Consider the following 144179-nt stretch of genomic DNA (forward strand, 5'->3'; position numbering starts at 1 on the left):
TAACACATGGGTTCCAACAAATTCTTCCCAGGAACTGGCCCACAAAAGGAAACGTCTTCATTGCCTCACTAGAGGAGCTCTGTTGTACAGTAAACACACACACATATGCTCCATCATTTAAAAAAATCATAATAATCAGCATAATCAAAAATACATTTTTCACCAAAAATATTTTTTTTACTTTTTGAGCCTTATCTCATACAAGGATAAATGTAGTCAGAAAATCATTACTGCCAAACAAAATTACATTAAGCAGTCTTCTATACAAATGGTCTTGTATCAACTTAAATAGGTTTATTTTGATAATGACCAGATGACTGTTTTTAATCCCACTTATTGCACAGCTACTTACAAAATAAATAAATAAATGGACTTGAAATATTAATTTGTTATAATATTTAATTTGATGAGAAGTAAGAGACTTTGAAGTGACATGAGAGAAATGAAATTAGCACAGTGGTTGCTTGGGACATTATAGTTTAGTGATCATTATACAAAAATATTCATTATACAAAAATAGGCACCAGATCCTGTACGAACTGATTAGCATTGATCAAGGCAATGTTTTTTCTTAAAAATTATTGACAGTTTAAGTGCACAATGACTGTAGCACACTCACTGAGTTATCTGCCATCACACATTTGAACAATTAGCCAATATGAAAAAAATCGTATCATAATTTTCCTAAGAACTTTTTGAGTGAACAAACCCTTTTGATGGCATTTATAAATCTATTACCATGCAGACAGACAGAGTCACTTCTTTAAAGCCAGTAACGTGATTAATGAAAACCAGCACACTACTGTGAAGGCATGTTGGGGATCACAGCTTTTTGCATTAATTCAAGATGTGTCCTGCCAATTTACTGCATACTGGATGCCATACAAAGGATCTGAGCCCTTTTACATTCCATAGACACATACATTGTTGGACGAGAAATGATTTAGATGCATGCATTAAGAATATGATACAACTCCTCTGGAACTTTAACGCGTCAGGACTTACACAAGGAAAAAAACCTGTGGCAGCCAAATAATCAACAGAAATATACAGTGCACACCAAAGATTATTTTGTAGTTCAAAGGCTGCCATATGCATTCAATATCATCAATTATAAATTAGATAGTTCTGACTCTAAATTCTGATTGGACGAGCTGCATTCGGAGCCATAAAAAAATGACTATAAACACACACCTGTGACCACACATTCTGTATTAATGTGCAAAGTTGCTAAGTTGCTTAATAACCACAACATCCTACAGTTAGGAAAATAAAGTATATTGCCTGGGAAACAATTATTTATTATTGATGATATTAACTAATAATAATGCAACTCTATAATTTTGCTGTTGCCACAGTGTCTCGTTTTAATTTTTAGCACTGGTATCGGCCACAAAATATGTCATCCAAAATTTGTCCAGTTATCATTAGCTGATGCTTCGAAAGCTCAGCAGCAATGTGGACGAAGTTGAAATTGTTTGACCTTCTTTATGTGGTTTAAGTTATGTGGAGGCCACTTAATGCACAGCCTATCGTTGCTTGTTACTTTCATATAGATCTAGTAATTCATGGCACTGTAGTTTATATAGGCCATTGACAAATAAAATGTTGAAAAGAACCTAAGAACTCATGTACTTCATAAATTCATAATCCAGCTCCAGGACAGGGGGAAAAACAGAATTTGTATTGTATGTACCATCCAAGAGACATCTTCTCTTGGGATTTAAAGAGGAGAAAAAAGTCTTATTTGGTATTTGCTGAGTTGTGAATGTGTACATGTGTTCACACACACATGCTTCTCTCAGCCTCCCCTCAAGCATGGGTGCACCGCCAGCAGGTACCCACTGTGCCAGGCATAAGAAGCAAAACGTTTACGGGACAGTGAAACCTCCCCTTTCCAGCAGTCCTGAGCAGCGAGTGGGAAAAACATACAGGTTCTGATGGAATGCAAATGAGGAAATTTATATAAATGAGAAATGTTGTGTTCCCCAGGCGAGAGTCCTTAACTCATCCAAGCACTGCTGTTGAGATTCATTCCCTTCGAGCCATTTTACGAGCCTATGCCGGGAAAAGGGGTTTAGGGTCAATTAAGAAATCCTGATCCTGTCATGTTGTTGAATGTTGTCACCGGGGTTGACACATGCAGAGCGTGATAGAAACGATTGTGTTTTGGCAGGACAGCAATTGTTACAGCCTGAAAAAAGCCTGACATCTGCATATTTTTTTTCTTTTTCGACGCACCATGCAGTAAACCGGCATGGTGTGCACAGCCAACGGGAGATCTGCTGTTGTAAAAGACCGCCGCAGAATGAATAAAGAGCTCCTTTCAAGGTGAGAAGAGTCAGTGGGAGGCAGAAGTTTTCTTAACACTGGACCTTCACATAGATGCCCGACCCTAGGCTACCTCGTCCAAATTTGCAACACTTGATGCAGGGATACATTAAGTTAATGTTGGCAGTCCCTGGGTGGCTATTAGCTCTCTAAATCATCACCGCCGCTGTGCCAATGTCCTGCCTTCATCCGTACAGAGTAGCTTCTGTTAGGCAACTCAAAGATGGCCCCAAGTTGAAGCACTATTACCTTAATTTTCAATAAAATCCTTTGAATTTGTAGATAGTGTAAACTCCAATGTAACACATTTGATTGTTGTGATTGTTTATTGGATCCTAACATCTTAGCTTTGAGGATCAAATGTAGGCCTACTGAATATATGTGGGGCTCAACATTAAGGATGACCTTACAGCCCAAGGGCAGTGTGAGAGAGTTTGTGCCAGTTGATATTTACACCAACTGTTGCTTCCCCTATTGTGCTAGAGCTGTGTTGTTACTATATCGTTTGGTCATGTACATGTGAGTTCATAGTAGTTGCAAATTGTGCTGTTTCAAATAATGAAGTGTGTAATTTATTTTATATGTTATATTTTACTTTTTATATCCCAGCTTAATATGCAGAGTTAACTATAAATAATATTTGTTGCTTGATTTGCCTGAAAAATGTAAAATAAAAATGTGGCTCAGTGGCAAAGCAAAACATTGCTCTGTTTAAGCATCCCGATAAGCCAATGGCATGAGTTTGGGGAGGGACAATCTGTTTTGCCATACCAATTGCGGATGGAGGAAGTGTTTTGGAAATGTGTTTGAAAATTCTTATTATTTTTGCTATGCCTTTTGGTGAATTCACTTGGAAATGTGTCAACAAGATAATGTTCCCCTTCTGTCACCCACTCAACGTTTTGTCTATGTAGTGACACTAGGGGTCGCTCTTGGGAGCCCCAATACACCTTCAAATATTTGAGAAAAGGCCAATGGGAATCGGCGAGTGGAATTTGCATGCCACTCCCCTGAACATATGGTATAAAAGGAGAATGAATGACCACTCTCATTCAGATATTTTCTTCGGAGCTGAGCGGTTGTGTATCAGCGAGCTGAATACTACTGCTGTTCCATTCATCTCTGAAAGAAGCATATGCTGTTGGATTTATGGTGCATTCCAGCGGCTTTCTCTGCTTTCTCTCCTTCTGCACGACAGCGCTACAAAAGAATATATATTTCTGAAAAGAGTATATATCCTCTATTAGAGCAACACATTTACGTGAACGTCTTTTTAAAGATGCCTTTCCGTATTTGTTGGATTCCTGGATGCAGTCGTTATCTCTCCTCCTCCAATGGCCGCGGCCCCTGCCTCACATGTCTGGGCACGATCACACTGAGAAAACGTTAGTGGATGGTTCGTGTTCTCATTGCGAGGACATGACCATGGCAACATTGTGATCGCAGTTTTCCTTCTTCCGAGGGAAAGCCACTACAGCCGTCCCCCGCACATGACTTCTACCCACTGTACGAGGAGATTTGGGGAGTTCAATGGGCACGGTCTCGCCAGGTAAATCTCCGCGGATCTCCAGTTTCCCAGCATGCTCGTTTGCACTCGTTGAGTTCCGAGATGAGACCAGCTCACCTCATGGCCAGCTTAACGTCTCTTTCGGGGCTCGCGAGCAGGATGAGTTCTCAACCGCTGCATCGGAGGCCGCAATGGCGATGTCGGCTACCGAGGACTCGACTGGTCTGCCACCTTCGGGTCTGCCTGCCCAGTCTGAGGCTGACGCAGTGCTGATCACTATGCTTGCCCAAGCCACCGCAAGTATCAGGTTGGACTGGAATCCTCCATCCTCCAGGTTTGTAAACTCTCACTACCCTCGACAACGGGGCGGCCCACGGATACATGGAGTTCCCTCAGATGAATAAGGCGGTTGCGGTGCACCTATGCCCGCAAAAATCAAACACCTGGTGGGATCATCCGGCGCTCCCATCCAGGGCCTGTAGGACTTCACCGTCTCTGGCGACCAAAGCCTGCAGTGCTGCTGGGCAGGCAGTCTCCACCCGTCATGCCATGGTCCTCCTGCAAGTACACAATGCCAAGGCACTGAAAGAGCTGCAAGTGGGTAGTTCTGATCCTGATGTGCTTCAGGAGCTGCACTCGGTGACCAACCTCCCCCTCCAGGCGACAACGGTCATGGCGCGAGCACTCGGGCAGACGATGATTACCTTGGTTGTCCAGGAGCGCCACCTGTGGCTGAATCTGGTCGAGATGAGGAATGCCGACAAAGTTCACTTTCTCAACACCCATCTCCCAGATCGGCCTATTTGGCGACACCATTGAGGACTTTGCGCAGCAGTTCTCAGCTGTGAAGAAGCAGTCAGAGGCTATACAGCACATCTTAAGCGCAGCTCAACACATTTTGGCATGTGTCCAGCATCAAAGATTGGTTCGTGGCGGTAGACCTGAAGGATGTGTATGTTCACGTCTTGGTTTTACCTCGATACAGATACTTCCTACGGTTTTATTTTGATGCCGGGCATATCAGTACAAAGTCCTCCCCTTCAGCCTGTCCCTGTCCCCTTGTGTCTTCTTGAAAGTCGCAGAGGCAGCTCTTACCCCGTTAAGGGAAATGGGCATCCACATACTCAACTATCTCGACGACTGGCTGATCCTAGCACATTCTCAAGAGTTGCTGTGCGCACACAGGGACCTGGTGCCCCACTATGGGTACTGTGTTTGTAAAGCTCCTCCCCTTCAAGGCAGGACCTACCACCGCACCTCTTCCATGTAAGCCCATGTGTCGTGTTGCCACATGTTGACCTCCCCTTTTGGGTAGGATGTGGTCTTTTCCCCCTGAAAGAATAGGAAAGGAAAATAACACCTTCCCTGATGGGTATTATCGATGGCCCCAGCCAAATCTAATATTCTGTGGAGAGAAAACATAGAGAGAAATGGCCGCAGCTGGCGTGGCCTTCTCCCATGCTAGTTATGTCTCTTCCCCCCCTCAGGAATATGGGGAACTACATGACGTTTTTTGGGGCGTTGGGAGAGGTTATGTGCAGTCTGATGCACCTACTATTACGCATGCAGCAGCATGTTTGAATCTGCATCTGCAGTTCATGTAACACTGTTTAGCTGTTGTGCCGTTTTTCTAAAGGGACCCCTAGTGTCACTACATCAACACAACGTCGAGTGAGTTACAGAAGGGGAACGTCTCGGTTACTGTCGTAACCTCCGTTCACTGATGGAGGGAACCAGACATTGTGTTCCTCTTGCCACAACTCTGTACTAGCCGCTGAAATGGTCGGGACCTTGTCTCGGCTCTTCAGCACAAATCCTGAATGAGAGTGGGCATTCCTTCTCCTTTTATACCTGTATGTCCAGGGGAGTGGCATGCAAATTCCAGTCTCCAATTCCCATTGGCCTTTTCTCAAAGATTTGAAGGTGTTTTTGGGCTCCCAAGAGCAACGCCTAGTTTCACTACATCGACACAATGTTTCATTCCCTCCATCAGGGAACATAGGTAACAACAGTAACCGAGACGTTTTTCTCCTAAGCTAATATAGATAATCATAAACAATTATGTAATGTTTCCCCACCATATGCCTATGTTTTACCAAGAAGTGTGTTTATGTATTCATAGCTGTTATGGAGTCAAATTACAGTGGGTTTTACAGCTACTTACTGTAAATTTTTTATAGCAAGGCAGTAAAATGTTGGCAATACTGCATTACTTGCCCAAATTATTACTGTTTAGCCCTGACTCATTATAAATAAAGTATTATTTGAAGTGTGAAGATTAAGTCATATCTAAGACATAATCCTTAACTTCAGCCATCGAATTTTGTGATGATTTAAGCATGAAAGTTTAATACTTAAGGTTAAGGGTTTTGAAAAAAAAACTAAAGATCTTTACATCAGGATTATGTTTCATTTTTTAACTTCAGAAGACCATTTCTTAGAACAGAAAGCCTAACAAAGGTTAGCACCATAAGAATGATGCCTTTTGTAAGGAGTCAGAGGTGACAAGGGTGGCAATCAGGAAATGATTTAGTTAAAGAACACTTGTTACCCAATCGAGGGTGCTTAGGCCCCGTTTATACCTGGTATTAAGATGCAGTTTTGGTGATCCAATCACATGTGGTGTGTGCTAAACAGGGTCTAAAACATTTTGTGTTTGTGCATCTTAACACCGGGTGTAAAAGGGGTCAACCTCTTATCAGCCTGTATTTCATGATCCTACCAGAATAAAAATACAAAAAAAAAAAAAAAATGTCACTACATAGTGACAAAGTCTAATAGACTTGGACTCCAAACTTGCAAAAGCATCTTAACTCATTACTGAAGTATTTTTCACAAATAAACAAAACTCAACGAGTCTGAGGCCATCAATGGCAAAATATCCACATCTCCATCCTGCTGGGAGGTGAGATTCTTACATTGCGAGCACAGCGTAACATGGTAGAAGGTGCTCAAACAGCTTGTGTGTGCAGGAGCAGGAGTTTGTGGGTAATTGTTGTTCTTAGTCTTAATGACAGGTCTGTGAAAGACACAACAAGGGATCATTTTTATGATCTGCTTGTAACGGCAGAGTTGTTTAATGTCTTGCCATCACCCCTGCTGGAAAAATCCCTTGGGTGAGACAATGTAAATATATAATTAGCCTTTCTTTCCTTTTTTCATCAAACCAAACGACGAACAAATGCTCCTTGTTGACTTGCCATCCTCGCACAGCTTTTACCAGTCCTTAGGGGGACATAGCTGCTTGCCCAATAAACTGCCAAGCTGGCTGTTATTTCCAAAACAGAATACTGGTAGAACATTCTCCGGTTCTGTGCAAGAGCAAAAATTATTTGGGGTATGTTATGCACTGGAGAGTGTCAACACCGACATGTACCAATGCATACTAATGTCCTGATTTGTGTGCCAATCAGAAAAACTTGTGGAAGGAAAGTGACCACAAATGCATAATAGGCTTTTTGACGTGCAGCACTCACTCAAGAGCAGAGAAACACAGGTTGCCGTTTTAATGGCAATAGCAGAAAAACAGATTTGGTTGACTGGTTCAAACAAAAACTAGCTAAAGAAGGTATAAAGTGTTTAAAGTGTATTCAGATGACTGGTTAAGCATTTGTGGGTAATGTTGTTACCGACAATTATTTTACATTGGTGCTAATGGCTTTGACATTTTCAGCTGGAGGGCACACACATTATTACCTCTACTCAACAATCTGTCAACATTTCATAGTTCAAAGAGAGCTGAGAGGTCTGAATTATAAACTATGTGCAGTTCATTTCATTTCACCTAATAAGAATATGACAAATTGATTTAGGATTTTTTCTGATATTTACTGTTTCATAGCCCTGAAATGGTCCATTTAGTGCCCACTTTAAAATGTGGTATTGCCCTGCTTCAGTAAGAAACACCACTAGGTGTCGACATAATAGATTTTTCCTGGTATGAGGATTATCTGCCTTTGTTTTAATTGTCAAGACCTCAAACGAGAAACATAAACTAGTACACAAGACCCATATTAAACAACAACTGCTCACTTACGTCATTCATTGTAACCCATAATACTGGTTTATAATGTATATTTCTTGATCAACATTATGCATGGGATTTTAAAAGAGTTTCTAAATGCCAAAAAATATATAGCGAATACTTATAATTTAAAGAGCTAAGACATTTTAGCATCATATTTAAATGGTTTTAAGATCATATTAAAGTCATATTCAGTCATAAAGTCATATTAAAAGGCTTAAAGTTATAGTTCACCCAAAAATGAAAATTGTCTCATCATTTATTCACCCACATTCCATCCCAGATATGACTTTTTTTTTTTAGCAGAACACAAACCAAGATTTTTATAAAAATAACTCAGCTCCGTAGGTCCATACAATGCAAGTGAATACTGATCAGACCTTTAGAGCACCAAAAACCACATAAAGGAAACATAGAAGTAATCCGTATGTCTCCTGTGGTTAAATCCATGTCTTCAGACATGATATAGGTGTAGGTGATAAACAGATCAATAGACCAATACTTTGGCAACTTCACTGTTACATCAAACATGGAAATGGTGGCAAAAACTGTGCAAAAGATGAACTTTTAGTGGATTCCAATGTTGAAAAATTAATTAGAGGGCTCTCGAAGATGGATGTGGCTTCATGCCATCAACAGAGCTGACTGGATTTCAACATACAACTTTGCAGCAGACATTTATAGCGAACATTATTACATGTTTGATATTATCTCAGATCATTATAATAATTGTATAGTGAAGAATGTGTCTGTATTTATGATGGTTTTGTGTCGTAATTTCGTTTAATCATCTAATTTGTCAAATCTAAAACAACAGTCTACCGGCTTTCTGCCACCACTTACTGCGCATGGGCTGACATTTTTGTAAACAAGGGGACTGGTCTACATTTAAATCCTTTTTTATTATAAATTCTCCTCCCTGCCCAGTAGACGGTGATATGCACAAAGAATGATCGCCGAAAACAAAAGAAGAAGAATGTGAAATTAAAAGTGGAGATTTATAGTAAACACATCATATCTCTTCTGAAGACATGCATTTAATCACTGAAGTTGTATGGACTAATTTTTATGATGCCTTTATGTGCATTTTGGACTTTTAAAGTTCTGTCCATCATTCACTTGCATTATATGGACCTACAGAGCTCAAATATTTTTCTAAAAAATCTTGATTTATGTTCTACAGAATAAAGAACATCATACATATCTGGGATGGCACGAGGGTGAGAACATTATGAGAAATTTTTCATTTTTGAATGAACTTTCCCTTTAAGGCTGGGATAGCATGCCTTCTGCCATTTCAGTTGTGACCAAGTCAAGTAATTTTTATTTGCATAGTGCCTTTCACAACATACATTTTTTCAAAGCAGCTTTACGGAAGATCAGGCATCAACAGAAGATAAACTGTAAAATATATAATGTAAAGAGGAATCAAGAGGAATGCACATGTAGAGCTTTCTATGTATTTATATCTATACATTTTATAATCAGTTTTCTGTTCTATTAAACTTTTTGTATGTATTTGTATAATTTATGCTGAATTATCTAGAGATTCGACTTCAGGACTTGTACGGCTATTTCACATGTGACCATTAGGTGGCACTGTTTAAAGGAGAACCCTTGAGTAGGCAACAATAAACTACTGTTCAAGGGCCTCAGGGCTCTGTCCAAATTTAGTTACATCTCCTGTAAATGCTTCAGATCGAGGATTAATCACAATTGCCTGCACACTGTTATGTTTAATTCTATAATTACTTAATTGTTTGGAAAATTTTACAAAAAAGATGAACACATTCCAGTTTTAAAACGCAATTCATGAAAACCTTTTTTTAGGACTTACATCACAGTTCTCTGGTCTGTCAAATGGAACGATTATAAAAGAGATTTTCAGACCCATCTGCATACCATAGCCCACTGCATATGTGTGGTAAAACAAAACCTGCATCAAGGTGCAATACAGGGACATGTATACCACAGACAAAGAATGTAGTCTTTCATTAAAAAATATAAATATATATATTGATAATTTCATAGGCACATATGTTACGGTGCATATCCTTCAAATCAATATGCCTTATCAGTGTGCTGTTCTCAGTAATTTTATTGGAATAACACTTTAAGTAAATCTGATTTAGCATCTCTGATTCAAGGGATTTTGTCTTGAAATGGATGTTTACAAGAGGCTCTGAAAAAGAAGAAATGGATGTGAAAATAAAATAACAACAATACATAATTGCAAACAAGTGAAAAGTATAACGAAAACAGTAAAAAAAAAAAAAAAAGGAAAAAAATCTATCTATCTATCTGTCTGTCTGTCTGTCTGTCTGTCTGTCTGTCATCTTATATTATAGCTTTTTTAAAAGAAGATTTTCAAAGATATTTTAAATTCTACTAAACTTGTTTGAAGCATTTAAGCATAAGCCCTCTTGACTGCTCTATCTTATTTATAATCATTGATTTTATAATCATTACAGTTAAATGTATTTGTTACCTAGCCATCTTCCACATTTCATTCCTCTACAAATTTCCCCAGCAGCACCACTGTACACACCATGGCAAAATTTGGCAGGTGCTCAGGACAGTTAAATTATGTTATACACACAGTCATTTAAGAGGTGGCTGTGTAATCACAGTGAGGTACATATTCTGATCCTGATACTATGGGAAGAATGTTTAAGGGCAGCAAAGATGAGAATCTGGACTTTATCGCATAAAAGCAGCAGTCAGAGTTCTGTGCTGCTGTCCCCCTGAAACCAGTGCAAGGAGGTCTCAGGTTGTGTAGCTGGTTTTGAGGGATAGCACTTCTCAAGGCCACCCCAGCAGATGTAGAGCAGACAAATTATAAAGCTGAGAAGAGGTGGTAATGATACCACATTTTGTGTGAGCATAGAGGAGATGTCTGTGTGAGAAGAGATCAAAGTATGCAGGTATGTTGCACTTGTGTTGTAATGCAATGTGGAGAAATAGAGTGCAAGATTGATATTATCATGGGAGAAATTGATGAGGCAGAGGCTACAATCGCTATTACTTGGGGAATGTGTTTAAAGTGGGCTAGTGTCTCCAGATTAGAACTCATCAACCCTGTGGTTTTCTGCACACACGCTTGTATGTGTTTGTGTGCGTGTGTGTGTTTTTCTTAGAGTTGGGTGGTGCATCTGGCTCAGTCACCAGATGGAAAGACTGCACAGAAAATCCTCTATGCACACTACCAAGTAAAACAAATATATATTTGCAAAAATTCATTTTAATAATTTGTGTGTACGTGAATCCATTTGAAATGTTTAACAATAACACAATTGCCCTGGTTGTTTAAATTGATTCATTGTCCATTTTTTAATAAAAGCATTCATAAAAATTTTCATTCATTCCTTGGGAATGATGTTCTAATTGCAAATTCATTAATTTGATAATTAAATTAAATGAAACACACATGCATATTTTCCGGACTGACTGGACACACACAGTCACTGTATGTTTATTATCTAGTAAAGTAAATTTAGGTCAGTTCGGGCCAGATTCCTTTGGTCAGTACATAAAAATGCATCTGGCCTAAGCAGAACTTCTCTGGTCATCCGAATGGGAATAAAGAACACACACAAAAATGTGGTTTAATGGCTGGGTTAGAAACCATGTGAGTTTTTTTTTTTCTGCACTCAAAACAGTTGATGGAGGGGTGGGAGTACAGGCAAATGCCAGAAAAATACCAAGAGCAGAGGGGGCTGAAATGATGGAGGGGGTATTGGCAGAAGGCTGCCATGTCCACTTCTGAGATCACTAAGTGGGTGGTAGGTCCAGAGCTTCCCCTTGGCCAAATCATGAGAAATACTCATATCTTCCAAGCAGTTTGTCTGGGGTAGGATGTCAACCACTGAAGTCTGTCTTCTAGCCAGGGACCGAGAGCAGCACAGATGGTAGTGCTGACAAATTAGTTCAGTTCAGCTCCAGAGCAGTTTCATTTCTGTACCTGGCAGTGAGTCTCTTAACCACTTCTTGACCAACATTTATGGAATCCTCTTTTTTTGTGCTGAATGTTCTATTTCCATGAGCGGTTCCAAATCTGCGTTTGTAGTTTAACATGTGTTGCGGTTACATATTGAATATATGACTGCTCATACAAAACAGCAAAGCTACCTCCAAATTCTTTATTTATATTGAATGAAAATGTGCTGGCTGCCTGCATTACTGCCGCCCACAAGAACCAGAATCCAAGCCAGCTGGCTTCGAGCTGGATCCTGACTCACAGAGAACAGAAGCTCACAGACAAGGTGTGGCCAGACCAACCTGGCCCTTGTGAAGTTACCATGAGCTTCTTTAGCCGCTATCCTCCCCAAGTCCCCATTGCCCTAATTTTAATTAAGTGCAGCGTTGATTGAACAGAGTTGTATGGAGATAAGTGTTACTCTAGAATAGAAATAGTCCCTTATTTCATCTCTTGTTGATTGCTCAATTGGAAACATTTTAGTCTCAGATCACACCCTGGTGAGATTAAAGGTGTTGCCACATACAGAGAAAAATTAATTATATAGTTTAATGTATCCCTTTTACAAAATCCTGAATTCCAACAACTGCTAAAGGCTGAAATCAGTGTCTATATGGAGACCAACTGGTCCTCAGTATCCTCTGTGAGTGTGGCTTGGGAGGCACTTAAGGCGGTTCTTAGGGGTCAGATCACACAGTATGCCTCATTCATCAAAAAATCCAAAGCACGAGAACTCGTGGAGCATTAAAAGTGCCGAGGCAGAGCTGAAGTGCTGAATGTCGTCTGATGGCCTCAGAGAATTGACCCATTAGAAATACAGATATAATACTATTTTGTCACAGAAGGTGGAGTTTTGGCTATTCAGGGTTAGAATATTATATGGAATTATGAAGAATGGAAAGCTTCACTCAACCATGACACAAGCCCGGATCAGTCTGATTCTTAAAAAGGACAAAGATCCAAGCGAGTGTAAAAATTACCGTCCAATTTCCCTGATCCAGCTAGATGTAAAAATATTGTCAGAAATTCTGGCTAACCGATTAAGTAAAGTTGTGACAACTCTTCTACATATAGATCAGCTGGGGTTTATTTTGGACCGTTCTAATAACATTAGGCGTTTCATCAATATTATGTGGTCAGTGGCATATGATCAGACTCCGGTAAACACCCAAAAAGGTGTTTGATATGGTAGAATGGGATTATCTTTTTAAGATTTTGGAAATATACGGGTTCGGGAATACTTTTATTTGATGGATTAAGTTACTTTATAGACACCCGCTAGCGGCGATACAAACAAATGAATTAATTTCAGATTATTTTACTCTGGATAGGGGCACCCGGCAGGGTTGCCCTCTTTCCCCATTATTGTTCTGTCTTGCCCTGGAACCATTAGCAGCCGCGATAAGAAGGGAAGATGATTTTCCAAGGGTTGTGGGTGGAGGTGTGGTGCATAAGCTTTTGATGATGATATTATTATTCATCTCCGACCACATTCATTTATTTTCTAAGGTCTCAGGAGTCAATTGGTTTAAATCCGAAGCTTTGGCTCTGACAGCGTAATGCCCAGTAACGGCTTTCCAGCCGGGCGCCTTCCAGTAGCCCAAACAGGGAATTAAATATTTCGGCATTTTATTCCCAACAAATTTGTCTGATTTAGTTAGAATTAATTTGAATTTGAATTTTTGAGTGATGTGGGCATGTGGGCTTCATTACATTTATCTATGATTGGAAAGGTTATGTTATTAAAATTAATTGCATCCCAAAATTGAACTACCTGTTACAATCTCTCCCTGTAGATATCACCCTCTCTTATTGCAAGCAATTTAATAGCATAGTGAAGTCCTTCATTTGGAATGGTAAGTGAGCCAGATAAAATACAAATAAATTACATACATTAATAAGGCCTACCCAAGATTTTGTTTTATTATTATTAGGGCTGTCGATTTAATGCGTTAATTCAGTGTGATTAATGTTACAAAAAATAAGGCGTTAAAAAAATTAACGCAATTAATCGCATGCCCACGGACCATAATAAGGAAGATTAATGAGAAATGCAAGCTTGTAGTACCACCTGTTTACTTCAGAGGGCAGTAAGTGAAATTTCTGTATGCTGTATGAGCAACGCACAGTTTATACAGTGAAGAAAACAATTCAGTAGGCAGAACAACACAAACATGCGTTACATTCTTGCGTTCAAAACACTCGAAGGAGCGCAAATGCGATCTAGGGGATCTCAAGATGTGTGTATTAAACTATATTTAACTTGACACAGTTATCTAAACTTTTTATGTTTATGACGCAACACACCCAAGATGTAGGTGTAAATTGATGGGCCCTTAAACAAGCCCTCATTATAAATCTCCAACTGATTGACAAATTCACTTATGAAATGGATTGCTGTGAACTGTATGCCAATGATTGACTTATGATCAATAATATGGTAGTAAACAATACATTGTATTCTAAAGCCACTTTTTGTATGGCCTTATCAATGATTAACTCTTCTGCTACAGGAATGTAAAGCATTTTAATTATCTGAATATTTTTTACTGCTTTTGGAAAAGGTCTTGAGGCATCAGTGTATTACTCCATACTAATTCAGAGTCTGGGGGTCGGAGCTTTAACTTCTATCAAGTCTGCATCTACATTTACATTTATGCATTTGGCAGACGCTTTTATCCAAAGTGACTTACAGTGCACTTATTACAGGGACAATCCCCCCGGAGCAACCTGGAGTTAAGTGCCTTGCTCAATGACACAATGGTGGTGGCTGTGGGGATCGAACCAGCGACCTTCTGATTAACAGTTATGTGCTTTAGCCCACTCCGCCTTTGCATCTAGAGATGCAAAGGTACACCTTATGCAATTCAAGATTTTACATAGATTCTATTGGACCCCCTCTAGATTGTATGGGATTGGTCTTAAAGACACACCCACCTGCTAGCGATCAGAAGATGAAGACACAGCCCATGTTTTTTGGGTGTGTGTTAATATCCAAGAATCTTTGTTGAAGGTTCAGAGTTATATGTGTGACATTTTGGGCAATCAAATGTCACTTTCACTGCCCTAGATGCTGTATTTTGGGTGATGGGGCGGTCATACATTTGGGGTATAAACACATAAAAAATTGCGTTCTGACCAGTATCATGATTGGCAGGCAAATTATTTTAAGGGGTTGGAAGCAGGATGAAACACCCTCAGAGTGGTGTGCGGAGATGGGGAGGGTGGCAGTATATATGTTGTTTTTTTCTTTGTGATATTTCTATGAACCAATAAACATTTTTTAATTGAAATATGTATATATTCTCACTGAAGAACATCAGAGTCACAATGCGTAGGATACTATGCTCAGATCTGATGACAAATTAGCAATGGAAGCAAAACAAATTTTTAATGGCCTTACACAAGTAATATCCAAGTTCTGCTTGAAGAGAGCAAAAGCAATTAGACAGTAAAAATAGTATCAAGAGACCAGAACATCTTTCAGCAGGGAGATGAAAAAACAGATGTCCTGTCTTGGTTAGTATTCATAAATCTTGTGTGAAAGATTCTGCTGTCTGTTTCTGGGGGAGCATTTTACTGCACACTCCTCATTACTCAAAAAGTGTGATCACGACAGGAAGGGGTTTTGTGTTAAAATCCATGCTTATGTCAGATAGTAAAAAGGCACTGTGAGATTGAATAATGTAGACAGCATGCTGGGATGCTAAAGGCATGGAAACAGCAATTCAAGGATGGTTGCGACCACTGCTAAAATAATATCATAGCTGGTAAAGCTGGTGTTCAACTTGTTTAGCTAGTCACACAGCTGATCTCCCAGCCAGAACTGCTTTGTTCAGCTGGGTTGTGACTCCAAATCTAATTTCATCATTTTGTTGGGTTTATAAAAGCTGTGATCTGTAAACAAGAACGTTTGTGTTCCCGTACACACAAAATGCTTTAATCAGGACTGAAAATTAAAAAGATGTGGTGCTTGTCTTTGTTGTTGGAGATAATTGTGCTTACATGGCTCTTCCTCCGCCTTGACAAGGTTGTCGTCTTCAATGATCAGAGGAGGACTGTGCTTGTTCAGGACTAATGGCTAGCACACCAGGATGAATAATGATCATCTGCTTTTAGTTTATATCTGCTCTGAGGTCTTTATTAGTCTTCAGATGTGCTTCGTATGATGTTCTTCCTCTCCCTTTCTCACTCACTCCCTTCATTTCTCTAGCTCACCCACTCACTCACCACCTGTCGAGCTGTCTCTTCCTATTAATATCGCTTGTTCTCTCGTTTTGTCTCTTTCCTGATGTTGCACAATTCTCAGTAATTTCAGTTATTCAGAAAGCACACTGAAATAATGTTAACCTTAAAAATGTGCTTCATGTGGTACAGTAACTTCTAAATTACCTGGTTTTATGCAACATGTTATTAAACATCACTGAATCAACCTGCATACATTAGGTTAACACAACAAAACTAATACTAAGGGCAAGATTAGGTTAAAATGGTAACAACTGCAGGTTACCATGAAATAGATCTCTTAAATACCTCATTACTTCTCGTAGATGGCAATTAGATTAAATGGAGAGCAAATGGAGACTTTAATGTCCATGTCCTGCTTCTTCTGATAACAAGATCCCATTAATCTCAAATCTTCTCAGAAGTTTCCAAAGTGGTCTCAGTGATGTCTCAACCTGTGCTCACTCAGATTTGCCAAGATAACAAAGTCTGCAGTAAACATTCAGATTTTTCAATATGATATCTTCTGATTAAAGCAACGGTATGTAACTTTTGGCACTCTCGTGGTTGAAGCAAGTTACCTGCGGATGAACACTGTTTTGGTAATTACGTCAGTCAGGCTTTGGCTTTGCTCTTCTGCACGGATGAAACTGATAGTTTGAGATCCAGCGGTGTAACCATGGTTACAGGTGATCAACTTATCTGAGTGAATGTCACAAACAACAACAAAAATCACCCCCTCCCCTCAATAGATAAATAAATAACGAAAGAAAGAAAAAGACAGATTTCATTCAGCAGAAAGTAGCATACCTTCCGCTGTTGTTTTGACTTATTTAATGCATCCATCCATCCATCTTCTATAGCCGCTTGTCCTATGCAGGGTTGTGCTGGAGCCTATCCCAGCTGTCTTGGGCTGAGGGCAGGGAAACACCCTGGACAGGTGGCCAGTCCATCACAGGGCAACACACATGGAAATACAGATTCACACTCTCACTCACAGGCAATCGAGGGTCTCCAATTAACTTAACCTGCATGACTTATTGGACTGTGGTGGAAACCAGAGCACCTGGAGGAAACCTACACTAACATGGGGAGAACATGCAAACTCCACACAGAAAGGTCCAGTTGAGCTGGAACTCGAACCTGGGACCCTCTTGCTGTGAGGCGACAGTGCTAGACATAACGATTGGTAGTCATATCAGATAAAGTCAAACAGTGAAATGGTGCAAACAGTGGGAATTATAAATTAGCTAGCAGGCAAATAGACCAAGGTAGTAACTTGTTTAAAGATTGGCATTGTTACCAATATAATGTTTTTTATTTTTTTCATTGTCTTAACTCAAAAATGAAATTGAAAGCTCTGCAGTACCACAATCCATGATCAAATGCCCCATTTGAGTGGCTAACTCTATCTAACAAACTACCGCACTAAGAGACGGTCCAATAAATTGGTCCAGACCTGTCTCTTAATTTTATCGGTCGAGCGAGAAAAACTACATCTCTTGATCAGTTTTAAATACTTTCTCTGAGTTGTCCTCAAGCCAATGCTGTTTTGTGTTTTTATTACAGGCTCTTTTACTTTTCCATTTTGCTTGCAGACTCTAATCGCTTCAAAGTTTCTTTATTTTGAAAATGGATGATTCCCCAGAGGGTTGCCTTTTTGAATGATCCATGGTCAATGTTCCTCATGTGTTGTGGCTACAAGCTTTCAGCTTCAAACTACTACCACACCTATATACATATACATGCACTGTAGTAGCTCCTGATTTTCTTTATTTACTGATATCAGGTAAACACTTACAGACGAATGACGGAGGTATGCAATTTCCCGCCATATCTGTCTCAACACCTCTAAAATATATTTATACATTATATATACATTATATAAATATATACATTATTATAGGCTTAACATAGTGAAATGGGGAAAGGTAAATACATGGTTTGGAAGATTGAGTGTTGGTGTACTTACACATGAATGACATTTTGTTCATTTCTAACAAACAAAGATCTTACATAGCGTAGCTTTAAACTCTTCCAAGACCAAATTATCTGAGCTATGATATCCATATTAATCGTATAGCTCTATACTCAATAACTTTCAATAATATATTCAATAATTGTCTAAAACAAAATCGATCCTTAAACTAAACATATCTGAGAGCTTTATTATGCATTAAGAGCAACTTCTGAGCAATAACATTTTCCACTGTGTGTTGCATTTTCCAATTCTTTCTTTGACAAGCCTGTCATGTATAAAAAACATTTGTAAAGCCCTTTAGCAGAGCAGCAGCAAATGAAGAAGACTCTCTAGTAATTATTGCATAACAGCACCTACAAAAACTAATGCCAAAGCAGAAATTATCCACAGTCTAAACAAATCTCTAAAACTTCTTACCTGGATAGCCAAGGGCTTCCAGACAAACAGCAAACAACCACTGAAAAAAAAAAAAACTGATTCCAAAGTTGTCATCTTTCTATATCATTTTGGTCTTTTAGTTTAAATAAAAGAAAAAAGAAAGGGAAAACAATTTTAGAAAGCCACTTCTGGCCTCATAAGCAAATTTATATAGACCTTCAAACTTTAAGATGCAGTTTGGTGAGCCTCCGTGGTCTCTATGTGTGGCTGGCATACCATTGTCAATTATAGAGAGAGCTTAAGGATTCATGGCCAGAGATGGTCACCTTCTGAGCTGCTTTACTGCAATTCCAAACATTCTTTCAGCGTAGTCGTGCTTTATTGCTTGGTGAGGAAGTAAGGGATTCATAGGGGAAAGAGGGAGTGCTCTGTGACCAATCTGAAACAGTGATTAATGCATATTTACAGTCCTTTCTTAAAAATGGATTGAATTGTTTTGTTTTTAACAAAGATTCACAATTTGGCCTTGGCAGCTATGTTTTTCAGATAAATGCATCCATTGAGCTAGATTTTTACATTTTCTGAAAGAAATGTAAGTGGTACTTGCCCTTGCAATGCTTGCCACCATCATGCAATGGTTTTGTGAGTGGTTGCCAGGGCAATGCTATATGGTTGCTGAGGTGCTCTGAGTGGTTTTAAATGTGTTGGTAGGATGTGGTTGCTAAAAGTTTTTTTTTAATTAGCATATTCCGCTTCAGTTGCTAAGATGTTCTGGGTGGTTGCTATTAATTGATTTTAAATTGGTGTTTTTAATTAGTGCTAGGAGGTTGTTCTTTTAAATAAGCATGTTGCTCTGCAGTTGCTAAGGTGATCTGGGTGGTTGCTTTACAATTAGCATGTTGCTCTGTGGTTGCTAGATTGTTCTGGGTCATTGCTAGGGTATTGATAAGTGAATGCTAGGGTGTTCTGGGAAGGTGCTTGGCGGTTGCTTTTTAACAAGCACATTGCTCTGTGGTTGCCAGGGTTTTCTGGATTGTTGCTAGGTGGTTGATTTTTAATTAGCATGTTGCTCTGAAGATGCTAAGGTAATCTGGTTATTTGCTATAGCATCATTAAGAGATTGGTATGACATTGATTGGTGGTGCTAGGGTGTTTTGGGTGGTTGATTTTTAATTAGTGCATTGCTCTGTGGTTGCTATGGTGTTCTGAGTAGTTGCTAGGGTGTTCTTGGTGGTTACTTTCAAGGTGCTTTCGGACTACCACGTTTGGTGCACCTGGGGTCGAATGATTTCAAAGTTCGGTTCGTTTGGATAATGTAAATGCTGTTTTCCAAACTCGGGTGAGCGCCCGCGAACCGCACCCAGGTCTGCTTGCAAATGTGGTCTGGGGTACAGTTCATGTGAACTCCAATACAGTTTTCTGCTGATATGAACGCAATCGTACCAAATCGCGGAAGTGAACCACTTGTGATGACATTTTAATTTACATCTTTGCAGGCTCCCAATCGTAATTATTATGGTATAATGCATTTCTCCTACCTGCTGATGACGTAATCAGACCACGGTTCGGACACAAATAATATGATGTGAATAGAGACAAGCAGGGGGCAGTGGGCAGGGGGAGAAAAGAACTCGGGTTTGGTCCAATCGAACCAAGTGTGAAAGCACCCTTAAATTGGCGTGTTGTTCTTCCGTTGCTAATGTGTTTTGAACAGTTGATAAGTGGTCTCTTTTTGCACTGCCCTGAAGATGCTATAGGTGTTCTGGATGGTTGTTATGGCATTGCTAAGAGGTTGCTATGGCATTGCTAGGTGGTTGCTAAGTTTCTCTGGATGGTTGATTTTTAATTAGCGTGTTGCTCTGTGGTTGCAAGTGTGTTCTGGGTGGTTTCTAGGATGTTGCTCTGTGGTTGGTAGGGTGTTCTGGGTGGTTGCTTTTTAATTAGTGCTTTGCTCTGCATTGGCTTAAGTATTCTGGATGGTTGACAGGTGGTCGCTTTTTAATTAGCATGCTGCTCTGTAGTTGCTAAGGTGTTCTGGGTGATTGCTATGGCAATGGTAGGTGGTTGGCTATGCAGTTGCTTACTGGCCAAAGTCAAAGGAACCCACCCCAAAGTCTCTATGATATTCTGGTCCCTAGATTGGCTCAGATCCCTCCTTTAATGTAAATCTGTGGGATTTTTGTTTACCCATTTTATTGTCCAGACAAAAACTGTCAGTTCACTTAGAAAAGCAATAGTACATCTCTCCTAAACAAACACACAATTTAAGGTGTCATTCACTTCTAGTAAACATGTTGCCCTAACAAGCATCACTAATTAGATTATACAAAAGCAGAATACTGTTGTGCAATTAAAAGTCTGAGATTAACCAAATTCAAAGCTGTTTTACAACATCTTGCACTGATCAGGATCTTATGTCCTACTTGGCCTGAACATGTCAGTTTGTGTGATCGTGTGTGTGTGTGTTGGATTATGGTTTGGGGGTACATGGTGGGGTGGGTTCAATCAGCGAAGCTGGAGTGAATGCTCTTTGATTAAAGTAAACTTATTGGCCTAACACAAACAACCATGGAGCGAGAGCCTATGCCAAAACACAGATGGGCTGACAGACCAATCACAGTGAAATGGCTTGTAGTGGTAAAAGGACCGGATCCTGATTCATGGCTGCACTCTCTACAAACTCCATATGTATCATGGGCCCCACTTCTCTCCATGGAACTGTCTCGTATAGCATAGTCACACTAAATTAGTAAAATTTGATACACATTTCCAAACACTTCAAACAAATAGCTTTACAGTTCAGTGACAAACAGTGCTGTGGAATATAGCCTTGCTGGCACGCACAGATGTTCTCTTTTTGTAATAATGCTGCTTTGCAATTAAAGGCAGGTAAAGCAAATTCTGACAGTATAAAACACATACCATCAGGGCTGGACTGGTAATCTGGTATACCCGGCATTTTCCCAGTCCTAATTTTTGGAGGGAGTTCCGTATCGAGTTCCAACGTGAAATGTCCACAGGGTGGCACTATAAGTTAATTAAACTCCCAAACAGATGAGGGTTTTAAGTTTAATGCTCTTTCGAGTTTTAATCTCCCTACCCTCAACCTAAACCTAACTGAAAGTGTCATAAAAAGCAAATGCAACATAAAAAATGCAATTGCTGAAGCAACCACATCATTTTGTGATGCTTCTGATTCTTTTGGCTCTCATGTTGACTTGTGATTTGTGTGAACGGGAATAAAAGTCATTGTTTAACACCTCTAGTGTTAATTTCATCAGGAAACTGCTGCAGTACAACAAGCCACACCAAAATAATTGAACAAAAATGTAAGTATAGTAATATGTTTCTTTGAGACCAGGTTGGTCTGTTAACATTCTTGTGGTTTAATCAGCCAGTCAGCACTGCCATGACACAATTTTCCTACAGAACATGGTAATGATATTTACAGCTCCGGTAATTAGCAAAAAAAAAAAAGTAATAAGAATAATAAGAATTGAATTGCACAACTGAGACCCATGGCAATGACTGGGTGAGGGGTGAGCCACTGCCATTGAGATGAATGGGAATGCTAACAGACAGCTTGCTCAGGGTATTATGGACCTCTTTGGCTCAAAAATACTGCACGTTTAAGTTTGGTGATCGTCTTCGATTGTATAATAGTTATACAATATTTCATCTTCATTCTTTTTGTATACAGTATGTAAGGTGTCACATTAAGGAGATCCACCCTGAGTACTGCAGATATGCCTCCTACCTCAGGGCTGTGCAGATTCATTTAGTAATTGACCAAGACTTTGACTCACACGTTTTCAATTAGTGCCGAGGATTCAAAAATAATGATATGGGAGTGTTTTAACACCCACACTCGGGGCTCTTCATCGTTGACAGAGAACATAGATGGTAGACTGTTTGAGCCCATTCACGTATCTCTGCCCAGTGTTTGTGAAGTTGAATCGTCTGGAGCTAATGCTGGATTTTTGGCTCATGGTAAAGTGCGGGTAAACATCAGAACGCATATGAGGAACACTGTGGCCTCAGTGTGGTGTGGTCTCCCAGGTCCAACATTTCAAGCTGATTTCTCAGTAATTACTTGGTTCGCTTTTGGCATGCAATCGTGATGGCCATGGCTGCTGTTTCCTTTCCTTGGCACATGCCTGATCATGCCTAGCCAAACTGTTCCGCAGAACAACATAGGGACGGCACAAACCATCCCTGAAGCCTGCTTCTGCTTCAGTTTCTCATTAGGTTTTGAGCAGAAGGGCTGCATGTCATGTATGTTTATCAATTCTTATGTATCAGGGCATTGATCTTCACATTTTACTCACATTATATTAAATAAATTGTTCTCCCATAAATAAAAATTCTGTCATTATTTACTTAACCTAATGTCGTTCAAAACCTGTTTAATTAAAAAAAAGTCTTCACAGGGTTTATTTGTCGCATAATGAAAGTAAATATGACTCCGTCCTGCTTGAAAAAGAACAAAAAAAAAACAATGGAATCACAGTATATAACTTGTGCTCTATATTACAAGTCTTCTGAGGCAAAACAGAATGAAATCAAATATGATATGCTATGTATAACATCAGACATCATTGGTCTTGTGGCCAAACATCATGATGTCATGTCACAAAAAACATCCAGTGAACGGCAATTCTGCAGAAACGCCTTGTTGATGAGAGAGGTCAACAGAGAATGGCCAAACTGGTTCGAAACGTCAAAGTCACGTTAACTCAGATAACCGCTCTGTACAATTGTGGTGAGAAGAATATCATCTCAGAATGTTATTCTGAGATGTGGGTTGGCACTGTTTTGGTGGCACGAGGGGGATACACAATATTAGACAGGTAATTTAATGGTGTGGCTGATCAGTATATATATTAAGTATATATTAAGGAGTGGTGGTGGTGTAGTGGGCTAAAGCACATTACTGTTAATCAGCACAAAACTGTTAATCAGAAGGTCGCTGGTTCGATACCCACAGCCACCACCATTGTGTCCATGAGCAAGGCACTTAACTCCAGGTTGCTCTGGAGGGATTGTCCCTGTAATAGGTGCACCGTAAGTCGCTTCGGATAAAAGCGTCTGCCAAATGAATAAAATGTAAATATATATATATATGTACACAAACACACACACATATATATATAGTTTGAATTTTGTTATCTAATGCAATGACATTCATACATTTGGCTTAAGTGTCCAAATACCTTTGGAGCCACTGTAGGCACATATGACGGGCCAAAGTGAGAGTAAATGAGTGATTGAGAGATGTGAGGTGGACAATCACTCCCCCTTTATTCAGTGTGAGCTTTTTAACACCTGTTCTTCATTAGGTCTCTGTCCCTGTGCCAGAATCAATATGCCACGATGCCTGAAAAAATCTGCCCATTTGTGAATGGGCGGGACATTAGTGAATTCCAAATTATTTACAAACACAGAGCCACTACTCATTACTTTTCCTCCCACCCATTCCGTCTTGGGGCCCTTTTCTGCATCTCAAGCCAAAAACAAAGCTTTTCCCCTGCATCTAGCCCAGCCTTATGAAATCAGATTCCCTAATTTTATTGGATTAACAGAATATTGCATTCACACAACACTTTCAAATACACAAAGCATTTCGATTTTTTTCCTAAACCTTCACATATCTCTCCCTCACGCACTTTAGATGACGTATATGTTTCCATAGATTGCAGCATATTTGCTGGCAAAGACAGTCTAGTAAAACAAGAGAGGGAAGCTTTTTCAAAGAGGGTACATCAGCACTCTGCAGGGGTTTTAAGAAACCTGATGGAAAGGGGGGGGGGCAATGGCAATATAGCGCAAGTTTTCATCTTTACAATAAACACATCTATATTACACTTGTGTAAACATGTGCTGACTGTTCAAATAGGTCTTGCATATGGTTGGGATCGGAAAGCGAGGGAAGAGAGAGTGAATCAGTTGAGCCGAGTGAGTCCTATGTAAGCATTATGAGAGATCTTGGCCTTGACTTGTGCTTCCCAATCACTGGGCTAGAAGTGTAAATACCGCTTTGGTTTATTGCACATCAAAATAAATGATGCAAAAGGAAATCAAAGTAAATAGCATCGATCAGAGTAATCATTGCATGGCATACCCCCACTGCCGTGCCTGGTTTGTATACATATATGAGCCAAAATAGTTTGCCTTTCTTATAACAAAATTGATGAGAGACTTTAATGGACGTTTATGCAACATCTTTAAACTAAAACATGGTCCACTTTTAAACAATATAACAATCAATTTTTCACCCCCCATGAACAGTTGGTCAACTGTAATGCTCCCTTCTCATTCCTTTCACGTTCATTTGAATGATTGGAAATATGAGTTTCCTACTCAGAAGTTGCACATGGACGCCCCTTCAAGTCATAATTGCGACTGGGAAACTCTGAGGTAATTCCGATGCCCGAGTTGGAAGGAGACATAAACTGTCAACATGACAGAGAGGAGTGTCAGTTTCTGTAGTGAAAAAATTGGTTTTATAAAATGTTCTATATGCAGCTATAGGCATTTCAGCCATATGCATTTACAAACAACATTAACCATTTGATGCATATTGTACACATTTACACAGAAATTGCATGTACAGTATTTGACCAGAATTTCATTATCATACCATATAACATATTACAGGGCTAAATAAGAGTTCCCCATGAAATATGCACGAATTAATCTGGCATCGTCCATGTTTCCTGTTCTTTCCGACAAAGCACTTGTACTTGCCATACTCGTTATTACAACTTCAGAGGTGGCAAGTAGGATAATTCCGAAAGCATGTGAGAGCAGCATCAATCATTGTGCTCTGCAGGAAAAAATATAGCTTAAAGGGAAAGTTCTAACAAAAATGAAAACCTTGTCATTGGCTGACCCATTTGTTCCAAACCCATATGGTTCTCTGTCTTCCATGGAACACAAAAGATGTTAGTCAGACTGTTAGTCTCAGTCACCATTCACTTTTACAGTATTGCATCTCTTTTCCATACAATGAAAGTGAATGGTGACTGAGCCAATCATTCTGCCTAATATTTCTTTCTGAGTACCACACAATAGAGAAAGTCATACAGGATTGGAACAACATGAGGTGAGGGAATGATGACAAAAGATGACACAGTTTTGGCTGGTAGCTGTGATTTGAAATGTGGTTCTTTAGCCGGTTTCTTGTTGATCCAAGTTGGTTATTAGTTGGTCCAAACTTGTCATTGAGTGGTTAACTAACCAGCCGCCATTTCCAAGGTTGATAACCTTAAAATAATAGTTTGGGTTCAATACAAGTTAAGCTCAATCGACTGCATTTGTGGCATAATGTTGATTGGAGTGGTGGTGGTGTAGTGGTCTAAGCACATAACTGTAATCTGGTAATCAGAAGGACACTGGTTTGAACCCCACAGCCAAAACCATTGTGTCCTTGAGCAAGGCACTTAACTCCAGGTTGCTCTGGGGGATTGTGCCTGTAATAAGTGCACCGTAAGTTGCTTTGGATAGAAGTGTCTGCCAAATGCATAAATGTAAATGAATGGGGCCAGTCTGTAATGTTAAAATACACAGTGTTTAAAAAGTATAGCCACAAGATGTAAACAATATACAGCATGTGTTAACATGATTTTAGTGTAATAAAATCTCTTACTAACCTTTTCTGTTTACACGTATATCTAATTTTACAACTTGTTTGCCATGACGACATAAAAGGTAAACTCTAAAACCTTAAAATGACTGTGAAACTGAAAATGTAAACAACTTTGCACAAGTTGAAATGAAATAATTAATGTAAGTGCTTCTGTATTTTCAGCTTCACATTTATGCCTTTAACCCCTTCAAAAACCTTGATTTTGGCTTCTTTTTTTTTTTATGAAAAGGAGGGCATGCCAATATATACTATATGTATATATTGTATAATATATGCAAGTCAAATAAATATATACAATAATGACAAGTCATTTATTTTTTTTGGTTTTCACCATTATGCCACAATTGCTGTGACTGAGCTTAAATTGTAATGAATCCAGAATATTATTTTAAGCTTGCATGATCATCTGGTAGCTGGTTTGTTGCTGCTCCAAGATGGTCTACTATCTTGGACAAGAAAATGCTAAATGGTTTGGCAAGAAACCAACTACCATATTCTAAAAACTTTTCCAGCAGGGTGGACAAAGTGTTTCTACCTCAGTCACGTCTAAAGTTGGCTGAAATGCATCAGTAAATCCCTGTTATCTCTGTATTGTTCTAAGTATACCAAGTGGTTCCATGTTATGTTGGGCATTCTCATCACATATAGTTGCTGAAGCAAATGAATTCATTTATTGCCACCAGTATACATCATTACACACCACAGACAATGGCGGTTTTGTCCTTCAAACCTGACAGTTTTCCTTTCAGTCTAGCTGCTTCTTGAATATATGTATTATTCCAACACTCTCTGGCACTGGATAACTGCACTTAAGCCTCCAAGCTGCGTTCGAGTTTGACTTCGCTCCTGGCTGATGGCAGCAGTCGCTGTAATGTAATGCTCCTCTGGGTGTTAATATTGAAATGTCAGCCTGCCATTGCTGATCAGTTGTTCAACAGCTTCCAATGTTGGAAAAATAAACACCCTTTTCTTTTTCGTCTTCTTTTACTGCGTTTTTTTTTTTTTTTTTTTGGGTGGGAGGGTTGATGAGATGTGTGATTTTAAGGCATCTGAATTCCTCCATTAATGACTCCCAGCTTTCCATCTCTGAGAGGCTGGGGGAAGGGATGGTGGAGCTCATATGGACAAAACTGTTAAATGCTTCTCACCTACAAAGATGGACACTCTGCTGGGGTGGAGAACCAATCAGGAGTTAAGCCTATGAAGGTTGCGCTGGTTACATTTTTAAAAGTAGCAGCTAGAAAAATTCTTGTTATAATTTTAAGAAAAGTAAGCTGATGAGACTAATTAGAAATGTATTTGTCAAGTCTAAGATACACAATTTATTTGGTGCCTCCACAGAACAAACCAAATGCTTTATTCAACATATGGTGCTGGACATTCATGAGCACCACCATGTTGAGATCACATGACCAGCCGAATACTGCTAGTTTTACCTCTAGAATCTCCTGTAATTTAACACTTTCACTCAAAATATGTTAATCATAACTGACTGCAAACAGCACATTTCTACCAACATAAACATTATTGAGTGCATCTTTAAGTAAGATTGAGCTAAGAAAACTAGATTTGGACATATTTGTTTTAAAGGTGTATTTATTTCCTTATTTTAAGTTTTACTTCTAAAGAAATGAATAGCAATATTGAAATATATGTACGAAATCATGAGTTAATCTCAGTAACCTTATAAAAGCACTTTTATTCATGGGGCAGGGACACCCTCATGGGGGCTGCCATTTTAGAATCACATGACCAGTTGAGAATACTACTTGCTTAATCTCAGTAACTCCTTTGTTATTGAACACTTTCATTCATGGATTAAATTAATCCTAGTATACTGTGCATAGTAAACATATACAATGGCATTGGTAACTGAAAACTATTGTTTAAATGATGCTATTTCCAGGCCACTAAATGTCACTGTAAGCCAATAAGCCACTTCGACATAACTTTAAAAAAATACTGAGTGCACCTTTAATCACTTTTTTCCAAGTCATCCAGTTATAATTATTCAAGGCTTCATGCAACATCAACTTTTCTCTGACTATTTTTTATGCTGTACCTTTATAGGGATATTTTGGGTTCAATCAGGGGCACAGCTGTCAGAAGGTGGCTCGCACAGACCCAAAACTTACAGTGCTAATATATTAATATACAAGTATTATATACTTGTAGTGTTTGTAGTATTTGAAAGATTCAAGTATTGCAAATGAAATGCAAAAATAAAGGGCATCTTGTGGAGCACTTGCTTCTGTTTCACACATTACAGTAAAAGACTGAGCACAAGTTTATCCTTGAATAAATTCTTTAATCAACGACAATAGAATCACATTTTTGAAGAGTGCGGGGGAACTGTCTGTAATACTTCAAAAGTATTGCCACAAGATGTAAACAGTATAATGTTGATTATCACTAAAATAATGGGGTCGATTTTTGGATTTTAAGGCAGAAATGTGAAGCTTATAATTTTTATAAAAGCACTGCATTTAATCTTCTGTTAAAACTTGTGTATTATTTGAGCTGTGTATATATATATATATATATATATATATACGGTAGTTTTAGGGTAGGGTTTACTGCGTTGTGTTTTACGTTGAATTGAAGCCAGAATATTACTTTAAGACTTCTAAATGCCCTCTTTCACACGTGAAAGGAGAAAGAACACTATCTTACAGGCTGTGGGTTTGCTGTTGCGTCCAATATAGTTTGCGCTGTCTAATCCTTCAATCGCAGCCTCTTTGCAAATCCTGTAATATACTGTGAGATTATACTGCGCACAAACTCAGATTGTTGTGATGTTGTGATGGGAGCCTTTGGTGGCCCATTCCATTTGTTAAATACGGGGAATAATGGTGGTATGTCCCGCCATGACTAGGTGAGCCACGCTGCTGAACACCGAAAAGGTGTCGTTGATGTGTAAATGCAGGTGGTAATGTGTTAACATAATTATTTCAAAGTTACAAAGTCACTTGTTTCAGAACAGGCCATTTTTGCAGCTTAGTATTAATAAATAGGCTTTGAAAGGAGTTTATTTAAGAGTTTATACAGTACATTGACATTTATTTCAACAGAACTAGACATTGAAATTGTAAAAGCAAAAAAACTTATTTCACACACTGAAAAATTGCTTATATTTCTGGTTGTTTCTATACAAAACTATCATATGGTTCAGAAGACTATTATGGCACATGGACAACTTTTATGATACGTTTGGATATTTTTTTTTAAGCTTTTAAATGAGCACTATCCATTGCCATTGAATTTAAATGATGGGCCAATATATTCATTAAAATATCTCCTTTAACTTTCACATAAGACAAAGTCATACAGGTATGGAATGACACTAGGGTAAGTCAATTCTGACAGGATTTTCCTTTCTTGATAAATGGTTCCTTCTGAAATCTGAATCTTACAAGATTCTCTGTTCAGACAAAATTGTATTTCTGAGCATAGATCACATTAAATGATCTGAATGTCAGTCCTGACTGGCTTGTGAGTCATTGATTGTGCTCTTATTGACACAATTACATCGACCACAGTCTATTCAGAGAGCAAGTTGGTGCAATTTATCAAAGGTTACAGTAGATTTAAACAATCTTGACGATTTCCAGTGTATGAATAATAAATGGTTGCCACCCATGCAGCTGAATTAGAAGGGGGCAGCCTGAATCAGTTTCCATCACTCTGTTTTTAAGGCAATGTGCTCCTTTTCATTATTTAGAGCACACCAGGTGTATTGTAACTACAACCAATTTCCTTGCAGTCTATAAAACTGCCAATCAGAATCATACAAGAGTGCTGAGTGCAAAGCAGAGTCATGACTGCCTGACCAGGGGGAGACTCAATTTGTGGTCAGGTGTCAGCAAGTTGAAATTGAAGTGTGAAAGATAATGTTGTTGGATCTTTGTGACTACGATGTAAGGTTTAGGCAAAATTGATTTCTCTTCAAACAGATTTTTAAAAATGTAAGCATGCTAGGTCAGAGTGTACATCTTGTCAGAATTGCTTTGCAAAACATAACCAAAAAATACCCATGACTAATTTAACCAGGTGTGTATTCAGGGCTGAGTGAGAAATGTAGGACTATACAGTATGTGAGGAAATGTATAATGACTGGTTAAATGTCTCCATGCAAGGTGTTGAAAATGCTAATGCTTAGTTTTAATGGCTTAATGAATAAAATTACTTGTGAATAGTGGCAAAAGTTGACAAAACTCATGAAGTTCATGAGGTTATTGTGAAAAAAATAGTCACGGGTAGCTACAATTTTCAGAATCATTTATTAAATGTATAGCAAAGAGACAAATAAGTTATAATATTTTTATTTGTTAGAATTCTATCAGTGTTTGAACATTATTATTTAGAGAGCTAGTACATTTTCTCTACTTTCATGGCTAGCTTTTCACAAAACCCAAAGACAGAGTGCATTCACTCTCTTCTATATAACACTGTAACAGGGGAACTTTAGTTGTCTGAGAACAAGTTAGCAATGAAAGTGTGCATCTTAATGTCTTCTCAGTTATGTTCTCACAAAAATGGTAGCATTACATATAAACTCTTTAAAAATATACTTTTGTCAAATACCTTGACAACTACTATGTACACTACAAAAATACATTTTCATATAAATAAATTATATGGCATACATTTATCTTTGTAATGGAAAAAGACATACATCCAAGCCAAACAAGGAAAAATGGCAGTCTGAAAAAAAACCCATTGATTATTTTCCTTTTAAAATCCTCTAAGAGCTATGATGAATCTGTAATGTAAATGTTATATACTCTTTTTTTTTTCCTATTTAACATTAGTAAGCACTTTATACAGATCAAAATCCATTAATGTAAAATAAAAAACTAATAATGTTTTCTGACAGATGTAAAAATCCCTGCATTTTAAGAACTGGCATTATGACCATTATTGAACAAACAACATCTTATAATACAAAAATATAAATATTGCAAAACAAATGTAAAAAATAATAGAAATATATATATATATATATATATATATATATCTATATACACTATATACACACACACACATACATACATACATACATACACATATATATATATATATATACATATACATATATATATACATATATATATATATATATATATATATATATATATATATATCAGTATACATATATATAAATTACAATAGTTGCCAGCCATGATTTTCTCCCATTTTTGCCAATGTGACATAAAGGAGAACACAAAAACAACAAACAAACAATACAACATGCACACAAGTATACAGAACAGCCCTTGAAGATTTTGTCAAGAACAAAGGCCACAAGCACAAATATATGTTTGACATGAAATCAATTAACATGAGGGGGTGGAGGGGTACAGTCGTGGAAAACAACAAACACGCACGCACGCACGCACGCACGCACGCACGCACGCACGCACGCACGCACGCACGCACGCACGCACACACGCACACACACACACACACACACACACACACACACACACACACACACACACACACACACACAAGCCTCAGAGTGATGGAAGAGTGGGGGCTCCATGACTCTTGACCCTTAAAGCACTCGCATGCACCATTTGGCAGTTTAGGGGGAACTTCCAATTACTGTCACGGTGTCATGTTATGAATTTTTATGAGGTGAGGTCAGCAGAGAGAACTACTCATGCTGAATTGGGGCCAGTAGTTGTGGTTTGTCATTGAGGAGGTCAATGACAAAAAAAAAAAAAAAACATTGTGAGTCATCCTTAAAAATGCTCATTCGCTTAGCTTAGAACATCAGAAAGAGAAAGACGACAAGGATGTCTGATTAACACAATAATAATAAAAAAACTGTTCATACTATCAGACTACTGTTGTAACAGTAATGTTGTTTTAGCTTAAACCAAGTTTTACAGAAAATAATGCCATACCATAAACACCACTGTAAAAACAACTACAATGGAAACCCATTTCCCACAGTAGAATATCTATGAAACATTAATTGTGAAAAACAATAGCATTTATAATACTTATAAGTCAGTAATGAAAAGTTGTAGTCATGAGCAAATTAAGGGTTGCCACTGGTCGTTTTAAAGTAAAATAACTCAAACCAAGAGCATGAGGGGACCAGAGAGGAGTTCCAGTACAGAAAAACAGAGGCAGTCACCCACATCAATCACTCACATTTCCTTCTTCATTTGCTGCACAGCTAGATTCTCACGCATAGCGTGTTTCATTGTTAAACAGTAATTGTTTTCTTTCAACTACCACAGATTTGTGATAAGCAAATTAACATTAAAAGCATAAATTCTTACACTTCAGTATATACAAAACAGGCATTCGCACACACACTGCTGTTTGTCTACAAACAATTAATTTGATATTTTTGTTAAGTGTAGCATATGTCTGACCAAACAATTTCCCTGAACGTGTCCTCTGAAATTGAATTTACAATTGAAATACCTGTGCAGTTTTTGTATTTTAAGGTTTTGCCACTGAAGTGCAATAGAAATGCATTGAAAAGTTTTCAATCCAATTAACTTCCAAAAAATGTAATTTCAAGATATTATGTGAGCTTATTTAGAGTTTGTTCTTATGTGTTAGTTCATAGGTGTTTGAGTCAGGGAACTTGACTTAATTAAATGAACCAAAATGTTTGTTATATCAACATGTGCACATGCACACAACAAAATAAAACTGGTTTCCCACTCTCACACACAGTTGTATAAAATAATATAAAATAATTGCATAGCATTATACAAACATTACAACAATATTATAAGCAGCAACAACTTTATGCTGAAATGTTTGTGAAAAAATATGTTTCCTGTATGGCACAGATACACAGATGATGGGTGAGCACTCGAAACAAATTAACACACAAGCACGCCATCTGGTCTGATGACCCCGGTCAATTTATAGCTACTCTTGATCATTATTTACATTTGTGTACACATAAATACTTATAGAAATATCTAACAATAATACACCACGGTTATACAGTAACCGAGTCGAGCACCGAAAGTGTCCCTGCCATGCAGCACCATGCTTCTGCCCCGCTAGCAGACTGATGTCCCATCTTTGGCTGTTTGAGCTTTAACATTCAACAACTGTGAAGAGAGAGTGCCAAAATGTTTTTTTAGTACCAGGGTTATTAACATTATTTAAAGGAATAGTTCACCCAAAAATAAAAATTCTCTCATCATTTATTCTCCCTTAAGCCAACCCTGATGTGTATGACTTTCTTTCATCTTCAGAACACAAATGAAGGTTTTTAGAAGAATATTTCAGATCTGTACAAAGTGAATGGGTGCCAAAAAAGCTCCAAAAATCACATGTCAGCATAAAAGTAATACATAAGACTCCAGTGGTTAAATCAATGTCTCCAGAAGCAATATGATAGGTGTGGGTGAGAAACAGATCACTTTCACATTCTTCCTGTGTTTTTGGTGATTCATATTCTTCATGCATACTGCCCCCTACTGGGCAGGGAGAAGAATTTTTGGCAAAAAAGGACTTACATTTTTTTCTCACCCACACCTATCATATCACTTCTGAAGAAATGGATTAAAACACCGGAGTCTTTGTTATTATTTCCGAAATCAAAAAACCTTTCGTCAACAAATGTTTTCATCATTGATTTCATTGACAAGATTAATAATGTAAAAATAATGCAGTCTGACATTGAACTCGAATCAGCAGTATCACAAGATTCACCTCTTAAATTGATAATATAATACAATACAAACATTAATAGTCTGATAATAAAATACAATACAAACATTAATAGTCAATAAAAAATGTGTAATCCCTTTTCTCCCATATTTTGAATTCTCGATTCCCACTACCTAGTTGGTCCTCGTGGTGGCGCGGTTACTCACCTCAATCCAGGTGGCGGAGGACAAGTCTCAGTTGCCTCCGCTTCTGAGACTGTCAGGCTGCGCTTCTTATCACATGGCTCATTGTACATGACACCGCAGAGACTCCCAGCATGTGGAGGCTCATGCTACTCTCCGCGATCCACGCACAACTTACCACATGCCCCATTGAAAGGGAGAACCACTAATCGCTACCATGAGGAGGGTACCCCATGTGACTTTACCCTCCCTAGCAACCAGGCCAATTTGTTTGCTTAGGAGACCTGACTGGAGTCTCTCAGCACACACTGGATTTGAACTTGCGACTCCAGGGGTGGTAGTCGGCATCAATTGAATAATCATATAAAAATATACATATAACTGGTGGTGATTTAGGAGAGTTCCATGTGCTTTATGTAAAAGTGCTTTGAGTGTAGTGTCAGAAAAGTGTACAATTCATTCATTCAAAATATGTAAATAAGAGTGTTGTTCATCTTCATCAAAGCAAGTCATATCTAATTTTTAAATGTTTAATCAAATAATATAATTATATCAACAAGAAAATAGCACATTATAACGTCGGCACTTGATATCTTCCATTCATGATCACACGATGTCTAGGTAAGCTCAAATCATGAGATTCATCCGCCAGAGCAGTAGATGGACATAATGTATTCTTCAGCAAATTTCTTGCAATTTAAAATTTCAACCACAGATGTCACAGAGCACAAAGTTAAATAGTCCAGCTTTAATATACGTAAGGAGGCCTTAATTGTTTGTTTTTAGCTAGAATGTATTTTAGATTAGTAAAAAAAGGTTAATACCAATTCACAAGACTACATGAAACAGCAACATGAATCCCAACAAATGAATGCGTCTCAATAAATTAATCAGATAGAAAAAGATTAATCAGATTGTTATTAGAAACTGTTTTTATGCTCCAGTGTGTTGTTTACTTTATTTGAATTCAGGCATATTCTTATAAGAACTCACCTCAGCTGGAGGCTCTTGTGTGGCAGCTTATGGGAGTTTCATATTCTAGATCCTGCAGCTCCATGCTCTCTGTTTTTGAGTTTTCATTGCTCTCGTCAAAGGGCACATGAGGGTCAGAGAAGTGAGGGTCAGTATAGACTTCTTCTGAAGTGTGGTAGCTGTCATTGGAGGGGTAGGACGAGAAGGCGGGGCTCTGGCTGGGCATCCCTGAATGAACAGCGACTGTCACTGAGGCAGAGGCCATCACCGTTGTGATGGGCTGACAGTAGGTGGGGCCTATAGATGGGTGGGAAGGGTGAGAGTAAGGGTTGTGGGAATGGGGCCGATGGGCCCCCAGATGTTCCCGTTGGTCGGGGCCTGATCGGCCACCTGGCTCAGTAGCGGTTTCAAAAGCATCCATGCGCGGCCTGTGAGGAGGAGGCAGGTGTCTGCTCCCAAAGTCCCTCTTAGGGTCCCTGCTACTGTATCGCTTTGATGACTGAGGTCCAGCGTCATGAGAATTGGCAAGATGGTTGGATCTATAATGCTGTGGTGGTTGGTGTTGTCTAGAGTCATCCTGTGGATAATGGTGCATCTAGATTGGTTAATTGAGACAATATATTCTAAACACAATGCTATCTGCATAAAAGGAAGAACACTGCTATTGATGACGTACAATTTCTCTGCATTCACTCTGTCACACTTATTATACTACTATAATGCATTTATATATCATAAATGCTTATCAGAATAAATTGCCTCCAGTGAGCAGCGCACATTCTTTACATCTCTATTTGTAAAGAGATTAATCTATACTATAACGTCACATTCAATTTAGACTGCAATCTCACAACCCTTTTTCCGTGGCACTGTAGGTTCAGAAAAGCAGTATGGGAAACACTGTGCTCTACTAACCGAGTAAGAAGGAAACATTGGTAGTTCCACTTGACTATTGCCTTGTCGTCCCCCTGTGTTGATCCGCACCTCCTCCATTCTGGCTGATCGCCCCCTGTTGAGCTGGAGGTCATAATGCTGGAGTTCCTGGCTAATGCCGGACACAGTAGTGTTGGAACCATATTCTGAGTCTGAAGAGTCTGAACCTGCTCCAGTGGTGGTGTGGCTGGGTCGCATGGTGAAGCGTACCACCTGCGGAGGAGGTTCTGGAGATGGTGTAGGCAGTCGGTTTCGCCCGTCCACTGGAGACACCTGAGAGTCAGAGTTTATAGGAAGCCAATAGTTCAGTACAAAATCTGAGAAATCTTGTGATGAATTCTGAAGACCCCATGAAACTGTATAATCTCTTCCCTGTGTTGACTATTAAAACAGGAATTATCAAAGAGCTCAACTCCGTTTTAAAAAGTAGTTATGTTACAGGGATGAAGCATAATTTGCTAATCAGTTGCAGCTGGTATTAGGGGGAGGGACATTCTCATTCTAAGTAACATCTGATTGGAAGCTTTTGCAAAATGACTTCTCAATATTTTTAGTCCATTTTCCCAAAGAATGACTACATTTTTAATCTGTTAAAAGTAAATGTCGAAGAGAACAATAGTAAATGGAAGATATTAAAGCAAACACATGTAGCCTTAAAGCTACAATTTAATATTTTCTTTATAATTACAATTTTTAATGTTAAATATTTACATTTACATGTACATCCCAACAAAAATACACATGTACCTTCACTTTGTCAGCCATTTATTACAATAAAAGAATGCAACAAAAACAAAAGTACATTGAAGTTGTGCATTTAGTATACAGTCATACAGTATATATTCAACCTGTTTTAACATGTTGCCAAAAATGATCCCATATTCTTTTCATTTCCCCCTCACCATTAAGTCTTCCCAACATGATCTCATATGATGCCATTTCAATCAATCCAATCTTTCAAATCTGGACTTTTAGGGCATTTCCAAATGTAAAAAATCATCCTAGATACAGCATTGCAACCGATCTTAAGAAGGATCAGTGCATTCGGTGCTACATTGGGTACCACTGTTTTATCTCCGAGATAGCACAGTCAGGGGCAATTTGGACCCCAGCTACAATTTTTAATTCATAGGGTCTTCAAACTTATAATATAAGCCAGTATTTACCAGGTATTTCAAACAGGAAATTTTGGCTGATTTTGAACTACATACTTTCAAACAGAGCTAATCTGTGTTGTTATATGCTCTAACTCTGCATAGTTCTCTCTATGGTATACGGTGGTGCTATGGAGGATAACACAACAGGACCAATCCTCTTACCTCAGGATAAGGGCCAAAGTAGGACAATAAGACTGGGAGCAGCACCAGTCCATTCAGGACCCCTAACACCGTTAGAATAGCCAAAACAGCGAAGAAATACCTGCAAATACACACAGCAAAAAAACTAAACAAACAGTTTGGAGATTGACATTAGAATAAAGCAGAACTTTAAATGAACTTTACTACTATGAAAGCCATTTTGCAGAAGTGCCAAAAAGCACTTTAAACAATAATTTATAAACAAAAAGACTTTAGTCTAGTATGGTTTGAAACTAAATTAGAGAAAGCTTCCAAAGAAGTCTTTTAGAAAGCAGCACAGAGAAGTAGAGGACATAATTAGTTGGTTAATTCAAAGACACGGAAAATAGGGGAAGGTAAGAGAGCAAGTTTTGTTTTGTTTTTTAGGGGGTGAGTACAAGCAAACACAGGGAAAAGCAAAATGGGAAGGAATGTGAAGTAGAAGCTTTGCGAGAAAAGAAAGACGAAGCACAAAGGGACATGGGCCTCTCATTCGCTCTTTAAAAAAAGCAAGCAGGAGCAAACAAATGAAGTAAACTGTATAGAATTTAAACAATTTAGTATATGAGGAAGAGAGGAAAGACTACAGGCCCCTCTTGCCTGGCCTCAAGCTCATTCACTTTCTCTTTTTCCTCATCCTCTCTCGATCACTCTTTCTATGCTAAGCCCCTGTGAAATGTTCCTGCATTTCACAATCCCCTGCTTTAATTTAATCTCTAGAGTATCAGGTAAGACCCCCCAATCTCCTCTACAAATCCCTCCCCTCCCGTCTTCCTTCACTCCCTCACTCTATCTCTCTTCATTATGGCCAGCTTTCCTTCCTTCGCTACTTAAGTAATGTATCTGCGTAAATTGCTGCGGCTCAAATTGCATCTGCCATCTTGTACCTCAAAGAAATGTGGAGACTAGAGGACACGTGCACTTTTTTCTTTCTTTTAACTGTATTCTTGTCATTATTTGCTTTAATAATGGATTTGTGTTTAACTCTTTCCCCGTGAAACACGGAATTTTCCGGGTTTTATGAAAAAACGCTTCCCCGCCAAACACGGAATTTTCCGGGTATCCGTGTTTTAGGTGGTATACGGTAAGGAAGACCCGCGCGCTTGTTTTGAAAGAGTACGCAACTCTTTGATCAAAGAAACAGACTGCGATCATCTCAAACATGAAGTGGAACACCATACTAATACTAAAGCACTTGTTTGATAAAAATGCCTTTTTCTCAGCTTTTTGTCCGAAATGTTGTTTTTGACAAAACCTACCTCTGTTCAAGTGGCAATAAAAAAAAGAACAAGATCTTTATTTTGATATATAGCATCTTCATATATTCATGGAAGAAAATATTCTGCGGGCCATTAAAGTTTAGCGAAAATCGACAAAAACCCTGGCGGTGGCTGGCAACTTTTTTTAAAAACACTGGCGGGGAAAGAGTTAATTTGGCCAATAATACTTGTAAAAAAAAAGGCACTGGATTAGCTAAACCTACTTGAAAAATTTTCAGTTTCCATCCCTCAAATCCCTGAGAAGTGAATAGCACCACACCTAAGACTTCAAGAAGGTTCACTAAGTAAGCAAATATCTGTTTACACAGTGTTTGCTTAAAGATAAATACATTGGCCTTCCCAAAAACATTTCTGGACACTTTAAAGGGTAACTAAACCCTAAACCAACTTTTTTTAGTTAATGATCTGTAAGCATGGGGCTTTATTAGTACTGGTCATTGATTCAAGTAATTTTTTTGACATTTGTGTATAAAGTGTTTTAATTCTACAATATATGGTGTAAAAACGTCTGAGTGCTGCCCTCTTCAGGTTGAACGGTGGCTACTGCAGTTGCATTTTCCTATTGGCTGTTTGCGGTACTTCGTGACGTAAGTGGTGACAGCTGACGTAAGCAGGTTCCAGCTCACCATGCCAGATTCATGTACATGTCGTCTTGCGACCGTGTGAGGAATAATAATAACATAGAGTCTGACAGCAGCTGTCAATTAATCCGTCACTACGAGTCTCAGGTGCCCCCCCGCTCAGCACCGCACTCGGTTCGTTCTCTCTATCCCCGCCGGGGTCTGCCCACTTTTCCAGCATTTTCAAATATTTCTAGTGGGTGGAGTCAGACTCTGAGCAGGTGTTTAGTTACCCTTTAACCTCAGTTTGAATTTTATTGCAAATATCAAACCATATGACATTTATATAAAAGAAAAATGTAGTTTTTCCAAGCAATGCTTTTCACAAAAATAATTTTCTTAGGTTTAAAATGTTAAGACAATGTATTGCAAAGTTAAGACAAAAAGTATTTAGACACCTTCTGTTTGTCAAATGTTAGTTGAACATGTCCATCCATCGTTAATGTGATGAACTACACCTGTGGTTACTCTAAGACCTGTGTGAACTTGAGGGGAACTGACTTCATTCATCCATAAAATCACCATGACACCAGTCAGTTAAATGTCATTGCAAAAATGGCTCAAAAGTGAAGTTAGCTCTGAGAAAAGCTTTAGCATCTTTTGTTTGCAGACACCACTTGCGTTGATATTTTGTATCTAATGCAATGACGTTCAGACATTTTTAAGTGTGACATTAGTATCGAAATGTCTCTAAACAGCTTCTGGGGCCACATTACAGTATGTGGGAAAGAGAGAGAGTGGTATTTTAGCGATCGTCTGGCAGCTGGTATTCAGCACAGCTGCACCTCAGACTAAACTCACAGACACATTTACAACTGATGCTGCTCTATGGCGCTGGGCTTGGCCTCCCCAGTTTTACAAGCAGCTCCTCAGACACAAATAATTTCTTGTAATAGTCACACAAGGTGAGCTTTTCTCTGGAGAACCACGGCTCTGGGTGTCCCTCTCGGGACGCTTGCTTTATGTCCTTGGGGAGGTTTTATAGGTCTGGGGTGACTAGTTCAAGGGGAGTGCTCCCACTGTGTTTACCCAAGCAGACGCCACTTGTTTGCAGAGAGGATGGAGAGAGAAGCTAGCCTGGTATTATTTAGGCTTAGGTTTAAAAATAAAATTTGTTTGGATCTTTCGTCTTTGTCTGTATTTCATCAAGCCTCCCAACTAAGTCTCCTTGAATTGCACTTTTGGGTTTGTGTTTGGCTCTTTGCTCTAATACACAAAGGGTGAATACAAACAAATCATTGGCTACGAGGGCTGAGCGCTATATCAAATATTCACGATTAATTAGCAGTGATTTTGCTTGTGATATAAAATTAAGCAACATTGTGAATGTAGCAATAATTAAAAAAATGCTTTTTATTTGGCTATTAAGTATCCTTGTTTCCTTAACCTTTCGTGACATATTTGTGAGAATGAGAAAAATGTTTAAATAACGTCTCTGATTAATACAAAACTCTGATTTTGCACGGAGCAGGTTTACATGCACATCTTAGACTTAGAACTTCCCATCGCCTTTGAAGAAATGCTGTGTACAAAGTAAAATTTATCTTTAACAACATTATTAAAGTGGATAGAAGTCACAACAACAGCGCTGCAACATGGGCCGCCATATTGAGTGTTTTGGGCTGAATGGGTCACATGGCTGCAAATATGTCATTTTATTTGAATATCTAAATTTTCCCAGTGCACACTACAACACGAATATAGCGTTTTCAAATTTATTTTTTTGTGAGAGCGTTTTCTAAAATCTCACTCAAAACGTAGAGAAAGATATGTTTTAAAATGTGGACCCAGTCCTACACCATTTATGCTTATCAAGCATTAAAAAAAACGATAAGGTCATGCAAACGCCTTTAATGGCTTTCGTTTATCGGGGTAACGTCCTAAACCGTTTAAGCAAAAACCAATCTGCGCACATCGATTTTTGCCTATTATCCCGATGGTGTTTAGCATGTAAACACCTTTACCATATTCTTACCGGCTTATACAATGCGAGTACGTGTTGTATAAAGGACTATTTACATTTCGACGCCAAAAGCAAAAATCAGATGATTTCAAATCTCATGTAAATGGCGGTTTGTTACGTATATTTTTTTTTCAAAGATTTATTTTTAAGTGAATCACTTCAAACTGTCCAATTTGAAAAACTTTGGTAAAACTATATCTAGTTAATGGTTGCTGTTTATCACAATGTATTTTTCACAATTGTATTTGTGAAATTAAAAGGATTATATATCATTTAGTGTTCATTTAGTAAAAAACTGTGTGGAAAACATTTCTTGATTATTATTTATATATTTATTGATTTTATTATTTTTTTTTTATAAATATTTTCTTTAGATTTACATTTAAAGGGGTCATGAAATGCTCGTTTCTTATTATCTTCCATGATGTCCACTGGTAATATTAGAAAAGTTTTATATTTCTTTGCATTAAAACAGTCATAATTTAGCAATATATGTTCATTTTCCACCCTGTCTCAGGCCCTCTGTCTGAACACTCGGTTCTGGCATCAGCTCCTCCTTTAAACATCAACGTATATGGCCACTATTCTGTTTGGATATCATTGTGCAGTCCCTAAACTTCAGCCAAATTTGAAACTCAATCGGAAGAGAATGAGCAAACTCCACATGACCACAACATTTATAAAACTACATTTCAGGATTTACAGATAATGCACATCCAACAAATAACATCAGAATATATAAAACCTTTCATCTCAAGCACAACTGTAAACACTAACACCCAGTCTACACGGGTCGCGAGAGTCGAGTCAAAAGCAATAGAACCCATTATAATCAATGATGCTGTCTTCCATGGAAGCATCCGTTGCGGTGTATTGCACAGATAGTAAACAGATGTCCCATTCCATTTTGCAATGCACGCGCTGGTGCTACTAATGCCAACAACACAAATAAACGGTGTATGCCCGGTTTAGACAGCCTCAAGCCGCTGCGTCGTGTCAATGGACGCGCCTGGTGTAAACAGTGTGTCAGCACCATAATTATTCTTGGCCATTTCTAAACAAATACATAAATAGTGAGATATTTTGAATATCATCAAAAGGCTGAAAACTATCTAAATATACTGTATACATTTTTTGCTATATCAATCTGCTCTAATAGCTACAAATCAACAAAGTATGAAAAATGTATATGGTCTTGGTTCAACTGTTTAGAAGAGAGCTGACTCCAAACTAAACTTTTGTATCGAGGAGTGATTTATGCCAGAATACTTTTCCATGGATGAGTACAATTCCTTCAGACTACTTGAACAAAATAATTTTATGTTCTTCAACTTTGAACTCTTCAATTTAAACAGAGAGAAGTTGTGTGAAGTGTCCCTGAACTAAGAGCTTTTCAACCCTGTGCTTGAATGCCACTTCTCTCCAGCGAAACGAGGGACCGCATACCTCTCCGGGCAACACGTCTGTTCTGTTTGGTTTGAAAACATTAGCGGACCTGACAGAGGAAAGTCAGGGAAACATTTATTCCAGCAAGGCTATAAAAACATAGCCTGCTTTTTTTCATATCTTCGGAGGCCATAGGGTTTTGTTTGATGAAAAAACAGTAGTTAAGTTTCAATGAGAGACCGTGAGAGGGACGGAGGCCCAATGTGGTTTGCGGAGAGAGAGTGTGTATGTGATTTTGTATATCTCTCTGTGTTGGGGGTATTGCACTAAACTTGTCTATGCATTATTTTAATGGCATGCCACTTTAGATCCAGAGTGATTTCAGGGCGGAATGTTGTGATGGTTTTCCAGTCCTCTAATAGGAATTAACTACTGCAGCGTTTGGTTCATTCCCTCCCATAGCAATTGCATACCACTTTCTAAAACAGCCACGATTCAGCTTGTATGATATTCATTTCAATACAATAATAGTCTCAATACCACTCCAAGAAACAATAAATTACTGTATCTGTTTGAACTCACAGACACTCATCTGTGCATACTAAAAGGACATAAAATATAAAGGAATTACAATGTAACTGATTTAGCTCCTCTTAAGTAGCTGTGTGTATCACTCCTCATTTCAACTCTTTGACTTGTACAAAATAACCCCAGAACCTCTCTACGCTCAGCTCGTAAATGTCTTTGCAGGGCTGTAGGAAAAAATAGACATTACAGCAAACACAGGAGATCCTCCAGCTCTATGAAGACAGAAGAGAAAGATGCAGTACATGGACAAGAAAAACGAGACAGGGGGAGGTACAATATTGGCAGGACTGAAAAGAAAGGTAAGGAAAGACTTAAAAGGGTCATATTTTTTACTCGTATCATTAGTTGTTTGGTTATTTTGAATTTTCTTTTTCCATTTTGGTCTTTAGGAATGTCCTACTTTTAGTGCCAACAGAATGAGCTCAACACAATACATAGCTTCAAAATATAACCTTTTTGGACAGGAGAGGAAGTTTTGATTTCAGAAATGATGTTTCTGGATGTAAGTGCAATCTGTTTAAATAGTACAATGAACTCTTATCTCAAAAGATCAAGGTCAACTCTATTTCTCATGATATGACCGCTTTAAAGCAGAAAATGATCTTTTAGATCTGCTATTGTAGTTCTAAGGGCATACTAACATTGTCAGAGTATTACATCTGATAATTATAATCTCGTTCTAAAGTAAACCCATGACAACTATATTAAATGGTCTGAAACCTAAACCGAAGGGGTTTCTGAAAAAAAGTTTGCTGTCCTTACCTGACTATGAAGTCAAACTCTGACCCTGCCAACATCAGGACTCCTAGAAAAGTGGAGAATGCTCCGTCCAGCACTGGGGCAAACATATGCTCAAGTGCCAGCACTGCTCGCCTGTTCCTGTCACCAATGGCCGTAAGAAATGCCTGTGATGAAATTATTATATCAATGATCAGTATGCATAAGTATGAATAATACAAACTTTTTTGCATTTATTTTGCCTCCTTTGCAGCAGATATAAAAGCTCAAGTGTGTAATTTCTGTGCCACTAGCGTCATCAAATGGAATTGCAACAATGATTGTTTTTAAACAGGCTTCCAGAACACTCCCACAGTTGTGTAAGTGCTGCGACTTTAACATATTAATAATTACTCAGTTTAGCTTTAAAACAACAATCCACCACAGGAAGCCCAGCTTTGATCAGATCCTGATCTCATATCAATGGACTTACCAGTGCCACATGGACTGTGAATTCCACACCAATGCCAACAGAGGCAATGAGGATGACGACGGGCACAGCGCTGAGCTTGATGCCAATCAACCCCATCATGCCAAACAGCTCCACTGTCATCAGAGACAGCACCAAAACCTGTAGGAGAGCACCACCAAATATGAAACCATCATCTTAGATCCTACTAAAAATGAAGCAGCCATACTTTCCATGCTTAAGCAATAAGATACAAGAGGCAGTGCTATGTTGTGAATATACTGTAGTTTTGGCTAAATATAAGGACAGGCAAGGAGGAGGTGGGAACTGGCTGAACAGTCAACAAAAAGGTTTAATGATATAAATTAACTTAAAACAACATAAATGAACAGACACATGCAACGCGGCCTCGTGTGTGTCTCTCTCTCTCTCTCTCTCTCTACTGGTGCCTCCGACTCCCCTTTATCTTGTTCTCCCGCTGATCAGCCTATTCAGTGCTGGCAATGCATCATCACGGGCCGGCCATGCCCTCCTCCTCATCACAGCTATATTTTTCAATATAGCATGGCCTTGAATGCCTTGTTGCTTTTATAGACAGGACTCTATGCAGGGCTCCAGAATAAAATTTTAGAGCGGTAGCACCAGTGCCACCAAGTTCTACAGATAGTCGCACCATCATTTAGTGGCATAGGGGCCATATATATATATATATATATATATAAAAAATTAAACAAAAGGATTTGTCCATATAAATGAAAATTATATGGATAAAAACATATAACAATAGAAATAAGTACATTTCCAATAAAAATTGAAATGCCCACCTGACAGAAAAGCATTGATTTTGAAATTTTATAACTACGGATATTACAAAAGTAATCTGAAAATACAGTGTATTTTGGAATACTTACCAATCAGCATCCAGAAAACTATACATTTGGTAAATTCAAGTACAGGTAGTGTTAGACTGGTTTAGGTCAGATAAAGCACAATGGGAAATGTGGGAAAATATCTGCTCCAAAGCAGGCCTTTTTGCGACACATTGTTTCAAACAGAGCTGAACTAGGTTAAAGTAAATGCCATAATCAGCTGATGAGTCTTGGGGTACTGGGGGGCCTTGCTGCCTTTGAAGAGGGAAGAAGAGGACAGGGGAATAGAGAGAGGGCCAACAGAGAGGAGTCTGAGTGTGGGGTAGCTCGGCGGAAGTGGGGAACATATGGAGTTTAAGGGGGCCGCTGGTGGTCTAGGACAAAAGCAAAATGGTAAAAGCTAAAGCAGGGCTATAACTTTCCCTTTCATGTGTTCAGTAAAGCAAAAGGATGAAGCCTCTATATTGTCAGACAGGGTTAGATCACTCAGATGGCTTAAACACGGGGCCTAATAAAACCAAAATCATTGTAAAGTGGCAAATGGAGTGTGGGAAAGAAAGTTATGCCTTGCCCATGCACACAAGAATGATATAATGATACATATACATACATTTCAGCAGAAAAAGCAGGTCTATTTTATATAGGGAGTGATATAGTTGCTGTGGTAACCTCTTATTTTCACATTTATTTTAGAGAAATGTCTCGAAAAGCCTCTCATAATCTAAACAAACTGGCTCTGACAGAATAAGATAAACACAAAGCATAGGGCTGTAAAAAGAAGGCTTCTATTCAGTTATTCCAGTCTGCCCTCCCCTGCCTAGCTCTATGACATTCACTTTTAATTACTTCCAGACCTTCTGTACATCACAGTCCCTCATTGCAGAATGATAAGGAAGTAGATTTGAATGGATAAAGAATTTTGGTTAAAGGATAAATATGCTCATCCTTTTCTATAAGAAATTAAAATAAATATATATTCTATTAGATGGACTGGCGACCTATCCAGGGTGTCCCCCGCCTTTCGCCCAATGTTAGCTGGGATAGGCTCCAGCCCCCCGCGACCCTGTACACAGGATAAGCGGTTGACGATGGATGGATGGATGGATGGATGGATATATTCTATTACATTTTGAAAATGTCAAACTGAGCTTAAACCTTGATGCATGAATTATTTCCTCATAAATGAAAAAATCTATTTCTTTTCAAAACAAGAATACAAGTCTCATGTTCAGTCTTTTTTAAATAATGTATTTTGAGTGAGTTAAAAACCTACAGTATCCATTGTGATAGAAGATAATGTTATTGTTTTCTCGTTTTCTCCCCAATTTGGAATGCCCAATCCCCAATGTGCTCTAAGTCCTCATGGTGGTGTAGTGACTCTACACCACCAGGTGGTGGAGGAAGAATATCAGTTGCCTCCGCATCTGAGACCGTCAATCTGCGCATCTAATCACGTGGCTTGTTGAGCACATTGCCGTGGAGACATAACGCCTGTGGAGGCTTCACGCTATTCTCCACGGTATCCAGATACAACTCACCACGTGCCCCACCGAGAGCGAGAACCCCATGTGACTCTACCCTCCCTAGCAACTGGGCCAATTTTGGTTGCTTAGGAGACCTGGCTGGAGTCACTCAGCACACCCTGGATTCAAACTCGCAACTCCAGGGGTGGTAGTCAGCGTCTTTTCTCGCTGAGCTATCCAGGCCCCCAAAAATTTGTCTTAAAAACTGTACACTGTAGTGAACTTAGTATATCCTTCATATATCTTTACATTAATATATCCAACCATATCACTTTAGGCCTATTCAAACCAAGTGTGATGTAACTAAACAACACAAAAGCATAAATTATCTGTAGATATAAGTATTCACACCAAGTTGGACCCTAGATATTAATCCTTCTCTAAAACATTTATGGATGAAACAAATTGTTCGGCATGTGAACAATTAAAAAAATAACCTAGCCTTAAAAAAAACAACAAAAACAACAAAATTGCATTAATATATACATATTTATATTTAGTGTGTACGAGTTCATAGATATGAATAGTTTTAGCATTGCACATTTTTTCTGTGTTGAAAATGTAGACTTTGCATTTACTACACTTATGGAATACAGTATATGGTAAACAGAGCTAAATATGGGAGAAAAATGCTTGTAAACTAAAACCTGAATGATATAAAAATGGTACTCACAATGATTCCAGCAGTCCAGGGGTTAAGCAGGAAAACAGCACACACCAGAAAGGTGCAAGCCAGCACAACGCTGATGGAGAGCAGAAGCCAATGACGCAGGCCTACATACTGCTCCCAAAAGAGGAAGGGGTAGCCATTCGGGTAGCTGGGCAGACCCTGACGACTGTAGTTGCTGCAGATGGCGCGGACGCTCTCGATGGCCTCCACGAACTGTGGCGTCTCGCGAAGTCCGTTGAGGTAGAAGGGGAACTGTGCATATTCTATGGGCTCAGCGGCAGGAACTATAGATGTAAAATACAAGATGCCATTGAAGATTGCTGTTCTCTCTTTATGGTCACTCCCAATTAATTAAAAGTGCTTAAAAGGCAGCACTACCATGACATTTACTGTATCAAATCTTCTTGATAATGTTTTTTTTAAACCTCTAGACCAAAGTAATTATTTGTCTCCTATAGTTTCCTCACAACCATTGCTTTGTAGATACTGTACCTCCGGTCTTAGATATGACATTATTTTAGTTTGGTTTAATGTTATACCTTTTTGGAAATTTAAGAATTAATTTCAGATTTATTTACATAGTGAATTGTGATTGCTTTTGTCTTCCTTACATATATTTAAACATTTATCGCCACCTTCACACTGCTCATGAGTTGATTCTTGTACACAGCCAACAGAAAACAAGATCTAAAGAGCTGAATATAATGACAACGACAAAGTGACTCTGATGCGGCATTTCATTGACACAGACAAAGATGACCTAAAACATTATTATTTTACTGCCTTGAAAGCACTGGTAGCTCCAGCATTTCTAGTTTAGATATGGGCCTACTCTTGTTTCTATGCTCCTTATAAATTAGATTATTGTTCCTTAGCTTGAATTTAACAAGAACACCTTACATGATCCGCCGCTCTTATCGAGTCATACTTAGCATTAAGGACGTCAGGTGTTCCAGAGGTGACAGACCTATTAAACACAATGATTTCTTTACTGCCCCAGGATGAAAAGAGGCCAAACTACCAGCTATCAAATCTCAACAGGCAGTTGAGTGTCAATCCTAACAGTGGTCTACTGTAATTATGCTGTCAAAAATCTATGCTATAGTACTCCACCACTCGTTTATAGAACGAACACACACAGACAATGATGAAATTCATACTGACAGTTATCACCTGTCAGCAAAGCTTCCGTGCACTGAAGGGCTTTCAACAGCAGGCCTGGAATGACTCATCACTATGGCTTCTGGACTCGGATAAGCGGCATGTCTTAAAACCACAAATAAAATCACAAGAATGTGACCCAGAATGACTAGTGCTCTAGAGGTGTGTGTGAGAGCGAGTCTGTGTAGGGCTTGTGGGTGTGGAAGGGAGGGAATAGCAGAGTGTGCGTTCCAGTGCCTGAAGGGGTCATGCAGGACCACTTGCTAGACATGCTTTTGCCCCATTATAATCTCCACTATAAATTTCCATTAGGACGGGAGTTGGACAGCTGCCAGCCTTTGCTAACCATTTCAGCTTGTTATCCAGTTACTTTTCCCCAAATGCCCACTGTGTTTTGCACACACTCAATGTAAAAAACCTTGCACAGCCTGGAGCTACAGTTAACTTTAAAATTACGATTAGAAATCAAATAAATACACTTCCTCTAATCACGGTCTGAACTTAGTAAGTAACACACAAGCCATTTGGTTTTGGAAAAGCTGTTGTAAAGTTTAAACCAACCAAACAGAAATAGTAATGTAACCAGGCCCAGAAGGAATCTGCATGCAAAAACTCAGCAGATAATTCTGCAGATTTTCACATTCTGTACCAATGCAGGCATGTTGACACAGTTACAAGAATATTTCACCCAAAAATTTTAATTCTCTCATTTTTTACTTACACTCATGATAACACATTTAATGAAAAATACAAAAATATCTCTGCTCAGTAGGTCCTTAAAATGCAAGTGAATGGAGAGTTCTCTTTTGAAGCTCACAGACAGAATCACAGACAGTCAGCATGATACTACTCCAGTGGTAAAATTAATGTCTTGTAAAGTGATACAATAACTTTTGGTGGGAAAAAATATAAATATTTAAATACTTTTAACTATAAACCATCGCTTCTGTTAGGTTTCATGAGAAGGTGGAGTCCAAGCGGTCTCTCGTGTGACATATTTGCATTGCCATGATACAGATGTAATATCACATTCTCCACTCGGTTGAGACATCCAGGATAAGCACACAAATGCACCACTGTAAGTAACAAAACAGATAAATACAGATCTAAACCAAAATCAACCAAGCTACTGTTCAGTGTTCCTCCTTCTCACTTGTAAACAGCACTGATCTTCTGGCAGTGACGCACTTTCCTCAGTTCCCTATTTGTCACTCACTCGACGTTGTGTCGATGAGTTGACAATAAAGGTTTACTATTGGGAGCCCAGACATCTCTGATCTTTGAGAAAAGGACAATGAGAATTGGCTTGTGGTATTTGCATGCATTTATACGGGTATAAAAGGAGTGCCACTTGCAAAAACACACTCAGATTTCTTCTTCGGAGCTGAGTGGATGTATTTCACAGAGCTGAATTCCTCCTACTGTTCCATTCATCTCTCTTCCTGAAAAGCTGTTGGATCTACGGCGCATTACAGCAGTTCTCCCCTTCATACACAACAGTAGTGTTGAGTAACACCCTTGGGCACTTTGACAGCTGAGCAGAGCTTCTTTATATACACACACACACACAATTAAAAAGACAAAATTTTCCTCTAAAAAAGTGGTGCAAACGAAAGTGTCTTTTTCAAGATGCCTTTTCATTTGTGTGTGTTTCCTGGGTGCGTTACCTCTTTGCTTCCCACGGCCACTATCGCTGCAGCTCGTGTTGGGCACTGCCCAGGCGGGGACAGCGCTTGTGGACGGGTCATGCTCTCACTGCAAGGGCATGATTTTGGCAACGTTGCGGTCGCGCCTTTCTCTCGTAAGACTGGACTCACACTCCCCAACCCCAAGTGATGGCAGATCAGCACTGTCTGACTCGGCTACGCGATTCAGTTCGCTAGGCGCCCACACAGGTCTAGTGGCGTCCGCTTCACTACGGTGAGAGGCGAGAACACCAATGCTCTGTGTGCGGAGATCGCCTCCCTCCTACAGAAGGATGCGATAGAGCCTGTCCCTCCAGCAGAGATGAAGAAGGGGCTTTAAAGCCCCTACTTCATCATACCCAAAAAACAAACAATAAAAGCCAGTGGCTTGCAGCCAATCTTGGACCTGCAAGTCTGAATAAGGCTTTGCTCAGAATCCCGTCCAAGATGCTGACGCAAAAACGCTTGGTTCGGTCCGGCTTACTCTCACGTCATCCTGAGAAGTATGTGCCCAAGGTTCCCACATCCTCTTTTAGGGATCAGGTGGTGAACCTGCAAGCTTTGCCCCAGGAGGAGGCAGACCCAGCCTTGGCGTTGCTGTGTCCAGTGCGTGCTCTCCGCATCTACTTGGATTACACGCAGAGCTTTAGAAGCTCCAAGCAGCTCTTGTCTGCTTTGGTGGACAGTGGAAAGGAAGCGCTGTCTCCAAACAGAGGATCGCTCACTGGGTCTAGGATGCTATTACTTTGGTATACCATGCCCAGCATGTGCCTCCCCCTGCTGGCCTGTGAGCCCATTCTACCAGGAGCATAGCGGCTTCTTGGGCGTTGTCCCACGGCGCCTCTCTAGCAGACATCAGTAGAGCTGCGGGCTGGGCAACACCTAACACCTTTGTGAGGTTCTACAACCTCAGGGTTGAGCCAAAAACAGGTAAGTTCGGGTCAGCTGGCCAGGTGTACCGCTTGCGCATAGCTCCTTTCCCCTCCCTTGAGAAGACGTGCACTCTTTTCCAGTTGCGTTTGCAAAAAAGTGTGAACCCTGGACGTTCTTCCTCCTTAGCCCAATGGCCAACGAGTCTTCAGTGAGGCTTCAGAGTCTTCAGTGCCCCAGTACGTGCGCCACTTAGGCCCCTTACAGAGTTAAGTGCTCCACATGTGTTGGTTGTCTCCTTAGGTAACCCCATGTGATGTATATCCCGCAAAATGGTTTCCCCACTGGTTAACCGCATCTTCCTTGGGCAGAGGGCCCTCTGTCCTTGGTCACCATGTTTGTAGTCACTCCTCCCCTCCTTGGGTAGGACCTACCTCGGCGCCCTACTCGGTTAGACTGTGTGTTGTATTCCACCTTCCATTTTGGAGGGACCCCAGCTGAACGATTTTGTTCCTTTTTTGGGGAGAACAATAGAGAGAAGGCTATGGCTGGGCCAGCTAGTCCTTAAACGTCTGAGCAGTTAGCCACTCCCCAAGGTGTAGGGGACCGCTTCATGCCTGCCAGTGTGTTGGGGTAGTTACACGATGGCTAACTGCGCTGGCTACGAGGCACACAGAGTTCTGCCCATCTCGCACAGCCAGTCTGCGTAACTCGGTTTAGCTCTTGTGGCGTTTTTCCATTGGGACCCCTAGTGTCAACTCATCGACACAACGTTGAGTGAGTGACAGATAGGGAACGTCATGGTTACTGATGTACCATTCCCTGATGGAGGGAACGAGACGTTGTGTCCCTCTTGCCACAACACTGAACCAACAGCTGAAATGGCCGGGTCTTTGGCTCGGCTCCTCAGTGTGAAACCTGGGTGTGTGTTTGCAAGCGGCACTCCTTTTATACCATTTGTCCAGGAAGTGGCATGCAAATTCCACACACCAATTCTCATTGGCCTTTTCTCAAAGATCAGAGATGTCTGGGCTCCCAAGAGTGAACCCCTAGTGTCAACTCATCGACACTATGTCGGGTTCACCTCCATCAGGGAACGGAGGCTACATCAGTAACCATGGCGTTCTCGAGTGTTTCAAATGCCAATGCGATTACATCACATGCACATACTGCAGAACGGAAGCATGATTTAGTGTTAAAAATAGTACTTAAATATTGATCTTTTTCACAACAAAAGCGATTGTGTCACTTTAGAAGACATTAATTTAACAGCTGCTGTGGTATGAACGATGGTTATGCTGACTGTCTGTAATTTTTGAAGCCTAGAAGAGAACTCTCCATTCACTTGCATTTTAAGGACCTACTGAGCTAAGATATTTTTCTATTTTTCTTCAAATGTGTCCTTCCACAATATACTTGACAATAGGGCTGCACTAACAAAATCATACATCAATATATCACATTCATTTTTCTCACAATAGTTGCAATGTATTGAATTGTGTATGTATGGCCATTTGGTCTGGTGATCAAATGAGATGGAATGTACTCACTGTTGAGTCTGTTGACAGTGGAGTCACTCCTGTAATGGATCCACTCTGGAGGACTTGGGCGGATGTTGGCCTGGGATGCGGCATAGGCAACAGGGTCATTGCTCACCCAGGCAGATAAATAAATGTAGAAGGGGTTTTGGTTGATGATTCCATCTGTGTCCACCAAACGCCGTCTGGTTAGCTGGAGATAAAAATAAAACGTAACTTTAACAAATAGTAACTGAATGTTAACAGTAACCATGACAAAAACAGGTCAACAGGTTCTCTTTTAATGTACTTTAAAAAACTTTTTAAGTGTTCAAATACTTTTTGGGGCCACTCTATGCATGTGAGTATTAAGAATGGCCACCACCATTGCAATAATCTCTAAATGCTTAGCTTCACGCCTAACACTCAGCTCGTATGGCATTGATCACTCTCAATGCCATACTTGTTTCCCAAGAAAATAAATCTAAAGGCTCTCAGTCAGGAGTTGGGGGTCAGTATGTACATGAGTGTGTGTATGTTTGGAGGGGGCAACAGGGTGTGTGGTTGAAATAGTGGTTGAGTGAGAGAAAAATTGCTTGAGTTAGTGTAACAATAAAAAAATTGGCCGGAGTCCCTGAGCGAGTCTGTGTGCAGTTAACCTTGCTGTTAACACTGGAGGAAATGCCACCCAGCAAATGGAGGAGAGCTATAAAAATAAAACAACATCTGTACAAATGTTGCAACACTTGCTTCTCCTGACTCCAATAGATACCTAGAATGCCGGCGCCACAGACGGTTCCTGCCATAAAAAAAAAAACTGTTTGCAATAGTAGTTGTAGAATGGCCTAACAAGGCAACTCAAAATAGTGTCAAATAAAAATGGTCAGAAAACCTGAATTTTAGGTAATTTAGAAAAAACATTATATCACAGTTCACGCACCTTTTCACCAATGAATTTCAACTATATCTCCAGTATATTATAAATGTATAGCAATATTTTTTAGTTATTACAATCAATTTCTAGCTGGTGAAATATTTCATAGCCAAGAAAAATCCAGTTTCACTTTAGAAATATTCCCATCATTTATGATGTCTGGATAAGGATATTTCAAAATAATTGTATAGGTATTACACTCACAAAGAGCAATTTATAGCCAATATTATAATTTGTTTTTGTTAATTGGCCAAGAATTACTAGAAAAATCTAGATTCAAGAGAGATGTCCAGTTATTTATGATATCTGGATACAGATTTTTCAAAATAATTTAATATGCATTATACTTTCATAAAGAACAATTTCTAGACAATTCAATCTTTTAAGCATAAAAAGATACATTTTTTTATTTACTTCATTTCCATACCTTTTCCATTCTTATAAATCACTATTTTAAAATTCCTCCATATTACAAGGTTTTCCATGTCAGAGGGAACCCTGTAGTGTAATTTGCACATGAGCTTTACATTGACCGGTAAGAGGGAGGCACCATGTGATTCCCACCTATATATCCACTAAAAAAGGGGACATGGCAGCAGTTCCAAGAGAAAAGGAAAAAGGAGAGAAAAAAGCAGACTTGGATTCCAAAGACCTGGATTGCATTAAGCAGCAGGATGCGCAACAACTGTATGTCTTCAAGCTGTCACGGGAAGCACACAGTGCAAAGCTGGCGGCCTTCTGGCCCACTGCCACCCCTCTTTCCTCACAGTCAGAGGAAAAGACATCACGGGCCGCACACTAACACACATCGGTTGGCTCTTGGCGATTTTGCTGGCAATAGTTCAACGCAATAATGACCACTTGAAAACAACAAAACCATAATTTCTGGTCCTTAATGCCCACTGCCAATTCATCAACACAGTGACACTTCCTCAAGCACACACACACACACACACACACGCGCCCACTGCCAATTTATCAACACAGTGACACTTCCTCAAGCACACACACACACACACACACACACACACGCCCACTGCCAATTTATCAACACAGTGACACTTTCTCAAGCGCACACACACAGTTTTATGGGGACTTTCCATAGACATAATGGTTTTTATACTATACAAATGATATACATACAAACCTAACCATCACAGAAAACATTTTCAAAAAACATAATTTAGTATGATTTATAAGCTGTTTGGACCGGCATGGGGACCGACAAAATGTCCCCACAAGGTAAAAAATGTTGGGTTTTAATATACTTATGTGGACATTTGGTCCCCTCAAAGTGATAAATACATGCTCACACACACACACACACACACACACACACACACACACACACACACACACACACACACATACAGTGCACTGCTCCACACCTCCCCACCCTTTAGCTCCTCTGGCATGCAGTATGCTTTGTACTTTTCATATATATACTCTCCTCTTGCCTGACATTTCATGCTGGGTAGCAACTGGAAACCGTTAATGTGTTAACCTGTTATATTTTTTGCCAATGTGTTGGTGTGTGTGTGTGTAGGGGTTTCTTATTGACAAGGCCCCTCTGAAGGAGTCTTGAAAAGGTTGTACAGTCTGAGCTTTAGGCCTGCAGCAAGAAAGCGGAACAAATGGTTTAAATGAAGACTTAATTGCTTTTTCAGAGGCCAGTTGCGGCCCCATCGAGAGCTTTAAATTCCTGTGCTTGGTAAAGCAGTCAGAGAGAGAGAGAGAAAGAGAGAGACAGAAAATGAGGACAGAGATAGATAGACATTCAGAAGCCAGGTGTGGTTGTTATGCATACTTAAAAACACTGATGCTGATGCTAAATACAAATGTCCATTCAAGTAACCCTCCATCACCCCTAGAATTACACAAAAACACAGGACTCATTCACTCCATCAGGCAATAACACAAAGGCCACACATATAATAAAAAGGTCAACTTCAAATGTTTACACACTGGAGGTTAATTTAAAACATTTTCCCTTTAGTAGCAGACAAAAATTCTCAAAGGAAAAAAAATAATATTTCATAAGAATAGGGCTGGGCAATATGGCAAAAAATATTATCACGGTATTCTTTTTCATATCATTCGATATCAATATTTATCACGATATTCAATCACATTTGCACATTGCTAATTTTTCTGAATTTCCAAAAAAAGAAGAGAAAACAAAATCATAAACAGTCTAAAGAGTCTTTACAAAACTGTGTTGGGGCCCAGACACAGCCAATGCAGTGGTGTCTGAGGGATCTTCTATGAAAATATTACAATATTTTTTAGAGTTTATCAATTGAGTGCAGTTGGATATGAATGTTATAAGATGATCTGTTCATTTTGAATCATAATGAAGGTATATACATAAAAAATATTTTAATATTTCTTTACATACAGATATCCAAGTATGGGGGCATAGAAGCCCATGTGACTGAGGAATGATACTGTATGGGGGTTCAGGGGCATCTCCAGAGAGAAACTTTTGAAAATGTACAAGTCTGAATGGACCATTTTTCTATTTTCATTAAAGTGAAAAAGATTAGGCTACAAACTAGTAATTGTTTTGTCTTTCGTCTTTGTCAGAGATGATGACATCTGAATCATTTCACAAAATTATTATTAAAGGTTTGGAACATGCTGATTAATAAAACTAAATTTAGAAAGAAAAAAAACGTTATGGTCAAAAGGCGCTCTGGAAACACGCACCTCAAAACCATTTCAACTCAAATTAATATTTCATGTCTAGTTATTTAAAAGGTTCGATTAACGAAAAATCCTCTCATTATTTACTCACCTTCATGATATCCCAGGTGTGTATGACTTTATATCTTCACCAGAACACATTTGAAGAAAAGTAGAAAAATATCTTATCTCAGTAGGTCCTTAAAATGCAAGTGAATAGAGAGTTCTCTTTTGAAGCTCCAAAAATCAAAGACAGTCAGCATAAACATAAGTCATCCTTCACCAGCTTTTAAATTAATACCTTCTGTAAGTATTTTTAACTCTAAATAATCGCTTCCAGTCAGCAGCGATATGCGCGTGTGACGTAATCGCACTGGCACATGAGCCACGATAACTGAGGCACGGGGGAATGCTGTACAGAAGCTATGTTGGTTTTGGTTTAGATCTGTATTTGTATCTGTTTTTTTACTCTCAATGGTGCATTTGTGTGCTTATCCTGTATGTCTCAACCGAGAGAATGTGAGATTATGCCCGTAACATGCTGACGTGAATGTGTCATACGAGAGCTTACCACAAGCTATAGTTTATAGTTAAAAAGTACTTAAATATTTATCTTTTTTCACACTATAAGCAATCATATCACTTTAGAAGACATTCATTTTACTTCTGGAGTCACATGGATGAGGTTTATGCTGACTGTCTGTGATTTATGGAACTTTAAACCTCTGATCACCTTCCACTTGCATTTTAAGGACCTACTGAGCTGAGATATTTTTCTATTGTTCTGGTGAAAAAATAAAGTCATACACATTTGGGATATCATGAGAGTGAGTAACTGATGAGAACTATCCCTTTAAGTCAATGTATCATTATCGCAAAATAAGCCGCTATATGGTTATCATGACCCTGATGCAAAATTTTAAATAAGTGTCGATATGTGGCAGCTTTTATTTTTGAATACATTGCCATAGAGACTGGCTCTAGGGAGGTCATCACATTGCACAGTGAAAACTGAATCCATGTTACCTTTGCAATGCATCTGATCATGCTAGTTGTGGAGTATCAAGTCAGGTGTGTTTCTTACCAGGTTGATGTTTACTGGCTTTTCTCTGCGGCCGGTCTGCACAAGGAGTTTGTAGGCCAGGACTCCATCATCAGAACCATTCCTGTAGTTCCCCTGAGTGATCCGACCTTCCCGCCAGTCCCTATCGAATGCCTCCTGTAGACCTGCCGAGACACACAAACAGCACAAGGCACTTAGAAAGACACTTCAGCTGATTACTTCAATTTAACAGATTAGTCACAGGCAAAAGGGTGTCTGCTGTTTTTCCTCTGTATTTCTATACTTACCCTGCTAAAGAAAAAAAAAAAAAGACCAGCTTAGATGAGCATGAATTTTCAAGCTGGTCCAGACAGGTTTTGCTAGTTTAGTGCTGGTCTAGCTGGTGGATCAGCAAAACCATGCTGTTTACTGGCAAAATATGCTGGTCAACCAGCCTGGCCTTTCCAACCAGCTGGTTGACCAGCTGGGGACCAACATTAAAAACAAACCATACACTGTAACACTGGTCTTATCACAGGAACTATTTTCACCTTAACAGCATTGTTTTTTTTTACCACCAAGAATGGAAATGGTGATGAATTTAATGATCGTGGAACTGATTCCACTTTTCAACTGTTCTATGGTTTCGGTCCCATAACAATTACATAGATTATTTTTAGTGCTTGAAGAATTATTGATGCTAACTATATGATTAACAAACATACTAAACAAAAGCAATACTACTATTTGGTAACATCTATTTTTTATTGATTTACCATTTATTACAACAAAAGTCTGTACTGAATGTGTATCTTTAAATACACTTTGTTATATGAACAACCCATCAATACTCAAACTGATGCACAACACAGTCCTCAGTTCATTTATAGTTAGATATGCTGAAAATTATGATTTAATATGTCAAGAATGACTCGATTAGAATGACTCGATTAGTAGGTGAGTCATTAGACAGATTCCAAGAGACTGATTGTGATTTAATGACATTAATTAAAAGAATCAGATCATAAGTGTCGGTTCAATCTACAGTGGCATGTTTGTCTGCTGTATGTTTGTTGTTGCCTGAGGATAATGCAATAGAAAAGCATCTTGTTTATTTCGTTTCTTTGTATTATGTTGTGACATCCATTCACATATCTGTCTGCATCGGTGGAAGAATATAAATTAAAAAAACAGAACTGAAAATCATTCAAATTATTTTTTCAAAAACAATTCTAATAATAAGAACTGGTTTCCAGCAGAGCCTATTTAGCCCAAGAAGGAGCACTTATATTAAAATGAATGCAAAAAAATGTGAGTGCCCAATATAGCGGATGTAGAAAAGGAAGTCCCACCTAACAGGTAAAAGAACCAATCACCTTCTAGAAACAGACATAGGCAGTTAGTCTACTAAAAAATGTGCATGCGCATCCGCTGGAACAGCCTGAAAAAGTTGACTTTATTTATGTTTTTTTTTCATAATCTGGACCTAAAGAAGCACAATTTATTATACCACTGTTGTCAGATTTTACTGCTGATTTGAAAAATGTTCTTTGATTGTAAACTTGCCCAACTGCTTTGGAGATTTCAGTCTTTCCACATTCAAGTAGATAGGAGCTGCACTTTTATGCTGCCTGTATCCATACAAAATAGCTGCCTGGGAGCGTTCCAAAGATGCACGCAGAGTAGACTGACTTGCCTTGAAATTGACTTAATTATCGGTTCCCAATTCTTAACACTCTCCCAGCATTCCATTTATTTTTCACATTTTTACTCTGTTTTTAATCTCTCCATTTAAATCTCACTCTTGGATCATAATCCATCTTGTTAAGCCATTCTATGACTTGCAGATTTAGAGGTTTAGCAGCATGATTGATGTTTGTGAGTAGCAGATGATATGATGATGGCAAAAACTATGATTGATTCATCTCTTAGTTGATTTCCCAAACACACTGAGGCAGTGTCTGGAAATCAAGACAGTCTGTAAAATGTTGGACTAGATTAAACTGTTTATTACAATGGCAAACAGAATGCAGAAATCTAAGTGACAACCATGGGGTTGACAATTCGCACTGGTGAGGAACTTGTATCATCCAGCTACCAGAGGGGCTTCTGTTTTCAAAGTCCTATTTGAAATTTAGCTTATGCATCTTGTAAGCAAGTCACTTAACAGCTTCTATTCAATGGACAATCTCCCTGGGGTTAAATACATTGCTTAAGGCCAACTAGTCTTAGATCTGGGTGTATTACCTTGAAGCCAGTCTCTGAAGTAATGCAGCCACATGCGTGGGAGCTGGCCGTTCTCCTCCCGTAGGACATACTTCACAGTGCCAAAGCGTTGGTGAAGCTCATAAAGCTGAGGCTGGATCTGTGCGTAGTCTGCTCGCTGGGTGACCACGTACATATTGTAGAAAGAAAAGTATCGGAACTGGGCGCGGATGAAATCGTATTCACCCGTCTCCCGAGGTACGATGTCAGTTAACTCTAAACCATCCCGGACACGGGTGGTTCCATACAGACTGACCCCGAGCAATGCCAAAAAGAGTAAAATCACCACCACCTGGGAGAGCAAACAGAAATATGAGTCAGGGTTTGGCTGGAATTGAAGCAACTGATCTTTTTGAGTCTTATGACTAAGCCCTGTTTGAGGTGTTTGTGGTTTTCAGAAGGTCGTGACTCACAAAATAACACTTACACAACTGAATCAGATACTGTACATTGGGTTTCATTAACTGCCTGTCAATTGGCCCACAAGATTAGCTCATTGCTGGCATCAGTAATTCCACTTCTGATCTAATATGTGTGAGGTGTCAAAAGAGAAAGGATGAGCCTGCTTTGAATTACATCCATGGGCTAGTTGTCTAGCTTGTTTAAAGTAGTAAAGTAATTGCTCACCTTACATCCAGAGGTGCATGGCACATACATAAAGAATGTAAAATAACTGCACAAACTAATATTTGAATGCAAATTACATTTTCTTGACTGACTGTGTATGTAAGAAGTGTTGAATGCATATACAGTGTATAAGCTTCCTTGCATTATTAAAATTATTTCAACTAATAGGTTGAGGGATGGTTATTAACCAATTAGATATCAAACAAGATTGCTTCAACCTGAAAAACACATCTAAACCAGCCTAACATGGTTTGCTAGTCTTAGCTGGTCCTGCAGCCTGACCAGCTGAAAAGTACCCACAACCTCTCAGCCTAGGCTGGGAGACCACCTAAGACCAGCAAACCAGCTTATGCTGGTTTAAGCTGTTTTTTCCCCTTTATATTGAGATATTGAAAGGATACATTGACGAAGGCCATCGTACTCTCACCTTTGTTGTAGGCTGCAACAGAAATGGTGCATAGTGCTTCTCAGCAAACGACGCAAATGTCCAGCGTGAACATGGTGGCTCCAGACAGCGTAAACTTGACTCTCCGAACTGAGAAAGCAGGTCTCGCGTGGAGCTCACCCCATCTGGGCTCTGGTAGGATGCTGTATCTGAAGCTGCACCTCTCGTGGAAGGGCTGTTCCCAGGCGAGCTCCTCCAAAGTCCTGGGCCTGCACTGTTGTGGTTGTTGTTATTGTTGCGGTTGGAGTTTGGGGCAAAAGGTTGGACGGAGATGTGAGAATGGGGTTCGGCCGTGGTGTAGTAGGCCTGCGTTCTGGGGTCGTACTCGGTGCGCAGCTGCACGGTGGACTGCATGGTGATCTGGGTGTGTTGGGCGAAGCTGTGGCTGCTGTAGGAGGGTGGAGGGCTGTAGCGGCTGGAGTCAGCAGAAGAGTCAGCGTATGCCCCCTGTGGCTCCAGCTGGATCACGCGGTTGGCACAAGGGCTAAAGGAAAAGACAATTTTTTTTCAGAGAATTTTTCAGAGATTGTTTTACAATTAGCATATCAAATCCAATCAGTTTGTTCCTATACCATATTCAGTACTGTGTATAAGTCTTAGGCACATTAGATTAAAAACATGAAGGAATAGTTCAACTAAAAATTACAATTCTCTCAATTTACTCACCCTTTTGTCATCTCAAACTCGTTTCCAGTGTAGACAGCATCACTGATTATAATGGAGTTCAATTGCTTTTGACGCTATGCGACGCAACACTCGCTTCCGTTGTAGACAGGGTGTAAGACTTAATCTATGTCTTCTGAAATTATCCAATCGGTTTTGGGTGAGAACAGACCAAAATAGAACTCCTTTTTTACAATAAATCTTGCCATTGCAGTCTCTAGGCACGATCATGATTTCAAGCTTGATTACACTTCCTAGTGCCATCAAGCACTCTGCGCTAGAAAGTGCAATCAAGTTTAAAATCATGATCATCGCTTCAGAAGACATGGATTAAGTCTTACACCCTGTCTACACTGGAAGCGAGCAGCGCGTTGCATAGCGTCAAAAGCAATCGAACCCCATTATAATCAATGATGCTGTCTACACTGGAAACGTCCATTGAGGCGTGTCTGTCGCACCAACAATAAATGGGTGTCATGTTCCATTTACACTGCACGTACTGGCGCTACTACACAAATGAAATGGTTTGTGATGACGCGTCCAGTGTAGATAGCATCAAGCATCAACGGACGTGACCGGTAAAGACAGGGTGTTGTGCCTTTTTCATTTTTGGATCTTGACATTTTTGTCACCATTAATCACACTATGCAGTTTAGGCATTATACACATACAGTACACACAATGGGCTTAATTTATTAAAGCAGAAAAAATTTTTTGCGTGTAAATAGTTTAAACGCTCTGTCAGAGAGCCCACTTTCTCTAGTAAACAGTAACTCATTACACTTGAGCACTTGCGCAAATACATGTAAATATGACTGCAATCAGCTTTCCAGTCGAGAGCAGTTAAAGTTGAGAGGCAATTGAGTGCCGGTGACTAAAAGGCAAACGTTTCGACTAAGTTGAAAGTTTAAGCATCAGGTTTAATTTCCTGCAGGAGTTTAGGGACATGACTATGAAGGTAAAGTATGTGCCTGTAGACCTCTCTCTCTCTCTCTCTCTCACTCTCTCTCTCACTCTCTCTCACTCTCTCTCTCACTCTCTCATTAGACACCAAGAATGTCATAGCAAGCAGGAGATGCAACAGCATGTCTGATTTAAGGGCCCGGGGCCACAGACCGAGATAAACATCAACACACACATAAAGTTGGGCAGGTTGACATTTAATTGAGTTGCAGATATTGCACTTGGTATCATAAAAGGCCATTGTGTATATTATTCAATATATTGAATGTGTTTACATGCATGATCCTGAACACCAATTATGCTTCATAAGCAGACAACATACACTGATCAGCCACAACATTAAAACCACCTGCCTAATATTGTGTAGGTCCCCCTCATGCTGCCAAAACTGCGCCAACCCGAATCTCATAATAGCATTCTGAGATGCTATTCTTCTCACCACAATTGTACAGAGTGGTTATCTGAGTTACCATAAACTTTGTCAGTTCTAACCAGTCTGGCCATTCTCTGTCAATCTCTCTCATCAACAAGGCATTTCCGTCCACAGAACTTCTGCTCAGTGGATGTTTTTTGTTTTTGGCACCATTATGAGAAAATTCTAGAGGTTGTTGTGCACGAAAATCCCAGGAGATCAGCAGTTACAGAAATACTCACACCAGCTCATCTGGCACCAACAATCATGCCACGGTCTAAATCACTGAGATCACATTTTTCCCCCATTCTGATGGTTGATGTGAAAATTAACTAAAGTTCTTGACCCGTATCTGAGCTTATTTTATGCAATGCAGCCACGTGATTGGCTGATTAGATTATCATATGGATGATGGTTGGTGCCAGATGGGCTGGTTTGAGTATTTCTGTAACTGCTGATCTCCTGGGATTTTCATGCACAACAGTTTCTAGATTTTACTCAGAATGGTGCCAAAAACAAAAAACAGTCTGTGAGCGACAGTTCTGTTGATGGAAATGCCTTGTTAATGCAAGATTTCAAGAGAGAATGGTCTGAATGGTTCAAACTGACAAAGTCTACGGTAACTCAGATAACCACTCTGTACAATTGTGGTGAGAAGAATAACCAAAAAGTGCAGAGTTTGAGATACTCTAGGATCAGGATTGGAAGACACTAATCTATTACTATCATTTAGATAGGTAAATGTGTGCAATACCTGACAAAGCAGCAGAAAATGTCGAAGCGTCTGTCCTCTCTGCGGTACAGGTCCATGCTGAGGATGGCAGGAAAGATGAGCAGCACCATAGCAAAGTTAAATACCACAACCACTGCCGCCTGACAGAGAATGAGAGAGTAAGCAAACAACATGTTGAGCAGATATTCACACATGCACAAAAGCAATCACACACAACAACACCCAAACAGCTATCCATGCACATCTGTGAAGGGTTTCTGCAAAAACCACAATGATCCCAACAAATTCAACTTTCAAACAATTATCCTCTTCAGAACGGAACCACAAATGAAAAACACCACCCGTACCACCCCGAATTTAATTTAGGCTCAACCAGTTTGAGAGATATATACTTTTTGCTATCGAAGTCATAATTCAATCCATACACTTCCATATGGACAGGATCTGAATTAATACAGTGAAACAAGCCTTCGGAACTGACCGTGAACTTGAACTGAAGCGGGGCTGGTGCCCAACCTTGTGAAAAGGAGTTTCAACAAACTTTCTAAGGCTAGATGAGGCTCTCCTGATCTTGGGAAGCAGCCACCTTCCTTAAGAGCAGATACATCACAAGATTACTAAAAGATCTCACCGAGCCGAGAGCTCCTAACCAAAATGAATGAGGGATTTGAAACACTTAATCCTGATTCATTCCATTGAAGCTAACAGAATAAAAATTGTGTGAAAGGGAGAAGTGGGAAGAGTTACTGGATGAAAGTGAAATGACAGTAATAGGCAGAGGCAGATTGAAGCATGCCTGCCCTAGTTAGGGTGTATGTTTTATGGGTGGAGGTTGGAGCCATGTCAGACTGCCAGACCACCCAGACAGCAGCTCAGCCTGACAGAGCCAACACGCAATGAAAGACAGCAATGTGAGAGAGAGTGAGAGACAGTCCCCTCATCTCTTCACACGCATAGATACAAATCAAAACCTATAATAAATCACAAAAACGTTTACATTTTTACATTTATGCATTTGGCAGAGGATTTTATCCAAACCAATCTCCAGTGCATTCAATGTATACATTTGATCAGTTTGTGTGTTCCCTGGGAGTCGAACCCATGATCTTGGCATTGCTAGCACCAGTTGAGCGACAGGAGCATCCAGACAAAGGAACACTACTGTTGTTGACTACAGTGGCATTTGAAAATGAGAAACTGTCCAAATTCTTTGTCTTAATTTTGACCAATATGTCTATTCGTTGTCATCTAAAATATTTTTTGGTGTGAAATATTTTTGATTGAAAACGGTGCAATCTTTAAAATAAATACAGCTTGGTTTAATGTTTTTTTTAATGATACAAAGACATTCAACCATTTTTAAGTGTGGCTTAAATGTCCCAAAACCTTTTTAGGCCAATGTATATAATGTCAGTAATATGTGATCCTTTTAGCAACAAACTGCTGTTCTCGACAAGGACGATAAACAGTGCCGCATTGCAACAAGCATACTAACAAGTAAAATAAACTGTCTGTTAATTCTAAGATCTCAGATATAAAGACAAAGAAATAGTGAATTACCGGTTTTAAAGTCAACAGGAAACAGCATTTGCAACCAATTTACCTTTCGTAATGTGATGTACAGTAGTATAGTGAATCTATGTAAAAAAAATACATCATAAATAATAAGGCGGGACTTGACTTCATAAACCAGGAAATCGGATAGCGAAACATTTTCTTTATATGACATATGTTTGGAGGGGAAAGGGTGAAAATGAGACACCCAAAAGGAAAGTAATTTCAGAAGTGCCCCAAATAAATCACTCACAAGAAGATCAGGAAAGTATTATTTGATTTTTCACATATTGATTTTCATGAACATTTTCCATCCCTTCTCTGACCCATTAATCAAGCCTTTTTTGCTACAGCACCTTTAAAAATGTTATTTGTAAATTACTTCTGTTATGATTGGCTAACCTTTTCACTTTTAAAATGAGTAGCAACACCCCTACTAGCTGCTTAATACAGCGTAGGGGCCATCCACATTGTACATGTCCTTGCTTGTGTTAAAATAATCTAGACGAATAAAACAGAATGCAAGTGTCTCGAGATGCATTATGTTTTCATTTTGATTTAAGATTAGAGAAATCTGTAGGTTGGAGACAATTTTGACTCATAAAATCTCCAAAAGCAATTTATTCTTAGGCTACATCGACAGTAATACGTTTCTTTTGAAAATGCAATGATTTCACCAAGTTTATGCCTCTCATCCAACACTAGAATGCCACTTTTCTCCACTGAAAACAGAATTCAGCATATTTAAAACGATGACTGAAAACTGAGTTTTAAATGAAAACAGATTAGCGAGGACATGGCCTTAGTTATTCTCAAGCACTTTTCCCAAGCAGCTTTGATATAAAATCAAGTAAAAATATTTCACAATTTTGAAATAAACACATTTGTATGCAAACGCTGAAATAAACATGTTTGGATACAAACATTCAAGTAAACACACAGGAATACAAAAGCAGAAGTACATATTTGGACACAAAGTCTTAAGACATTATAGTTGAAAATAGTGGCTGCTGAGAATATATGGCAGTAATACCACGTCTAAAAAGCAGTAATCTCTTAGCTGCGGTGTGTGTGTGTGTGTGTGTGTGTGTGTGTGTGTGTGTGTGTGTGTGTGTGTGTGTGTGTGTGTGTGTGTTCTCAGCGGTTTTGAAGATGAGTGTTTTCAGGCACCACTGAACAGGTGCCAGTTGGAGCTTGCTGTGGTGAAAAACAGTGTGTGTCTGACAGATGTGTGTGAGACATCAATCCACACATCCTAATACTAGATCTACAGTGCTGTACAAGTCTATGTGTGCGTGTCTGGCCATGAGCCATATCTCGCGTGTGGTCAGCAGGCTTATCCCGCGCATCATTTTCATGACAATATACAATCATTGCAGAGATGCAAACAGATACAAACACTGTAAGACCAAGCTCTAAATTCATAGATATAAATAAATAAATGGTGGCAATCTATTTTGTAGGATAAAAGGGACCTGCATTAGGAAGGTTGTCTGTATGTTTTATGCTGAGACTTGTGCAAGCGCATTTGTTGAACAGAACAAGGCATCAGTGTGTAAATCTCGGCATCTGTCTCATTGCAGCTGCGCAGGTTGTGGGGATGACGGTAAGGTTACTTCACCTGAAGTTCATGGGTTAAGTAGCCCAAGCACTGAGGGGGGAAGAGGTTTCAAGGGTGAAAACCACTAACATGTTTAAAAGGTGAAGTTGTCAATTTCAGTGCCTCTAGTGGAACCAAAAGGAGTTGAAAAAATATTGACCGTTTTCAAACAGGTTTCCTGAACACTCCACCAGTCTAACATTGGTCATAAAATACGAAAGTCTCTCCCCAAACTCCACCATCAGCTGAGACAATGTTTCTGGGCTAATCAGGATGCTCAAACAATGTTTCCATACAATTGAAACATTGTTTCAATGTCCATTGTCATAATGTAAACACTTGTCTTATTGTGAGCATTGTTTAATAGCACCACAGTGTCACAGTATTTACACTTTTCAGTGAAATCCACCTACTTATAATGTCACACAAAAGACGATATGAAGTAACTACACATTTTTATCACCGAAATCATCTCTTAGGATATGAACTGTCCTGTAACTGATGGGTTTGGCTCAACTATACTCATATTTAGAGAAAATGGAGTATTGAAGCTTCAGTCATAAAGTCTTCAGTCTTCAACTACTAAATCCACACTAAAACCAAAAAACTTTGAAGTAATTTGTTTTGCTGGTATAGTTACTGCATTTTGCCTTTGTAGGAGCAGTGCAGCTGATTCTGCATATTAAGCTGGGATAGGAAGATGTAAATCTACACACTCCACATTTAAATTTATGAAATCAGCAAGACAGATCAAGCTGGTTAAAATGTAGGCAATCTGCACAGAAATGAGACAATCATGGGTTGCTTAACCTTACTGAAGTCAGGAACAGGTTGTGGGTAAATCTCCTGCTCAGCCACTTTCCTATGCCACTTCCACAGCCTTACAGTCATAAATAAACCACAGATGTGTGGAACAACAAGCCCTGCGACCCACCCCCACTCCCAGATTGAGTTACATGCCAACAATCTGCACACTTAGGGGGCTGTACCACTAATCACACGCAGTAGGGGGGTTACGGGCGCGCCAACTCTCACCCTGTCACATGCTCTGTTTGATTAATGAAATCCATTAAAGTCACATGGAGAAATCTGGAGCCAATGAAGGTTAAAGAACACACACACATGCAGAGAGAGCTGGTATGGATTATTTCAACTAAACATACATTGGTAATATAAACAAACACACAGTTGAAACTGTTGCAATTTGAATTGCATTCCTGTTCAAGTAACACACACATAAACACACACCTGTAAGGAGAAGGCTCGCAGAGCTGGAATTGGAATAAGGGCAGCCATGAAAAATGCTGTCACATTACTGATGGAGGTCAAAGCTACACTTGCCCCCGTCCTCTTTAGACATTCACCAGTGCGGTCCTGAAGAAAGAACAAGAGAAGGAGAGAGAGAGAGAGAGACACTCAATTACACTGTCATCAAATCAACTGCATATTTGTAGCATGTTATTATCTTTTTTCCTGAAGTCCATTTATAATGTTAGTCATAGTTTCTTGCACCACCTCTTCTCTGACCCTTAAATAATCAAGATGTTTTTCTACTGTATCTTTAAAACGTCTTTATGTAAAAAACTTCTGTTACAATTTAAAATACGGATTAATAATTGATGCAGTACCACACAGAGCAGATCATATGTGTCTTGTGATGCATTTGTAACAGTTGAGGGTTTTTTAAGACATGCTGTCTAAAAAATGTCATGCTTCTGAGTGAGACGCTGAAAAACTTTTTAAAAAACAAGATGCGGCCCAAAGATGTCCGTCTACGTGTTTATTTAAGAAAACAACTGGAAACCAGCATGGACAAAAAAAAACATAATTTGCTAAAGTGCTCATGAATTTTGACATCAATACCATGACAATTCCTGAAAGACGCTTAGTTTTGATGTAGGTGGACTAAGGAGGGAACATTGCGTTGTGAAATAGAGGTACACAGATATATAATTTTACCGATTAATCAGTGTTGATAGTTGCTTTTGATAAACATCTATGCCGATAGTTGGAGTTTTTTATTTTCTATTTCTTTGTGTACTCTGTAGTCTGCGCTGGGGGATTCCACAGTTAAAATGAATTGGCTCTGCAACTTGAGCAAGGAAAATCCTGTTTTCCATGATATGTCCACTTATAACATTTTTTTTAAGGAAACTCACTATAACAACAAAATAAAGCTATTTTGTTTTACAAATGTAACACTTTATCCTCAGTTTCTCTTTCTTAAATTATGTTTGTAGACAAAAAAACTGAAATTTGCTCAGACAAAGATAATTCATCTTTAATTAATCACAGACAAGCACATTATGACTTCAGAAGATGGTGTAACTTGCAAAAGCACTCTGATCATCTAAAAGTGCTGATAATCACACAACCTGCCATGACAACTTAATGAGCTCTACTTCTGAGGAAAAGCTCTCATCGCTATTATGTGGATTTTTGGAGAGGAAAAACGCAAAAAGAGATTAATTTCCCTCCCCTTATCCTTATCCCTTGCTCGCACAGAAATATTTTCCATCAAAGGAAGGACATATCCTTTAAAACAAAGCAGCCTGGGGCGCAGAAAACACGACTGTCTCACTGTCTTGTTAAGGTAAGCTCTCTCTCATTTCAAAGTCAGACGGATATGAAACAGATCCAAACTCTACCTCCATACACAGAGGTAGAGATGAGGAGAAAGAGAGAGTAAGAAAGAAAGAGGGAAAGTTGTTTGTGTCTGTGGACATGCAGGGCCACACACGGAGTACTTTAAGACAGGAGGGTTCTACTTGATATCTCTCTCTCTCTCTGTCTCTCTCTCCTCCCACAGGGAACTGTTTACTTTCCACACAAAAGTGTCGCTACATGCTGTGCGATCTCACATAAACACAAGCAAATACATGCCTGAACTCACCCTGTCTGTATGAAAGTAATCTAAATCATCGCACACACCACATACACGAAAGCTAAACACAAATACTCCTGACTCATGCAAACGTATACACAACTGACAAAAAAGACAGATTATAAATGTATTATACTGCCTATCATCCAATCAAGACCCACTGGGACAAATGACAACTCAAATTCTTTATGCTTTAGCTAATAATGACTCTTCAATTAGTTTCCTTAAAAAAAACACCATGGTACTCTTATGTAATCAGATGGTAATAACATGGTACTTTGATACCGTATGTAAAATACTACTGAATAATTACCATATCTGTATTCTATGGTATTAAAAGTATAGCTCACCAAAAATCTCTCTTCATTGATGATTTGCTGAAAATCAAACATTGAGAGAATTATCATGTTTGGGTGAACTCTCTCTTTAAAGGAATATTCCAGGTTCAATACAAGTTAAGCCCAAACCAACAGCATTTTGACTTCCCCCTCCTTTTCTTTAAAATACTCACTTTTTCAAAAGTATAGCCACAAGACATAAACAATATACTTATAAACATAATTTAAGTGTGATAAAATCACTTAATATCCTTTTCTGTGTAAAGTTATAGCTAATTTAACAACTTTGTTGCCATGACGATGTAATATCAACAAACCCTAAGATAAATGTAAAAATGAAAAATGTAACAACTTAGCTCAAATAATAAATGAGTTTTAACAGAAGAATTACTGTAAGTGCTTTTATAAAATTATAAGCTTCACATTTCTGCCTTTAAACCCTCCAAAAATTGGCCCCGTTCACTTCCGTTGTACAACCCCAATTCCAGAAAAGTTGGGACAGTATGATTATAATAAAAACAAAAAGGAGTGATTTGTAAATTATATTCACCCTTTGCTATATTGAGAGCACTACAGCTAAATATTATATGATGTTTTAAACTGTGAATTTAATTTATTTAAAAAATGTTATGTACAGTAATGATTGCAACACGCTCCAAAAAAGTTGGGACAGTCGAGGGTTTTCTACTTTGAAACATCACAATTTCTTCTAATAACATTTATTAACAATTTTGGCACTGAAAACACAAGTTTGTTAAGTTTAGAACATTTATTTTTCCCCCAGTCATCCAATTTGTAAGTCTTTAGCTGCACAGTGGTATCCGGGCAGTATGTGGTTAGAAGTTGATGGTGCTGGGTGGCAGTATATGTTGCTCCAAAATGTATACATATCTGTCTGTATTCATGGTGTTCTCACAGATGTGCGAGTTACCCATGACATGGGCACCCATGCATTCAGAAGTGTTTTTCGCCTTGCCCTTTATGCATCGAGATTTGACCAGATTCCTTGAATCTTTAAACTATATTGCGCACTGTAGAAGGTGAAATACCCGAAATACTTCCAATTTGCCTTGGGGAACATTGTTCTCAAAGTGCTGGATTATTTGCTGAAGCATCTGTTGGCAAATTGACAAGTCTCGAATGATCTTTACTTTTGAAGGACGAGGCTGTTTTTGGAGTCTCGCCTTGTTTCATCTCGTCAAATTGTTATTAGTCTTAAATTGCGCGTCTCAACTTTTTTGGAGCATGTTGCAATCAAACGATTTGAAATTACTGCGCATTTTCCAAAAAACTATGAAAATCACAACATATAACATCATATATCATGTAGTTGTAGTGATTTCAATATAGCAAAGGCTGAATATAATTTACAAATCACTCATTCACATTTTTCATACTGTCCCAACTTTTTTGGAATTGGAGTTGTAAGTGCCTCACTGTAAGATTTGCTTTTTTTTTTTTTTTTTGAAAAGGAGGGACGAGTCGAAAATTATTTTTGTGGTGATCAACATTATACCACAAATGCAGCCAAACCTTAACTTAAAATTAACTGACCTTAACTTAAAATTAATCTGGAATATAATCTTTAATACGGTACTCAAAGGTACCATTTTTTTCCAGTACCCCATGTCACTTAAACTAAAAGATCAGTTTTAGAATTTTTACAAATTGAAAAGTTGTGATGTAAAATGAAGAAGAAATATTAAAACTCTCATATAGAAATTAAAATGTAATAGAATATATATTTATTTCATTTTTTAGACAATAGAACTAAAATAGATCAGACTTCTGGACCCCACTGTACATCAAAGAATACCATGATATTACCATGGTACCATGTCCAAATAAACATGGTAATAACATGGTACCATTTTCAAAAAACATGCTAGTACTATGGTACATTTTTGTTAGTGCTGTTTGTGAGAAACTTCTTCAGTCACACATTGTGCATTGGCCCTCACCAGCACTGCCTCAGATCAAAGCGTGCTAGTGTTTTTGATGTTACATCACAGGTCGGGGCAGGTACACACACATTCCTCTGTGTAAGTGATAACATAGGGGCTCTGATATACCCCCTTCCTCTACCTTCTGATAACAGTTAGTCTTGTCTTGACACTATCTGTGGATGAGTAGTCACTTCTGTGGTTCGCAGATCAATGTGGCTCTGTTGCAAGAGAGAATGCTCGTTGTTTACTTGTGTTGCCTGTTTTTCAGTACATGTGGGAGAGATAACACACCTCAAATGGAATCCTCTTGTTCTGGCCGGTCTCGCTGAAAGCATGAGCCAAGAGAAAGACATCGTCCACCCCCACGCCAAGAGCCAGGAACGGCAACACCTTCATGCAAACACAGGGGGAAAAAAAACAGGGTGACACAAGTGAATGGAAACCTTTGGTAACAGCTGTATTCTGTGTCAGACAATAAGGAATAATTTAATTTATTAATTTCCCAGTGTCAGAAATTAGCTTTTACATTAAGGGGCAAAATAGGCCCCATGGATTTGATTTTTAGAGCCATTTAGTTTGTTTTTTACCTTTTATTTGGGCTTTTCTTTTAAACATTTAAAAAAAAAAAAAACCTCATCTGTATATGTCAAGTACTTTAAAAAGAATTTGTGTAAAAATGTTTTAGATCTTATCATAGAAATTAAATCGCATCCATTCATTTATTATGCCATAATATGTATAACTAGGATATAAATATAATACGATATTAATATGTTACAAATAAAGAAGAATTCATTTCAAGGGCATATTTTGCCCTCACATTAGTATTTTAAGAGCATTTTTGTCATATTTGGTGGCACTTTTTCCCCAAGCTCCCATTCTCCACACTGATCTCACATTCTCCACTCGGTTGAAACATCCAGGATAAGCACACAAGCGCAACACTGTGAGTAAAGAAACAGATAAATACAGATCTAAACCAAAATCAACCAGGCTACTGTACAGCGTTCCTGCTTCTCACTTGCAAACAGTACAGATTTTCCGGCTGTGACGCACTTGCCTCAGATCTCGTGTGTTTCAAATGCCAATGCGATTATGTCACACGTGCATACCACTGCAAAACGGAAGCATGATTTAGAGTTTAAAAAGTACTTAAATAATTATCTTTTTCGCACCAAAAGCAATCACGTCGCTTTAGAAGACATGAATTTAACAGCTGGTGTCATATCGATGACGTTTAGACTCACTGTCTGTGATTTCTTGAAAAGAGAACTCTCCATTCACTCGCATTTTAAGGACCTACTGAGCTAAGATATTTTTTTATTTTTCTTCAAATGTGTTCTGGTGAAGAAAGAAAGTCATACACACCTGGGATATCATGAGAGTGAGTAAATAATGAGAGAGAGTGTCTTGTGTTGTACCTGTGTGGTAGCAGCGTTAAAGGAGATGCCCAAGAGAGAGCAGAGTCCCAGTCCAGCAGCAACAGAGAGAGTGACTAGCAACACTCCGGCCAGCCCTACTGCCCCCTGAGACTTGGCGCAATCCCACCGCAGCATGGTCAGACACGCATAGGCAAGCTGCACACAGATAACAAAACTATAACATTAATCTGACATTATCACATTACCGCAGTGCGGTGAGTGAGGTATTGGCACAGCAGGGTCAGGCATGTACTGGCAAGCTATGTATATGTAACATAACTCTGAAGGCCTATTGACACCTAGTCTGAATTTTTCAGCCTGAATAACAACATGCACAGAAAGATTTTAAAGTGAAACAGTGTATCTTTAAATACACTGAAATATTGCACTTTGAATTTTGTCCGTTCATTTTGACATTTTTTGCCACTTTTATTATAGAGAGGAGTAGAAAGTAGAAATGATGGGGAGAAAAGGAGAAATGTGGCAAATGACGCAATTCAGATTCAAACTTGCATTGCCCACATGAGCAGCAAAGTTTGTTGTGACGAAGCATGTGTCCATATCACTAGACCACGCCTCTGACTTCCAAGGTTATTTTGTTATAGTTTGAACAATTAAGTCAGGTATCCAAAATGGTTCAATGAATTTGGCCAAATGATAGTTTTGATGTGAAAAAAATGTATTTATTTGCAAATATTTTTTATACATTTGTGTAAGTTGCATTGTGTTCCTGAAGCTGATACTGATAAAATATTCAGCTTGAATGCACTGTAAGTCACTTTGGATAAAAAAGCATCTGATAAATAAATAAATGTACATCATACCTGGAGTGAACAGACAGAAACATTATGCTAAAAAAAATATCATATTCTACAGTTCTACAAATACTCAGGTGAGTGCTTGCTGGGTTAAGATGAGTAAAGCAGAGTTTGACCACTGTGAAGGAGGACGTGCTTAAATCTGACCATAAAGGAGAGGAAGTCTAAATGAAAACAAAAGCTCTTCAGACAGGGCTGGAGATGTGGGAGTGAGTTTACCATTAGAAGGTAGCCACTGGCAATACGGATCACGCTGACATCAGAGAAGGACTTTAGGATGTCTTCCAGGGTGGTGGTGGTGAACGTGAGAACTTTCTGAGAAGAATTTACAGACACACTCTGCTGGATGGCCTGAGGACACACGATAAAGGGAAAAGGATGGGAGGAAGAAAGAAAAACAATATTAATTTTAAAGACAACTTTGTTTAACCTTCAATCCATTTGCACCCTCTTTATTTTGCTTTTTCCTCTCAGGCGAATTAAACCAATTAAAAACACTGAAATCTCACCAACTTTTCTACAGAACAATTACACAAGAAATTATAATCACTGCCCTATCACCCAAAAACCACACACACTTAAATTCACAAATGCACACATGTTGAGCCCTGCGAACACACACACACAAACACCAAAAAGGAAACCCTATGCCAAGTGGAGGTCAGAGCTGACAAAACAGAGAGCAGATGATGACACACACAATCCACCAATGGGACAGCAGCTGTGAAAGAGATTGAGCACTGAGTGGGTTAATGTGTTCCAGATGGTCTTGTAAAACACACACACACACACACACTGTGCTGGGGACACCACACCAAGAGAGGTTTATTCTGCAATGGACACCCACTCTAACAAAACAGATCCTTTGGGTGCCTTGTAAGAACATCAAATGTAATTTCGGTGAAAGTGAATAAAACATCTGATTAAAGATGATTTCTCTCTATACAACAGTCAAAATGGGAAAATAAAAATGTTTCTTCATAAAGGACAACTCAATATCCTCTGAAGGGTAGTGAAGATTCAAAGAGAGGTTTTCGATACCATAAATCCATCTTAAAACAAATCCAGTACATATAAGAATGCTTTAGGTTTACATTCAGGTTTGTTTTGGTTTACATTCTACAGTGTCCCATTGTGATGTTTCCTGGCCTTATAGATGTGCAACATTTTTCGTAAGTTCACACTTAACCTGTGCATTTAAAGTATGGAGAAGGAAAAATAGGAAACTGTATCCCTTTGATGGACTGCACTCAAACAGCTGGGTCTTAACCTCAAAATACACAGCACCTTTGGAATCCATGCATTACTTGTGACTCGAGATGGAATGCCTTCGCACGCAGCACGAGTGTGTGTGTGTGTGTCAGTGTATTTTCAAGGAAACATAATGTTGGGCATTTCTCAACTGTTAATAACAAGTTCCAGTCTCAGGGAAGGTAAAAACTGATGAAAGACATGATGACACATTTAACTAAATCAGAATTAGTTATGCATTTTAAAACGCTAATGAAAATAATACTTGTAAGAAGAATATAAGTAAATGTAGGTGTGTCATTTAGTTATGAGCAGTGGATTACTACAGTAGATACCAGTGTCAGAACCATAATTTTATTAAGGGATACATTTATGTATTTTATATATTTGCCCCCTGGAATTGATTTTATGGGGTATTTTTTCTAACATATAATCTCATCATTAATAAATGGTCACTGCACTGTCTACTGTAAACCCATAACAAGGCCCACAATAGATTATGAAATGTATGTAAAAAAATAAACAGAAGAATTAATTCTGTAGATATTCTTTGCCCCCACATTTTAAATATCTGGGGCATTTTTGTCATTGTCAGTGGTATTTCTGCACTGAGCCTGGGTTAATATCAGACTCTGATCTCCACTGTGTCTCAAAGGAAGTAGTCTTCAGTTTTGTCATCTGCAAGTATCTTCACCTCTTTTGGTGAGCATCTTTCAGGCAATGAGATGATGTGTGGTTATAGAAGGATATTTACCTCGGAGTATCTCCTCTGCCAGGCCTCTAGTATGGCAGCTGCTTTGTCCTCATTCCAGTTGATTTGTGAGACCTCATCGTAGTCCTTCAAGTGCTCATACATCTGCTTTGGGGTCATGAGCTGGAACATGGTCTGAAGAGCCTGTGCACTGTGACAAAGATAAAGTCAGACAACAGAGACCAGAAAAACAGTGTACCTTGACTTAGCAATGGTTTAATTGTAGTATTGCCTTAACTGCATTATAATCACATTATAAGGGTACATGTAAATGTAGCCAATGTCACTTGCAAAAAAATATTTAGGTGAAAATCGCAAATTTGCATGTTTGCCGAGCAGGTTCAACTGGACTCTTTCATCTGTATTACTATAAATCTTTTAACATAAAACACTGCTTTTTGTTCATGTCAGTGTTTCTGTCACTAGATTTTACAGTTATGTTCAAACTTTTGACCAAGATTTGCACCTTTTTTTATAATAAAATGCATCGGTTTTCGGCCGGACATTTTCAGTGGCTGACATTTTGGTGCATCCTTACTAAAAACGTAAGAATACAAAAACTACCATGCCAAAATCAGCGAACCAAAACTTCTAAAAAACAATCCTGATCAATCTGCTCCACAAGCAAACTGAGACTTCCCCAACTGCAGTGTAAAGACTCCCTCAAGTGGACTCTTGGGCTGTTATTGTTCCAAGAATGTTTTTCAGAAAACCATGAAATTCCCAAACATCCTAGTATGTGGACTATTCCAAAGACCACAAGAGGCAAAACGTTTTCAAAGACTGTTATATATTATCATTCTTGGGATTTATGACAATGTTCTTTCATGGTAAAGAGACGATGAATTCTGCCTCCACTCAAGCCTAAAGAGCTTTGGGGGTAGGCAAATCACGATTATTAAATAACTGTCTAATCGCTGATATATCATCTAGCTGCGGTTACTAGAGACAAACCCGATTATTGGGCATTCAAATTCTAATCACATTTTAATGCCTAAATAAGGGAGATTTAAGCAAATGTACTGTAATCCCATGAAAGGTGCGTTTGTGTGTCATTCAGTTGAACTCCGTGTCCGAGCATCACTGAGCCACACCGCAGTAGTCAACCAGCTCCTGTCCTGAGGAGTGCGTGAAGCACTCTAATACGTGCGCTGTCAGCAGAGGCTCACTCCAAACTCCCGCAAAAATATAAATGAACAACTATAAACTTTGATAGTGAATGCAGAGCGCTCCCATTTCACTTTAAACGATCGTGTAATGGCAAATGTTCCTGGTTCATACATTCTGTGTTAATGACATGCAGCGACAAAGAAGAGATGCGCGCTTACTCTATTTCTGTGGAGTGATAATATGATGAAATCAACGATATGAGAGATAAGGACTCACAGAGCATTAATAATAATTAAAATATGTCTCTCTTTTTGGATTTTATATATATATATATATATATATATATATATATATATATATATATATATATATATATATATATATATATATATATATAATAAAATAAAGTTAAAAAAACAAGTGTAAACATAAAATTGTCCAAAACTAAAGTTGACCAAAAAAAGAGATATTTTAATTATTATTTAAAACACTAATTTTCATGTTATTCATAAGTTTGCAAAATCTTTAAAAGAAAATCATATTTTATAACCTATTTTATTATTTCATTTATATATTTGAAGTTAAATATGTAAAAATGATATGACAATTAATTGTGAAAGCCCTAAATTAGACAATTTATCTAACCAGACAATTAATCGTCATAAGCGCAATTATTTGTTTGACAATAGCCCTATTTGGAGGAAAGCTAGTCCATTTTTGGGGTAAAATGTGTGGGCTTCCTTTGGTTTGTACGAATGCATGCTAATATGCAGTTTACTAAATTCTACATTACTAGTTTCATTAATAATATTGATGACTAAATAAAATGATGACTCATTGAGAGTATGTAAGAGAGAGTGAGAAGGGAGAGTGAAAGAGAGAGAAGAAAATACTGCAAGACAGAGAGAGAAAGAAAGCAGGGCCTGTCATACTTTCAATCTTTTAAAGCTGGAAAATAATGCCAAAAGAAAGATGTCAGCAGTCCACCAGATACATAATGCTCAAAAAGACGTGTTAATATCTGAAAAAGCACTGCTGAGCACAGTCTGTCTCATCTCCACCTCTATTATTCTCTTGATTTTGTCCACTCCTCATCACCTTCTCAAAACCATTCATCTTGCTTTATTATCAAAATACTTTAAGGTTAATCCATTTCTTGGAATGCCATTAATGTTTAAAGCGCTCTCTTACCTCAGAAGTTTGTCGCTGTCATTCTTCTTGGTCCCACCTAAGATAAGTTCCTCCTGCCAATGCATGTACTTTTTGGAAAGCCCATGGCAGCCACCAGTCAGAACACGAGCCACATCAAAAGGCTTAAGAAGATGGCAGAACATAAAGCAGAGTTGGCACGATCATGATGCAAATCCAGATCACTTTAATTAGTGAATATGAAGCGTAATACCTGTATACTAAGACTGGGAAACAGACATCTAACAAAGAACAACAAACAATCTCAAACCATTCGTAAAAGCTTCAAAGCAAGTGTTTTTCAGCTATTCGCCTGCATACTGGACTCACCTGTGTTGTGTTCTTGTTAGGGGCTGACAATGGGCAGTCAGGATCTGCAGGGTTCAGGCAGGGGCGGTCCATGTATCCATGACCCACCTCTGCTTTCATCAGCATCTTCTCCCGGGTGTTCAAGGGATACAGCATCTTCAGCTCACTAATGAATCCTATCGGATCAAAGTTGGTCCACTGCATTTGGGGTTTGCCACTGCGGGAGAAATAATGCAAACCGTTACCATGACGTGAACTTGAGACTAATTCTTGCATTAAAAACAGCTAGATGGAGTGCAACGTAATTGAACAGTAGGTGTGCTTTTAGGTGAATTAAAAGTGCTGTAAGCGATTTGAACAGTTCTAGAAGTGCTGCAACTGAATAAGGCACGCCATCTCTTTCTAAAAAAGGACATACACTCGACTGACCACTGTTATCAGAAATGGAGCACGAGAGCATTTTAATCTCAAGAAAGAAAAATTAAATAGGCAATTTGATGTCCGCAGACCAAAATAGTTATACTGACCTAGTGTATGTTTGTACTGTAATGTTAAGCAATCGTAGCAAAAAAACATTCTCAAATGGACAACCATCAAATTTTTTGGTTTTCCCTGTTAACAGAGACTAGCCCTGTTACATAGACACCTATTTTTAATTATATCTTTCATTAAAATAGGGACCTTTAGTGCTTGTTAAAAAACAGCACCTTTTAAACTGAAGTATTTAATCAAGTGGTGTAGAATTGCAAAAAATAATGATATACACTGTTTTCAAACAAAAAGTAGAACTATTTTTAATATGACAAAGCATTTTAATATTGCAAAACACTGAAAATAAAAGGTGTGGTGCATCTGCCAAAAACGTTCATCTAGTACAGACATGGGCAATATACGGCCCGCGGGCCAGATCAGGCCCTCCACATGGTTTAATGTGGCCCACGGCTCATTTAATGTAAAAGCATTTTTTTTCTTTCGCCATTGGATATTTCCGTTAACTTGCATTGGGACCTGACACATCTCCACAAACGTTTAACATGTTCAGGGTTGCCAGATAAGAGGCTCCACACCCCCAGATTGAGATTTATACTTGCGCAAATTGGAAATATTCTGCCTAATGTTATACTTATTTTGTGCAATCTGGCAAACATGCACGCGAGTGCACTTTTTCTGTCTCTCGCTTTCCCCTTTGAACAAATTTAGCGATCTGTAGTGCAATATTCTGCTCAAGGAAAAGTGTTATACGGCTATTCTGTGTCCATTCTTGAGGCTGCTTGAGATGTGTGGGGCTACTTTTCAGGTAAACCTTTTCAGTGATTAAATTAAATATAAAAGTAGATCTCGGCATCGTTGAATATGTATATGTATTTTTTATTTGTGCAATTTAGAAATGTTGAAGTCCCTTTATACCTGTATGTTAATCTAACTCTTGCAGTAATCATTTATCATAGTCATGCAGCCTGTGTTATTCAGTTGTGTGATGAAAGTCAAACCATCGAGGAGACCCGCATCATGAACCTTTTAGCATGTAAACGGGTAATGTTTTAGAAAAAAATAAGTAAACTCGCCCGCTTGGCGACAAACATTAAAAGTTCTATAAATTTAAAATTTCAATTGAATAATAAATTAACAGCTCAGCCTTTATTCCTTTTTTAATGCCTGATAGAAAATAATCTATCTTTGTAGAGCAATACAATACTTTAGGCAATCGCAGAAAAGTCCCATTAGTCACAGATACACTTCAGAAAATTGAGTACACAAATATTTCTGGGCTTAAAAGTTACAAAAACCAAATCAATGCAGAACATTGTATCTCAAAAGGAATACAATGTGGCCCCCCATGCACTACTTAAAGCCTGATGTGGCTCCTTTACCAAAATAGTTGCCCACCCATGATCTAGTACATGTGTACACTGACCATCAAGTAAAAAATAGCAGAGACAGTAAAAAAAAATAGCAGAATGGGTCTTTTGTCAATGGCTTGTGATTATTCTTAATCATTTGTAATTTTCCTCCGAATCCATCCCATTTCACATATAAAATTATTGTACTACACTTTTATTGTAGTACAATAATAGGTGCTTGAAATTTACTTATTTTTTGAGTACCAATCTCAAATCATCACAGTAGAAAGGCAACAGTTGGGATAACTCAGAATATGTATAAGGAGAATATGGACATGACTAAAAGTAGTTTTGTCTGAGCACAAAAGCAAAACCCATCCCACTTGGAAAACTGGGATAGCAAAGATCATCTGATGTGGAGAGTCAGGTATGATCAGAAAGAATTTAGCAAAATGCTAAATGTCAAGGTGAACCACCGACTAAGCCCTACTTAAGGGAATGGACTGTCTCACTTATGGGAGTGCATGAAGTGGTGCAGTGGATAAAAGTTGACTTGATGGGATTCTGCAGGCTTTGGGATCGATGGGCACTGTATGTCACTGCAGTGGCAGCACAAATGTATTCAAGATTGGATTTCAGCCTGCCTCCATAATAACAGCTTTGCGAAAATGGAATCAATCTACTCATCTGATCTTTATCCCCTCTAATTATAATGCAGTGGGTGATCCCGCTCAGGCCTTGGCATATCCCCACAACTAACAGCCCAACACAGCAGTTTCGCAAACCTCTCATGTTTTCTTTGCCATCTCGTCTCAGTCGGTTCTTTCAGCACCCTCTTCTCTTGCTATGTGTTCACTCAGTTTCATGCCCCAGCCCCTACGTTTGACTCTGTCCTCAGACGCCCTTTCTCGCTCTGAGTTTACCTTCCCGCACTCCCTTTTCCCTGCACTATTTATCATTCCTTAGAGAGAAAGTATCTAATCCTACCTCTGTCAAACAGGCTCTGTGTTTCCGTCCCAGCAATATGGATGTACAGAAATATATTGTAAAAAATGTACTAGCTGGTGGGTTCACAAAAAAAAAAAAAAAAAGGATTTTAGCAGGTTGTTTAGTTTACTTAATTAAAATAAACTAAAGCAACACAATTCTAGAACAACTTGATTTTATAGCGTTCTATCCAATTAAATTAGCAAAATTTGAGTTTATTTAATCAATTTGAGTTGGGACTAGATAAATACTTTTGTAGCATTGATTAAACTGGGCAGGGGGTTTCCATTTCCCAGCATGCTTTGCATGGGACTAGATGGGGTGAACAAATGCTCAAATTAATTTAATAGTCTTATTTTATGAATATTTGATCAAGATGAGAACAAGAGATTTGTTTAATGTTCTGAAATATTGCCATTTTGCAAAAGGAGTGTCTGTTAGGCTGGAGTTTTGGATGCTACCATTGTGGTGAAGATTGGCACTTGTGCTTATGTAGAGTATTGACTTTCATTTTACAGTGATGTTTGATTTGAGTGCTGCTTAGCACTAGAAGTTACTATCAAATTGACAGTGCAAAGTATCTGTGCTCCCAGCTACACACACAAGGGAAACAAAACATTCACTCTTACAACAATTTACTATGTATTATAATTAGGGCTGTCGACGATAATTCAGTGCGATTAATTTTACAAAAAATAACGCTTTAAAATAATTAACGCAATTAATCGCAGTGCCCCCGGACCATAATAAGGAAGATCCTGAGGAATGCAAGCTTGTAGTACCACCTGTTTACTCCAGAGGGCAGTAAGTGAAATTTCAGCTGTGTGAGTAACGGGTAGTTTATACAGTGAAGAAAAAACTTCAGTAGGCAGAACAACACAAACATTTCCTTCAAACTTATTTATAAGTACTACCCCACTTTTCTTGTAGAGAGATTTAATTGTGATGTTGATATATTCTGAACATTTTGTGGTCTGCAAGCGGAAACATTTTTTCATTTATTTTGGAGTTGTCCCTACTAGACTTGTTTTTGGTCTGATTTCTGCAAGATTTTTAGAGATCATATCATTCCCAGCTTTCAACGTTTAGTTTTTTTTAGCTATGACATGTTTCTACATAAGGAATATTATTTCATTAATGTTCTGCTTTTGTTGGCAAAGTTTAGTATTCACAAACGTAAGTATGGTGGTTATAAACCATTAGTTTTAATTTTTAATTCAGAGGTTCAGCAATACCTAAGAACAATTTCCAATTTGAGTAACAAGAAAGCTGTAAAGTGTATTGAAATATGTAAACAATTTGATATTTTTATTAAACTGTTTATTTATTTATTTATTTTACTTTTTGTTGTTGTTTGTTTTAATATTCCTCTTGGCTCTAGATGTAAGAGTTTTGTAAGCATTAATAAAAATAAATAAAAAAAAATGTCTGTCGCAGGTGTAAATTGACGGGTCCTTAAACAAGCCCTCATAATAAATCTCGAATCTCTGATTGACAAATTCACTTGTGAAATGGATTGCTGTGAACTGTGTGCCAATGATTGGATTATGATCAATAATATGGTAGTAAACAATACATTGTATTCTAAAGCCGCTTTTTGTATTGTCTTATCAATGATTAACTCTTCTGCTACAGGAATGTAAAGCATTTTAATTATCTGAATATTTTATATATATATATATATATATATATATATATATATATATATATATATATATATATATATATTATATTTAAGATAACTATGTATAATTATATATTGATATAAATATGTATAATCATTATATATTGAATTATTGTTATATGAGGGGCTTTGTCAGCAAATATTTGTATCTGCGATTAATCGTGATTAATTAATCGGGACACCGTGTAATTAATTCGATTAAAAAAATTTTTTTTTAAATGTTAAAAACATTATTGTACCATGATTGAAACTGTGCCAAATGCAAGGCCTCTCTTTTAAAATGAGTATGTTAAGAAAAATTAATAAATAAAGAACATAACATTTAAACCTCACTTAAGTATGTTTTAATCAATTATCAACGCACTTTGACTGGCCAAGGGGAAATATCCCCAACTGAACACTTTGGCAGAACAAAAACTTCATTGCATTTCGTCATAATTTGTAAACAAACTACCGTAATTTCCGGACTATTGAGTGCACCTGAATATAAGCCGCACCCACTGAATTTTAAAAAATGTATTATTTTGAACATAAATAAGCCGCATCTGTCTATAACGGTACATTGAAACAAATTAACGTTACTCAGGCTTTAACGAAACACGGCTTATAACAAAAATAAATAGGCTTTAACGAAACACGGTGTGGCAGCGGGGGCGTGGTCAAGCGCCCGTCCGGGAGAGAAAAGCGGTAAGGGCGCTTTCACCTGAGCTAAATTATGTCTAACACCTGTGTCTAATTTCAGTAAGCATGGGGAGAGCGGCATAAAAAGGCAGCAGCCACAGAGCTGAGAGAGTGACACACGTCAGTCTAGTGTTGGCGCATAGAAGAATTGAGAAACTTTATAAAATTGATTGTAAACATTGCTGTGGCCATTAAAAGCCTTACCTGGAACGTCAAGTGCCCTGCTGAAAACTGTCACACTGGTGCCCGTGTGACAGTTTTCCCTAGAAGGACACGTGAAGCAGGGCACTTGAAATTAGACACCGGTGTTAGACATAATTTAGCGCAGGTATAAGCGCCCTTACAGCTTTTCTCTCCCGGACGGGCGCTTGACCACGCCCCCGCTGCCACACACGGCTTGTAACAAAAAAAAAATAATTTGCAGTAAACAGTAGCCTACCAAGAAAGTCATTGGTCACTATCTTCCTCGTCCTGTGCACTGAAACCACTGAAGTCATCTCCTTCGGTGTCGGAGTTGAATAGCCTCAGAATAGCCTCAGATTTGCAGCAGCTCTATTTCCTTTTCCAACAGCCAGATCAATCGCCTTCAACTTGAAAGCAGCATCATATGCACTTCTCCATGTCTTTGCCATGATGAGGGTGACAAAATGACTACCGTAATCAGAATGATGGGAAGTTTGACCGCGCTCGATTTAATCTAAACAGTAAACAAAAAAAGTTGTTTGACCTTAACCCGTTCGGCAATTTCATTGGTCTAATGAAAGCTTCACGCCGCCAAAAAACTGAGCACGTCACAGAATGTTTTTTTTTTTTCGAGGTTCAAAGCGTGGGAAAAAAGTTGCAGCTTATAGTTCGGAAATTACGGTAAAAGAAGCATGCTCACCCAGTAACTATAAATGAGCCTTTAAGAGGCAAGATGCGTTCCTGCATTCAAAAACAGATACTGTCACTTTATACCTGTCATCTTTTTGCACTACTGTGTACTGGTCGGCGCTGCACTGTCTCTCACTGTGCCCATTGTCCTGTTAATTTTTAGTAATTTATTGTACTATCCCGTACTTTTTGCACACGTTTGCATGTACACTTTATATAGGTATGTTATTTAGTCTGTGTAGTCTCATGTGTTTCTGTGTTTGTCCTATGTTGTTTTATGTAGCACCATGGTCCTGGAGGAACGTTGTTTCATTTCACTGTGTACCGTACTAACTGTATATGGTTGAACAACAATAAAAATCACTTGACGTGATATAGATTAAGCACAATAGAATAGAATGCAGGGCTCTCAAGCCACATGTTTATAAGTTTAACTAATTTAAACGGGACAAGGCATCCTACAAATGAAACGCTCATGGCAGGATGCTGAATAAAAAAGGCGAGACACAACGCAACAGTCAAATAAATACATATATATAAAACCTAGATAAGCTAGTAGTCATCCTCACTAATCGAATAGTCAGTTGTTGGATGACTAGTTGACCACGGTGAATCTCTACCATCTCTCATTTGTCTCTCGTTCTTTTATTCTTTCTATTTTTCTGTATGTTTCATTCAGTTTGCCCAGCTCTTTCTCTGTTTCTGTTCACAGTAGACTCTTCTGGCAGGCCTACAGAGGTTCAGACCACATTGTATGTGCCTAACCAGGCTTGAGTCATTATTCCAAGTTCCCCAACCAGAACACAGTAAAATCCTTATTTACCATCCATGATGAAGGGAGAGAAGGACGGGGGAGGGCAGAAAAACTTTTTCAGACTTGGTGAGTGTAACAGTTGCAAAGAGCCATTTGCAGCAAAAGTGGAACAACTGTGTGGGGCCTGAAGCAGTTAACAATCACAATGAAGGCACTTCGAAAACAATACTGGAGACTGTGCACCAATAAATTAAATAAGCATGGTGAAATCCTCTTTTCGCCACCCTCCAAAACCTTTTTTGAGCAAGTTTGGAGCAAATACATTTTCTTTCAAATTGAAGTTTACTTGTTTGTTGGTTTTCAACATGGCTCTATTGACAGGAGAAACCTGTCCATGAAGTGTTTACTGTGCGAAAATTGCATTTCTGGCAAATCAAATTGATTTAAAGTGAGAGGTGCAAGAGCCAGGTTGGACAGAATCAAATATTACAGGCTCAAGCAAATACAGAAAGACATATATAACTTACGGGAGGTAGACCGTTCCTGAATGTAGTTTAGCACCTTCCCAGAAGCAGTCCAGAGGAGTAATGATCAGACATGGGTGCAGTTCCTCTATAATCTGAAAAGATAGATGCACTAATAAAGTCACAAGTCTTTAGTTTTGAGTGAGTCCTCCTCTCAATTTCATACATTTCTACTAAAATATCATTTTTAAAAGACCTTGTAAATATTCATTTTTACCTGATCCACAAAACTGGTTTCTGTAACAACTTCTCCTGATTTGTAGCATAAATGTTCTAATTTCCATTGCCTGAAAATGCAACAGCAGAAATCATATAAACTGTAAAAGATAGATGTGGCATTTTCTTGGAGAAACTTAAAGGAATAGTTCACACAAAAATGAAAATCCTGTCATTAAAAGTCTTCTGAAGGCATACAAAATGATTTGGTGAGAAAATGTTTCATTTTAGAGTGAAAACCTTGATGTATGTTGAGCATTTATAGAGTGCATGAGAGATGCTCATTCGCAGTGGCACATATGTGCACGCAGGGACTTGTAATGTTTTTAGCGGTCTACGTGCAAGCCACTGTGATATAACTGTCATCTAGAATTTCACAGAAAAATTACTTACATTTCTGGTTATTTCTCACCAAAATCTATCATATGCCTTCAGAAGACTTGGAATATGATGCACAAGTCAATACTTTTGGGTCCTTTTATAAGCTCTAAAACTCTATTCACTGCCACGGGATCAAAATATTAATTAAAACAATTCCTTTTCTGTTCTATATAAAAATAAAAAGTCATACAAATTGGAACAACATGAGGTTGAGTAAATTAGGGGTACAACGATCGATTGGCAGCCAATCAAAATCGTCTGATCTTTGTCTAAAATCTGTGATCGGTGATCTTACCTAGATTCAGGGCCAACCTTTTTTTAATTGCTGCAAGCACAAAATCACACACTTCCACGCTAATGAATGAGCTCTTGCTCAGCCCTCAAAGCATTACACTGCGGCCACTGGAGGGTGAGTAATTGGCAAATAACTAAGCATTTGCAAATTTACACTTTTGGCATGCTGTAATGTGTATATGTATGAACAATTTGTATGAATAAAGTGTATAAATATTAAGGTACCCATTTTCAATAGTCATTGCAGTAGTAATTCTGACTCATTGTACAGTTAGACACAGGAGAGTACAAAGATGCTGCCAGCTAACAGATGTAAAAACAAATAATAAGCAACAAATATATATGTAGGTACAAATCAAACTTTAAAGTACGTGATGTAACGTGAGTCACGACAGTTAGACAGTGTGTGGAGCGATAGCGAGAGATTGAGCGATTATGAGCACTTTTAGTTTCACTTTCAAACATGTGTACTCCCCACTCCAGATGCTCTAAATCTCTCATCAGTCACTCGACCAAGAGCTACTTTGTGAGAACTCCAATTTAAATGAGAGTAGCAGTACCGCTGTTTGTTGTAGCAGTACCGCTGTAGAGTGGAGGAGGGTGGGGCCGGGCTTGAACGACGCGCGCCTCAATCATCCTGATGGGGAGGACGGATGCCCGTCCGCGACACTGCCGTCCACCCAGGGTAGCGTCACTGCCATCCGCTGGGGGACAAAGTAGCCCGACCGCCCGGATCCGGGAAACAGCAATGGAGCCGCTGCCAGGGGCGGTCTGTCCACTGTCTACGGTCTGTCCACTGGGGAAAGGTTTGACTCCAGTCTGCCCGGAGAGGAGTGGCTGTCGTCCGCCTGAAAGTGTGGAGGAGTGATCGGGGACCAAGCGACGGCGCATCAAAGAACTGGTGAGTGAGCTGCTTCTCTCTCTCCCCTCTCTCTCTGTCGCTCCGCATTGGCCTTTCCCTCCCCGGCCTGAGGCAACACCGGGAGGAGTGTAGAACGAAGAGGGCAGGGCCAGGCTTGAACGAACAATCTAAATCTGCCAATCTTCCTCTTAAATCTGTGATCGGCGACTGGCCGATCATGCCTAGATTTAGGGCCGATCTTTTTTTGCAGCATGCAGTGAATAACACATACTACTACTCTAAAGAATAAGCGCTTTCCCTTGATGCATGACAGCGTGGCCTTTGGAGGGTGAGTTGTTGGTGATTCTAAGCATTCACAAATTGAAACTTTCAGACATGCTGTAATATAGATAAATATGCTGTTTTTTTTTTTTAAAGTGAATATTAAGTTGCCTATTTTCTAGAGTTATTACGGTACTAGACTCACTGCACAGTGAGCACGGAGAGGATAACGAGACTGCAAATGGGTATAAAAACTAATTAAACAATAAATACAAATCTGAGTACATGTAATGTAACGTGAGTCATGACAATCAGACGTTGTGAGGAACGTTGCTTCGCGCTGACATTTTTGCATGAATATATTACTTTCGGTCGGGCGGTCGGGTATGGTCTAGTCACTCGAGTTGAAATATTTGAACGCAGCCGAGGCTAGAATCGGATCCGAAAATGTTGAATCCGGAGACCGTCGGAACTTCACGCAGCCATTGGAAGAGAATGACGTCCGGTCTATCATATGCAGTGAAAAAGCGGCTTTACTCCCTTCAATATGAACGGTCTCTGTGTCAATCAAACATGTGCGCTCTCCAGGTGCTCTCAATATCTCAACAATATCTCAACTATTCTGTGAGGATCCCAATTTAAATCAGATGTTAAATATGGGCATGTTGGTAACCATACAACCAATCACAGCAATTACAATTTAACCTTAATGGCACCATGTCTTCATGCATTTGCTTAATAATTAGTGATTTGTGTTACAACAAAATGCCAAAGAGTAAACAAATCATAGATAATAATGATTTCTTACAGGAGCAGTTTTAGAGCTTGTCCGTGCACAACTAGTGATTTGTGTTACAAAACGCCCATAAACAAATCCTAGATGGTAATGATTTCTCACTAAAGCGGTTTAGGAGCTTGTAATAGATTTATCTTATTTTTGAACGTACCTCTGTTGTGTGTGATGCTCTTTATGGTGTTTACTGGTTGTCAGTGTGTCACAATGAACTTTTGATATTGACAACAGAACTATTTAGAACTGTTTTCGATTAAAATAAATGTTAGCATTTCACAAATAATGTAAAGTGAATGTAATTTCACAGTGTGGGGCATAAACATATAACTGCAGCATGTAACTTGTAAAAGTGTAAGGGCATCAGTGATCGGATCGTCCGATCTCAGTGTTAAAAAAATAGATGATCGTATTGGCCTCAAATTTCCTGATCGGTTCACCACTATGACAGAATACATTTTTGGGTGAACTATTTCTTATGCGTTATTGAGGGCAGAGAGAAATTAGCTACTGTAAATGAGCAATTAATTATTCTGTACAACACAGGAATGCAATTCTTAATTCCACAGTGGTTGCTGGGACATGTGACGTTACCTGTTGTACATGTAAACGTGCACTCTGCTGGCCTTTATGGCGGAGTCGAGGTGTTGTTTCAGCGCCTCCACAGTCAGAATGTTAGCACCTTCCTGTCGCGCTGTCTGAATCATGAGCTGAGGACTAAACATGGCCTCCTCTCCGATCTTCTGCCTCGTGTACTTGAGTTCCTGATTCACCCTGCCACCCACTGTGAAAGGGAGAAGACATTCAGATGAATGTTTTAGAACCTTTTCACCATCTTCATTTATACGCATAGTAGAGAGAGATGACTAGCCGATGATTAACCGCTAGGCCACAGCTAAACAAGTATGTTGTAGAACAAGCTATGAAACAACTATGAAACTAATAATACAGCACAAGTATTGTAAGCAAATTGGAGTTTTGAGGACATCTTCATGCTGGTGTACTCCTAAAAGCTGACATAATTAACTTTGAGCTGATATTCGCATTTAAAACAGCAATTTACAGCCTTCCTCTTCTGGGAAAACAGACCAAAAGTACTGACGACTCATCCTGCACTAATCAGATTTTTGTCCAATCAAATGCTCTCTAGAATGAGAATGTCCCTACTTCTAATACCACCTGCAAGTTATTACCAAGTAACAACTCATGGTTTATGGTTGTGAAGTTAATAAAGGAGCTATTTCTTAAGATATGTTCCACCCAAGCTTCCTGTTTCAAAAGCAACTACGTCAAATAAAAAAGCAAATAGAATGAATTTATCAGTTTAGAGCCAGACTTCCTTAACTCGCATCTAATGACAAATAATCATAATTTCCAGCAATTTCAAACAGGGACAAACAGACTCACGGTAATCCATCATATGTACTAGCCTCAATTAAAGGAATCTACTCTAACACATGCTCCCATCTGTCCTGTTAACTTGACTTTAAAATGCCTTTCAGTACACCCTTTAACACCAGCAGTTTTCTTCACAGATTTAAAAACGAGGCCTATGAGTTACGAGTGTGTGTAAGCGGGTTTGCATGTGCACACACACGTGTGTGTAAGCGCTTGGCTGTTTTATTGAGTTTGAGCATTAGAGTCCTTGTGTGGCACACATAAGCTCTGCACAGGAACAGTGAGCCCTCACAGCTACAAAAGCAGCCTTTCAAAAGAGTCCTGCTGAACACTTTCCAAGTCTGCCTCTCAAAGCTGTCGATTCTTCACGCGCTCTCTACCTGACCTCTGAGAATAGAAGACTTCTCCATTTCCAGGATCAAGCTCCCTCGAGAAGCAGGCAACACGGTTCACAAGGGCTTCATAGTTGCAGGTAATAATATGGTCTCAGACAGGTAATCTGCTCAATCCTCGCAATCAACTTAACGCTATCAACCAAATCATCTACTGTATTGCTTTGGTGTGATGTTTTCAGAACGGTACATTGTGTGATTCTGAAGCACTACTGGTATGTTGACACAGGGAGGAGGGTTATTTATGGAGGATTGTTATTTATGGCTAACTAACAGCTTTTAAGCACTGAGGGTAAACTCAAGCAACATTTACAGTGACATTATTCATTTAGCAGTCTTTTTCATAGAAAACGACTTACAAATGAGGAATAAAACAACATTGCCTAGGCGATTCATGTCAGGCATCAGAACATTCTGAGTGTTCAAAATTAAAACAGACTTATTACGATAAAGATATTCTGAAGGATCTTAGACTAGAAAAATTATACTCAACGCTAGGGGTGGGCGATATGACCAAAATCTTATATCATGATATCACTAATTTTATATCACAATAATGTATATCTTTTTTTTAAATCAATACAAATTGGTTTACACATTAAATACCACCTGCCAATCCAGTCATTTAATTAAATACTTTATAAATGAAAACTACTTCCTCTTATATAATTTTCTCTTTATTTGGAACTTGACAAACATAGTTTGTCAAGTTCCAAATAAAAAACAACAATTGGTGGTATTCAAAAAGTGGTAATCAACCTTTCCGCAATGCTAAAATGTACATTTTATTCTGATGTTGTTGGCTAGTATTTAGGGTTGGCCGATAAATACAATTTTAGTTTCAATTATGATTTTGGCTTCCAACAATTCTGAAAACAAGATCATAGAGAAAAGGGATAACTTTTATATTTTAAGGAGATAAAATTATTATTGTGCCGCATTTGTTTCGCAGTAAAACACCCCGGTGTTATACCTATAAAGCATTCTTTATTAAAATTAAAATAATAAGAACGCAGGTTATGAAAAACTCTGAAACTGGCATTTCTCTGTGCGGTCAGCGCAGCGTCTATGAGTTGCATGAAGTAACCGGGGAAGAGATTGAATTGAAAAAGGTTGTTTCTTGAGAGTTAAAGATGGATCGAAGTGCTGAGAGAGTGTAGTCAGCCTATTATACACTGAAACTCCAACAACGTACATTTACTTTAGGAGCTATCCTGTTGAAGAAATAATTGTTATCGGAGAATGTTGATATTTAATCTGGGCTCGACATTAATCAGGGCTCGACATTAAGCATTTTCTTATGCTTGTCCTCTGGACAATTGGTCATTCACTTGTCCGAGAAAAAATGTTATTTGTCCGGAGAGAAAAAAGGACATTTAAGTTACATGCTCAAGTAACATGTCAAAGTTTATGTTGTATATTTTTCTAAAATTAAGACCGATTCAAAAACGAATAGTGTACCTATGCAATCAACTCAATTCTGTGCGACAGAAATGTAAACTGCACTGGGTAGGGGAGGAGACTGTTGTCATATGGTAATTATTTTATGTTACGTATGGTAGTCATAGCCTCCATCGCTATCATTAACAGCAGTAATGCTCATAGTTCTATGGAATGAGATCTACTTTTTCATCATGTTATTGCAGCAACATCTACCATGTACAAAAAGGGCTATATATTATCACAATACCAAAAATAGTTGGTAGTGAAATTCGATTATTGTCAATACCGGATTTAAAACTACAACAAATAATAACACTAACTAAATTGTTTGTTATGGAAGAATGGTTTAAATTTCTTAAGTAATTATTTAAGACTTGTAAACAGTCAGTAATAAACAATAAACACAGCAATGAATAGAAATAGATTAAAAATAATAAAACAAAAAATACAAATTAAGAAAATTCTGTGCTTTTTAAAACAGCATTAAAAGTTTTTAACAGCAGTAGGCTATCAATAATTCAAAGGAAACATTCAGAATAAAATGCAACATAAAATTACTACTGGTCTTCATTGTATAATTATAATAGATGAATACTTTTTAAAGCTACTAAATGTATTCGAGCATTTTCTCATTTTCTTGTTATGGTTGTTTGATTGAAAAATTACTTAAGAACTTGAAACCATTCATTTGTGTTATTATTTGTTGTGGTTGTGAAGCTGGTATTGAGTATCGTCAAATTTCACTACTGAATACTGACATTTTGGTATTGTTATAATGTATATCTTTTATTGTACATGGTACATCTTGCTGCAATAATATGATGAAAAAGTAGATCTCATTCCATAGAAGTGTGAGCACCCCTGCTGTTAATGATGGCGGTGGATGGAGGCTTTCCTTTATTTGACTAAGCAAATACGCAACATAAAATAATTAACATATGACAATAGCCTCCTACCCAGTGCAGTTTACATTTCAAGTTCAAGGAAATCCACTGTTAAAATACGTTTAAAAAATGCATGATATTTCCAAAGTCGATGAGTAATTAATGTAAAATAATAGTGATCTCAAAAGCACTAATAGTATTATTGCTATAAAACACTTCATTAGGCTCTTAATGTTTTAAATCATCTCTGTAAACAATATTTGAATATATGACAGCAAAGCCGGTTTGTTTTCTAATATCTAACATCATTTTAAATTAATTTTATTAAGAATGATGAGGTGTAGTTTAAAAAACCTGCATGACAGATGACGCATAATTGTTGGCGCATGACACATTGTTTAAATGGTTAGAATATAGGGCTCTCTCTGCAATTGAAATGTTTGAATTCCTCCATAGCACTTTAAGATAAAACTGGGTTGAGTAGCAAAAATCACGTGAAAAACAGCTGTGTGTGTCTAATGAGAAGCATATTCAGAACGCAAGATTAATGACGTCGAATTTGCTTCAGCGGCCTGAAATTTTGTTCGGGCTATCGCCGAAAAATTGTCTGTACCTGTACTCCATTTCTCCGACAGAATGCGTACCACGTACTTGTTACGCGAATAGAATAAGGTGTACATTTCTTGCCACTGGGTGGCGGTTTTGTGTAGCCGCGATACAGACGATATTCCAAAATATACACCGGTTGCAAAATTTCTACCATGTCTACTGGTATATCGCCCACCCCTACTAAACGCTAACAAACCTCAGTACTCAAGGAAGTGATAAAGTGACCTTGAAATGGCATTAAACTAGATGGGTTAGGAGCCATTCAGAATAAATGCGTTCTTGCACTAAAAAAGCTAGATGTAGCTCAAAGGATAGAACAGAATGCATGTGTCTCGAGCAGCATTTAAAAAAAGCTTGATGTCTGTCTAGTGCAGTGGTAAGACACCCCATTTTCCAACACAATATTCAAAGGTCCCTTTCCAAAACTAGTAGTGTCAAGATATTATTTTAGCATTTTTTAGCATGAATTAGGTTTGATTTAGGGCTATCATGATTACGAAATTTGGTTGACAATTAAAACAAATTGTCAAACAAATAATTACGATTATGACAGTTAATGGTCTGTGTTAGGGCTATGACTATAAATTGTCTGTTTTAGGGCAATGACATTTAATTCTCTCTTTTAAGGCTTTCATGATAATTGTCATATAAATTGTCATATTTCTTAAGGTGTACAGTATGTGTGTTTCATACTCCTTAAAAAAGTAAATTTTCATATTTAACTTCAAATATATAAATAAAAAAAAAAGATAAAAATGATTTCCTTTAAAAGATTTTAAATGTATGAATGACATGAAAAATAAGGTTTTAAATGTCAAAATATTTCTTAATACTTTATTTAGTTTACAAATATATAAATGTTTGTAAAAAATATAATACAAATTATATTATGCAATAGTAAACTGTTTCTCTTTCACACATTATTTTAATTCTCTTTGATTAAATCTCATGAAGCAAAGCCTTTGATATTTTGTTTCATCATTTTATCACTACATAGAAATAGATTGTGTGTCTCCTCTGTGTCACTGTGTGTCATTAACACTGTGTGTATGAACCCAATATTTCCAGAAACATGTTCCATCACTCGATTGTTAAATTAAAGTGAAACCGGAGTGCTTTACATTTATTATAAAAGTTTATCGTTTTTTTGTATACTTTCGTGGGAGTTTAGCACGAGCCTCTGCTGATGACGTGCGCATCAGAGTGCTGAAGATTTCACATGCTCTTCCGGACAGGAAATGCTTCTCCGGTTGATATCTGCAGTCAGTGATGCTTAACTCACTGACACACAAATGCGCCATTCATGGCATTTATACTGTATATTCACCTGAAATGTGATTGGAATTTAAAGTGCACAATAATCGCAGTTAGATCAAATAACCATATTCAGATCAAATATCTGTGATCACATGGTTATTTAATAATTGTGACAGGCCTTGTTTGATTATTTTAATATAATATTTTAAATGATTTTGAGTCATGTTGCAGCCTCCTTTGAAGTTTGCTGAGGCCCCTCATTGGGCCTTGGGTTGAGAACCACAGGTGTTGAATAGTTTACAAAGGTGCAAAAAAACAAAACACACTTGGTATGAACGGCCCCTTACTATTTAGGTAGCTAGAAAAGCCTTTATCCAACTTTCTTAGCAAGATACAATCTGTTGCCATGAAAGTAGTTCAACTGACCAAAGAAGATACATGCTATTATGCCCGCTTAAGAAAATGCAAAGGGTACTGCTAGACAAATTGTAGTCTGACAAATTTCAGAACACAGTGACAAACAGATAGTATGCTCCAAGCTTCTTGGAGAACTTGTCACAGTTTTATCTATTTAGGCTGTCTCAAGTGCTTCTGTCTCTTCATGTAATCCCAGACTGACTCAATGTTGGGATCCGGGCATACCATCTGGTGTAGGTCTCCTCGTTCATCTTCTATTCAATTCTATTTGTGAAACGAATCTTGAAATCTAAAATGTATATATCCTACAGTTACACTAAAATCAGAATATATCAAATAAGCATTTTAAGATTTTTGTTTGTTTGTTTTTGCGAAATAATGCAGAGAAGACTTTTGCACAGTACTGTACAGTATATTTGAAACGACTGTAAGGCGAGAAGTTTTCAAATATCTTCTGTGCGCACCAGCAAAAAATGTATCGTGTGACCTTGAACTACGAGGAGGCAACTTTCAAAGTGTGCTTTGTTCTTTACCTCATTTACTGTAACATGGACAAAGAAAAATGAAGTCAGAATCATATGCTTGTGATTACCAATGTTTTTGTAAGAAGTCACACTAGCAGATATTAAGCCCAAACTCTCTCCCACCTAGTTGTGTGGCGACAACTCGACCTAACCACATAATGAACATATGTGAGAATGGTCTCAATTTTACACAGTATACACAGGCATATAACAACAAAAAAACTAAAACAAATTTGCAATTATTTCATCTTTATTACAGATTAAAAAAAAAAAAACGTAAAAAATATTGAAACATTCATCATGCCTGGTAACTAAAGCAACGTAATGTCTTTTTTCTCGTTAACCTACTCCCTAAAACATTCTGTAACAAGTTATAAGCTATAATCCAATTTAACAATGGTTTTCAATTCACGAGACAGACATAGGTTAAATATTTTCAAACCCTTGTAATTGTATTAAAGTTGAAAATAACCATGCTTTTTTTCTCTGGGCAGACCACACAACTGGTGAAAAAAGGCAGAGAAGATGAGAAATGTCTAGAAGCATTATGAAAATGCAATGGATTGCTTTTTTCCTGGGCCCAAAACGTCCATCTGATCTTGTTTTAGGGCATGTTTATAATATCCCTCATTAATTGCAGCTTCAAGCATGCCTGAGATTTCTTTCAACATGATTACTGGGACCAGGTTGATTACATCCCAAAAAGCTTAGCATGTTCCTGATTTAGAGGCCCTGGGAACACCAACGTGTTTTGATGATGAAGCAACCTCAGATGTCAGCTTTTCTATCAGAAGTCTCCTCTGGATTAACATGAACTGAGTAACCTTCAAATCATGAATGGCTCCTCATGTTGTACACCAAAACCAACAGAGAAAACAGGATAGAGCCACAACAATACATGTCAGTCACTTTACAGAGAAAGCCTTCCATATTGCAGGTAACATCATATTACATCCTGAACCCAGGAGAATTCTACACCCCTCCAGAGACTTACAGGTTCTTGGGTCACAAATGGCCTTGCCTCAGGTGTGAAATTAACACCCTAGCTCCACAAGAAAATGTGGGTCTGTATCTGTGTGTGAGAGAGAACATGAGCACTAGCTGAATTCACTCAAACATGACTACGGGTGTGTTTTAAGGTCTTTGAAAAGACAGCACGATTGTCATATCCTGTGATAAAATATTTTAGAAAAAACATCTGTGAAAAACATCAAACAGGGAAGGTTCTTTTTAAAGGAGATTAACACTGAAATTGTGTGAAACACAAGCTTATAGACCATAGTGTACAATAATATGCGTTATTCAATTCTAATAATCATAAGGGCTAGGTATAAAAATATAAACACTGAATGGAACCAAACACAACAGTACAAAACAACAAGCATACAGCTCAAATACTCTTATGAACCAATTATTTTTCATGAATTGGTCAAAAAACTCAGGTCAGTGAATCAGTCTCAAACTTTTTTTCCCACTCAAAGTTTCCCACTTAATTGCTCACCAAATCTAGCAGTCACAATTGAGTCCATTGTGGGGTGCTGTAGATGTTTGTCATCGAGTTGTTGGATGAGAGAAGAAGAAATGATGGCATCTGTGCTTCTGAAAGCAAATATTTGGCAATACTCTGGCAATATTTTGATTCTTATTGAATTCTACTCTATTTGTATTCTGTTTTTTTAAGTCAAGGAACCAACAGAAGAGGAACAGTTTTTATCGGTGGAAAGAAAATGTGAATCGAACTCAGAGTTTATCAGACCATATGTGTATTAAATCTCTGAAAAAGGGCAGAGCACATTAATGTAGACTCAGCATTAGTCTATATCTGTGCATTACCCTAATGCTGTCTGTGAAGGAGTGCAAATGTTTTTTTACAGTTATGTTCAGCCTAAATCTTTTTTGTTTTCCATTTTTATTAATGCATGATATTCATCACATTTTTCCCAAAATTAAAGCATAGATTGTTGAAGTTTTTTAAACCATTCTTGGAAAGGTTTTAGAATGAAATAAAATATAAGATTAACGTATATGTGTCATACTTTTTATTTTTAATGTGCATTTTAAATATATTTATATATTGCAACTGAATTGCATAGATTGGGTCCTGTTGTAAAAAAAAATGTAATAATATTTTTGTAAAGGACCAAGAACAGAACTAGCTGTGAGAGACTTTCTTTCACGTAAGCAAAAGGACAGTATAACTAAAATATATATAAAATGAATGAGAATCAAACTGAAATTGGAATCAAAATCAAATTGTGAGCCTGTGAATCGGAATCTAGGAAATCTGAATTGATACCCAGCCTAATTCAGAACAACATTTAGCTTTTTTGTAATAAACAGTATTTTTATTAAGTGCTTCCTCAAAAGTACACTGACAAAATAAAAAATAAAAAACTTGTTGGTTTAACTTAATTCAATTGTGGACATTGATTCCGCACAATGAAAATGAGTTTCCTCACGAATTTGATCTGTCCAAATAACTCAATAGAAACTTGCAGATTGTTGTTAGCTAGCAACAATACACCTTAGCACTGACAAGTATGGTGCTTCTGAGGATTTACTGATCGAAAGTCAGTCACTATATTGATGACCTTAGTTGCTGCATGATTAAGGCAATACACACTGCTATTTTAGTCGCAATGTTCCTTGACCTAACCATCTCCACTTTTCTTCACAATGGTAAAAAAATAGAGAAAAAAAATATCCCAACATAACAGAATATTAAACACAAAAAAATCGACTTTGTGTCATTTTTGCATAAAAAAAATAAATAAGTAACATAATTTAAACATGTATTCACTCAAATTAGTTCCATGCAAAGCATGCTGGGAAATGTAAATCCCCTGCCCAGTTTAAGCAATACATTGATACAACAAATATTATTCACGTAGTCCCAACACAATTGAATTAAGTAAACATGATGGATTGTACACCACTGATTCTTGAGATAAGGGACAAAACGTATTCTACAAACAAAAGTCCTCTTGTTGAATAAAAAAAATATATAATAATAAAAATACTTAAACATTTACATCAAAGTATATACTCATTTATTACATTTATTGTTTAAATATTTTTTAATAATTTCAATAGAACTTTTTAAAATGCATGCTCTATACTTGGAAGTACATGCAACTTAACATGTCCTCAGCAAGAGGTCAAATTGTTAAACTGCCAAACAAAGGTAGGGATCAGTGAGATATCAAACAATACATAAAGTAAACTTTAAATTATATTTTACATAAAAAATAAACTGCCTATCAAAGTTGTCCTCAATTTACATCAACTTTTTTTAATAATCCTGAATAAATCAGACAATGTCACAGTCTGTACCCCTATCCAACTTCCTGCTCATGGTGGCTGCAACAGTACACATGTTTTTTGTTGTTGTATTTTATATATATATATATATATATTAAACAAACAATTTTTAAGTTGACTGTACAAGTTTAGTATTTTCAATAAAGCTGCTTTCCTCTTTTTTCAGTATACTAAAAGAATCATTAGACATTTTGAATAAGAATAATTGTTAAAACCAGAATCATTACATTTCTTGCAAATCCCATCAATAATAATAATTTTGTTATTCACTTAATGTCTAGAAATTATCTGTACAACAATAAGAACTATCAGCACTGCTTAGTAATCTGGTGAGAAGTTGTTACAACAACATTGTCAATATCCCACAGGTATGTGAAGATGCTAAAGTTACAACGAACAATTTCTCTCGGTGAGGAGTGCAACAGGGCCTCCAGTGAATCTGGTTTGGATGTCTGTGTGTGTTGGTGCCTCCATCGGGCCCATTCAGTTTGTTGCATAACATTAACCCTTGAACCTCCCTTTCACAAACAGGGGGAGCTGCCATTGGAAAGGCTCTTCCATTGGCCCCCGTTTTCAAGCATTACTATTCTCGCCATTTAGCAGCAGAGAGGCTTTTGAGTGGCCTGGTTCGGAGGGGTGTGTGGGGTGCTGTACAAAAGAAATGCCCCACCCACACTGCACCCACCCACTCCAAGATCATGACATAACTCCACACCAGCACTAGCTCCACTACTGCCCACCTGCTGGAGGTCCAGGAGGAAGGGTTACTGGGGTTGCTCCGTGATGGGATGGTGTGGCTTATAGCGAGCGGCTAGTGAGGGACTTCTTTTTTTAGGTGTGTGTGGCAATGCCGGCACAGGGAGGCACTTTTTATGACTGTGTTGCGGGTGGGATTAGCTGGATTAGACTCCAACTCAGAGAGACCCCCTGTGGTCGCATGGAAGTTTCTGCACAGGGTCAAAGCGGCATGAACTCTCTCCCTCGCACAACCCCGCTCAACTCCAAGCACAAACTGCAGCCTATTACAATTGTCCTGTCAATGTCACCAGTTTTAATGTGCCAATGACCATGAACCTGCATCTAAACTGTCCAGGTGCCTCCGAAAATATTTTCAGCACTATATCTCAGTCATAACATCAGACAGGTAGTAACTCCAGATATGATGTCTTGAAAACATACTCAGTCCTTTAACGGCTGTCAATATATGCTGACTTTAAACGAGCACCTCTCCTCCTTTCACAGAAGGGAGGTGAAAGGTGGGAAAGGAGAGAGGATGGCAAGTGAAAGTGAGAGAGAGGTAGATAAAAAGCAAGGGAGAGAGAGACAGAGAGAGAGAGAGGGTCCCTGACCCGCAGCTGTAGCACAATGCCCCCAAGCAGCCTGTTCGACCCCTGACACAAATTTTACACCGCAGCTGCCATTTACTCCACAGCACATTACCATATGTATGGCCTGCTCTGCTCTAATTATGCTAATCACCTGTCCAGATCTGCACCACAAAAAATTGATGTATTTAGCAGTCCGCTGCCTACAAATACAGCTTACTGCAATCCAGAGATGTACATTCAGTGGGGCCTGAATGGGTAGATTTTTCCACTTTGCTGGCTTCATTCATGTCCCTTCCCCTTAAGAAAAAACTATTCAAATGAACTGGATCGCATTGCAACAAAAAGCAGAGGGAAAAGTATGTGTATACATGCATACTCAAGGTTGTAGGGTGGTTTTGTGTGTGCACCTACCCAAACATTCAGTGATTTCCAGCAAAATAAGATATCACTGGGACTTTTGTTCAGATTTCTTGACAATAATATCACTTAATATTACATGGGTCTGTGGAATTTACCTTGATTCTGATTGGTCAATGGTGGCATTCTGGAGTAGGGCTGTGTGATATGGCCAAAATAATTACAATTTGATAAAACAATTAAATTTTTCAATTTTTAAATGTACTCCGGCATGACTTAAATTGCATGTTCTTCATTAGAATGGAAGGCAACCTGGTTAGAGTAATCCAAGTTGTTTTCATTATAGAAAACAAAGGTGTGCAAAAAAACATTTTACAAACACACAAAATACACAGCAGGGGGAAATTTTCAACTAGGGCTGCAACTAACGACTATTTTGATAATCGATTAATCTAACGATTATTAGATTATTTGACTATTCGGCGATTATTGCAACGATTAATCATTAGTTCTTAACCGATTATTCTGCTTATAAAAACAAACTCTCTCTTATTAATAAAGCTGCGTATTGCCAATTTTCTTCACGATCAGAAATGCACATTGACATATTTTATGATTCAATAAGTCGTGAGCCATCACTTTATAATCTAGCTACAGCAAGCATGCGGATTGAGCGTCCCTGCAAAAGAGTGTTCCTCAGCCGGGTGCAGTTTCAATCTCTCCCCTTAGATCGGGACACTTGCACAACTCATAGAAGAGGTGCTGACCGCACAGAGAAATGCCAGTTTCGGAGTTTGTAGTTAATTACATGACCTGATTCCATATTATTTGAACTTCAATAAATCTATAATGCATTAAATATAACTGAATTTAAGATAATGCCAGGGTGTTTCCTTTAAAGAGCTCCGACTCCACTTATTCCACAACGAGAGAGCTTCTGTATTTACTTATTTGGTATTTCTGTATAATTCCCTTGTAATTTGCGATCTACATCATCTGAAGCCGTTTGGAAAGTCTAGAGTTCATCTGGACTGTGAGTTGTGTAATTCTTCCTCTCCTCAGTCAGGTGTGAACTGCAGTGCTGCTCTCATCATTAGAGTTTAATGTGATGTTACGTTAAATGAGATTAAACAACTATCCGACAATGAAAATTTTTGTCCACAATTTTTTTACTGTCAATGTTTCAGCCCTATTTTCAACAGAGTGTAAATGTCAAATAAATTCAAATGGAATAAACCCAGATTTTCAGAAATATTAGAATAAAATAAGAAAACTGCTATATACTTCTTAGCCAGTGTAGAAATTAATTTTATCTAAATCAAGTCTATCTAGAAATGTATCTAGTTTATCTGGAAAGTACTCATTGCATATCAAACAATTTGTGTGTACTGTATATTCATTAACCCCTGCAGATAGATAGATACCTGTATGTATCTTTGCTGAGCAGCACAGCAATATTAAATTATCATTACAATTCAACTTGCAAAGTTTATCAAAATTATCACTTGCCAAATGTTGGCTATATATGCAGAACGCTCAAAACACATCACAGAACAAAGCACTAATTAGCATTAATTTTTTAATATGAAAAATCTGGAAAAATGGCAGCGCTGTTCTGGAGTCAAATATTTTAGTATAAATAGCTGCTAAATTGTATAATTGATTGCTGTTAGAATGATAAAGACAAGGATGTAAACAAAACCAAATAAATTAGAACGATTCTACCGTATTTCCGTATCCTTTCTCAAGGTAAGTCAGTCCACTCGGCAGCCATTTTTGGAACGCTCTTGGGCAGTTTGGGCAGCTATAAACAAGTGTATTGACGGTGCAGCTCCTATCTACGTGAATGGGGAAAGACCAAAATTTCTAAAACGGTTCCTCAAGATTACGATAAAATAACATATTTCAAATAAGCAGTAACATTTTATTGGTCCGAGGCACGTGTGGTGCCAGCTTCTCTTGAGTAGCCCAGCTGCGACATGTGCTCCAATCACATCTAAATCGCATCAGGGGTGCGTGTCCGGCAACGCATCTAACTCGTACCGGACCCACAACGCTCCATTCCAAGACCCACGAAGATGCCAGCAGGTAGACACCGGTCTTCCGAGGACAGGCACACTCGGTGTTTAAAGGCAGCGTTGATGAGGCTGTATTTTTTTAATTGAATGTTAGCTGCCATTGGGCGTTCCAATTTCTTCCATTCATTAAGCAGGAAATGTTCAGGGAACAAACAGTCCTTGAAATGGTCTATATCATCCAGGATGAGTAATTGGCTGATATTTGGCTATTTTGAGATTATCAGAATCTGCCAATAACTTGTTGTTTTGAGAATTATGCAAGCAGAATTTTTTATGCAAATAAGATATATCTTTTTTAACAGCTATATTTTTAGGAATTTAACAAATGTTGTGTACAATTGTGTTTAAATTCAGCAGTTTTGTGTAGGTCTACATCTTATTTGTCATCATGCTGCTCACTAGATGTCGGTATAATACATTAAACTTTTGGTTCTGTTGGCCACTACTATCGTATTGGAAGCTTTAAAATAATCTAAAGAAATCAATCTATGTAGTCCTGTTTTTTATTTGGTAAGTAGCTTTGTAATAAGCCAACATATTCTGCTATGCCAATAAGATATAATAAGATATCAAAATACTATATCAATGGGACATTGTAAACCAACAGATCCAGAAGCTGCGTGAGTAAATCCACTCTATCTCTCCCTCTCTTTCACGTGCAGTTGTCAGCAATGCACTTAGCACTTGTTGAGTGTAGTGTAAATGTGCGCAGAGGAAGTGCTTTGTCGCATAGTTACTGAACAGATATATAAACCTTTCTAAATCTGTTAATTCAACATGCAAATGCCGTTATATCACGTCTCCTTATGCGAGCGACAATAAAAAAACTATATTGTTCCTGTTTATTAGCAGCAAAGCTGTTAACATTGCACATTGGAGCAATCTTTGACTTTGGGGTGATCTATAGTTTTGCCGTCTTTCATATCTTGCTGCTCCGTCGTTAGTCATAATGCAGCACATTTGCAGAAAAGGCAGAAATAGCAAAAATGCTTTGTGTAATGTACCAGCTGCATGATAAAGAAACACTGTACTAAAAAACATCTGTTCTCATCTCCATTTCTCTACGGTTCCATCACAGCCCTCCATATATTGAGTAAATCACTCTCATATGCGACCAAATTTCACTTTATGTGATTAAAATATGAATTTTATTAGCCACACAGAGCTTAAGTTGTTTAGTGCGAAGAAGAACTTGAGCACCGCGTTCCTTTTACTAAATAATAAGGCAGCGATTAGGAAGACAGCGTCATGAGTGCATACTCTGAAGGAAATGTACCTTTTTTTGGCTGCAGTGGGTCCAGATCTGTCATGATGGCACTCTCTACATAAGTTGAGCCTTGGAATGTCACTGACATTGCATTTAATGACGTCAAAATAAAATTTTGGTTAAACTGTTCCACGGACTGTGCATTTTCAACTTTCTCCATTTTAAAGCCTACAGACCAGTTACGTCCCTGTTGGACTTTAGTTAGAAGGTAAAAGTGTTGCAAAACTCAAAAGATTGTAGAATGCGTACACTAAATATTTGTACAATTTGTACCCATTATACAAGTAAAAGTTTCTGCAACACAGTTCAATGGAAAGGAGTAGAGCTGTTGGAAAAAATGGTTTCAGAGATCCATCGAGATTGATACTCAAACGATTCTGAATCGATTCAGAACCCCCCAACCCCCAACATTTTTGTAAATAAAAATCTGAAAGGGAAAAAAAGAGAGTACAAAAACTATTTTGAAGAAACTGAAAAAAGAAAGATATTGAAGGACAAGATGCAACGTGATGCATCGAGAATGGTTTTATAATCGAATCATTACCATTTGACTCATAATCGAATCGTGAGGCCGGTGAATATTCACACCTCTAGAAAGGTGGAGGTGAGTACCAGCTTAACAATATAAATTATATTTTCATAATAAACTTAAGCAAAAAGACAAACACACACACACAAGTGTCGGGCAGCTGCCTGTAACTCTCTCTCGTTGCACTGCCGTCTCCAGTCGACTTTAAACCTCTCGGGCTTAATCAGCCTAATTAGGAGTCGGGTGTGCAGAATCACGACCAGGCCCCGGCCTGCCACAGTTTCCTTTTGCTTCGTTATATTTATTTTGTATCCAAAGACGAGACTCACCCAGGCACCCCATTTTGATTTAATGTCTCTTTTAATATCCTTTCTGTTATTTACAGCCAGTTGGTGATAAAAAAGATAAAAAGAAAAAAATTCAACTTTTACATTGCACGGATGAGTGAAAAACAACCATGCAACTTCTCTCTCGTTAATGTGTGCTGTGCTCACTCTTAAAGAGTCTACCAACTTAGCGCATGTTATTAATATCAATGTAAACTCAAAGTAAATCGCACAAGTGCATATAAAAACATTCAACAAAATGTAATAAGTCTAATAAATGTGAAGGTACAATCATACATTATGAAATATTTTAACTACAGAAAACACTGTAAATATGAAAGAATTTCACAAATATAAATCTTTAACAAATCTATGCAGGGGTTTGGTAAAAACTATTTGTTTGGATATTGTAGCACTTAAATTAATATTTATATTAGGGATGTTCCGATATAATTTTTTTGGAGAATGAGTACGAGTACTGATACCTTTTTTTAGTACTCACCAATATCGAGTCCAATACCTGTCCAATAGCTCAATATCAACAGTTTATTTCAATTTTATCATCAAAATTGTATATAAATTAATTAATTAATTAAAACTTTAATCAAATGAAAGTATACAAATTAATTTTCAACATAATATAGTATTATTTTTATCAAATTAAGTGCTTATCTACATAACCTAACAGCACAATACTAAATACAACATTGGAGTTATTTTTGTCAAATAAAGTGCTGCATAATAGAGTATCATAGATGTGAGATAATGCTTAAATATAATACAGTTACTACTGATTTAGTAGAAGTAGTAGTATAACAGTGAATAAATATTACATAACTATATATTAGTGATCTATTTCTGTCATATTTTTGTAATTTAAATTGAGCTTTTATTTCGAAGTGTTTCTGTGTTGTAAGACCAAGGAGCTCTGACTTAATGACGGCAGATTCCCAATCCAGACAAGCAGGTCGCTACGTGAATCACAGTAATCATTAAACCGCAAAAGGCTACTATATAAATAAATACCTAGTCTATGTATATGACTCATGCTAAAAAGTGAATTAGTGCTCTGCCTGCTGCCATCTGCTACAAACAGAGCATATGATGCTCATAAATGTTTTCCATGTATGAGCCAAGGATCTCTTAAAGGTATGAGCAGTTCTATGCCTGCACAACACCAGCTCCACACATTCACAAGCACTCACATTTAAAACGCTGCACCTGAAAACAATCTATTTATCTCATTAAATCGCAGCTTTTGCAGTTAAATAATCTCACTACGACATGACGTGATTTTAATCTGTGTAAGTTATGTAGCAGATTGAAAGGCAAACACTAGAGCATCTTTTTGCAGCTCAGTAGACAATGGTGCCGTGGTAGATTGTGTCTGTTGAGTGTTGATTTCACATTATCAAGTTGGTGAGATGCAATGCTTTTTATGCACTATCAGTTTACGTTCAAGGTGTAGGGTAGGGTGGTAGATATTGTTGATTTAAAAGTCCATAGAGCATTAACCTTGAAAAAAAACTCCACTTTGAGAGAAACTTTAACTTGCTTTTAGCACCACTCAGTGAACATTTTATCTCAGATCTGCTGCTATACGTGCAAGGAGCCATGTCATATTTAGCAAAATGTTGTCATAATTTTCACTGTTATGTGAAATGTTGTCACTGGTTTACAGTTTTAATTACCCAATAAGCTAAAGAACCATTCAAGTTTACTAAACCATTCCAAAATATCTGAATGAAAACTACAGAGTAAGTGTCGACACACACTTGTATTTAAATTTTTAACATCTCCATCCCTGTGTCTGAAGCATTGACAGAAGCACGAGATTGCAGAAAAACTGAACAAAACCCAAATAACACTAAAGCTACTATGCTCCCTCCTTCCACTCTCCTCCCCCTCTCTTTCATTGAACTCCTCCGCCCCTTGGCCGCAGAGTGAGGGAGGGTGGAGAGGAGGAGGGCCGGACCACCCGGCATCCATGGCAGGGCTCAGTGTTTACATTGCTGCGCTTCACTCTGTAATACATCTGGCATCCCAGGGCTGGACTCCCAAGTGAAGAGTGGGGAGGAGGGGTGTGTATGTCAATGTGAGGAGCAGTGAATGGGGGGACTGAAGAGCAGTGAAACTTTTCAGAAGAAAAGAGAGGGGAAGGGGAGTGGAAGAGAGAGAGTCTTTTCCGTTATTTCGGTGTTTCTGTTTTTTGTATAACACAAAGCGGAGGTATGCAGAATCACTGGTTGTGGATCGGAGTTGCTCCATTCATTTCTGTCTTCTATTTATTTGCATCAGTTTTACAACTGTTTAGATATATAGACAGTTAGAGACAATAAATAGTGGTGTTTTCTTAGTCAAGCATCAATTACTACTGCTCATACTTAGGCCAGTAACATACTTTACAGAAATGCAAGTGCTTGGCCAAAGCATTGCCGACCCGAGGTCCAATTAAACATTCTTAATGTGCATTCTAGCGTCACTCTGACGGAAACAAACCTCATTACTCCAGGGGCCAATAGAGTTACCTTCAGAATTCTGTGGCATTAATCTGTGTGTTATTAATAAGGTAAGTTGTTATAAATATATTGACGTCACCTTCCTTGCTCAGCAGTTAGCTTGAAAGAGAAAAATCACTGTAGAAGCAAACGATTCACACAAATGTCTGCTATAGGACAGTGGATGAATGGGACCATGGGACCAAGGGACCAGAAAAACATAGAAACTTCGGGGTGGTCCATTAAGCAACCACCAGCAACACCCACTGAATATTGTTGTTTTTCCATCAAGTGCAGCTATAAGCCTGAAACATTCTCTTCACAAGTATATAAACGTAGATGCTTCTAGTGATTTCATGCATTACTGCATTCCAAATTGTGTAAGACTACAACTCCTAACCCAACACAAAAGTATGTGTTTACACATGTTAAGTATGTTTCTGGTCATAGGGTCAGCGAAGCATTAAGATGACTCCTAAGGGAGAGCCCATTCTCCAGATATTAGCAGCCTGGTTCAAACTTCAAACCAGCTAAAGACCTAAAGCGCTTAGGGCTCTACATACATCCCTTACAGTTCAGCCATGTGTATCCAAGTCTCTCCAAGCACATCATAACAAGGAACATTCCTCTAGATCCCATTTTCTGTGGTGAGGCCACATTCTTAAGCCACTTCCTTATATTAAAAGAGGACCTCTTCTCAGTATGCACTTCAGATTAAACATTCCTCCACATTGACAAAAAAAAAGATCATCCACAAACCAGGGGAAGCTTGTCAAAATGTCCACACTTGTTGAATGTAAGGGCACTCTCAGTCTACATTTCATGTGTTGATACACTTGTTTTAGTCAAAAGATGAGCTTGAAATATCAATGAACAGCACTTCAGTTTAAGTAAACATCTGAAAAGGCTTTCATAAAACCAAAACTAAAAAAAGGCCCAAAAGACCAACAACTCCAAGACTGAAATTAACTCCAAGTTCCATATCTTCCATAATATGGAGCAATCCAATTTACTGTCCTCCTGTATATTAATCAATGATCACTAATAAATTCACACTGCCCCCTGCTGGGTATATAAAATATTTTTAAGGTGAAATATATCATTAAATGCTGTTAAATTGAACAAGCCAACCTTCTTGAGGAGGGCATTGTCAATGTGCTGTCTAATGGACCCTCTCTCATCATTCTTAGCCTGAGCTGGAACCCCTCACTCTGCACCTAGGTCATGTAGCCAGTATCAGATGAGCTTTTAAATAGCGGAGTCTCCACACAATGACCTCAGGTCCTAAGGGACACAGCCTTGTGGCCCCAAGCATCATGCTTCCCCTTCCAACAACACAAAAAGAGAAAGTGACAACCCAAACCCTGATATCTCAATGATTTCACTGTGAGAGCGGGTCCCTCTCAAAAGCGATGAGGAGGGGAAGGCATACAGGAAGGCTAATGTTTATGTGAAACTGTTTTGATTAAACTCAGCAGGTGCTGGTATTTTCTTCAAATACTTTGAGCCCGTGTTTTTGTAAACATGAAAAGACATAAAATTACCCTACTTATTCTATCTGGAACTCCATTTCCATTTTTCTTTTATTTATTTTTTTTATTTATAATGTTTAAAATGTTGCTACCAGTTTTTTTTTTTAAACAGACCAAAATCATTTCTGTACATTAAACACATTAAACTTCTAATATTTTTGAATGTGTGAAGTGTGTGCATACACTGTACCACAATTAAAAACTAATTATAGCTAATAACTCAGCATTCCTTAGATCTCAAAAGGCCTTTCCTCTTGGAGTACGAGAGGTCCACCAGTCTCCACAACTTAAAACATTATTAGTATTTTAACAAAGTGTCCAAACCATCAGAGCTACATTCAGTTCAGATTAGAGAGTGGATACAGCCAATGACTCTACAAACTATGACACCATTAACTACATCAATCATGGAACACTAAAAATCTGTCGAGCAACCAAACAAATTATAATGGTTGGACCGCACAGTCCTCAATGGCAAGTGATGAAAGCCAACATGAGATCACACTGAATCCCATTCAAGCTGAACTTAAGGGAGAGGAAAAGACACATATTTGTCAAAGGGTCATTTGCAGGTCTCTAGCAAACGACTGTTCCAAACGAAACATAAACATGCATCCTAATGCATGTTAAGCCGGCATCTCCCAGTGCAAATCCTGGCCAGCCAGAACTAATCTATCCCTCAGCTGTGGAGTTTAATCTAAACAAACAGATCTCAATGTTACTGCATCTGGAAGCTGTCATGTGCCTCAACATGGGAACAACTGACGTGTGAGTGAGTGTCCAGCAACCAACTGTCATAGTTAATCTGCAAACCTCCTGCACTTCTTGGAAAGGAAATGTACTAAGATAAGCAACAAAGATAAAACCATAAGATGATAAAGCTTTGGTTTAGCATATACGTTGACCAATAATCGGTTTGACCAAAATTTTTAACCGATGTTTTTCTTTCCACTTAATCAGTTATCGGTTCTTTATTATCAGGTTTACAGATGAAGTTGGACACAAAAGACTTTACATTTTACATAAAATATTATTTAAGTGAGGGGCTTTGAACAAGTGAATAGTGCAACAAAAACCTAGTCAAATTAATTCTTTGTAGACTCTGCTAGTGATCGATAATCAAATAACTGTCATTAATAATTTGATCGATTAAGCTTATTGATCGCCCATTAACTAATTTCAGAACAAATGCATTCAGTAATCATGCCAGCAAACGTTGATAAGGCTGTCTATTTAGTCATTCGGCACTAGAGCATTGCATCTTACATTTTGCCCGCATCTCAGGAGAAGAGCCACACAGACGCACGCACAGATGAAGCAGTTGAGTGTTGGAGCGTTTCTCTATAAAATAGCATTATGTTTTCTGCACACACAGTGATAGTGTGTTAATGTACAACATGAATATAAGCACTGTTGATCTGCTGGTCTCCTTGATTCATCCCAACATACAATTATACCAGTGATAGCCAGGAAAGCACGAATGCACATTCAGCTGACATCTCATCATCAACAGAGAAATGGTATGTTCTGCACTGTGTTTGCGGAGCGTTTTATGATTTCACTTAAATTTAAATAAATAAAAAAATAAGTCCAATGGTCCGAAATATCTCACAATACACAATCTTAAGTTTTAATGAACTCAAATATCTATCTTCTATACAAGTTCTTATTAAAGGTGCTAAATGTAAGACTGACAACAAGCGTTTGAAATGGGTACTGCAGTCCAAATTCAAAATATTGGAGAGTTGTTTGCCCCGCCCCAGACTCGAAGCTAATGCGGATTGTAGTGTAGTGTGATCTTCTTCATTGTCAGATCGTCCTATCGTCAGCCCATGAGAGAGCCAATACACAATATTATCGTGCGGGGGGATAATTAACTTATTTGCTCATTTATCGTTGTCCATCATTTCGCGAGCAAAGATAAAGAAAATGTCCCGTCACCTATTTGGCAATATTTAGGTTTTAAACCAGACACAAAAGGAGAGCCCGTGGATATCACACAGGCAATTGGCAAACTTTGCATGAGAGTTGTGCCGGTGAAGGAGTCTCAACCCTATATATACACTTGCGTGCCCACCACCATGCTGATGCTGCTAATCTAGCACCAAGAAAAGCTTGGTGCTAGAACAAGCACTCTTGAACTAATTTGTGAATATAGGTCTATCACCTTGCAATTTAATTATGATGTGGGATGTAGTTTTGTAGTCTGTTTTTAAAACATTTTCAATGTTTCATTTTTATAATCCTCAGATGAGTGTGTCGGTGTCGCAAGTTTCGGTTATATGCGGTGATGTCGATGTGAAAATAGGGCAGGGCAAATTAATTGTAATATTAATTTGATGATAATAACAATAATAGCCTAATAATAATAATACATTAATTGAAAAACGAGCCAAATATTGTCTTTATATCATCGAAGGCATCAGCTATTGGCGATATATCTGACTATCGTCGATCCCTGATATCATCGTCTATCGACACAACCCTAGCGGATTGCCAGAATGAGGACACGCAACAAGAATGAGCAAAACTGAAAATGTCAAGCGACGAGCTTTATAATGTATGTTGATCAACTAATGCCTCTTACACACTACATGACTTTCAAAGACGTCGGATCATGGTACTCTTCATATTACACATCTGTCCGTCTTGTCATATAAGTCATAGGGTTTTCAACTTACACAAGGAATCGGCGACATGGGTGAACACATTACAAGACATTTCACTGTTGACGAATCCCCGACAGCTCTGCCTGGACTCCAAATTACATTTCCCAACAGAGTAGTACACGCGAGAAGTGATATGAGATACGAAATCAAATGCATGATCACATGTTATGCGTTTCAGAATATGATGTGTATGTTTTTAATCACCTAAAGGCATCATATATTTTATTGGTTACAATATGAAAAAGTACCTCATACTGAAAAATCTATATGTTTACTTGACTGTCCAAGAGAATTGGCAATTTCTCTCCAACTCTTCTCTTTCTCCACCCGGTTGTGGTACAGTTCAGATTAAACATCAAATCTGGTGCTCCTGCCAATGTTCCACAAATTTTTCCTCCATTGTTTCAGTCCAATGTGACTTTCTCGATACTGCAGCCTGTTGCAGGTACATCAGGACTCACACTTAAACTTCCAGTGCCCCGTTTCTTGCTCTCTCATTGGCTTTCTCAATCCCGCATCCTGTTGCATGAACATCAGGAGAAAATTCCTATGCCCCATTTCTTGCTCTCTCATTGGCTTTCCCAATACCGCAGCCTGTTGCATGTACATCAGGACTCACACCGAAACTTCCCGTGCCCTGTTTCTTGCTCTCTCATTGGCAAGAAATGAAGAAACGCTGAAGTTGTATTCAGTCAAAACATATTTCACATTGCGCTATTTGGAATCGCCGACTGGTCCAGATATTTCAAATGCAAAATATCTCGCTGACATTGATGATGCGTCTGCGATTCTCTGAAATAGTGTCTTTGATAATTCATACATGGCGATCGTCACTCACGGAAGCGAGCTCTGATTTGCCTACGATTTGCGGCGATCACCACAAAACTGTCGGCGAGCAAAAATCGGGCTTAAAATCATGTAATGTAAACTCGGCATAATGTATACGCTTTCAATATTTGTATTTCATGTAATTTGTATTTTTTGCAAATTATAAACCATCTTGTGTGGATTTTTTGTGATCCAGTTCGTTTGCTGGTTTCCATGGCTGCAGCAAGCAGTGTTGTTTGCCTGCAAACTTGTTCAAATCTGGCAACCTGGCATGTTGAAATACTATTGGTGAGTGGGCAGTGGGTGGGATCACACAGGCCAAAACATAAGCAGAAATACCTGCCTGGAATGGAAACTTCGAACTTATCGGAGAAGCCAATATTTAAACTTAGCATGTTTCCTAATTCTGTAATGACATATTATGGCCCTTTTATGATTTAGTACAGTAAAAATATTACATATAGAACCTTTAACAGTAATAAAACAATTCACAAATTTGCACTAAACATAGCCTAAATGTATTAAAATACACTGAACTAAGAATATTTTAAGAGGAAAATTTGAAATTAAACAAGAATTTAAAATTTCAGACACGTGAGAACAAAAATAATCAGTATCTTGTAGGTCATTAAACTAATATCAGTTGATCTCTTGCTTAGCAGAAAGTGTTTGATAGGGTTCAAATTTGATACTAATGAAAAGTTGAATGAGCGGTCACAATGAAAATAATACATTTGAATTGAACTGTAGACAATGTATCGCAAGAATAAACTGAAGCCATTGTGAAACTGTGGACCACAGTCTCAGAGATCCTCCACCTGCTCCATTACTATTAGCCTATAGCCATGAACAAGGCACTTCACAAACTTGCTTCAAGGTGACTGTTTATTCAACTAGTGTAATTTAAGTTGCTCTGGATGAAAAAGTGTCAGCTAAATGGCAAGCAAAAAAAAAGAGAAAAGGAACTAGGGCTGCCCCCGACCAAAGATTTTCCTAGTCGACTAGTAGTCGTTAGTTTAAGTCATTAGTCGACTAATTGTCGCACATTTATGATATTAATTTAATTACATAAATATATATATTTTTGGGGGTCATCAGAAAATGGTTTGAGTTCCACGGCTGAGAAAGAATGTTATAAGTAGCATTGCTAACACTTTTCTACATTACAGAGAAATACTAAACTGTAATAATGAGCCTTTAAAATATACATTTTACAAGCGAACACACGAAGCGAGCCGCAGCGACACCGGCAAAAGCGGTAATGATTCTGAATGTGTCAGAAAAACCAGCATGGAGACTGTCTGAACATTTTGTTAAATTATAGAGAAATACAAATTAAGTTAAACATGCAGTAAGCGAGGTACTAATTTAGCTTCCCCACTCCCCATGAACACTTGGATAAGCCTAATAGCGCATATTTATCTAGGTTATCTAACATTAGAGCGAGCGGCCATGCTATGTGGCTAACGTTAGGCTACTTACATGTTTCAAATAAGCCAAGTTTGAGGTCAATGAATGATAGGCGAACATTTGCATGCAGAGTTTGCATGTCCCTCTTCTTGGGGTCATCCTTAATCCTCTCAAAATGATCCCACACTTTGGATTTCCTGCCCGACATAATAAATTACCACATGGACCAGCCATCGATCATGTCTGTCCGTCACTGACTGCGTGACTTCACCACTTCCTGTGAAGTTTTTTTTTTTTGCGACCAACTGACCAATCAAAACTTGGTCGACCACGACTCTCCTCATCGACTAACTAGGGGCAGCCCTAAAAGGAACATATATAAAACTAATGAGATTATTGTTGGTTAATTAGAAAGTTTAAATGGTGGAAGCTGATAAAAATGTATCAGTACCATAGACCAGTGTTTCCCAACAACTGTGCTGAAAGATTGTCAGGTGTGCCGTGGAAAATTATCAAATTCCAAAAATAAATAAATGCATGAAGAAAATAATTTCAGGGATCCAAACTCCTCGCTTTTTGGAGAAATTCACCATTTTGAAACCATAATCGGTCACTTTTGTAATTGAGAAGAGCAATGATCAATGAAAAGTTTCTTTCACGTGACTCGCGTCAACGCTGCAGAATACATTGAAGTCTATGAAGTGACTTTACACCAAAGTGTTTTTCACACACAAGTTTTTGCTTCACCAATAATGTCTTTGAGAGTACTAAGCAACACGAAATATTAAAAAACTGTCCAAATTTGTGAAGAGACATTGAATGTCTCATAATTGATTTTAATTAAATATTACCTTATAATTTAAGAGACCCCAGTTATTGAACTAATTTAAATTCACCAAGAAAACGCTTGGACCTAAATATTAATGAGTCCTCTTATTACTTTCTGCTATCAAAGCAACTGCAAGCTTTTTCTCTCTCTTCCGAATACATGTTTTCAATGTTTATTGTGCACACCTCCTGCTTTTTTACGTGGCAAACTGGTAAAATCACCCCTCTGTGATGCTTTCTGCAACTCTTGTCATGTGGAGGGCAATGCGGCGCTTGACGCATGCGTTCAATGAAGCATTGATGCCTCGACTCAACTCATGTGAAATGCACTTTACAATGACAAAAGTACATTATAGAAACTCAAAATGATTATTTGTCTATTATTGTGGTCTTTTCTGATAAAAGCCATGCTCAGCAGTTTAAGTAGGCTACTGTACTAAAATGATACCATAGATCTGCTTTTTGTTTATAATTCTTATACTGGAGTCAGTAGATTTGTAGCCATGCAAGTTTTAATAAAGGCATGTTAATAAAGGACTATTATTGTTGTCTTTTTGGATGAAATTAATGCTCAGAATTAAGGAAGACTATAGATCTGCTTTGTTATTTTAATGCTTAAATACTATAAAGTCTCTTGGTAGATTTCGGTCATGAATGACTCAAAATGATTCACTGACTCACTAATAGTACATAAGAAGCTCATTTGTTGCCACCTAGTGACATTTCCAGAAGGGGTCACTGAACTAATCATTAATAAAACTGAACACATCTGTGAAACAGAAGCAAGCCTCACCAAAATACTCTATTTTGCAGCTAATTCTCCACAATTGTAAACTTGAATCACTAAAATAGCTGGAATTGGTGGTTTTAGCTTATTCTTTAAAAAAAAATATCCCCAGAAAGAATGTTCGTGGACCAGTGATTGTCTTATATTTTTCGACCCTCATGATTTTGTATCCCTTTAATTTGTTGTGGCATTGCAAGAACAAATCAACAAATTAGAAAAGATGAAAATGTTTAGTTTTTTCATTACCCATTTAGTGCTCTTGCCACCAGTGACCTCACACAGCATAGCCCACCTATGTGATTTTTGCATAGCCGAATTTTTAAAATTACAAGTAAACACAAAACTGAGATGGACAGAAAACATGGACAAGTTCTTGAAAAGGAAAAATATAGATGATGGTTAGCCTATGTGGGATAGTGGTGTGCCATAGAATTTTTCCGTTGTAAAAAGTGTGTTGGAAAACACTGCTGTAGACTAAACATTTCAACATGTATGTCATGGCAAAAAGACCAATTACACACACAATGGTATACAGTATATTTAGGGATCTCACAACTTGTAGGTGTTGCATCTCAAAAATGCTTTGCTTCCCTAAAGAATAACAGTGCTTCTCTCATTGTAATCTCATTACTGGTTCACTGCTCACATGGGACCAAACAGGACACTGAAAGCCAGCTAATATAAAAATAATCACTTTAAAATTACATATAAGGAATGCCCTCATTACATCTATGATCATATCAAAGGTTCCTAAACTGCAGGAATGTAGATAAAAGCATAAAAGGCTGTTTGCTCATCACCTTTAAAAAAATCGCCACCCACACTATGGGCCCCAACATCTCACAATCGACTTATTCATAAAATAAAGCAACTTTCTTTAAACATTCTTTAAACTACTGCTTATGAGCTGCAGTTAGCGTTGGGTTTGAGTGCACGTTTGTGCATGTAGTTCTATCGGTACCTCCTGAAACTCTGAGACAAATCTTTTTGGAAAGTTGAAATCTATCCAAAACAGGACCACACACACAGCTTCTCCAGCAGCACGGATCAGATTCAACTGCTGGAGGCACACACACACTTATTCGCACACACTCACAAAATGGCGGCTTGACCAAATCTATCCCCGTTAAAAACACTTGCATTTACTCTCGAAATTAAATCTTAGCGATGTATCTAACGTGCAAACATTCTGCGCGCACTCGCGCGACACTCTCTCTCGCGCGCGCTCTACAATGTTTCCATAGACAAAACGCAATAGAGCGCGTGAGGCGAATTCGAACCGAAATACATTCTTTTCACGTTTAATCTGGAATTCAGCCAGACTTTCGTACAATAAACAATTCCTCCGGCTTACATGACAGACTCCCACCTCACCCAGAGCTTCAAGGTCTGTCTCTACACCACACATGCTAGGAAAACATTTTTAAAGTGCAATGAAAATGAAATTCTTACCTTCTACCCAGAGTTTCTCCACGTCCGTCTCTAGATTAGCTGCCCTTAAGCCAACAGCAAAAGCTCCGAATATTAACAGACCCACAACTAGAAACTTTCCACAGTTCTTTTGTATGTAACAGCCCAGGTTAAACAAAAGTTTTTGAAACTGTGCCCTCAGCCACAGCGGTGCTTTCCTCCCAGTCGCCGTCCCCTACGACAAGACAAGACAGAGAGGCCAAATATTAAATAATTGTAAGCCCGTTGACCAAATTTGAGCAATGCACGTTAAACAAGCTACATTGACACTTGTGACAAGGGGACTAAAATGACAGTATGACCACTAATTATTTCTTTCAAAACATAATTGAAACAGCGAGCGCTGTGTCTATAGTAGCCTCTGTACACTTTTAAACACAATATCGGCTTTATAAAGATCACTATAACTCACATGAGCTAGTCACACAGATATATGATATATTTAACTGAATATGACATATGTTTGACACTGTAAGAGGGAAACGGATAACGGCGTGAAAGTGTAACACTGTCTAGATAAAATTATATTGGAGAATGGAATGCACGTGGGGCGCATAGCTGGAGAACGCGCGAGATGTGATGTGATTTGGGAAGCGCTGCACCAACAGACACAGAAGGAGTTACGACAATGTTTGTGAACGGAAGAGGGCAGCCACATGAATTGAGCCCGAGCATCAGTATGGGACGAAACCTACTCCACAGTAATGTCTAGGGGGCTTCAAACTAATGGGCTACTTCCCCCAGTGTCGCCTGCAGCTGTACGGCCGTGCGCATTGTGCGTACCATAAGCGCTACTACTGACCAGAGAAACATTTCACCAATCACAAATTGTGTTCTTAATTTCTGTTGGTTGTTTAAAAGAACTAATGTTGCCCAATTTGTTAATTAATAATTATTTTGAGTCGGTTATTTTCAGTGAAATGGCCAAACGAGTTTGCAAAACAGTCTGAATCGATTCGTGATTCAGTACAATTCGTTCAGAGCGCTCTCTCACTGAATCATTTGGAGCGGTTTCTCATACAGTAAAACAGTATCAGAATATTTACGAATACAGCGCTGGATACAGTAGAAATGTCCCTGCAATCAACTGAAACAAAAGTCTGTCTTTTTGAGAGGTTACTTTGAGAAACTTCAGCTAGTGCTGTGCCATGTGAACAAGGGGCTGTTCAAACTGAATGTGTTTTTGCGTCCACTCGCGCTGTTCTTACATCGTATTCGATGTAAATATTTGCTAGATGGGTGTCTTTTGACAACTGGGTCACTATTCACTGTGTTTTTAGCATCTCTCACCGAAGCGCTGCATTTTTAGACACTGTGTCAAGTTAAAAAGAATGTCATCAAGTGATAAGCACTCTATTCGTTGTGATGCGTTTTGCTTATTTAGCGCGAGAACCCATTTGTTCTGTATGGTTACTGGAAGAAATGCTTTAGCCAATAGTTACATTAATGCTACTTATACTCAAAAAAGTCACACAAAAGAAAGCTTCTCTCAAAGTCACCAGAATAAAACGATTTGGTGTTGTTTTTGCGAAGAAAAAAAAATATCACCAAGGGAGCATGGCCCCGGATCCCCATACATATAAAGTTCAATTAGGCAGATTTCTGTGCATACCCTCAGAATAAATCCTGCAGGCGCCCATGCCATCCCCAACTAATTAATTCTCTTTTCTGAGAGAAAGATCAAAGTGGGATCCAAAACGTTCCTAGCTTTAATAAAATAACATTCGGATTATTGTAATTAGAGATGTACATAACGGAAACAAAATGCAATGTCCAATAGGGCATCCCTTGAGCTGTTACAGGTCACTTCATGCATAGACTCTGTTCTCTAGGACACCCCCATCGGTGCCGTGGCTATCCCGTTACCTAGCGACTTCACTAAAAGTTGGACACTTTCTCAGACTTTCCCAACTGATGCAAACGAGACAAAACCAAAATCACCTCTGATATCTGCTCCAGCGCAAAGGCGGCATCGCAATAACTTGGCCGCTGCAAATACTCCAAATCCGCTGCGGCGGTCCGATAGTTCTCCCTGTTTCTCCGCGTTAACCTCGGCCGATCGGGGTCTCTGTTGTCCTGCTCCTCGGAGACATTAACAGCCGAGGCCATGTTGCAAATTCTGCGCCGAACTTCTCGTGATGCGCGCTAGTCTATTTCCGCGCGAGCTTTTGGCGATAACCGAAGAAAACCAAGTTTCTCTCTCGTTGAGCTCAGATCCGCGAAGCAATTCATACTCCTGTTTGAGACGGCGAGTCAGAGTCTGCGCCTTCCATTCCAACATTTCGCGAATCTGGAGGTCTCCAACAATTCCCCCACTTTCACGCCGTCTTCTTGAAGGGTTTGCGATATCAGAAGGCGAAGTGGAAGCTGTGGAAACGTCGATCTCGCGGTGGCTGAAGCATTCTGTGATCTATGTGGTCCCTCCTCAGGCCGCGCGACAAGACGATCTCTGAGACTCTCTGAGATTCAATAGATGTGAAAAAAGTCCACTCTCCATTCGGAGACAGGGGAGGAGGGGCGTGGCAAAAGAGCGACTCGAAATCCCGCCTCCGGGGCTGTCAGATGGCCGGGGTTCCTGGGATCTGATTGGTTCCAGAAGGGCAAAAATTACTCCGCGAACACGACTATTATTAGCTGCTTAGCAACAGCTCACCAAAGTAGAGAGACCACCCAAGCCGCGAGCCCTCGTGTGTGCATCTCAAACTTCAGGGGAGTCTTAAAGAAGCAAAGCCCACTTTCTGCGGGCTGCATAAACTGGGTCCAAATCGACGTTTTTCGAAGTACTTTAAGAAAACTTTCAGAGCAGAAAACAGACACGCACTTTCGCCTCACAGCATTCTTTCTTTCTTTTTTTCTTTCTTTCTTTCTTTTCTTCTTTCTATCTTTCTTCTTTCAAGTGATCTTACCTAGCCTTTTTAAAACATTTAAACAATACAAGACATTTGTGTTTTAATTAATACAAAGGAAATTTCTCTCATCATTTGTTCACCCTCAGGCCATACCAGTTGTGCATGACCTTTGTTCTTTGTTCTGAACAACACAAATTAAGATTTTTAGGAGAATATTTCAGCTCTGTAGGTCCTCATAATGCAAGTGAATGGGTGCCAAAAACACATAAAGGCAGCATAAATGCAATAAATACGACTCCAGTGGTTAAATCCATATATTCAGAAGCGATATAATAGCTGTAAATTAAAAACAGATCAATATGGTGTCTCATTTTATTATAAATTCCCCTCCCTGCCCTGTAGGTGGTGATATGCAGAATTTGTTTTGAAATGTCAAAAATACAAGAAGAAAGTGAAAGTGGAGATAAATATGGTATAAATATTTATATGTTTCTCACTCTAGCATATCTCTTCAGAATATACAGATTTAACCACTGGAGTCATATGGATTGCTTTTATGCTGCATTTATGTGCTTTTGGAGCATCAAACCTTTGGCACCCATTCACTTGCATTGTACAGACCTACAGAACTGAGATATTCTACTAAAAATCTGTTCAGCAGAAATATTTAATAAACAAAAATGTCATTATTCATGACTCTTAGTTATGCCCTTCTGATTAGTCATAAACAATTTCAACACCTTTGCTTTCATAAATATTAATGGAGCACTACCTGGACTGGATAATGACCTATAGGCTATATATGTATAAATAGATATGTTTATGTGTATTTATACATAAATAATATGATTTTCTTTCGTGCAGCAATAAATAAATAAATTGGAGACACTTAACAATAAGGTTGCATTCATTAACATTAGTTACCTATATTGGTTCACATAAACTTGACGAATGAACAATATATTGTATACATTATATTTAAAAAGACAGAAAATGCTATTTTACTCTAAATTATGGTAAAAAAATAAATAGGTAAAAAATAGTTTTTAGATGTAAAAAGTGTGATTTTACAGTGTAATTAACCATAAAAAAAAGAAGATATAATACATGTACTTTTTACAGTAAACTATTGTTAAACTTATGGTAAAAACAATTAATCGGGCATTCCCAGAAGTCCCTTGACCCATTACATTTCATTATATTTGATTTGATTATTTTCTTCTTATATTTAATATCACTTATGTACGTTGGGGTGTTCTGTGTTATATTGTATGTTGCATAGTTAATTTTTATTGCGTTATTTTAGTGTAGTGTTACACTGATGGTGTTTTGTGTTTGTGTGAGTGACTGTGCTCTGTCTCTACATGTTATTACTCAGTTATTAATCATGGAAGGGACACTTTTTATCATCATGTGGCCTTTTGCAGTTACTACAGTGATAAACAATACATTTTAAAGTGAAAAGCAGACTTTTATAGTTTCAGAAGTTTAGTATATCAAGTTTATAACATTTAATAATCTAAATTGCAGTGAACCGTAAAATATACAGGCATTAAAATTATATCCCATAAAGCCTGAAAAATGGTCATGTTATCTTACCGGAATAGGTTTTTTTTGTTGTTGTTGTTGTTGTTGTTTTTTTAACTTTTACAACACTTATTATTTTAGTTAATGTGAATTTCAACATATACTATTAATACATTATTATAATTTAAAGTTTTACATGTTAATATGCATTATAAACATTTATATTTCCATAAAGTAACATTAACCAAAATTAAGAATTGTAAAAAATCATTTATTTCTAGTTAATGATACCTAATGCATGTTAACAAACAGAACCTTATTGTAAAGTGTTACCATTAAATGTATTTATTTTTTTTAAACCATGAATTCATGTAGTATGCTAAGGACAGCTCACAATTGTAAGTAACTGTGTACTTTACTTGTACTTACTTCCCTTTCTCAGTCCCAGCTGGGCAGTTTGGATATTGGCCATACTGAGAGCACTGACTTCTGGCTACAGGGCAAAGGAAAAATGCAATTAATGAGGGTTGTCTTTTAGTGCACAGGTGGGTTACAGTTTTGAACAAGTCTGTGCCAAAACATGGGAATTATTTTTCTTGCTGCACTTTTTTCATTATGTTGCACAAACATTACGGTTTCATGCTATGCATTAGACACAATACAAAATAGTTTACAACTATTGTTTATGAGTAAAAAAAAATGTACTACGTGACTCCGCTTTGTAATATGTCATGATTCGTTTTCCAACACATTCTTGAATCTCTTTTATAAATGCAAAGCACATTATTCAACACAAATTAATGCAAATATATGCAGTTACACAGTGACATAGATAAGCACTGAACAATTAGTGATGTATGATATCATCAGTTTAGGAGGCTAGGGAGGAAAGCTCTTACATTAGTTAGAAAATGAGAAACAACATTATGAAGAATCTATATCCTATCCAACCCCTCCATCAGGAAATTATTATAGCCATATTATTTTCCTTCAGAAAGGGGAAAAAAACTAGACCATTAGTCGTTAACTTCCTCGGCTGGATTCTCAAAGCTATATGATCTGTCCTTTGCACTATGTTTCACTCAATCTCTCCCAACAGATCTTTAGAGTTTGCCATGGTTCCCACTACATTTATGTACCCATGACTTTCCCCATGTTTACTCTGTAGCACAAGGTTGTGCTCAATCACACAGATGTGTTTGACAGCTCTGAGCACTTCTCTGCCAGTGTTTATACTGTCCAATTTCCTCTGCGATTGTGTGGTTCTTGTATAATCAGTGTGACACTAGAGCAAGGAGAGCACTTAATAAAAACTGTCTATTTTCCTTTTTTCAGTGGCTGGAAGTTTTCAATGGTGGAAATGTTTTATTCTGCATTTTTCCTATTTCTTTTTTGTGATTTAAAGGTAACAATAACAAAATTAATGTAATTTCCAGAACAACTTCTTAAGAATTTTTTTTGGCAGGTATGGTGGCGGAAATGCAGATTAAAATTTTGCATCTTTTATTTGTGCAACACTAGACTGTAATTTTCCATGCAGTGTTTAAAGGTGCCATATGTAAGATTCAAAAACCCTTGTTATTAATGACACCTGTGGCCGTTAAGTGAACTGCAGCCAGCTACCTGTTGCTTGTGATCTGGTGCACACTCTTTATAGGGATGCGAGAGAGCATCGATCAAAACAATGACATAATGTACAAAAAGACTGAACTTGATTCAACGACATCATGCTGACAGATGAGGTAGGATGATTACTCAGTTATGACAAACTTTGAGATTGCATATTATATTTGACTCTCCAGTGCTGGAACAGGGCTAAAACAAAGTGTGGATATACGTAGGTCTGACTATGCAAGACTGTAGTTTGAAGTAATCACTTTTCTTTGCATGATATATTGACTGCAATTATACGATAGCCTATATCGGCAATATCTAACTAGCCAGCTTTATCAATAGCTGTTAGCTAAATTTGGTGGATGATGACAGTAGCTGTTTATATAATAGACTGTACATTATAAATATGTTGACACAATTCAGTATTAATGTGATTCCATCACAACTGTAATTTTGATATATTGATCCATTATTGTTTTATAATAATAGATTGTATACATTTTCTGTATAACCAAGTTACGTTACACTAATGAATGGGTATTTTTGCATTATCTTGAACATTGTCTATATTCGTTCCATGTGTTATTGTAGTTTACCTTGCTGAATAATTACAGATTAACTTTGACATTAACCTGACTTTTAGTATAAAGAGAAGATCGTTTAAATTATTTGAAAGCTACGAAGCAATGTAGCTTGCAATTCGTCAGCGTTATCAGGCAAGGTCAAGTTAGCTAAAATTACACCGATAAATCCTTATGGCACTATATTTCACATGCTTATCTGTTCAATAAGAAGAAAGCCGATTCAGGGTCTGTTTTTATCCCCAAAACTGAATGACGGTCACTCCAGGAATCAAATGCCCTGCCTATGTTCACTCTAGTTTTCACTCAACCACGATCACGTTCCCGGTTAGTCAGATGGGATTCACTAGATATTTTTAGTTTTTTTTGTTTTGTTTGTGTGGCTCACGCGGAGTTTGTGTAGGAGTCGGTGTTGTGAGCCAGCTGTTTGCTGGATTACATCTCTAATATAGACTGTCTGTTGTCGCTGTTGAATAGTGAAAGCACTGAGGCAAGGCTCTCAGAGCGTGCATAAACGTCACATCATTTGGATTTTTCCGGCAAAAGCGACCCACTCCCTTCGCATAAAAATCAGTCTATAGGCTTTAATAGGCAACTTAGGAAGTCTGGGAAGTGCTCATTTTTTAAGTTGCGTTACAAGCCGTTCACACATTGGCAAAAATAGGCGAATATTACATGAATAATGTTACATATTGCACCTTTAAACAGTGAAGCCTGTCACGTGCCTGTTGTTCATGTATTTTTACCTTCCTTCACTGCCAACAACACAATTTGTTTGTTTTTTTTGCTTCTAATTGGAAATATTTATTAAAATATGGAGAAACATTTTGAAAATAGATATCCACTGGGAATGGTATAAGAATTATTACACAAGCAAGAGTGATGATGTTCTGAATGTCAGCACAGCAGTTACTATCTGCGGCACTTAGCCTGTGATATTGTTTTATACCTCAGTTCCACAAACAAGTAAATAATATTGAGTAACTTATGCTTCGTACAGTACAGTTAATGAGTGCATGGGTAACACTTCACAATAAGGTTCCATTCGTTAACACTAGTAATGCATAGGTCTCAAAACCTAAAAATTAACAATGCCATTTTTACAAATGTATTCATATTTCTCAATGTTTCTTAATAAAAATACAATTGTCCATTGTTAGTTCATGTTAGTTCAAAGTGCATTACCTAATGTTAACATATACATCTTTTGATTTAAAAATGTTGTAGTATATGTTGAAATTAACATTAACCAAGATTAATAAATGTTGTAAAAGTACTGTTTATTGTTCCCAGTCCTGTGCTTGTGCCCCTCCGCTTTGGACAGCATGCCAAATATTTTTACCTTGCTACACTCCAAGACTATGTACAAGCAAACTTGTGAATGAGTAAGTGTCTTTGAAGAACATCCCAAAAATGACTGGTAGATGTCCTCAGTTATATGGCTTATAAAGGCTTTAGCTGGCAGTAATTTATAGTATATTTAGTATATAGTATATATAGTATATTTATATTTATATGCATTCCATTTTAAGAAAAGTGATGCAAGCAGTGGTCAGAGAAGTGTTACTCGCTGTTTGGTTGGATTACAGTTGATAGCAGTTTATTTGCTGTGTAGTCCATCCTAAAACCAAGATGAGGCAGGCAGTGGTTTCAACGTAGTGGTCTGAAGTTCTGTTTTGTTTGTAAGATATTTTGAAATACCTACAGAGCGGTTGGATTCACAATGCCCTGATCCTGATCTATGCATAGTCTCTAATCTTAGCAATCTTAATTTTCAAGCTTAAGACTGAACTCTTCCCATATTCCACAAAATTCCAGAATATGCTACGATTTTTGTGTATTGTTTTTATTGCATCACCATAGAAAACCACCATACATATCCTCATCATTTCTCAGAACTAGCACACAATGTGAAATTGGTGTGTTGTTTTTCAGTCGCCATACAAACTGTTCCAAATCATTCCACTCTCATTAGCATGGTGCTTTTAAAAAAAACTATTTGAATAGCACCCTGTAGTCCCTGAACAATATCAAGTCATTAATTTCTTGCATAATCACAAAATTCCTGTATAGTTTCTATACCTTATGAGAGATCCTTGGAAATCATGGATGTCTTGCTTTACAGCTGTAAGTGTTTGTCACATAAGCATCATGACATAAAGCCTGCTTAAAGGGCACCTATTATGCCTCTTTTCACAGGATGTCATTTATATATTTGGTGTCCCCAGAATTTGTCTGTGAAGTTTCAGCTCAAAATACCATACAGATCATTTATTATGCCTTGTTGAAAATGCCAATTTTTGGGTAGGAATAAAAACAAGCTGTTTTTGTATGTAATGTAATGTAAAATCAAATGAACTGGTGCTCCCCACTCCATATCCAGAATTGGGTGGAGTTTGGACAGCTCTGATTCAGATAACTAGACATCATAAGCAATATGACTGACTTATGACTGTGGTGTTCAGCCCTATATGTATGAACCAGAGTCAGACACTTCGTCAGAAGTAACAACTTTGAGAATGAACCAGGAAGTTTCGGAATGGTTATTTCATAAATTTATTTATTTGTTGTAGAGATTTTTCTGCAGTTTTACAACGATGGATTAGTAACACACACACACACACAAATACTGTTACAATGTTCGCCAGCGCTATAACGAAACAACACACACAAACAAACATGTCCGTCAGCAGTGTCCATCAGCAGTCGTGGAATCTGCGAACGGCTTGTTCTGAGACAGTGCTTATGATTAATGGGGATTAAAAAAAGGACTGGGTGGATTCTTATCATAGGATGGTTGTGTACACACACTGCCAACACACATTTTTGTTCAAACACCATGTAAAAGTGAATTTTGCATAATAGGTCCCCTTTAACAGACTCTCATCTGAATTACTGCATGAGGACCGAACACACTAAAACTGATTTGCTGCAATATTCAAAAACATTTTCCATTGTCTTATTTTCATAACAGTAAAGTTCTCAAACCTCTAAAAGGCCATATTGAGAATACTGAGCATAATGTATCAATCTTATAGGCCTAAAAGTAAAAGACTCTGCATGTTTTCAAGCACAGAGGTAAAATACTCTCCAATCATATCTGCATTGTTATTGCTTTTACTTCAATCTGACACGTTGTCACGAACCCCGCTCCCTCGCTCCGCCCCCTCGAGCTTCCACGCTCGTTCCGCCCCCTCGAGCTCCCACGCTCGTTCCGCCCCCTCGAGCTCGCACGCTCTTTTTGCTCGCTCGAGCCCTCACGCCCACTTTGCTCCTACTCGCTCACATGCTCGTAGGCAATCTCCCTTCCTCGAGTTTCTCATGCGTTTCCAATCCCCCAGAACATTATGACCGCCTGCACTCGCGTCATCTGCACTCCTGCACATTAGTTTCACCTGCACTCGTCTCATCACCTGTCGTGGTTTACACCTGCACTTGCCCCTATATATATATCACTACCCTTTCGTCTCACGGTTGTTGGTTATTGTATTTAGTTTCCCGTGTCCTTGCCCCCCGCTAGTCTCGCCTAGTTTTGAACTCCTCTTGTTTACCCCTTAGCTTGCCAGCTCCCCTTGTTCCCCTGTCGTTGATCCCGCTAGTCCCGTCTTGTTCTACGCCATAGTTGTTAACTTTTCCCGGCTTCGACCTCCCGCTCTCGTTGACCACTCTCTCCCGGATTTGCCCCTTCCTTCTATTCTGATTCCCCGGCTCCGACATCACGCTCCCCTTTGATGCCTCTTCACTGGATTTGCCCTTTTGTGTACTTCGCACGCTTTGTTATCTAATAAAGCTGTTTGAATTCGACATTGTGACTGTCTCTTCTTGTGCGGGTTACAGAATAACCAACCTTACCGAAGACAGTCACAATGTCCCGCGCTGAGGATTTGCGCAGCTCACTAGAGCGGAGGTACACGTCACATTCAGCGCGAGGAGCTACGGTTTGGAGGCATGACCGAGAGCTCACGGCCCAGGGACAGCAGGTGCGTCGCGATTTTTGATTTGTTTCACCCTGTTCCGCCTGTGTCTGTCCCTGAGCCCGGTTATGCTCCCAACACATCCCCGAGCGCCGTAAGCCTTCAACCCCCTGAGAGGTGTGATGGCTCTTCGGGCGCTTGCCAAGGGTTGTTTATGCAGGGCAGTGGTTGTAGAACTTTAAACCGTGCTCTTAACATTATGGACCCAGCGGCCGAACTCTTGGTTTTGCGTCAGGGGAGTCAACCCTTGGAGGCTTATGTGGTTGACTTTTGTGCCCTGGCTAACCAGGTGAATTTTGATGAGGTGGCTCTGAAAGACATTTTTCAATTTGGACTGAATGAGCCAGCCTCATCATTCATGCCTGGTGGTCGCTGCTCTCTCAACCTGGCTCAGTTTATTGACCTCGCCCTACTGTACGCTGGTTCCTCGTTTACTGTGGGGGAGGCAGAATCTGAACCAGCGTTCCATACCACGGTCCCCGTCTTGAAGCCTACCACGGCCCCCGTCTTGAAGCCTACCAAGGCCCCCGTCTTGAAGCCTACCACGGCCCCCGTCTTGAAGCCTACCACGGCCCCCGTCTTGAAGCCTACCAAGGCCCCCGTCTTGAAGCCTACCACGGCCCCCGTCTTGAAGCCTACCACGGCCCCCGTCTAGAAGCCTACCACGGCCCCCGTCTTGAAGCCTGTCACGGCCCTAGTCCCGAAGTCTGTCGCGGCCCTAGTCCCGAAGCCTGACACGGCCCTAGTCCCGAAGCCTGACACGGCCCTAGTCCCGAAGCCTGACACGGCCCTAGCCCCGAAGCCTGTCACGGCCCTAGCCCCGAAGCCTTACACGGCCCTAGCCCCGAAGCCTGTCACGGCCCTAGCCCCGAAACCTGTCACGGCCCTAGTCCCGAAGCCTGACACGGCCCCAGTCCCGAGGCCTGTCACGGCCCCAGTCCCGAAGCCTGACATGGCCCTAGCCCCGAAGCCTGACACGGCCCCAGTCCCGAGGCCTGTCACGGCCCCAGTCCCGAAGCCTGTCACGGCCCCAGTCTCGAAGCCTGGCACGGCCAGCGAGTCAACGCCCATGCCTGCCACGGCTAGAGAGTCAGCGCCCATGCCCGCCACGGCCAACGAGCCAGCGCCCATGCCCGCCATGGCCAACGAGCCAGCGCCCATGCCCGCCACGGAGAACGAGCCAGCGCCCATGCACGCCACGGTCGGCGAGCCAGCGCCTGTAGCCTCGACCGTCCCCATGGCCACGTCCCCTGTTGGCCGAGGACGCAACAGAAGGAAGAGGGCCCCTTCTCCCCAGTCTCGTCTTGTGCTCAAGACTGCAGAGGTTCCCTCAGAGTCTTCCACGGCTCTGCCGGGTTCTGCTCCGCCCCCAGAGTCTTCCACGGCTCTGCCGGGTTCTGCTCCGCCCCAGAGTCTTCCACGGCTCTGCCGGGTTCTGCTCCGCCCCCAGAGTCTTCCACGGCTCTGCCGGGTTCTGCTCCGCCCCCAGAGTCTTCCATGGCTCTGCCAGCCTCTGCTCCGCCCCCAGAGTCTTCCACGGCTCTGCCAGCCTCTGCTCCGCTCTCAGTCTTCCACGGCTCTGCCAGCCTCTGCTCGCCCCTCAGAGCCCTCGCGGCCTCCGCCTCTCGAGTCTCCCAAGGCTCCTCCTCCCAAGCCTCCCAGGGCTCCTCTCAAGCCTCCCAGGGCTCTTCCTCTCGAGCCTCCTAAGGCTCCTCCTCTCGAGCCTCCCAGAGCTCTACCTCCCAAGCCCCCAGGGTTCTGCCTTTCAAGTCTCTCGAGCCTCCCAGAGCACCACCTCTCAGGGCTTCTCCTCCCGAGTCTTTCAAGGCTCCTCCTCCCAAGCCTCCCAGGGCTCCTCTTCTCAAGCCTTCCAAGGCTCCTCCTCCCGAGCCTCTCAGGGCTTCTCCTCTCGAGTCTCTCAGGGCTCCTTCCCCCCTCAAGCCTCTCAGGGCTTCTCCTCTCGAGTCTTTCAGGGCTCCTCCTCCCCTCGAGCCTCTCAGGGCTCCGTCCCTCGAGTCTTTCATGGCTCCACCCCTCGAGCCTCTCAGGGCTCCGTCCCTCGAGTCTTTCATGGCTCCACCCCTTAAGCCTCTCACGGCTCGCCTCTCGAGTCTCTCAGGGCTCCTCCCCTCTCAAGCCTCTCAGGGCTTCCCCTCTCGAGTCTCTCAGGGCTCCTCCTCCCCTCAAGCCTCTCAGGGCTTCTCCTCTCGAGTCTTTCAGGGCTCCACCCCCTTCCAAGCCTCTCAGGGCTTAGTCTCTCGAGTCTTCCAGGGCCCCACCTCTAGAGCCTCTCGAGTCTTCCACGACCTTTTTCCCCGAGCCTCTCACGGCTCTACTCCCAGAGACTCCAGAGCTTCCTAGGGCTCCGCCTCTCGATCCTCCTACGGCTCCGCCTCCCGAGCCTCCTACGGCTCCGCCTCCCGAGCCTCCTACGGCTCCGCCTCCCGAGCCTCCCATGGCTCCACCTCCCGAGCCTTCCAGGCCTTCCCCCCTAAAGCCTCCGTCAGCTCCACCTCCAGAGCTTTTCAGGCCTTCGCCCCTAAAGCCTCCTTCGGCTCCACCTCCAGAGCCTTCCAGAACCCCACCTCCAGAGCCGCCTACAGTGCCGCCTCTGACGGCACCGCCTTTCACGGCTCAGCCCGGACTTCCTGACCCTCTCCCTGTCCTGTGGCCTCTTCCCTGGCCTCCGGACCCTATTCCTGTCCGGTGGTCACCTTCCAGACCCCCGGACCCAGTCCCTGTCCTCCAGTCGCCTTCCAGACCCCTGACCCTGTCTCTGCCCTCACGGCTGCCCCCTAGATCTCCCGACCACCCGCCTGTCCGCTATGTTCCCCAGACCTTGCCTTGATACTGCCCATTGACCCCATGGACTGTCTCATTTCCCTCTGTGCCCCTTGGACTGCCCTCAATTTTGTTTGTGTGTTTTGTGGGTTGTCTGTTCAGGGTTTGTTGTTTGTTGGGTTCGTCCAGCACCACTTCCTCACAACCGAGCGCGGCCGTCAGGAGCCGTCCGTTTTAGAGGGGGGAGTACTGTCACGAACCCCGCTCCCTCGCTCAGCCCCCTCGAGCTTCCACGCTCGTTCCGCCCCCTCGAGCTCCCATGTTCGTTCCGCCCCCTCGAGCTTGCATGCTCTTTTTGCTCGCTCGAGCCCTCACGCCCACTTTGCTCCTACTCGCTCACATGCTCGTAGGCAATCTCCCTTCCTCGAGTTTCTCACGCGTTTCCAATCCCCCAGAACATTATGACCACCTGCACTCGTGTCATCTGCGCTCCTGCACATTAGTTTCACCTGCACTCATCTCATCACCTGTCATGGTTTACACCTGCACTTGCCCCTATATATATCACTACCCTTTCGTCTCACGGTTGTTGGTTATTGTATTTAGTTTCCTGTGTCCTTGCCCCCCGCTAGTCTTGCCTAGTTTTGAACTCCTCTTGTTTACCCCTTAGCTTGCCAGCTCCCCTTGTTCCCCTGTCGTTGATCCCGCTAGTCCCGTCTTGTTCTACGCCATAGTTGTTAACTGTTTTCCCGGCTTCGACCTCCCGCTCTCGTTGACCACTCTCTCCCGGATTTGCCCCTTCCTTCTATTCTGATTCCCTGGCTCCGACATCACGCTCCCCTTTGACGCCTCTTCACTGGATTTGCCCTTTTGTGTACTTCGCACGCTTTGTTATCTAATAAAGCTGTTTGAATTCGACATTGTGACTGTCTCTTCTTGTGCGGGTTACACATGTATTACATATACAAAGCTTTGCAGTTGATTGAGTTTCTCAGTGACATATTGTGTCTAAAAAGAGACCTTAATATTAATTGAAAAATGCACAAGGTCTGGAAAGGTTTGTATTGCAGATTTAACAGAGATTTTGTTTTCTTTGTCTGATTGTATCGTGTCATTCTAAACTCCCCAGGAGCTGCCAATATTACAAATGCCATTTACAAATCATCTTTGTAAACTGTTACTGATGTGACATAATTTATAGTTATCCACTTAATATGTACGCCAGCACTAAAATTTAAGACACACAACTTGAAAGAGATTGTGTGCATCATTGGCATTTATGACTGTATGAGAATATGTACACGTCCTTGTGTTAAATCAAATGTGATGTTTTCAGGTTCTGACATATTATTCATCATGTTTAATATTACTTTTGACATACGACAGAGCGACATCTGTAGTTATTTACTACAGGCTGTGCTTGGATTATACACTCTTGGACAAAAAGTGCAAAAAAAAACAACCCTGCTATGTTATTTAGATTTCTTTGCGATGTGAACTCTATTCATTCATCACACCATCTTATATAATGTCAAGTATACACTGCATACCATCATCTCTCTCAGCTTTAAAAATCTAAACATAAAACTGAAATGCAATGCTTTTTGAGATAGTCCAATCAATGTCTGCCTTTAAGATTTATGGCTTTTATGATCTTTCTTCAGAACACAAATGCTGGTGGCTCTGAGAGCCTGTTAGCACTTATGAAATAATTTAGGAAAAACAGGCATCATTCACAGATTGAGTGATTGTGTGAGAGAAGGGAAGAGGTGTGGTGCAGACAGATGTTGAGGTCCAACTGCAGGTCTGCAGGGACCATGGACCTGCAGGGTGATATTTTGATGAGGATTACAGAGAATAAGATCAATGTAAACCATGCTATTGTAGAAAGAAGAACTCCAATCTGTATAGCAGGATGTGAAGCCCAATTATTTTAAAACCAAAATATGAATGTAGAAAGACATGGAGTAAATCACAATTGAACGTTGAAAGTATGTTTGGTGTGACCAAAATTCCACTGTTTTCTGCGTTCCTTTTATTTAATTAAATTGTACTCAGGCAACAGCGAGACCTCTTCAACATGTCTATAAAAAGTCATTTACATTATGTCAAACAACTCCATTACAAAGAGGAGAGATTAATTATCTTAATTAAGTCTTGTGAGTGAATGTGTCCTTCTTAATGTCTAGTCTTCTCTTACACATTGTTACATCATCAGCAAGAGAATAATTTAAATTCATAGAAGTGTGCCATCCTTCAGAATACAAGTGAATGGTTGCCAGAAATCTGAAGGTCGAAATATCACATAAAGACATCATAAAATTAATCCACCTGACTCCAGTTATTTAATCAATATCTTCTCAAGTCAATTCAAGTAATTTTTATTCGTATAGCGCACACAACAGACATCGTTTCAAAGCAGATTTACAGGAAATTATGCTTTAACAGAAAATAAAGCTGTGATATCTTAGAGTTGGGAGTGCTTCTGAAGTAATTGAACTGGTTTTGGGTGAGAAAAAACCTATATATAACTCATTTTTCTCTGTACATCTTGGCATTGCAGTCTCTAGGCACAATCATGATTTCAAGCTTGATTGCACTTCCTAGGATTTGATTCATGTGCAGAGCGCTAGATTGCCCTAAAGGAAGTGTAATCAAGCTTGAAATCACAATCGCTAAGGAGAATTCTTTCCAGATTTGTAGTAAAAAAGGAATTATATTTTGGTCTGTTCTCACCCTAAACAGATTGGATCGCTTTTAAAGACATTGATTAAACCACTGGAGTTGTGGATTACTTTTATGCTGCCTTAATGTAATATTTGGGGCCACCATTCACTTGTATTGAATGGACCTACAGAGCTGAAATATTCTTCTAAAAATCTTTGTTTGTGTTCAGCAGAAGAAAGAAAGTCATTGGGGTGGTATGAGGGTGAGTAAATGATGAGAGAATTTTCATTTTTAGGTGAACTATTCCTTTAAGAGTATTTGAGTAGATTTGATTCCTTTTGTATTCTAATAATGATTATAAAAAAAAAAACATGACATGTTCTTGGAAAATGTCAAACGGGAGCAGATGTAGGTCAGTTTGCACCAGCTCACTAATAATTCTGCACACCATTGTGTTCATGTTGTCTGATCTTAACTGACTGAATAGGAATTAGTCAGTCACAACCACCAATGACATGGACCAATGGCAGTAAGTTGTTTAGAAACCAGTGAGAAGTTGTCCTGAAATTTTGAGCTGGCAAAACAAATTCAAAAACAAAACCACCACTGAAACAAACTCAAAAACACCTTCTTTTGGGCCAGATTTGTTTCTAAATTTCGTCACACCTGTTCGTTCATTTTTAATGAAGTGTATAGGGGCCTTCATTAACATAACAGGATGGTTAAAGGGATAGTTAACGCACCGACCCACCCACCACCAAAAATAAAGACTGACACAGATTCAGTGCAACACCTGGAAAGCTTCACTGAATCCTTTTGTCTTTTGGTCAGAAAGCTTACACAGAGAAGCCTGGTAACAGAACTTGTTTGTATTATGAAAGTGATTATTCCTGACTGTCAAACACTGCATTCGGGAAGACTTATGGCCACATGTGCTGCAGTGGTCTTTGCATGTGTGCAGTGACTGAGAGGAAAATCTTGGGAAAATAAACACTTCTTCCATTTGTATTTGTTAAGCAGATGCCTGTCTTTTTTCATTTTGTAGCACAATGAAAATCTTGGACGGCCCCCACAGATGACAAAAAGAGCACTGGAACCAAGTATTTTAGCCATCTTTCAAGACATATGAGATTTTTGATAACAAGTTCATGTTTCTTTGATAAACAGCATAACCCTAAGGATTGATGATTTAAAAGTGTTTTTGATGGTTGCATATTGTAGTTGTTGAAATGGTAGCAGCCAAGAAGTCCTATCAAATTAGGTACTGATAATTGTAAAGTTCTGAATAACAATTTGGTTGGTGTCAGTTTCTAGATTATACTCTCTTGTATCTTGTTTTTTTTACAATAGTCAGTTTTACACAACTACAAGTCACCTTCATATAGTGTGTCTTTTCTTGTGTGTATATTCACGTCTGAAGCAAGCAGGTCTTTCCTGAAATTGCGTGGATTGTTACTGACGGCAGTTTATACAAACACAACTGTGAATTATGGTCATGCTTTCTTTATTTAAAGAGACATGTATGTTTGCAAGTGTTTGTGAGTACATTTATCTACTGTAATTGAAATAAAACATTTACAACAAGAATCTATTTTCTGTAAAGATTTTCTTTGTAAAGAGTCAGAAGGTTTATATGCCAGACAAAATTCAAGGAATTTTCTATAGCATATGTATAGTGTTTACATTTAATAAAGCATTACTATACATATATAAATGTGCATATTTGATTTAAAAAAATGACTTCCCATCATTCTGGATGACGTTTGAACAACTAACACTCATTAATTATAATATAACATCTCCACCATCCTGTCATCAATGGCTTTTAGACCATTGTTTGCCCTCAAGCTTAAGAGGGCTGGAGATTGCATTTGGAATCAGAAATAAACCAGACAATTCTACAAAGGCATGGAGCCATTTTCCATTTCTTTTAAAAATATTTTAGTTTTATAAATTTTTGAAATGTTTTTATTTGTTTGTTAATTTATTTAATCTCTCCTTTTCTATTTTAATTTTTATAACTAAGTTTCAGTCTATTTCAAGATTGTTTACTTCTTATATTACTATTTATATTTTGTACAGTGTATACAAGTGTCATACAAGGACACTGTTTAAGTTATTTACAGTTGGTGTGTCAAACAAGTCTTAAAGGGATAATTCACCCAAAAAAAAAATTTCTCTCATCACTCACTCACATGCCATCCCAGATATGTATGAATTTCTTTCTTCTCCAGAACACAAACCAAGATTTTTAGAAGAATATTTCAGCTCTGTAGATCTGTACAATGCAAATGAATGGGTACTAAAATGTTGATGCTTCAGAAATCATATACAGGTGAAACTCGAAAAATTAGAATATCGTGCAAAAGTTCATTAATTTCAGTAATTCAACTTAAAAGGTGAAACTAATATATTATATAGACTCATTACAAGCAAAGTAAGATATTTCAAGCCTTTATTTGATATAATTTTGATGATTATGGCTTACAGCTTATGAAAACCCCAAATTCAGAATCTCAGAAAATTAGAATATTACATGAAATCAATAAAATAAAAGGATTTTAAATACAGAAATGTCGGCCCTCTGAAAAGTATAATCATGCATATGTACTCAGTACTTGGTTTGGGCCCCTTTTGCATTAATTACTGCCTCAATGCGGTGTGGCATGGATGCTATCAGCCTGTGGCACTGCTTAGGTGTTATGGAAGACCAAGATGCTTCAATAGCGGCCTTCAGCTCTTCTGCATTGTTTGGTCTCATGTCTCTCATCTTTCTCTTAGCAATGCCCCATAGATTCTCTATGGGGTTCAGGTCAGGCGAGTTTGCTGGCCAATCAAGCACAGTAATACCATGGTCATTGAACCAGGTTTTGGTACTTTTGGCAGTGTGGGCAGGTGCCAAGTCCTGCTGGAAAATGAAGTCAGCATCTCCATAAAGCTTGTCTGCTGAAGGAAGCATGAAATGCTCTAAAATGTCCCGGTAGATGGCTGCGTTGACTCTGGACTTAATAAAGCACAGTGGACCAACACCAGCCGATGACATGGCTCCCCAAACCAACACAGACTGTGGAAACTTCACACTGGACTTCAAGCATCTTGGATTGTGTGCCTCTCCATTCTTCCTCCAGACTCTGGGACCTTGGTTTCCAAATGAGATGCAAAATTTGCTCTCATCAGAAAAGAGGTCTTTGGACCACTGAGCAACAGACCAGTTCTTTTTTTCTTTAGCCAGGTAAGACGTTTGACATTTGAAGCCCATGTCCAGGACCCGTCTGTGTGTGGTGGCTCTTGATGCAGTAACTCCAGCCTCAGTCCACTCCTTGTGAAGCTCCCCCACACATTTGAATGGCCTTTTCCTGACAATCCTCTCCAGGCTACGGTCATCCCTGCTGCTTGTGCACCTTTTTCTTCCACACTTTTCCCTTCCACTTAACTTTCTATTAATGTGCTTTGATACAGCACTTTGAGAACATCCAACTTCTTTTGCAATTACCTTTTGAGGCTTTCCCTCCTTGTGGAGGGTGTCAATGATGGTTTTCTGCACAACTGTCAGGTCAGCAGTCTTCCCCATGATTGTGAATTCAACTGAACCAGACTTAGAGACCATTTAAAGGCTCAGGAACCCTTTGCAGGTGTTTAGCTGATTAGAGTGTGACACTTTGAGCCTACAATACTGAACCGTTTCACAATATTCTAATTTTCTGAGATTCTGAATTTGGGGTTTTCATAAGCTGTAAGCCATAATCATCAAAATTATATCAAATAAAGGTTGAAATATCTTACTTGGCTTGTAATGAGTCTATATAATATATTAGTTTCACCTTTTAAGTTGAATTACTGAAATTAATGAACTTTTGCAGGATATTCTAATTTTTCGAGTTTCACCTGTAAATCAGCATACAAGTAATCCATAAGACTCTAGTGTTTTAATCCATATCTTCAGAAGTGATAAGATAGGTGTGGGTGAGAAACAGATCAATATTTAAGTTATTTTTTTACTAGAAATTCTTCTCCCTGCCCAGTAGGTGGCAATATCCAGGAACAATGTGAATCACAAAAAAGCTCAATAAAAAGAATGTGAAAGTTAAAGAGGAGATTGACTGATCAGGGAGGGGAATTTATAGCAAAAAAGGAATTAAATATTTATCTGTTTATGATCCACACCTATCAAATCACTTCTGAAGACATGAATTTAACCACTGGAGTGTTATGGATTACTTTGATGCTGACTTTCTTTGGAGCTTCAAAATTTGGGCACCCATTCACTTGCATTGAATGGACCTACAGAACTGAGATATTCTAATAAAAATCTTCATTTGTGTTCAACGGATGATAGAAATGTATAGACATCTGGTATGGCATAAGGGTGAGAATATGATGAGAGAATTCAACTATTTGGGTGAACTATTCCATTAAGATTTTTAACTGTATTGATTTCCGATTAAATAAATAATGTAAAAAAATCAGGAAAGCCCATATTTCATCTAAATCATCTCTTACATTCATGGCTAGAGACATGTGGTTTCTCTGGTAAAGTTAAGGCAAACATTCCATGTATTGTACATGACATTTTTCCCTGGAACCCAGGAAGAGAGCAAGCTCACCCGAAACTAGCCTGGGGGGTTAGAGACCACACACCATGCAGAATTTAGTTTACACCGCTCTTAGGCAGAACGCCTCTTTGCTCAGTTGCTATCTGGTATCAGTGTTTAAACATGACCCAAAACTTGCTGAAATTAACTTCTGAAAGTCAGTAACAAAGTATAATATTTGTTGCTTTATATGACCACCCACATGAGTGTATTTACACAGCCCCAGGTCACTGACACTGCTTGTGTTGTGTTTATATATGTGTAACAATAATGTCAGTCACTGTGTGATTTTGTATTAGAGTTTCAGATTATCAGTTGGGTCACATGAAGGATTCTGTGGGATTGAGTGAAGAGTTGTTCAGTGTTAACAGCACAAAGAGTCAACATAGCTGATTGCTTGTTGTGTGCATTGCCCCTATTGGCCAAACAGAATTGATCAGAAAACCTCTGTATCGGTTCTGCCTCATCCATCAGTCTCATCTACGCTAAACAATCAAAATATTACAATATTAATATTAATTTGGACGCTTTATAGATCTCTCCCAGAGAAAATTACAATTTGTCAAAGGTTGCTCTTACATACAATAGTTCAGGAGATTTGTAGTATCATCTGGAATGCATGGTGAGTAAATGATGTGAGAATTCTCACATCATTTACTCACCCTCATGCATTCCAGATATGTATGACTTTCTTTCTTATGCAGAACACAAATTGTGATTTTTAGAAGAATATTTCAGCTCTGTAGGTCCATACAATCACTTCTGAATATATTGATTTAACCACTGGAGTCCTATGGATTACTTTTATGCTGACGTATGTGATGTAACTTCGCTCAGCAGTTAAGGCTCTGGGTTACTGACCAGAAGGTAGGGGATCCAAGCCCAAACACTGCCAAGATGCCACTGTTGGGCCCTTGAGCAAGGCTCTTGACCCTATCTGCTCCGGGGGTGCCGTATCATGGCTGACCCTGCACTCTGACCCCAGCTTAGTTGGGATATGTGAAAAAAATATATTTCAATGTATATATGCAAAAATGTATGTATAATGTGTGACAAAAATAAAGGCTTCTATTCTATCTAAAAATCTTAATTTGAGTTCAGCAGATGAAAGAAAGTCATACACATATGGGATGGCATAAGGGTGAATACATAATGAGAGAATTTTAATTTTTGGTGAAATATTCCTTTAAGTTTTATTTGATATCTTTTATTACTTGTTATTTGTTTGTTAAGTTTTATTGAATTATCAACTTTGTCTCAGATGTTTATCCTAAAATTATAGACCTTTTACACACTCTGGGTTTTGGAACGCGAAAGTAAACGATTTCAAGGTAAACTTAGACAGCAGTGAATGGGAGACCACAGCAAATTATTTTCACTTACCCATTTGCTCCAAGAGCAAAAGAAAAAAATCCACTATTACATTTGATCCAGAAGAAAAAAGCAAAATAATATAGAGCAGTAGATTAAGCAAGTCAGATGGGAGAAGATGCCAAATTTACTGTCAATCTCTGAGCAGCTGTCATCGATTATAAAATTACACTCAATAACTCGAAAACATTCATGTAACAATGGAAACTTAAATTCACTGTGTTGAATCAACAAAAAATGTCTTGTCAGCATTACTCATTCCATTTGCGGTGGGACAACATGAATATTTTTTGTTTGGTTAACTGAAACTGGGTAGAGGATTTCTAGTTCCCAGCATGCTTTGCATGGGACTCGACAGGAAGAGTAAATGTTAAAATTAAATGTTATTTTATGTGTCTGCCACAGAGATCGTATTCTCAGAGCAAACGGATGAGTCAGGAGGCAGCGGAAACAGTCAGCGTGAGTATTTTATTTCTCTTCAGCTTCGTTCACAAAATTCGAGCACAAAGGGTCACAAAAAAGTCAATCAATCTTGTTGCACACACAGGAAGAGGTTCTCTCTGGTAACTCTCTTTCTGCCGACTGATGCTCTTTGTCAGCCTTTTCAGGTCTCCCTCCGCCATCACTATAACAAGAGACAGGTTTTAATTATAATGACAGCCCAGATGAGAGCCTTACCGCACTCCCTCTCCTGAAGAGAGACACATGACCACACCCCCCTCCCCACAGTGTCTTTTTGCTAGATTAATATAAAAGGGGAGACTTTTAAATGTTTTATGTTTGGTTATGTTGAGATTAAAGGGTGGTGACACTAGGGTTTGAGCAAGAATTTTGAGCAACGGACCAGGATATGATATCATGTGGGAGAGCTTCTGGTTTTAGTAAATAACACCTCACAAATTAACAAAAAATATCATATTAAAATTTTTTAAATATTCTGTCTACTCACTTTCCAGCAACAATAAAAACACGTCTTTGAAATTGAGCCAAGAGGACAGTGTGTGAGGTTTAGATCTTCTATTGGTCACACGTCTTCTCGTCATGCAGATTCGCAGTTCAGAGTTCATCAAACTTGAACTTTGGTATGCAGGGTTGTACGAAATGTCTCTGCATGAGCTTGCGTTTCCTGTCTCCCACATGGATACGTTTGAATGGGAGTAAATGGAGCACAAAGTGTTCTATGACGTCCGCTTTAGAAGAAATTGAGTTTTATGTTCAGGAGGAGCTTGCTCATCATAATTTGCCAATCAACCTGCAAGCTGCAGAGTATATAACCTGCCACTTACTGTACCTCACTTTAGCAACAGTCTTTCTGGAATCCCTCCACCACCTCCTCAACTCCATCCTCAATATTCTAATATTTCCTGCCCTGTAGCTTCCTCCAAATACTAAGTAGTCTCTTAATGAGGTTAAATTTAGAGCTCAAGTCGAGCCACTTCCTTGAGCCCCTTCTTTGCGGACAGCAAGCCACATTTGTTTACCCTTTATCACTCAAAGATTATATGGCAGGTGAACTCATGAAATCCTTTTGTTGTATTTTTGGGAGTTAACATCGTGGTAAAGTTTGGAGCTTAAGCCTGGGTTGAAGACCAATGCAATTTGAGCAATGCAAATGTTGCTTATTCCACTAGGCAATTGAAGTGCTAACTAAAGACGAAACATACTTTGCAAGTGCGTTTGGCCAATGTGTGGTTCCATTGTATGTTCTGGACATTATGTGTGCTCTTGCATTGCTCTGACAGTTACAAACCTCAGACCACAAGAGAGGAATAGATATCGCTATAACAGTCTTCTTTTGACCCCTCCGTGTTTCTGGGGTATGGCAGGACTCTCCTCCGCCCCTGGCAGCGGCTCCATCGCTCCAGGCAGTCGGGGAGTCCAGTCCCCACTAGCCACGCGGACGACGGCTGTTCACCGTGTCTGGGCGGTTGGGCTACTCCATCCCCCTGGCGGATGGCAGTGGCGCTCCCCTGGGTGGACGGCAGTGTCGAGGACTCCGCGACGGGCATCCCTCTTCCTTCACGGAATTCGGCACCAGTGTAAAGGAGTTCAATGGAAAGGAGGAGGCGAGAACTGGCTTGATGATATAAATAATAGTTTTAATGAGAAACTTAAACAAAAGGCACAAACACACATGACGGACATGCCCGTAAACGATCTCTCTCTCCCGCACAATCTTCCGCAGTTGGCCTTTATCCCTCTCGGAGGCTTGATTAGCTTGATAAGGGACCGGGTGTGTAGAATCACCACCCGGCACCGCCCTCCGCCCTGCCACAATACAGTATTGATTTTTCAAGCTTCAGTGCAATCTGTTGATCTGCATATGTCACTTATGCCATTGGCCAGCCTTGGTGATAACCACAGCATAGTGACTAAGTTGCACTCAGTAGTGCTTCTCCCCAGCATGTGTTTAGCATGTTAACATTTCTTGTCATGATAACAAGCTATCACTAAAAGAGTTTCATTTGAGTTACTTTGACATGTAAAATTTTGTTTAGTTTACTTGATTCAGTTAGGTTGCTTCTACTTTAAATATTTTATTTGAAATTACATGATAATTTTAATGTAATAAAACTAATTTCAAACATGTGGTGCCTCTGTCAATGACTGAATCAATTTAAGCCAAAGAGTTCTTTTTTGTATTGCAAGACAGAGCTATTAAATAGAGATATAAAATTGGCGTATATAAGAATGAACAGATAATTTGGTCTAAAACATTTTCTTTTAATAATTTTGAAATATCTCACTTTCAATAACACAATTTGATATCTTAAAATCTATTTTAGATTTCTTGAGGAAACATTAGTGAGGTTATTTATTTATTTATTTTCCTAAGGAGATGAATCTTAAAAAAAAATATTTAAAAGTCTAATTTTACATCTTTGTTGTTAAGGAGAAGTACTGGTGACGTTAAAGAGGTATCCTTTTATTCAAGTGTAATTAAAATACACTTCTGAAAATACAAATTTTAATTATCCCATAATTTTCTCACCCTCAAGCCATCCTAGGTGTATATGACTTTCTTCTTTCAGTCAAACACAATCCCACCCCCTCACCACAGTCAACAACTTTGGGGGCGTGTTGAAGCGGGTTTCACCCAAGGCCAAACAAGCTAGAACCGCTACTGAGAGAAGCGATGTGTTTTAATAAGAAAAATATCCATATTTATAACTTCATAAACAATAATCACTGGCTTCTTCTATCCTCTGCACTTCCGCGTTCGACACTTCTCACTGGAGCTTACACTACGCCTACGTCATACACCGGAACTTGACTCTCTCGTGAACGCACAGACAGCCGTTAATGGAAGCCAGTGATTACAGTTTATAAAGTTATAAATATGGATATTTTTCTTACAAATACGCATCGCTTCACTTCAGAAGGCCTTTATCAACACCCTGGAGCCGTATGGATTACTTTTTTGATGGATGGATGTGCTTTTTTGGGTTTCAAAATCTAAGGTACCATTCATTCCCATTATAACACTTGGAAGAGCCAGGATATTTTTATATATAAATCTGATTGTGTTTGGCTCAAAGAAGAAAGTCGTATACACCTAGTATGGCTTGAGGGTGAGTAAATTATGGGATAATTTTCATTTTTGGGTGAACTAACCCTTTAATTTCATTACCTATGTGTTCTTTTTATTTGGTCTTTTTTAAATAATATTTATTAATAGATAAATAAAAATAAACAAAATAAAGGGAACTTTTAATTTATGGAAATGCTTTCTGAAAATGTACGTAAATAGCTGGGTAAGAAATTGTTTTTTTTGTATTTAGCCACACAAAAAGAATGAAGAAGAAGCGGGAGAGAGACAGAGAGAGAGAGAGAGAGAGAGAGAGAGAGAGAGAGAGAGAGAATCATGGCGTGAGCTACAGACAGTTATATGTGGCAATAATGCGAGAATCAGAGCTCAGAGAGGTCAGTGAGGTTGGTTATGTGCAGTGTGGTTTGGTGCCAGCAATTATCAGTCTCTTATTTTTTTTAATTGACATGTCTAACATCTACAGTGTTACAGCATGTCTGTGTTAAATTTTTCACCCAAATATGATATTCTGTCATCACTTACTCATATCATTACCCCATTTTTTTACTTCCACAGACCTTAAAGAAGATGTTCGCACTGCCCTTTTCCATATAATAAAAGTAAATGATGAGCAGCGGGTGCCAAAATTGAAAAAGCACATTAAAGGACCATAACAGTAATCCATAAGACTTGTGCTCTACATTCAAAGGAACAGACTGAAATTTAAGTAATTATTCTTATAACTTGCAAAACTAGCTATGTCATTCTAGTATAGCAAACAAGCCATGTGGTCTACTTTTCTTTTAGTTTTTGGAGCATGACAGCCCTTGGTCACATTTTCATTTACATTGTATGGAAAACAGCAGCATCAAGATTCTGCTAAACTTCTCCTTTTGTGTTCCAGACTGATCACACTGTGAATTCAGTGACAGAAGGTTTAAAATTCTGCAGCTGAAACATGTCTGTGTTTACTGAAATTTAAATCCACTGCCCCAGTGGCAGAACTTGGAAGCATTGTTGAGGTGAAATGTCCACAGGGTGGCCTCAAAAGTGAAAAAGTAATATAAAACATGAATTAATATTTTATGAATCACAACCCTAAACCCAGGGTTGGGGAGTAACGGAATACATGTAACAGGATTACTTATTTAAAATACAAAATATTTGTAACTGTATTCCACTACAGTTACAATTTAAATCATTGGTAATTAGAATACAGTTACATTCAAAAAGTATTTTGATTACTGAAGAAATTAATCAGATGGAAAACATTTATACATTCATACGAGCAGACAGAGAATAAAATTTGAAGCAGAAGAAATAGAAATAAACCTTGTGTAAATTGTCAGATTTACGCTAAGCTAAAATGCTATTTCTAGCCATTTTACATGCGCATGTTATCAGGCACGGTCATATATTATTATAAAGAAAATTCTTTCTTTTTCTAGTAAGACCTTTGATATTAGGGCAAAAATCATATTCTTGATAATAGTTTTTGTATTGTTTTCCTGTAAAAATATAATTGCAGGAATAATTGGCTGCTTCATATAAATTTGATTTATCTTGTTTTAGAAACAACACTGCATAAGATATTTAGGTTTTTCAGAGAATGTATTTTTAACAGGTGTATTTTGTCTTACTGTTCTGGCAGAGTTTTTATAGTCAAAACAAGTGAACAAATCTACAATTAATAATGTGAACACTTTCTGGTTTTCATGGGACTAGAACCCATGTTTTAGGGATTGCGTGTGCAACGGGCTATCAGGAACGCTACAGGGTAAGGTAAACACTTTGAACTGATGTAAAATATCTGATGGGATATGGTACTTGTCAGAAATTCGGCTGTATGGGGTCGATTTCAGGGTGCATTAGCATTAGAAAGCAGCATGTCGATTTCCAGTGTGATCAAGCTGCATGTTCCATGTAGAAGAGTCATGCAGAGAAAGTCATACAGGTTTGGAACAACATGAGGGTGATTAAATAATGAC

At 38.8% G+C, this 144179-nt stretch overlaps 1 protein-coding gene across 2 annotated transcripts; it reads right to left on the reverse strand.

The window, feature by feature from the left end:
• Nucleotides 1–31173: 31173 nt before the first annotated feature.
• Nucleotides 31174–119152, reverse strand: LOC127630745 (protein patched homolog 1-like). Of its 2 annotated transcripts, XM_052108487.1 has the most exons (24): nt 118648–119152; nt 116689–116881; nt 89149–89338; nt 85968–86037; nt 85754–85845; nt 78428–78623; nt 78101–78222; nt 75803–75950; nt 74017–74148; nt 72980–73135; nt 71850–71948; nt 67639–67764; nt 63258–63376; nt 60448–60949; nt 59376–59685; nt 57171–57313; nt 52501–52681; nt 47238–47518; nt 44197–44334; nt 43749–43891; nt 37132–37231; nt 35795–36085; nt 34901–35456; nt 31174–33160 (listed from the first exon to the last, which is right to left on the reverse strand). In XM_052108487.1, the coding sequence occupies exons 1-23, from the start codon at nt 118813–118815 to the stop codon at nt 34902–34904; spliced, it is 4455 nt and encodes a 1484-aa protein (XP_051964447.1). In that variant the 5' UTR covers nt 118816–119152; the 3' UTR covers nt 31174–33160; nt 34901. The 2 variants fall into 2 exon arrangements, with proteins under 2 accessions (XP_051964447.1, XP_051964448.1); XM_052108488.1 differs by lacking the exons at nt 31174–33160; nt 34901–35456; nt 35795–36085; ... (7 more) ...; nt 60448–60949; nt 63258–63376 and adding an exon at nt 71698–71776 and having other exon boundaries at nt 67641–67764.
• Nucleotides 119153–144179: the final 25027 nt, after the last annotated feature.

The sequence above is a fragment of the Xyrauchen texanus genome, chromosome 37 (genome assembly GCF_025860055.1).
Source record: "Xyrauchen texanus isolate HMW12.3.18 chromosome 37, RBS_HiC_50CHRs, whole genome shotgun sequence".
Lineage (NCBI taxonomy): Eukaryota > Metazoa > Chordata > Actinopteri > Cypriniformes > Catostomidae > Xyrauchen > Xyrauchen texanus.

Excerpts from the sequence above, each read along its gene's own strand:
- LOC127630745 (XM_052108487.1), bottom strand. The coding sequence starts at position 118,815 with ATGGCCTCGGCTGTTAATGTCTCCGAGGAGCAGGACAACAGAGACCCC. Across the intron at positions 67,765-71,849 it reads ACAAGAGGATTCCATTTGAG|GACCGCACTGGTGAATGTCT; the intron begins GTGTGTTATCTC and ends TTCTTTCTTCAG. Across the intron at positions 59,686-60,447 it reads TGTTGCAGCCTACAACAAAG|GTGGTGGTGATTTTACTCTT; the intron begins GTGAGAGTACGA and ends TTGCTCTCCCAG.